A 136,418-nucleotide genomic window follows, 5' to 3' on the forward strand; every position below is an offset into this window, starting at 1 on the left:
CCTCGACTCAACACATTAACTCAGTGTTTCTCTCTGTGCAGATTCTGCCAGACCTGCTGAGTTTCTCCAGCAATTTCTGTTTTTGTGTGTTTCAGAAAATAAACTTCTCAGTTTGTACATAAATCAAGAGCAGCAGCTCCATGGTGACACTGGAAGAGAGCAGAAGTGAATTTCAGCTGGAAGACATAGGATGGGAGTTTTGGGTGGAGTATTCGATGACAGTAATCTGAGTTACAATGGGGTACAAAATAAACTTTAGACAGGGAGAGAAAGGGGTGAACAGAGTAATCCAGCTCTACACCTTGTTATCTCGGATTCTCCAGAATCTGCAGTTCCTGCTATCTTTAGATAAAAACTATCAGGTTACTCAGACAGACAAAGATGCTGTTGCTCTAATGACTTGGTACTGAATAAGTGGTACAAGAGAGCCTGTTCTGAGGTTGGTATCTGGCTGATATAAACAGGAACCATTACGAGGAACACAGACTCTGTACCGACCGTGGCCTCATTGAATGGTGGAGCAGATGTGATGGGCTAAATGGCTTATGTCTGCTTTGATGTGTTATGGTCTCTACTGGGTGGACAATGTGCAAAACACAGAAGCTGGGACGCCATGGAATGGGTGAAGTACTGCTGCAGCGGAAATGCTTGCACTGGCAAGTGAACAAATCACAAATGCTACTGATGCTGGACCTACCTGGGACATGTCAGATTTAACAACTGGCTAATCGAATAGGAACCAGAATACAATGAAAAACCCTGAGGAAGGATAAGGGTTAGAGAAATTATGAGGTGGGAGAGGGTAAAGTAGCTGGTTCGGGGCAGACAAAAAGCATAAAATAGCTTAAACATTTCCTTAAATCGTTTAGCTATGTATTGGCAGAATGTGTATCTGTAAAGCACAAACCCAAACCAGGTCATTGACTATTAGATATCACAGCACAACCAACACTGCCTGAGCCCACACAACTAAGATGAACTTTGCACGGGCAGCCCTTTAATTCGTATATCGAAATACTCAGTTCCTTTGAGGTTGTGCCAATGTATTACATCTGTAGTCAAATATATTGAATCAATTTAGCAGAAGAATTTAGATTTGGAGCACTTTCATTGAGAAGTTGGTCTGTAATTAACATAAGTTCTATCCAAGGAATGAGACATTTACTGGGGCAGCACGGTGGCTCAGTGGTTAGTATTGCTGCCTCACAGCACTGGTGACCCGGGTTCAATTCCACCCTTGGGCACCTCTCTGTGTGGAGTTTGCATGTTCTCCCTGTGTCTGCTTGGGTTTAAACTGGGTGCTCTGGTTTCCTCCCACAGTCCAAAGATGTGCAGGTTAGGGTGGATTGGCCATGGGAATGTAGGGTTACAGGGTCGGCGAGGGAGAATTGGTGTGGCCTTGTTGGGTTGAATGGCCTGTTTCCACACTGTATGGATTCTTTGAATATTCGGCTGCTCTGCAGATGAAGACCACATCACTGGACTTGTTATTGTATCACCAACAGCACAGCAAAAATGAATTACCAGCATCCCCCCCCCATCCCCAGTAAGTAACAGTTGCCTCAACAACAAATCATTTATTAATTATTCTGTTTGGTTTCTTCCCTAGAAGTTTATAACCGTTGACATTTGAGTAACTGGCACAGCCCAAGAGGTTTCACAATGAAAAAGATTCAAGACAAACCATGGAAGCACAATTTACAGAGAGAGATAAGAAGATGGGAAGGAGGTTGTAAATAGTATAGAGAGAGAAAAAAAAATTGGAACAATAACAGGTGGTGAGAACACCACATAGTGTGAGGTAGGGAAAGTGAAAGAAGGAGAAAGAGATTTGAGAAAGTATGGAGGGAGGAAAAGTACAATGGAGGATGAGGGACAGAGGAGTAAAAAGAAGAAAAAAGAGGAGAGAAAACGCTAATGTCTCATTCAATAAAAATGATGTGAATTAACATTTTCTTGTGCAACACCGAATGTTTCCCCTGCATGTCATCTGAAACAGTGTGTCATGCACAGAGGCTCCTCCCTACAATGCATCGGATGCATTGTTGTCTAGCTGAACAGCAGATTCCTCAGTATTTACACAGATGCCACGCATGACAGGAAGCAGTTAGGGTAAGTGACAACTTGTCCTCAGCCTTTATCTGGATGTGTCCATCCGCTCCCCTTTAAAAATCTCGCAGAAACAGATGACCTCGCTGTTGGAAGAAGCAGAAATAATGCTTGATTTAAAAGTGTTTCGCAAACAGTGTCCACCGTGCAATCATTTTTTTTGTGTGTCCTATAGGTATATAAAAGGCTGAATAATGTTTGGCGAGCATGTTGAAATCTGAACTCAAAAGGGAATTTTCGACCCCCTCCATCTACAGTGAGCTGAGAGAGCATTAATCAGTCTGACACAGACAGGCCCCACACACACCCAGGAACCAGTTTCTGCTGATTCAACCATACAAGAGGTCCCCTGACGCATAGGCAACTTTTCCTTTCTTCTTACCAATTATCCAATTATCTATCCCATCTTTTAATATTAGGACCGAACAGGTACACATGATGGAACCAGTGACTGGGGACATGAGGCGGTGCATACCTTTAAACTGAAAATGCTTGAGTCTATCGATCTGCAGATAACTCAAACTGATCAGGCTCACAGATTTGGGTGTTCGGATTTAGGTTTCATCTGATAGTGGGTAAACAGAAATAAGTGCAGCCCATTTCCAAATTCAAATGACCAGTAAACCCAATTGTTTACAATAATGATTGATGAAACATTAAACACAAACTGAACAAGATTGCCTCGTCAGCAAAGGTGGGATTTCTAGGGAAGCTGCTGCAGTTGCAGCTTCAACTGATTCCTAGTGTAAATTAAACTGTTGACTTGGAGACAATTTTATGAACATCGTCTCACAATTGGGTGGATGCGAGTCAAACTCATTTGAATTAGATCCCAGGGATCTTGTGAATCAGGTTTGGATTGAAACCCAAGCCCTAGAAGTTAAGGGGGTGGACTGAACCACATTTGTCGTACATTTGGCTTAATGTTTCCTAAATGGAACATGTGTACAGTTTAGAAGAGTTAGACTGTACGTGATACATAAACAATTTCTCTCTGTGCAGACACTGTCAGACCTGCATCATTTCTCCAGCACATCCCGTTTTCATCACGTACACACAGTCATGTGTGAAAGTTCTTTATGTACCTTGCCATCGCTTTGGTCTCTGGTCTAGCTGCATCACTCTCAATCACTCCCTTCAGCAGTTCAATTCCATTCTCTTTGATCAGCAATGGACAGTATTTCTCAGCTAAGGATTTAAACCGTTAAATAGCAGGTTCACAAATCACTTCAGCTCAGAAGCAACACTTCACGCAGCATTGACCTTTACAATGCAACCATATCCCACCCACCCATCCACAATTTCATTCATTCTGCAAACCAGACACTTGAAATTCAACAATGTGTAGCGAAATATTTTCTTCTCTCCCTCACTGGGACATATATTGTTGAAACACAGAAGCTGTACAGCACAGAAGGAGGTGTTCTAATCCACTGTGTCAATGTTTGTATCTTCCTGAATGGCGGTAAATCGGGAGAGGGGGAGTGTGCAGGGGGGCCTGACCTTGTGCACCTGTCGCTGAAGGTAAGCATGTAGGTGTAGCAGGCTGTAAAGAAGGCAAATGGCATGTTGGCCTTTGTTGTGAGAGGTTTCGAGTACAGGAGCAGGGATGTGTTGTTGCAGTTGTACAGGGCCTTGGTGAGACCACACCTGGAATAGTGTGTACAGTTTTGGTCTCCTTTTCTGAGGAAGGATGCTCTTGCTCTTGAGGAAGCACAGGGAAGGTTTACCAGGCTGATTCTGGGGATTGCGGGGTCTGATGTATGAGGAGAGATTGAGTAGGTTGGGATTGTTTTCGCTAGAGTTCAGATGAATGAGGGGGGATTCTCATAGAGGCTTATAAAATTCTAACAGGACTGGATAGGGTGGATACAAGGAGGATGTTCCTGATGACAGATGCATCGAGAACCAGGGGTCACAGTATGAGGATTCAGGGTAGATAATTTAGGACAGAGATGAGGAGACATTTCTTCACCCAAAGAGTGGTGAACCTGTGGAATTCATTACCACAGGAAGTAGTTAATGCCAAAACATTGAACATATTCAAAAGGCAACTAAATATAGCATTTGGGGTGAATGGGATCAAAGGTTATGGGGAGAAAGCAGGATTAGGCTATTGAGTTGGACAATCAGCCACGATCGTGAAGAATGGCTGACTAGGTTCGAAGACCGAATGACCTCATCCTGCTCCTATCTTCTATGTTTCCATGTCAGGATTGGCCAAAATTTAGACTGATATTCCCCAGCACAGCACAGTCTAGTGCTAGTGGTTGTAGTGTAGAGCACGTGATCCAGAAGGTTAGAAGTTACATAACTGTCATGAAAACCCAATTCATTCTTGAATGCAGGGACAGACACAATGGGCTGAGTTGCCTCTTTCAGTGCCGTCTCATTCTATGAATGCCTTTCAGGGTAGGGATTCTGCTACCCAAACACGGTCTGGGTTGAGTGAAAAACACCAAATGGCTGGGGAAACTCAGTAGGCCAAGTAGCATCAGTGGAGAGGAAAACAGAGTTAACATTTCCATTTCACTATGACTCCTCTTCAGAACTTTTCACACAGACATACAGAAATCAAAATGTTAACTCTATCTTTCCACAGATGCTGCCAGACCTGCTGAGTTTCTCCAACATTCTCTGTGTTTGTTGCAGATTTCCAGCATCGGCAGTATTTTGCTTTTATAGCTTGTGGGACAGAGGTTCAGACTATGCGGTGAACTCATAAACAACAACTTGCATTTATTTTGTGCTTTTAACAAGGCAAAATGTTCCTTATTGGTTCAGAGGAGCATAAATCAGACAAAATTTCACACCGAGCCTGTGAGATGTTGGGAGATGATGCAACGTTTGATCAAAGAGTTAGAGTTAAAAGGTTTTTCAGAGAATTTTAGTGAGAAAGGAAATTTCAGAATGTAGGGTCCAGGCAGCTAAAGGCACCGCTGCCAACGTGGGAGGATGTGGGAGAGACCAGAATTGGTTGCTTTTAGTGTTATTACGGCAGTAGGGCCAGAGAAAGTTAAAAAGATTGTGAGGTGGGGTGGGGAGGTCACAGAGTTTCCAAAAGCAAAAATGAGAATTAATGCTGTTTGAAGTGATGTTCCTGCACCAGTAATCTCCAGGCCTGTAGTTAAGGTGCAGAAAATGCAAGTTTAAATCCAACCAAGACTGAGAGTTTGAAAACATGAATTCAGTGAGAAAAAAACTGTAATCGGTGGAAGTGAATAGCTGTCTAGTTTCCAAGGAGGGTCAGGAGTTGGAATCGTGGCTGATTGTTTCCACTCTTACCCAGTCTAAAGGTACTGATGCTAATTATAGAGTTCTTAACACAGTCTGGACTAGAGAGTGAGCCAATTCAGCCCAGGACAGGCACTGAATCTGGGATCTTCCATGGTCGTAGGACTCATGAACACTCAATTAGCCCCAGGAAAACTGTTAGACACTTGTGAAGTGATAGAGGTTGAAAGGGCTGGGAGGGAATAAGCAAAATTAAAATGGCAAGCTTTGCAGGCCATGATTGGGCTAAAGACTGTTATAATTGGGTGGGGTGAGCAGATTGATGTGCTGCCTTGTCAATCACAGAAACACACAGGCATTGACAGGCTTGGCCTGTATATTGCTTGATCAATCTGTCCTCTACTTGTCATGATCATACACTCAATGTTACAGGTTAAAAAAGGTACATCACTATCCAGTACTTACGATAAACAGACGTAAGGTTAAACAGAGCCCATGTTGCCCAATGCTGGCTGACTGGAGCCACTTGCTGAGGGAGAAGGCGTAGAATTGGCTCAAAAGACCTGCAAGGAGGAAGGAATCTGCAGCTCACAACTGGCCTTAGAGTTCAAAATACTCTATCCTGCCCAAACACCCCTCCATTGGACAAGGCATGTCCCATCCATCTGGAAAGACATGCCCCCGCCACTAGACAAATCATAGCCCCTCCACTGGCCTATTCTCTCACCAGCCCTGGATTATCTCTCCACCACTGGCCAAATCAATTAAAGGCCCAAACTAAACCCCTCACATGATAGAACGTTCTGCCAGTTCCCACCTGTAGTTAATGTTTCTTCTTGAATTCTCATCCCAGCTGGAGATTGCTCGCCACATTCGATCCATTACTTCCACGCGCTGTGGTTCTGTGATGGTCCAGGCCTTATCTCCATCAAATATGATGTGAGACAGAACTCCACACGCATTATATGACACCTCAATCCCATCTGCATTACTTTCTAAGAGACGGCTGCAATGAAAATAAAGGGGTAAAAATGAGCTGTGAGGTCGGGTTGGTGAAGGAACGGAGACTTCTCCATTATAAACTGGGACACATTACTTGATAATAATTGCAAAATATAGTCAAAAGAGATGACTTTTGTAGATTCATGGTCAAATGTAAGAGAGGGTGTTATTACTATATTTTATAATGGAAGGAAATGTTGCAGAGCAAGGCACTTAACCCATCCAGCAGCCAACAGATGGAGTTGGATTGGCAATGGGAAGTCAAATGGGGCAGAGTATAAATTGGGAAAGTAAATTCCTTTCTTGACTGCTTACAAAACACAGAAAAAGTGTTAGGCCGATAATCACTTTCTCTGCTATCTCCGCTAGAATCAGGCTATTTATATAAAGAGAAAACCCAGGGCAAAGGGTCAGAGCAGTTTACATGACTGCCATAATGAGTGGGTAGGGCAAGGCCCACTCCTAACAATATCTACTGAGCTCATGATACCAGATTCAGGAACATGCCCTCTGGTTGTGGGAAGTGCTAATCCCAACACTTCCCATGTCAAAGATGAATTTGAATGTATATCATTTGAAGCAACTGTACTGTTCAGGGTTGTTCTCCTTATAGCAGAGAAGTAAAGATTTAATAGAGGAGTTAAAACTTATGAAAGATGTTGATTGAACTAATGAGGGAAAACTGGTGGGAGTAAGCAGCAGAATTAAAGAGAAGGCAGAACAGGGGGAGAAGAGAATTTGTTTATGTAGTGCGTTGTTATGGTCTGAATGTGCTTCCTTGAAGGGTTAGGGTCGCAAAGTCATTAGGATCTTTTAAAGGGAATTGACTAAATGTTTGAATGGGAAAACCTTCAGGTCTAAGGGGAAACAGGAACTAAATAAAAACAAATACTATGGCAAAAACTCAGCAGGTCTGGCAGCATCTGTGGAAAAAGAAACTGCAGATGTTTCAAATCACTGTGATCTTCTTCCCAGCAGTCATTTTGAACTTGAAATATTAACCTCTTTTCTGTCTCTGCAGATATGAATTAGGAGTTTGGCCCCTCAACCATGCGGCACCATTCAATAAGATCATGGCTGACCTATTTTTATTTCAAATTCCACTTTCCCATCTACTCTTTGATTTGCTTCCCCAACAAGAATAAAATATTTAATGCTACATCTCTAACACTTTCTGAGATAGAGTTCCAAAGTCACACAACCCTCAGAAGAAAAAAAATTCCTTAATCTTTGTCCCAAAAGGATGAAACTTCATTTTTAAACAGTGCTTCTAATTCTGGACCAACAACAGGAAATGTCTAATATATCAAAACCATCTTGTATGCTCTGATCAAATCGTTCCTCACTCTTCTGAATTCCAGTGGAAATAGTCTGTCCAATATTTCTTCATAAGACAACCCATTCATTCCAGGTAGTTATTTAGAAAACCTCCTCTGGACTACCTCCAAGTCATTTACAGCTTCCCTTAAGTAAAGAGACCTAAATAAAAAAACTGTACACACAATTCAAGATTTGGTTTCACCAATGCTCTGTATAACTGAAGCATAATCTTCCTTTTATGTTCAGTTCCCCTTAAAGTAATGGATAGCATTCCACTAGCCTTTTTAATTATTTGCTTACCTATCTATGGCATTTTTGACAACATCAGGGTATTCTAAAGTGTTGTTGAAGCGTAGTCACTGTTGGAGTACTTATAAATGTGGCATAATATGCTCCCACACACAGCAACGTGATGACCAGGTAATCTACCTTCTTATAATAAAGGATTACATTCCATTAGCTTCCTTAATTAATTGAATAACCAGACTCTCACACAAAAACACCTACACCGCAGATGTCTCCAGCTGTTGTCCTGTTTTTATTTCAAATTTCCAGCATCTGCAGTACTTTGATGTTATTATGTATGGCAGAGGAATCAACTGTCTGCATTTTTATTCTTCCTGCCAATATGAACAATTTCATGTTTCCCAACTATATTTTCTACCTGCTAAATTTTTGACAGCTCATTCAACCTATCTATATCCATCTGCAGATAATAAAATGTGAGGCTGGATGAACACAGCAGGCCAAGCAGCATCTCAGGAGCACAAAAGCTGACGTTTCGGGCCTAGACCCTTCATCAGAGACCTCTCTGATGAAGGGTCTAGGCCCGAAACGTCAGCTTTTGTGCTCCTGAGATGCTGCTTGGCCTGCTGTGTTCATCCAGCCTCACATTTTATTATCTTGGAATCTCCAGCATCTGCAGTTCCCATTATCTCTATATCCATCTGCAACCTGTTTATGTCATCTTCACAGTGTACTTTTGCATCTAACTTTGTATCATCAGTAACTTCGGCTAGCTCAACTTTCAAGCCCACATGGCGGCTCTTATTTACACTAAAATACTGGCCTTACCCCACTTTCTCCCTTTGCTGCCTGAACTGCTGAGCTTTTATATTTATATGTAAAAATTCAAATAAGATAAACATATAAATATTCAAACATATGAAATAAGAACAGAGGAAGGGACTTGACCTGTTGACTCTGCTCCATCCTTCAACAAGATCATGGCTGATCTGATTACTCCTCATTCCTGCCTACCCCTAATGACCCATTACTTCCTTGTCTATCAAGAATCTATCATCCATTGTCCTAAAAATATTAAAGGATTCTGCTTGCATTGACTTTTGAGGAGGAGAGAACCAAAAACCCAGGACTCTGTCAGAAAACTAAAGTTCTCCTCCGTGGCTTGAATGGCCAACTCCTTAAATTCCTCAGCGGTCATGGTGGGATTTGAACTTATGTCTCCAGATCATTAGCCCAAACCTTTACATTATTAGTCTGGTAAGCTAACCACTGTGCTACCATACCCTACAGCCCACTTCCAGCATTTTGTTTTTAATTCCTGATTTCCAGCAGTCTGATTTTATTACATACAAAAGTGGATCTAATTGGATAGTCAAGAGTCTCCTCACGTGGGGACTGATGCACAGAATGTGCAGAGGTGAAGAAGTGGAAAATCTTTATAACATAATTGGATGCAATATAATAAAATCCACAGTTTGATGATAATCTGACCACAGCATAAACGGCGATTGGAACAGAGTAAGGGAGCATGTGGAATGGAAGCAAAATCATTATAGAACTTATTGTACCTTGGCAGGTAAACTACAGGTAAGACACTATAGCAATGTTTGAGAGGCATCTTGACAAATACATGAAGGGGTAGGGAATAGAGGGATATGGACCATGTGGAGGCAAAAAGGTTTTAGTTTATGAAGGTGTGATGTGACAGCGCAGGTTTGGTAGGCTGTAGGGCCTGTTCCTGTGCTGTACTAATCTTTGTTTGTGTTCTAGATTGTTCCAAAGGGACTTTAACGATACTAACCTGAAGACACTGATGAACTGTGTAGTCATCAGATGCGGTCGAAGATGTTTGACCTCAGCAACGTTTCCCAGCAGTCCCAACATGTTCCTGTGTAATTCTTGTTTTCCTTGGAACTCCTGGAATTCAAGGAAGATTTAAAAACATGGAAGCAAATTGAAAAACAGTATGCAAAATACACAGCTAATCATATCTGGGCTCCTCCAGCCAATCACATTTGGGCAACCATTGCTGTGCTATCATTTCCTGCACCTATCACTGCAGTGGCCAGGACAAAACAGTGAGACAATGATTAATTCTTTTCATGCTCTGAATGCATTTGTACATGTAAATGCAGGGTCACATTCTCCAGGAAGAAACTTACATTCAAACATTCCAGAAACAGCTTCATTCCATTGCAGTTCAGAAACATCTCACAGTTATCAGGAGTTTCGTCGGTAATATTCCATAGTGCACTCCATGAAAACTCCATAACCTGGTCACACTGCCCAAAGAAAGAAAGGAGGGACAGGGAATATGATATAAATGTTTCTCAATCAAGCTCTAGCACACTGATGCTGATGTAAAGCAGGAATGAAAGCAAAATGCTCAAAGTACTTGATACTATTAAATCTTCAAAAAGAACACAGGACACTGGAAACAACATGCATGTTAGGTAGCATCTGTGGAGACAGAAATAAAGTTAACATTCCAGGCTGATGATCTTTCATTAGAGTCACTATTGAAACATTAACCCTGATTCTCTCTGTATGGATGCTACCAGACATAATGAGAATTTCAAGCATTTTATGTTCTGAGATAAGAACAAACAGATTACTTATGATTTGAGTCCTGGACTTGGGAGGTGAAAGTAGTAAATTCACAGAAAAACCTATTGGAAACAATCATTTTGGCCCCACTGTCTCTTGAATTTGTGAATGAGTACCATCCCGGGCAGTATGTGTTTACTGCTGAGAATGGAGTATAACTGAGCTCCATCTTGTCTTGGCACAATTTTGGCCCATCGATGAGCACTTTCCAGTGGGAGTCAGGAGCAGAGATGTTGCTCCTCACCAGCTTTTGGAGGTCAACTGTGTTACTTGAACTACTGGGCACTGGCTCAGATCAAACAGGGGGCTGGAAGAACACAGCAAGCCAGGCAGCATCTCGGGGAAAGCAGCAGTCAACGTTTCGGATACTATGCTTCTTCAGGACAATTCCAATTAGATCCCACCACCTAGAACATCTTCCACTCCCCACCCCTCTCTGCCTTCCACAAGGACCTTTCCCTTCGACACTCCTTAGTTCACACCACGGTCCCCAGCAACAACTCCAATCCATCCGAACAGGGGTAATACCCGAAACGTTCACTGCTCCTTTCCTCCAGGTGCTGCCTGACCAGCTGTGTTCTTTCAGCCTCCTGTTTGTCTACCCTGGATTCCAGCATCTGCAGTTTATTTGTCTCTAACTGGTTCAGATCAGTTGGAACTGTACAATCTGAGCAATGAACCTGCAGCCTACAGGCTGCCTGGCTTCCAGCTGCACTCAATGGTGTATTAACCATGTCGTCAGCTCTGCCCACACACAATTGCTGGGCTCTTAGGTGAAGTAAAGCTTCTTGGATGCAAGATAACAAAGGAGTGGCGCCACACACAGAATTCCAGGTTAATTGACAGCACCTTCAAGAGAGAAGGTGGGAACATGGTGGGGAAAGTAAACACAGCTTTCAGCCATCAGTCAGGGAATAACACTCTCTGGGCTGCCAGTCAGATGGTTGTGGGTTCAAACCCTACTCCAGATACAAAGCACAAAATCCAGGCTGACATTTCAATAAGGTTTTGAGGAGTGCTGTATTGTAGGAGGTAATTTTTTCAGGTGACACTATAAAACAAGATTGACATTAAAAATTCTATGGGCATAACTGCGAAGAACACAAGAGGGCTTCCCTCCAGTGTTCCATACTGATCCTGGGAGTAATATGTTGGTGTGACCTTGCTGCATGCAAATTGATGTCTGTATTTCCTACTTTACAGCATTGGCTATTTTAATATTTTATGAATGCTTTATTAACTGCGAAGTATTTCAAAAAAGGCACTACATAAAGGCAGGTTCTTCTTTCCTTTAACTTACCACTTTGTCCGTCAATTTTTTCTGAATCAACTTCAACATTGTCTGAAAGAAGATACAGATTAAACAGGTTGGCAGTAAAGGTCAGGTCATCTCTTGAAAGCAGACCCACTTCATTTCAGCGAGGAGAAGGTATTATACAATACAGCACAGGAGCAGGCCCTTCGATCCCACCAAGACCGTGCTGATTATTGCCCATACATGGTTTCTAACCCGCTGTGCGCGTCCCCCATTTGTGTGTCACCAAGATACACCTTAAATGTTGCTAATGTGCACGCTGCCACCACCTTCACTGGCAGTGTGTTCCAAGCATCCACCACCCTCTGTGTGAAACATTTTTCCCGCACGTCCCCCCTAAACCTTCCCCCTCCTACCTTGAACCTGTATCCTCATGACCCTTCCACCCTGGGGAAAACGCCTCTGACCATACACTCTTTCTACGCTTCTCATAATTTTGTAGATTTCTATCTGGTCGCTCCTCAGCCTCCATCTTTCCAGTGAAAACAATCTGAGTTTATCCAACCTCTCCTCATACCTAAAACCTTCCAGACCAGGCAACATCCTGGTAAACCTTCTCTGCACCCTCTCCAAATCGTCCATGTCATTCTGGTAGTGTGGTATCCAGAACTGCATGCAATGTTCCAAATGTGGCCTAACTGAAGTTTTACACAGCTGTAACGTAATTTGCTAACGTTTATATTCAATGCTTCAGCCAATGAAGGCGAACATGCAGTATGCCTTCTTGACCACCTTGTACATCTGTGTTGCACTTTCAGGGATCTGTGATCCTGTACACCCAGATCCCTTTGTATATCAGTTCTCTGAAGGGTTCTGCTAATTATTGTACAATTCATACCAGAATTTGATTTTCCAAAATGAACCACCTCTAATTGTCCAGGTTAAAGTCCATCTGCCGTTTCTCTGCCCAAATTATGTGATCTATCTATATGCCATTGTGTCCTCTAGCAATCCTCCTCATTATCTGCAACTCCCGCCAATTTTGGTGTCATCCAGAAACTTGCTAAATCAGACAACTTACATTTTCCTCTACATCATTTATATATTACAAACCACAAAAGGGCCCAACTCCAATCCCTGTGGAACACCACCAGTTACTGTAGGCATTTATGGCTTATTGCTAATAACCCAGGGGACAGTTAACAGTCAACCACATTGCTGTGTGTCTGGAGTCATGCACAGGCCAGACCAGGTATGGATGGCAGATTTTCTACCCTAAAAGGACATTAGTGAACCAGATGGATTTTTACAATAATTGACAATGGTTACACAGCCACCATCAGTCCATCATTTTATTCAACATGCAACTGAATTTAAGTTTCACTATCTGCCATGGAGGGATTCAAACCCATGTCCATAGAACATTTGCCAGCATTATTGATTGACATGACCTCCACACCACCACCTCCCCTTTGAGCTTTGAACGGTTATGGAGCGATTGCATGTCCTCCCATTATCCCATTTTCCCCAAATTATCTTCAGGGGATATGTTTGGAGCAATGATAAATATCTAGTAGTACAGAGCTCTGCCCAGTCCTCAGCATCACCACACTTACCGTGACAAAGCCCATCTTCCCCACTGCTTCCTTGTGATCATTGTCAACTTGGCAGACCAATGCATTGCAAAGATGCACTGCTATACGTTGAATGGACTCGTCCTGTCGAGTCTGGTTGAGGATACTGAGAAGCAGCTCATTGACCCGCCTGTACTGGAACTCCAACTCCTCTGGAATACTAAAGTTGCAGAGTGTCAAGCAGCAATTCCGTTGTACCTATGTTGCCAGGAAGCGAGTGAGAGTTGTGGAAAGTGCATTACCAAACACATAAGAAAAATCAAATGGCGCAGAGATGATCAGCAAGAGAGTGAAAGATTGGGAGTAAGGGGAACGAGTAAGCATAAGAGAGAAAAAGCACATGGGGAGAAAGGAGGACAACAGGTGAGGCTGAAGAAACAGGCTGGGGAAAGGGGAGGTGAGACCGAGTGAGGTGGTGTAGGGGAGGACAGTAAGGGGGTGTATTGGGTATTGAGGGATGAAGAATCAGTGAGGAGGAGGCTCGTGTTGGAATGTGTGAAGCAAGGGATCGCTGATGTATGGTAATCAGGGGCTTTGGGAAACAGAGACAAGATTATTGAGTTTGTTGGTTTTGTATTAGGAGGACATGATGATCAGATGTAGTGAGGATAATCCTGAATGCAGCTTGAACCAGCAGAAGCTGATGGGCGTGGGAGTGGAGTGGAGGGGGCAGAGAAGAGGTGTTGAGGCAGGGGAGTCACTAGAAAGACAGCCACCACCATTCTGCCCTATACACCTCGCATAAACCTTCAATGATTGACAAACAAAACATGTACATGTACTTATGGTGAATACATTAGAGATATCTGGCTTTTAATAAACTAAGTGTTGAAACAGACGACTGTTTCAAGATAGACACTTGTGGATTGTAAGGATAAGTTCATACCGTCACCTCCTGATAGGACTCCATACCATTCAACACCACCTGAATGACCTGGCGGCGGAGCTTGATGCTCTGTTCGTGCCGGTAATCCGAGCCAGTCAGATAGAAGAGAGCTGCACTCCCTGTCACCTGAACACTTTTATCAAATTTGTGATACTTCAATGCAGAGATCACCAGCTGCAATGAGAAAACGGAAAACAGTTCTTAAAATAACCACTCTCCTTCTGTCTGTTTTATCAATGTAACAATGGTCAGAAGATTTGAAAGCTTTTTTTTAAAAGCTTCTTCCTCCTTAGACCATATTAAATCGACTCATTATCCTTCTTCTCCTCTTTATGCTATCCCTGTACTGAGGGGTGTGTGTCTGGGTGTGTATGCGTGTCTGTGTGTTGTCTGTGTCTGGGTGTGTGTCTCTGTGTGTGTGTCTCTGTGTGTGTGTGTGTCTCTGTGTGTGTGTGTCTGTGTGTGTGTGTGTCTGTGTGTGTGTGTGTGTGTGTGTGTGTGTGTGTGTGTGCGCGTGCGTGTGTCTGTGTCGCCAGGTGTTTGTGAGAGACGGTGTGCCATGCTTGAACAGCGTACACTGACAGATCAGCTTATCGTTGCCTGACTATTTTCTTATGTTCGCAAATCCAACTCTAAACCATTTTCTCCCTAGACATCAAACACCTGGAACAGTTTACTTTCCTCCTTCCAACCTTTCTGTATCCACTAACATCTTCTATAGCATCTTTAACTGAGTAAAAAAATGTTTGTTGCTTCACAGGCTCATTACTAAATAAAAACGGCCACATTTTAGGGCAGGTGGCATAAAGGAGAGGGGAGGAAAAGATTTAGAGAGGTAATTTCAGAATATATTCTAACTGATATAATTTTATTTTTTGTGTTGCTTCATGGCTTCTGAGATGAATTCAAATTCATAGACTGATATTCTTTAACATTTTTAAACCAATTCTCTAATTAAATCAAATTACAGTATGTCACAAGCTTTGGTGTGTGTAACCCAATCACTCCTTCCCCATACATTATCCTCTCTCTTCTTTCTACTTTTCAAGGCGAGGCAGAGGCATTATTATAGTGCCACTGGACTGGTAATTCTGAGTTCCAGGTTAATGTTTTGAGGACGCGGGTTTAAATCCTACCACAGCAGACAGTGAAATTTGAATTCAAATAGAAAGAAAACCTAAATTTAAAATTCAAACGAGAAGCTACTTTGCAGTGATCTGATAATATTACAAAAATCTAACTAGTTCACTACTGCCCTTTAGAGAAGGAAAATGGTTGTCCAATATATGAGTCCAAGCCTAAAGAGCCTACCTCTTCCAGGGCAATTAGGAAAGGTCAACATATGCTAGCCTTGCATGCAATGTGCACTTCCCATGAAAGAATAAAAGAGCTTGATACCATCACTGTGTGGAGCTGGACCAACACAGCAGACCAGGCAGCATCAGAGGAGGACAGCCAACACTTCAGGATGGGACCCTTCTTCAGCTTTCCTGCTCCTCTGATGCTGCCTGGTCTGCTGTGTTCCTCCAGTTCCACCGTGTTATCTCTGACTCCAACATCGGCAGTTCTTGCTATCTCTTGATCCCATCACTGCTTGGATTTATCACTGAAAAACACTTTTTTTTAAAGGCGATCATAAAACTGGAAGGTTTGTTCATTTCCATCCAGAACCCTAATTATACAGAATTCCAATGAAAACATCACACTTTTTTGCATTTTTTTCATGGTGGTTGGAGGGGAGAAGTTTTCAGTTCTTTCCTTTTATTGCTTCCTCTGACTAAAGTTTTCTTTGCAACCAGCTTGTGTTTTATTGGAAATCCTGTAGATGTAATAGCAGCTCATTTAAGAAAGTATCTAAAAGTAAAATGATTAACTTCTTTACATTATAATTCTCAGTTCTTATTATTGGCACAAACAGTTGGTTGTGAGGAAGCACAAACTGGATAGGACAGGATATACTGAAAGCACTGCATGAAGGAAAGTTTGCAATGACCTTGGTGCTAAAAAAGGAAATGTCATAAACTGGATCCAGTAACAAGGTTTAGTGTTGCGTCTGGAGAAGCAGTGACCACTTTACATTGACACTACTAAAGCAGGTTTCAGTACGATTCTAAAACTGTCAGATCCCAGTCAACTGCACTTAATGTTACCTGTAAACTTACCTGTAGAGCTCGCAATGGTTGGTCACACTGTTCAATCCGTGCGATATCAAAGAGATGGTTTATTGCACGTGATGCAATCTCTGGCCGGTATTCAGTGTAAGCTTCTATGGCATTCAGGATTTGATCCTCATTTGCTTCACCAGTTATCTAGAAACAGGAACACAATCCAGAATTCAGTCTGCAGGTCAGCCAATTACAACCCAAACCCTGAATGTAAGCTCTAAGATTCTTCCAATGGTCTTCTTCCAGCTCCAAGCAATTATAGCAAATCACAAGCACAAGGACATAGGTGCATTGGAACCACTAGCAGAGATGCACACGTGTAAGACACACTTACGTACACATATGGAAACACTCACCCACATTCATGCATAAGCACAGACACATATGAATATCCTAAAATAATTTTAAAAAGAGTAATAACGAGAACTAGCTCGCTATGCTTACCTTGTGGGCAGGAATATGAGTTAGGTTACAAAGTGTGGTGTCAAACAGTCCCAAAAACTGAAAGGATCTCCTCAGTGCACGGAATGGTTCAATGCTACTCTTCTGTGGTTTGTTGCTAAAGACAAAAGTGTGAATCAAACTAGTGTAGTAACTGTTCCAGCGTCTTATCACATTTCTCAGAAACATCTCCAAGCACTTGCCACAGAATGACATATTTTGTGCCTATGATCAGTAGCCATGCCTTTAGCCATCTAGGTCTTAAACTTTGAAATTCCTTCCTTAAAACTGCCCTTTAACCTCTCTCTCCCGCTTCAAGGTATTCCTTTAAACCCATCTCGTTGATTAAGGCTTCAGTCATCTATCCTAATATTCCTTTCTTTGGAGTGGTGTCAACTTCTCTTTAAGTAGCATGTCTGTGAAATGCTTTGAGCCATTTTATGAGGTAAAGGTGCTATAAATGCAAATTATTGTCTTAAATTCCCAGAGGGATGGATGATTGGTTAATTGATTTTATTGATTAAAAGATTAATACTGGCTGAAAAATGAGTGAAATTCCTTTCCTTTCTTTCAAGATTACTCAGATATCCACCTAAACCACTAATAGAAAACTACTACAACTTTAGTTGAACCTTGCATCCAAAGGGCAGCTTATCTATCAATAGCACAATGGCTCCGTAGAGACTAGATTGTCACCCTAGATTAAGTACTCATATCCAGGAACGGCCTTGAACCCATAACCTTCTGATTCAGTCGTGGGAGTGTTTGTACATTTTATTTAAAGAGAGGCTGGGAGTTTGTCCTGGGCCAAATGGATCCTTAAACAACCAACACTGAAAGTCAGTAAACTGGTCAAACATTTCAATACTGTCTGAGGGACATGGCAATGCATACAATGGTCACTAGGCTTGGCTACATAATCACAGTCATTACATGCAATTCAAAATGTTTCAATGACTGGGAACATTCTGAACATGCGATCAAAAGACTCAAAATGAATGAAAGCAACATAATTTTGCCAGATTTGAAAATGGCCTTGGAAAATATGATCAGAAAAAGCACTTTGAGTTTAAATATTTGGTTTTACAGCTCAGGCCTTACCTTGCAGGACCCAGAGCCTCATCATGGCATGAGATTGCAGAGTTATCCAGCATCAGGTGCCCTGAGATGTCCAATGAGACAAGGTTTTTAAGGTTCTGTGCAAAGGCAGTAAGGACGTTCCGGGCAAGCTTGAACTTGTAAAAACTCGAAGTTCTGTCACGAGAAATGTCCAAATGTCTGTGGAACAGAAACAACATACAGTGAACGAGACTCTGAGGTGGATGTGCTCAGGTTACAATTAAAGCAACATTAGATTTGTTAATTACCACTACCCCTTGTGAGCCAAAGTTTTTTCCACGTTCCAGACGTTTCCCTGGTGTCTTGGCTAAAATTTGTCCATCAACAAAAGTATCACAAATCAGTTTGTGCTATGCACGAATTGGTTGCCTGGTTTCACTCTATCCATTGTCACTGTAGAAGTACAATAAATTTGGGAAGTCCTGAAGGTCACAACAGAATGCAAGTCTTTATGTCCCTCAAAAACATATACTTAGAACATCTGATATTCATACTGTAGATCCTATTACCACGAGGAATAAATTACACCAATCTCTAACAATCCTACACAGGGAAGTGTAGACGCTTTCAGCAACATCAGGGATGCAGCAAAACTGGTTGCTAGTCACTTTGCTAGGGATTTTTTTTTTAATCTGTTCATGAGATGTAGGCGTTGCTGGTTAGGCCAACATACTCATCCTTGGTCTCAAATCCTTCCGTGGCCTTGTCCCTCCCTATCTCTGCAATCTATAGTTCTCTGAGATCCCTGTCTTTTTCCTCAATTCTTGCTCCTTGAACATTCCCTAATGTTAATTAATCTATCACTGGTATCTGTGCCATCAGCTACCTGGCTCTGAAATTCTCTCCCTAAACCCTTTTCAGCTTTAAGATATTCCTTATAACTGATCTCCTTGATCATGCTTGGAATTCTCCAGCATCTGCAGTTCCCAGGTCTGGCTGTGGAGAAGGAAACAGAATTAATGTTTCGCAGCTAATGTGACTCTTCTTCATTACTTTTGGTAACTTGTCTTATTGTCTCAGTAGCAAATGTTGTCTGATAATGCTCCTGTGAAGCATATAGGGATGCTTAACTATGTTAAAAATGCTATACAAGTTGTTTCCACTGTCTGCACTGGTGGGAATGAGCTCAGGGAAGGAGGAATTAAGATCTGCCACTTGACCCAAAAGCGTTTTCCTCATACCTGAGGTTAGTGAGTTGCAAAAGGACCCAGATATGCTCCTCAGAGAGGTCCATGTTGTACAGAACCAGTGATCCAAGCCGCTTCTGCCACTGAAGCAGAAACTGGATGTCATTGAGCTGAACGCCAGAGAGGTCGAGCGAGGTGAGGGAGGTCAGCGGCCGCAGGAGTCGGTCCACATCCACTCCGTCTGGCAGGTGACCCAGGTTGAGGAAGCAGAGCCTGTGGAAGCCAGCGAAGGTGAAATCTCTGACCAGGACCTGCCGTGTGGGGTTCACCAGGCTTTCATTATCTCCCTCGCAGCCACCAGGGTTCTCCTCCTCGTAAAAAATGTTCTTGCAGCCAAACAGGCTGAGGGAAACCAATGTGCTACGAAAGTTATTTAGAGTCTGCAGACTCTTGGCTGACAGCTTCTCACAGTTAACCAGGCGGAGCTCAACCAGATCCTGAAGAATAAAAGCAGAACTTGTCATCACCTTAGATACAGTGTTGAAGGTTTGTTGATTATGTGACTAAAGATACAGAGGTGATGGGATTGGTTTGATGAAGGACTGGGGTGAAATATTGTTTTTCAGTTAGTGTAAATCACATCAGGACAGTGGGAAAGGGGGCAAAGTCAAAGCCTGAGTGAATTACATACTTTCTCAAAATATCTAGGGTAAGCTGCATGGCTTGCTGCGAGGGCATTAAAGATATCTCTGGCTCCATATATAAGGTCGTTCATGGTGTTTTGAAAGCCTTTTTTGAGAGTGGCAGCTGGGAATTGGTCACCAACACCGAGCACAGGATCAACATAGCCGTGGAGAGCACGGCTGAAGTGCCAGAGATGGATACTGTATAGATTCAGTGGTTTAAGATCATTTCTACAATGTCTGCCTCTGACAGTCAATTTGTGGTTACATTTGTGCATGGCAGTCCCTCAGGTCTTCCACAACCGGGGCTGGAGTGCAAATCAGCCCTAGGAATAACATTTTAATTTAATTCATTAACTTTCCTTTAAAGTTTTGTTTCGCAACAATGCTCCTTTAAGACGGTAATTTATTAGTTAATTTGTTTAATTGGGCATTTGTTTTCAAAAAGAATATACGGGGAAAGTCAGACTGCACCAGGTCTTATTCTACAGGGGCTAAGTGCTAGTCATAAGCCATTGAATGGCCAGCATATTGTAGTTCTTTGATTTCTTCTTTGCAGTTTGTAACTGAGATACAGAAGAAGCTCATTGACCTCTTCTAGGTCAAAAGGCTGCCTTCAGTCACTGCTGAAAAACTGAGTCATTCGATATAAATGCCACATTTTTGCAGGGTGAAAACATTCAAAAGTAAGTATGTTTGAAAGCATCTACTGAGGGAATGATGTAGAAGGGAAGCTGCAGAGGTTAAACAAATGTGTTTATGCTTTAAATGTTGTATTATGGGTATTATATTTCTCAGATGGATCAGTATTTCTGAAGGTAGATTGTATACAAAAGAACACCTCCACCTGCAAGTAACCCTTGAAGCCACATCCATCCTGCAGAGTCAAAGTCCTGGAACTCATTTCCTAACATTACTGTGGACTGCAGCAGTTCAAGAAGACAGCTCATCGCTATGTTTTAAAGGGAAATTAGGGTTCAATATTAAATGCTGGCTCAGCCAAAGATACTCACAATCCATGAAGGAATAAAAAAGACAAAAATGTTTACTTGAAGCAATTATTGGATGTCTTAAAGGAGACATTTCTTGTGCTAAGATTAGTTATAAGAATTAGGAAAACCATATTTTTCCTTAAATTATTTTATATGTTAACTATGTTTAAGTATGTCATAAAGTCTTTCTTCAAATACAATGAGCAAAAGGAATCTGTTAATAGTTTGTTGATTACAACATTTAAAAGATACACAGGTCACAGTATTGTTTTATTAAGGACAAGGTATCACCTAGGGCTCTTGAGGCATGGTTTAACATCCCTACCTGTAGACCAGGAGATCAGGGTCCCAATCCTACCTATTCCAAGGTCTGTAATAACATCCCTAAACAGGTTGATGAGAAATGTCCAGGATGCCACATAGCATTAAAGACTCTTGTGATGCAGCGGTAGTATCCCTGTCTCTGAGCCTGAAGACTAGGTTTAATTCCCAACTACCCAGAGATGATAACATCCCTGAACAGGTTGATAAAAATAATCAGGTTTAAATTTGAAGAAATAAGCTATTGTGTTGCAGTGGTAATGTGTCTACATCTATAACAGGGTTTGAATCCCACCTGCTTCAGAAGCGTATAATAACATCTCTAAACAGATTAGAAAATATCTAAAAGAGATTCAGCTGGAGGAGTTAGGAAGCCATGCCTGGAAGGCTGCATTCTGTGAATAAACCAACCAGGGGAAAGACTTGTGTTTTATTTTGTTCTTCACATTGGGACTGGGTCTATTTAACAAAACACATTATGATCGCTGACCTCACAACATATAAATCATAAAACATAGGAGCAATAGTAGTAGGGCAATTGACCCATCGAGTCTACACCACCATTCAGTGACATCATGGCTGATCTGATAATCTTCTCAAACTCCACTTTCTTGTAGTTTCCCAATAAGCCTGGATTCATTTCCGATTAAAAGTCTGTCTCTCTCAACCTTGAATATTCTTTATGTTTCAGCCTCAACAATTCTCTGAAGTTCAAGGATTCCACAGAATCCAAGAGAAGAGATTCTTCATCTCTGATTTAAATTGGTGACCTTTTTACTTTGGGATGATGCCCTCTAGCCCCAGGCTCTCCCACAAAGGGAAACAACCTTTCCACATCTACCCTATCTAGCCCACTAAGATTTTTGTGTTTTAAGTAAGGTTGACTCTCAGTCTTAAGAACATAGGATGAGGAGTAGGCCATTCAGCCTCTCCAACCTGTTCTGCCATTCATTGAGATCTTGGTTGATCTGTGACCTGAGTCCATATACCTGCCTCTAACCCATAACCCTTAATATCTTGCTTACCAAAAATTAATTTATCTCAGATTTAAAATTAACAACTGATCCAGCATCTACCGTCATTTATGGAAGACAGTTCCAAACCTCTCCCACCCATTCTTTTATAAACGTCTATGAGTACAAGTCCAACCTACAAAAACCCTCCTAATAAGAAAATCCCTCCATATCTGAAGTGCATTACCTAATATTTTCCACATTGTATTCCAACTGCCAAGATTTTTGACCACTCACTTAACCTGTCAATATCTTTCAGCTAACTTTTTGCGTCATCCTCAGGATTTTTCTTTCCATTTGTGTCCTGCTCAAATGTGCTGACAGCACTTTCACTTCCTTCATCCAAATCTTTAATTCAGATATTTGTCTAATGTTCATATATGTTAGTAAACACCTTGGGAGCAGGTGGGACGTGAACTCTGGTCTCCTAGCTCAAAGATAAGAAGAATACCACAGTGCCACCAGAGCCCCTAAGTAGTTATATATTGTAAATAACTACAGCTCCAGCACTCATCTCAGTGACACTCCATCTGTTACAAACTGCCATGCTGAAAATGCCTCCCCCCCACCTTCTTAGCCCAACTCTCTGTCTTCTACTGGTTGGCCAATCCTTTATCCATGCTAATATTAATATACCGCCTCCCCCCCTCCCCCCCACCCACCCCGGGTGGTAGTGGTGAGGAGGAGTATCTTCTTAAGTGACCTTAGATACTGTGCTTTATCAAAGGCCTTAAACAGTAAAGTATCCTAATGAGGGGTTATTTTACTAGACTAGTAATCCCAAAGCCTGGACCAGGAACTCATAGAATCGGAGTTCAAACCTGGGGTTCAAATTTCAAATGCTCAATTACTTCAAAAGAAAATCTGTACATAAAAATCAGGGATCCATGAAGTTCGTAAAAAGCCCAGCTGATTCACTGATGTCCTTTAGGGAAGGAATCCTGTCTTCTTTTCCTAAATTGGGCCAACATATAATTCCAGTTCTGCACCAACTTGGTTTTTGCTTAATTGCCTTCAAAAATGGCCTTCACAAGGATTGGGCAATAAATGCTATGTCCTGAAAATAACTTTAAAAAAAACTCTATGTTGGAATGAGATGGGGCTGGGGGGAAAGTAGGGAGTTAAGGGAGAGGGGGGAGATTGGGGCAAAAGGCATTTGAGGAGAAGGAGGGGATTTGGGGGAGGAGTGTAGTTGTGAGAGAGGGAGGAAGAATTGGAGGAGGAGTAGAGAATTAAGGTAGAATGTTTAGGGTTAGAGAATGGTGAGAATGTTTAGGATCTGAAATGCACTGACTGACACAGAGTAGTGAAGGCAGGTTCAATTGTGGATTTTAAGAAGATACTTATCTAAAGATATAAAATTGCAGTGTTACGGCAAAGGGCAGGGGAGCGGGAGTGCTAAGTAACTTTTGCAGAGACCAGATATGATACGTCAAATGACCTCCTTCAATGCTGTAACCATCTGTGATTCTAGGAGTGGAGAGAATGTAGATGTTGTTGCCACATGGATTGTTTGAAGCAGACAGTATTGATGCAGACATGAGGGGTTAACAAATATAGAAGGATATTGCAGGTAGAGTGGGTTGCCAGTCCAGTACCATAATCACGACATGATCATTCACATCCCAAACCTGTTCTATACTCAGCTCCGTATTTACAATTCCTTACAACATCCTGCCTGATGCACAGCTGTAGAAACACGAAGGTGACAGGTTTGATCCTTGCTCTGTGATGGTCTCAAAGGAAGATACATTGGGAATATAATAATTGACCCCAGGGACTCCAGATTAGGGAGAGGAGAGTTAGATACAGTCCTGACTGCACTGGAAAACATGGGGACTGAGATTGGTAGGGTTGCGAATTCTCACTCTCATTGCTGAATAGCCTGTCAATACTCACTGTCCAGCTGTTCAGGCTTAATAACAGCTCAGTGAGCAGGATGACTGGGGCCTTGTTAAACTAGACCTTTAGTGAGAGATTAGCATCTTCATGAGGGGGAAGACTGACTGCTGAAACAAAACATGCCCAGCTTAACCTGCTTTGATGCCAGCAGCACTCCAACTAATGGTCTCTCAGCTCACACTTACCAGTTCAAGCAATGAATTTCAACAGGACTAACTGGAAAATGAGCTTCTAGGGAGTAAGCTTCACAAAGAAATAATGAGAGGGTTTTTAAAATGTAAAAGGCACACACACCTGCTTAGAAAAGGCCACCAAGTCCTGATCCTGTACGATATCCTCCTGAATGCCCCTCAGGTGTACGTGAGTTAGTCGGGTGCTCCGATGATCCGAGAACAAGCTGAAGAAGCTTTCGTGTGGCTGGAAGCTATAGTCTGTATTTACCAAGTCCATATACCTAGAACATGCACACAGGGAGAGGTCAGTCTATTTGAACAGACATAGATTGAGAGTGTGACCAAGGTGGATGGGGCAATAGAAGAACATAAAAACAAAGGCTTTCAGATTTCCATTACTGTTTGGTTAAGTAAATGCTTTCTGATTATACTTCCTGAATTTGAAAGTTCTACTTTTCTGGACTCCCTCCACTAGCAGAAATAGTTTATTTCTACTTCCCTATTAAACTATTACATAACTGCAAAAAACCTGATCAGATCACCCTTTGATTTTTCAAAACGGGAGGATATACAAACCAAGCTACAGCTTTCCCTATTCACATTTACCTTGTGAACCCTCTGCCACTTACACTGTTGCCAATAACTAAAACTATTTTAAACTTATAGAAACAAATAAAACAAGAACTGGAGCAGGCCACTCAGCCTGTTGAGCCTCCTCCAGCATTCGACAGGATCACGGTTGATTGTTCAACTAAGTCTCCACTCCCACTTCTGCACCATCCTCTTTGATCCCTTTAGACCTAAAAACTGCATCAATCCCCTTGTTAGGAAAATTCAATGTTTGATTTCAACTACTTTCTGCGGCAGAGAATTCCCACAAGCTCACCACTCTCTAGCGAAGATATTTCTCCATAACTCAGTCCTAAATGACCTACTCTGTATTCTTAAATTGTGACCCCTTGTTCCTGTAGGAAGACACTATTCAGCCCCTCAATCCTGTTCTGTCAACATTCGGGCAGATTGTGGCTCCCTCAAACTGTTTTGGTTCCTTACTCCTTAATGCCCTTTCCTACCAAAATTCTCCCAATCATCAGTTCAGCAATTAACAATTAACTGCTTGCATCAACAGCTTTTTGGAAAGAAAGGCTTGTAACTATACCATGCTTTTCACAAATTCAAGACATCCCAAGATGTTTTGCAGCCTATGAAGTAATTTTGAAGATCCATCACTGTTGCAAAGTTGAAGTGGCTGCCATTTTCCACACTGCAAGCTCCCTGTCTATGAGAAGTGCTTTCTGATGACACCAATTGAAGGAGTTTTCTGTCACTGTGCTTTTCCCTTCTTCTCCTCAACAACCCCTCTCTGACACACACATGTGCACACTCTCCTCTCTCTCTCTCTCACACACACGCACACGCACACACAGAGCTTGGGACTCACATGTTGACGAGGCGGTCACAGATCTCACTGGGCAGGAAGACGTCAGGATGGAGTCTCAGGGTCTCATTGTCTTGCATGTAGCACAGGGTTCCTTCCAGGTTGTGCAGACAGTACTTTGTGCACAGAGTCACCAGTGATTCGGGGCTGTACAACGCCATGTCTGGCAGACCCCACCTTGCTTCCTTCACAGCTGGCTCAGCAGTTACACACAGCCTGGAGCTACATGGATATTGGGAGAGATCTGGGAAATGAGGGGATGCCAGGAGTCAGCCAAAAGTTTCAGTACAACAGATACAGGTGCAACTTGCCTAACTTTTCCTCGTAAGACAACCCCTTCAATCCAGGTATCAGCCAACAGGTTGTTGTTCTCTGCACAACATCCAAGATGACGATAACTTTTTTTAAAATTAGCAAGCTAAAATTGTACATATTACTCCAGGTGCTGTCACATCAGTGCCCTGTAATTCTCTTTTTTTTAATATTGTATCCTCTTGCTAAAAGTAATAAAGAGCCACTTGCAATTCACTGTGTATAAAAGAAAAACTGTCCTCCTCTCTCCACTGTGTAAACCTGTGCAGCTTACACCTCATCCCCAGACAGTGGAAAATTTCTCCTTAACTAATTCAGCATAATTTTGAACCGCTACTACATCAGCCCTTGAGCATCTCTGCTGTAAATTGAACAACCCCAGTATATCTGGAAGTATTTATTAGAATATGGCTTCAGTGTGTGGCATGGGTTGTTGAGAGGCACTCAGTATTGTAAAGTACTTGGGGAGCACAGTGAAGTTGTTCTTAGTGTAAATAACAGAAAGCAATTAATCCAAAACCATTTAAATGAATACAGAATCATTGAATCCCTACAGTTTGGAAACAGGCCCTTCAGACCAACAAGTCCAAACAATCCTTGGAGCATCCCACCCAGACCCATACCCCTATAATCCAACTAAGCTACACATCCCTGAACACTACGGGCAATTCAGCATGGTCAATCCACTTAGCTTGCACATCTTTGGACTGTGGGAGGAAACCGGAGCACCAGGAGGAAACCCACGCAGACGCAGGGAGAATGAGCAAACTCCACACAGACAGTCGCCCGAGGGTGGAATCGGGTCCCTGGCGCTGTGAGACTGCAGTGTTAACCATTGAGCCACTATGCGGCCCATAGTTGTTAAATGAATACCAGGTTAAACATATAAAATGTTGCGAAACATTACTCAATATTCTACATGTTGTTTCAATGAATGAATTCAATTGATCAAGCAGGGATTCAGATTGGAAGAGGCAGGGCAACAGCAGTTCAGAGAAATCAAAAGAGCAATGGTTGCTGGAAATCAGAAACAAAAATAGTAATTGCTGGAAAAACTCAGCAAGTCTGGCATCTGTGGAGACGAAGCAGAGTTAAAGTTTCAGGTCCAGCGATTCCACCTTCAGAACTGATGGTAGCTAGGTAAAAGTTGGTATTTACGCAGAAGATGGGATGGGGAGGAAGAGGGGAGGAGTAAACAATAGGTGGAGATAGAGCCCAAAGAGAGATAGAGAGAAAGATAGTTGGACAGAAAAAGGACTGGGTAAGTCAGCCCAGGTTCAGAAAAAGTTCAGAGAAGTTTTGTTTTATTATTTCACGGGATGCAATACATTATTAATAAGGCTAACATTTGTCGTCCATCCTTAATTGCCTTTGATTGCTAGGACTTTTTAAAGAGTGATTTAAGAGTCACAGTTCAGTGGGTCTGGGTTCACAGTAGGAAGGTAAGAACATCAGATCTCCTTCCCTTTAGGACATTAGTGAACCAGGTGGATTTTTATGACAACTGACAAAGGCTTCAAGGTCACTGTGCCTGAAACCAGTTTTCAATTCTAGTGTTGTTTACTAAACTTAAATTCCATTGGATATTATGGTTGGATTTGAAACTATAGGCTCTGGGTTACTTGTCCAGTGACATTACCATTTCTTTTATTCATTCACAAGATGTGGGAGTTACTGGCTAGCCTAGACAAGTATTTACTTTCCATCTGTAATTACTCTCAAGAGGATGTTCTGCATTCTTGAACCTCTGCAGTCTACATGGTGCATCTACAGTCATGGTGCTTCTCAGGAGAGATTTCCAGGATATAACCCTGCAACAAACAAGAAATGGCGATATATTTCCACATCAGGATGGCTTGGCGCTGGGAAAGAAACTTGCAGGTGGTGGTGTTCATACGTATCTGCTGCCTTTCTGGTACAGACTGCAGATTTGAAAGGTGTTGTTGAAGAACTAATCACAACCGCCAGTCGTGTATCTTGTAGATAGTATACTTTGCTGCCACCATGTGTCAGTGATGGAGGGAATTGATGTCAAAGGTGGTGGATGTGGTGCCAATCAAACAGCCTACTTTGTCCTGGACGGTGTCAAACTTCAAGAGTTATTGAAGATGCACCCGTTCCATCATGTTCCCGACTTATATCTTATAGATGGTGGACAGACACTGGGGAGTAAGGAGGTGAGTTACTCACTGGGGAATTCCTAAACTCTGACCTGCTTTCATAGCCAATGTATTTATGTGGCTGGCCATTTCAGCTTCTTGTCAATGGTAACCCCTGGATGTTGATCGTGGTCAATTTAGTGATGGTAGAATGCAATTCTAAGTCATGGGGTGATAGTTAAATTGCCTCTTATTGGAGATAATTATTTCTTGGCTCTGGTATAGCATGAATGTAATTCACCATTTATCAGCTCAAACCGCATATTATCCAAGTCGTGCTGTATTTGTACATGGGCTGTTTCAGGATCTGAGCAATTGCAAATGGGACTGAACATTATGCAGTCATCAACATCCCAACTTCTGATCTCATGATACAGGGAAGGTCAAACTTCCTAACAGAGATGCCCTTGGACAGAGGTGAGTGACCTCCAACAGTCACAACTATCTTCCTTTGTGAGATATATCTCTGGCCAGAGGACAGTTTTCACCCCATTGGCTCCAGTATTGCCAGGGCTCCTTGATGCTACACATGGTCATTTCTGCTGGAGTTCCTCAGGGTGGCATCCTAGGTTCAACCCTCTTCAGCTGTTTCATCAGTGACCTTCCCACTACAGAAAGGTCAGAAGTGGGGATATTCGCCAATGATTGCACAAAGTTCAGCAACATTTGTGACTCCTCAGTTATTTAAGCAGCATACATTCAAATGCAACAAGATCTGGACAATATCCAGGCTTGGGCTGACAAGTGGCAAGTGACATTCATGCCACCAAACAATGACCAATGGTGTTACCATCACTAAATCCCCCACTATCAACAGCCTGGAGGTTACTGTTGACCTGAAACTCAATTGGCCTCACTACGTAAACACAGTGGCTACAAAAGCAGGTCAGACACTACGAATGTTGCAGTGATTAACTCACTTCCTGACCAACATCCATAAAGCACATGACAGAGATCTGATGGAATACTCTTCACTTGCACGGTTGCTGTGTGAACAACACTCAAGAACTTGAAACCATCCAGGTCAAAGCAGCCCACTTGATTGGCACTGAATCCACAAACATCCACTCCCTCCATCTCAGTAGCAATGTGTACTTTCTACAAGATGCACTGCCGAAATTTGACAAGGATCCTCAGGCAGGACCTTCCAAACCCATGACAACTTCCATTTTGACAGACAACGGCATGAGTGGTGGGGGGGGGGGGAAGAGAGTGGTGGGGGGGGGGGGAAGAGAGTGGTGGGGGGGGGGGAGAGTGGTGGGGGGGGGGGGGAGAGTGGTGGGGTGGGGGGAGAGAGAGTGGTGGGGTGGGGGGAGAGAGAGTGGTGGGGTGGGGGGAGAGAGAGTGGTGGGGTGGGGGGAGAGAGAGTGGTGGGGTGGGGGAGGAGAGAGTGGTGGGGTGGGGGGAGAGAGAGTGGTGGGGTGGGGGAGGAGAGAGTGGTGGGGTGGGGGGAGAGAGAGTGGTGGGGTGGGGGGAGAGAGAGTGGTGGGGTGGGGGGGGAGAGTGGTGGGGTGGGGGGAGAGAGAGTGGTGGGGTGGGGGGGGAGAGTGGTGGGGTGGGGGGGGAGAGTGGTGGGGTGGGGGGGGAGAGTGGTGGGGTGGGGGGAGAGAGAGTGGTGGGGTGGGGGGAGAGAGTGGTGGGGTGGGGGGGGAGAGTGGTGGGGTGGGGGGGGGGTGGTGGGGGGGGTAGAGTAGTGGGGGGGTGGGGGGGGGTGGTGGGGGGGGTAGAGTAGTGGGGGGGTGGGGGGGGGTGGGGGGGGAGAGGGTGGGGGAGTGGGGGAGGGGGGGAGGGGGGGAGTGGGGGAGGGGGGGTGAAAGGGGTGGGGGGGTTTGGGGATGTGTGGGGGGGGGCATTGCGACAGGGGGCGGGTGGTGGGGCGGGGGGGGATTTGCCGACAGCCCCCACCTGATGCTCCGGGTCCCGCCGCTGATCCGATTCTTTCAAAATTAATTTTTTCCCCGAAAATGAAACTCGCTCGCGGCTGTCAACAAACCCCGGCTCCACTTCCGGGTCAGCGCCGCGGGACTGTCAATCAACAACCACTTCCGGGGGTGACCCCGATCCGACCACCAAAAACAATCCGGTAGAAACAAATCAGTGCAGAAAATATAAATAAATAGTGTCAACAAGGTCCTTTAAGTTAATGATTTATAAGTGTAATTCGTAAACATTGTGATTTGTTCAAACACATTGCGCTTTTTTTTGTGACTGATATTTATAGCGGAGACCATAATATAGCTTGACAAAAGTCACTCTCATTTGGTCAGATAATGTGCTCCAACGAAAAGACATTAAATATGTCACTAAATTCATAACATAATAACATGCAAAACCTCAGTGCTAGTTTGTTTTTAAAAGGCTACCTCGTGGCAGAGTGGCTGGACAATAATTTGAACCTGAGTGTTCGGTCGGACCCATCTCCTGTTGCACTTGCTTCCGGTAGCGCGCTGCAAGCCGGGAAGTAGGAAGTCAACATGTCGGCACTGTACAAGAACAGGTGAGGGAGGGCAGCGGACCCTACACCGCGATCCCCAAACCTGGCTCCTACCGACAGGTCATCTCCTCCCTGCAGAATGGGCAGCCCCGGACAGAGGGAAATACAGAAGTGGCTCCAGAGTAGGAGTCTCATCACTGAGACTAGGAGGAAAAAACATGACAGAGGAAGGGACAGGGAAAGGGCGCGGGAAAGAGAGGGGTGGGCAGAGAGAGAGGAGAATGAGACAGGGGTGGGCAGAGAGAGAGAGAGAGAATGAGACAGGGGTGGGCAGAGAGAGAGGAGAATGAGACAGGGGTGGGCAGAGAGAGAGGAGAATGAGACAGGGGTGGGCAGAGAGAGAGGACAATGAGACAGGGGTGGGCAGAGAGAGAGAGAGGAGAATGAGACAGGGGTGGGCAGAGAGAGAGGAGAATGAGACAGGGGTGGGCAGAGAGAGAGGAGAATGAGACAGGGGCGGGCAGAGAGAGAGGAGAATGAGACAGGGGCGGGCAGAGAGAGAGGAGAATGAGACAGGGGCGGGCAGAGAGAGAGGAGAATGAGACAGGGGCGGGCAGAGAGAGAGGAGAATGAGACAGGGGCGGGCAGAGAGAGAGGAGAATGAGACAGGGGCGGGCAGAGAGAGAGGAGAATGAGACAGGGGCGGGCAGAGAGAGAGAGAATGAGACAGGGGCGGGCAGAGAGAGAGGAGAATGAGAGAGGGGCGGGCAGAGAGAGAGAGAATGAGAGGGGGGCGGGTAGAGAGAGAGAGAGAGAGAATGAGAGAGGGGCGGGCAGAGAGAGAGAGAATGAGAGGGGGGGCGGGTAGAGAGAGAGAGAGAGAGAGAATGAGAGGGGGGCGGGTAGAGAGAGAGAGAGAATGAGAGGGGGGCGGGTAGAGAGAGAGAGAGAATGAGAGGGGGGCGGGTAGAGAGAGAGAGAGAATGAGAGGGGGGCGGGTAGAGAGAGAGAGAGAATGAGAGGGGGGCGGGGTAGAGAGAGAGAGAGAATGAGAGGGGGGCGGGTAGAGAGAGAGAGAGAATGAGAGGGGGGCGGGTAGAGAGAGAGAGAGAATGAGAGGGGGGCGGGTAGAGAGAGAGAGAGAATGAGAGGGGGGCGGGTAGAGAGAGAGAGAGAGAATGAGAGGGGGGGCGGGTAGAGAGAGAGAGAGAGAGAGAGAATGAGAGGGGGGCGGGTAGAGAGAGAGAATGAGAGGGGGGCGGGTAGAGAGAGAGAGAGAGAATGAGAGGGGGGCGGGTAGAGAGAGAGAGAATGAGAGGGGGGCGGGTAGAGAGAGAGAGAGAGAATGAGAGGGGGGCGGGTAGAGAGAGAGAGAGAATGAGAGGGGGGCGGGTAGAGAGAGAGAGAGAATGAGAGGGGGGGCGGGTAGAGAGAGAGAGAGAGAATGAGAGGGGGGGCGGGTAGAGAGAGAGAGAGAGAGAGAGAATGAGAGGGGGCGGGTAGAGAGAGAGAATGAGAGGGGGGGCGGGTAGAGAGAGAGAATGAGAGGGGGCGGGTAGAGAGAGAGAATGAGAGGGGGGCGGGTAGAGAGAGAGAATGAGAGGGGGGCGGGTAGAGAGAGAGAATGAGAGGGGGCGGGTAGAGAGAGAGAATGAGAGGGGGGCGGGTAGAGAGAGAGAGAGAATGAGAGGGGGGTGGGGCAGAGAGAGAGAGAGAATGAGAGGGGGGTGGGGCAGAGAGAGAGAGAATGAGAGGGGGGGCGGGTAGAGAGAGAGAGAGAGAGAGAGAGAGAGAATGAGAGGGGGGCGGGTAGAGAGAGAGAGAGAATGAGAGGGGGGCGGGTAGAGAGAATGAGAGAGAGAGGAGAATGAGAGAGGGGTGGGCAGAGAGAGAGGAGAATGAGAGGGGGGCGGGTAGAGAGAGAGAGAGAGAATGAGAGGGGGGCGGGTAGAGAGAGAGAGAGAATGAGAGGGGGGCGGGTAGAGAGAGAGAGAGAATGAGAGGGGGGCGGGGTAGAGAGAGAGAGAGAATGAGAGGGGGGCGGGTAGAGAGAGAGAGAGAATGAGAGGGGGGCGGGTAGAGAGAGAGAGAGAATGAGAGGGGGGCGGGTAGAGAGAGAGAGAGAATGAGAGGGGGGCGGGTAGAGAGAGAGAGAGAATGAGAGGGGGGCGGGTTAGAGAGAGAGAGAGAATGAGAGGGGGGCGGGTAGAGAGAGAGAGAGAATGAGAGGGGGGCGGGTAGAGAGAGAGAGAGAGAATGAGAGGGGGGGCGGGTAGAGAGAGAGAGAGAGAGAGAGAGAATGAGAGGGGGCGGGTAGAGAGAGAGAATGAGAGGGGGGCGGGTAGAGAGAGAGAGAGAGAATGAGAGGGGGGGCGGGTAGAGAGAGAGAATGAGAGGGGGGCGGGTAGAGAGAGAGAGAGAGAATGAGAGGGGGGCGGGTAGAGAGAGAGAGAGAATGAGAGGGGGGCGGGTAGAGAGAGAGAGAGAATGAGAGGGGGGCGGGTAGAGAGAGAGAGAGAGAATGAGAGGGGGGGCGGGTAGAGAGAGAGAGAGAGAGAGAGAATGAGAGGGGGGCGGTAGAGAGAGAGAATGAGAGGGGGGCGGGTAGAGAGAGAGAATGAGAGGGGGGGCGGGTAGAGAGAGAGAATGAGAGGGGGGCGGGTAGAGAGAGAGAATGAGAGGGGGGCGGGTAGAGAGAGAGAATGAGAGGGGGGCGGGTAGAGAGAGAGAGAGAATGAGAGGGGGTGGGCAGAGAGAGAGAGAGAATGAGAGGGGGTGTGGCAGAGAGAGAGAGAATGAGAGGGGGGCGGGTAGAGAGAGAGAGAGAGAGAGAGAGAGAGAATGAGAGGGGGGCGGGTAGAGAGAGAGAGAGAATGAGAGGGGGGCGGGTAGAGAGAATGAGAGAGAGAGGAGAATGAGAGAGGGGGTGGCAGAGAGAGAGGAGAATGAGAGGGGGGCGGGATAGAGAGAGAGAGAGAGAATGAGAGGGGGGCGGTTAGAGAGAGAGAGAGAGAATGAGAGGGGGGCGGGTAGAGAGAGAGAGAGAGAGAATGAGAGGGGGGCGGGTAGAGAGAGAGAGAGAGAATGAGAGGGGGGCGGGTAGAGAGAGAGAGAGAGAATGAGAGGGGGGCGGGTAGAGAGAGAGAGAGAATGAGAGAGGGCGGGCAGAGAGAGAGGAGAATGAGAGAGGGGGTGGGCAGAGAGAGAGGAGAATGAGAGGGGGGGCGGGTAGAGAGAGAGAGAGAGGAGAATGAGAGAGGGGTGGGCAGAGAGAGAGGAGAATGAGAGGGGGGCGGGTAGAGAGAGAGAGAGAGAGAATGAGAGGGGGGCGGTAGAGAGAGAGAGAGAGAGAGAATGAGAGTGGGGGCGGGTAGAGAGAGAGAGAGAGAGAGAATGAGAGGGGGGCGGGTAGAGAGAGAGAGAGAATGAGAGGGGGGGCGGGTAGAGAGAGAGAGAGAATGAGAGGGGGCGGGCAGAGAGAGAGAGAATGAGAGGGGGGCGGGTAGAGAGAGAGAGAGAGAGAGAGAGAGAATGAGAGGGGGGCGGGTAGAGAGAGAGAGAGATGAGAGGGGGCGGGCAGAGAGAGAGAGAATGAGAGGGGGCGGGTGTAGAGAGAGAGAGAGAGAGAGAATGAGAGGGGGCGGGTAGAGAGAGAGAGAGAGATGAGAGGGGGCGGGTAGAGAGAGAGAGAGAGAGAATGAGAGGGGGGGGGTAGAGAGAGAGAGAGAGAATGAGAGGGGGGCGGGTAGAGAGAGAGAGAGAGAATGAGAGGGGGGCGGGTAGAGAGAGAGAGAGAGAATGAGAGGGGGGCGGGTAGAGAGAGAGAGAGAGAGAATGAGAGGGGGGCGGGTAGAGAGAGAGAGAGAGAATGAGAGGGGGGGCGGGTAGAGAGAGAGAGAGAGAATGAGAGGGGGGCGGGTAGAGAGAGAGAGAGAGAATGAGAGGGGGGCGGGTAGAGAGAGAGAGAGAGAATGAGAGGGGGGCGGGGTTAGAGAGAGAGAGAGAGAATGAGAGAGGGGCGGGCAGAGAGAGAGGAGAATGAGAGAGGGGTGGGCAGAGAGAGAGGAGAATGAGAGGGGGGGCGGGTAGAGAGAGAGAGAGAGGAGAATGAGAGAGGGGTGGCAGAGAGAGAGGAGAATGAGAGGGGGCTGGGGTAGAGAGAGAGAGAGAGAATGAGAGGGGGGGCGGGTAGAGAGGAGAGAGAGAATGAGAGAGGGGCGGGCAGAGAGAGAGGAGAATGAGAGAGGGTGGAAGAGAGAGGAGAATGAGAGGGGGGCGGGTAGAGGAGAGAGAGAGAGGAGAATGAGAGGGGGTGGGCAGAGAGAGAGGAGAATGAGGGGGGCGGGTAGAGAGAGAGAGAGAGAATGAGAGGGGGGCGGGTAGAGAGAGAGAGAGAGAGAGAATGAGAGGGGGGCGGGTAGAGAGAGAGAGAGAGAGAGAATGAGAGGGGGGCGGGTAGAGAGAGAGAGAGAATGAGAGGGGGGCGGGTAGAGAGAGAGAGAGAATGAGAGGGGGGCGGGGCAGAGAGAGAGAGAATGAGAGGGGGGCGGGTTAGAGAGAGAGAGAGAGAGAGAGAGAATGAGAGGGGGGCGGGTAGAGAGAGAGAGAGAATGAGAGGGGGGCGGGCAGAGAGAGAGAGAATGAGAGGGGGCGGGTAGAGAGAGAGAGAGAGAGAGAGAGAATGAGAGGGGGGCGGGTAGAGAGAGAGAATGAGAGGGGGGCGGGTAGAGAGAGAGAGAGAATGAGAGGGGGGCGGGTAGAGAGAGAGAGAGAATGAGAGGGGGGCGGGTAGAGAGAGAGAGAGAATGAGAGGGGGGCGGGTAGAGAGAGAGAGAGAGAGAATGAGAGGGGGGGCGGGTAGAGAGAGAGAGAGAATGAGAGGGGGGCGGGTAGAGAGAGAGAATGAGAGGGGGGCGGGTAGAGAGAGAGAATGAGAGGGGGGCGGGTAGAGAGAGAGAATGAGAGGGGGCGGTAGAGAGAGAGAATGAGAGGGGGGCGGGTAGAGAGAGAGAATGAGAGGGGGGCGGGTAGAGAGAGAGAATGAGAGGGGGCGGGTAGAGAGAGAGAGAGAATGAGAGGGGGGCGGGTAGAGAGAGAGAGAGAATGAGAGGGGGGTGGGCAGAGAGAGAGAGAGAATGAGAGGGGGGGCGGGTAGAGAGAGAGAGAGAGAGAGAATGAGAGGGGGGCGGGTAGAGAGAGAATGAGAGGGGGGCGGGGTAGAGAGAGAGAGAGAATGAGAGGGGGGCGGGTAGAGAGAGAGAGAGAATGAGAGGGGGGCGGGTAGAGAGAGAGAGAATGAGAGGGGGGCGGGTAGGAGAGAGGAGGAATGAGAGGGTAGAGAGAGAGAGAGAGAGAATGAGAGGGGGGCGGGTAGAGAGAGAGAATGAGAGGGGGGCGGGTTAGAGAGAGAGAATGAGGGGGGCGGTAGAGAGAGAGAATGAGAGGGGGGCGGGTAGAGAGAGAGAATGAGAGGGGGGCGGGTAGAGAGAGAGAGAGAATGAGAGGGGGGTGGGCAGAGAGAGAGAGAATGAGAGGGGGGCGGTAGAGAGAGAGAGAGAGAGAGAGAATGAGAGGGGGCGGGTAGAGAGAGAGAGAGAATGAGAGGGGGGCGGGTAGAGAGAGAGAGAGAATGAGAGAGGGGCGGGCAGAGAGAGAGGAGAATGAGAGAGGGGTGGGCAGAGAGAGAGGAGAATGAGAGGGGGGCGGGTAGAGAGAGAGAGAGAGAATGAGAGGGGGGCGGGTAGAGAGAGAGAGAGAGAGAGAATGAGAGGGGGGCGGGTAGAGAGAGAGAGAGAGAATGAGAGGGGGGCGGGTAGAGAAGGAGAGAGAGAATGAGAGGGGGGCGGGTAGAGAGAGAGAGAGAATGAGAGAGGGGCGGGCAGAGAGAGAGGAGAATGAGAGAGGGGCGGGCAGAGAGAGAGGAGAATGAGAGGGGGGCGGGTAGAGAGAGAGAGAGAGGAATGAGAGGGGGGCGGGGTAGAGAGAGAGAGAGAGAATGAGAGGGGGGCGGGTAGAGAGAGAGAGAGAGAGAATGATGAGGGGGGCGGGTAGAGAGAGAGAGAGAGAGAGAATGAGTGGGGGGCGGGTAGAGAGAGAGAGAGAATGAGAGGGGGGCGGGTAGAGAGAGAGAGAGAATGAGAGGGGGGCGGGCAGAGAGAGAGAGAATGAGAGGGGGGCGGTAGAGAGAGAGAGAGAGAGAGAGAGAGAGAATGAGAGGGGGGCGGGTAGAGAGAGAGAGAGAATGAGAGGGGGGCGGGTAGAGAGAGAGAGAGAATGAGAGGGGGGCGGGTAGAGAGAGAGAGAGAATGAGAGGGGGGCGGGGTAGAGAGAGAGAGAGAATGAGAGGGGGGCGGGTAGAGAGAGAGAGAGAGAATGAGAGGGGGGCGGGTAGAGAGAGAGAGAGAGAGAGAATGAGAGGGGGGGCGGGTAGAGAGAGAGAGAATGAGAGGGGGCGGTAGAGAGAGAGAATGAGAGGGGGGCGGGTAGAGAGAGAGAATGAGAGGGGGGCGGGTAGAGAGAGAGAATGAGAGGGGGGCGGGTAGAGAGAGAGAATGAGAGGGGGGGTAGAGAGAGAATGAGAGGGGGGCGGGTAGAGAGAGAGAGAGAATGAGAGGGGGGTGGGCAGAGAGAGAGAGAATGAGAGGGGGTGCGGGTAGAGAGAGAGAGAGAGAGAGAATGAGAGGGGGGCGGGTAGAGAGAGAGAGAGAATGAGAGGGGGGCGGGTAGAGAGAGAGAGAGAATGAGAGAGGGGCGGGCAGAGAGAGAGGAGAATGAGAGAGGGGCGGGCGAGAGAGAGGAGAATGAGAGGGGGGCGGGTAGAGAGAGAGAGAGAGAGAATGAGAGGGGGGCGGGTAGAGAGAGAGAATGAGAGGGGGGCGGGTAGAGAGAGAGAATGAGAGGGGGGCGGGTAGAGAGAGAGAGAGAGAATGAGAGGGGGGCGGGTAGAGAGAGAGAGAGAGAATGAGAGAGGGGCGGGCAGAGAGAGAGGAGAATGAGAGAGGGGTGGGCAGAGAGAGAGGAGAATGAGAGGGGGCGGGTAGAGAGAGAGAGAGAGAGAATGAGAGGGGGGCGGGTAGAGAGAGAGAGAGAGAGAATGAGAGGGGGGCGGGTAGAGAGAGAGAGAGAATGAGAGGGGGGCGGGTAGAGAGAGAGAGAGAATGAGAGGGGGGCGGGCAGAGAGAGAGAGAGAATGAGAGGGGGGCGGGTAGAGAGAGAGAGAGAATGAGAGGGGGCGGGTAGAGAGAGAGAGAGAATGAGAGGGGGCGGGTAGAGAGAGAGAGAGAATGAGAGGGGGGCGGGTAGAGAGAGAGAGAGAGAGAATGAGAGGGGGGCGGGTAGAGAGAGAGAGAGAGAGAGAATGAGAGGGGGCGGTAGAGAGAGAGAATGAGAGGGGGCGGGGGTTAGAGAGAGAGAATGAGAGGGGGGCGGGTAGAGAGAGAGAATGAGAAGGGGGGCGGGTAGAGAGAGAATGAGAGGGGGGTGGGCAGAGAGAGAGAGAATGAGAGGGGGGCGGGTAGAAGAGAGGGAGAGAATGAGAGGGGGGTGGCAGAGAGAGAGAGAATGAGAGGGGGGCGGGTAGAGAGAGAGAGAGAATGAGAGGGGGGCGGGTAGAGAGAGAGAATGAGAGGGGGCGGGTAGAGAGAGAGAATGAGAGGGGGGCGGGTAGAGAGAGAGAGAGAATGAGACAGGGGTGGGCAGAGAGAGAGGAGAATGAGACAGGGGTGGGCAGAGAGAGAGGAGAATGAGACAGGGGTGGGCAGAGAGAGAGGAGAATGAGACAGGGGTGGGCAGAGAGAGAGGAGAATGAGACAGGGGTGGGCAGAGAGAGAGGAGAATGAGACAGGGGTGGGCAGAGAGAGAGGAGAATGAGACAGGGGTGGGCAGAGAGAGAGGAGAATGAGACAGGGTGGGCAGAGAGAGAGGAGAATGAGACAGGGTGGGCAGAGAGAGAGGAGAATGAGACAGGGGTGGGCAGAGAGAGAGGAGAATGAGACAGGGGTGGGCAGAGAGAGAGGAGAATGAGACAGGGGTGGGCAGAGAGAGAGGAGAATGAGACAGGGGTGGGCAGAGAGAGAGGAGAATGAGACAGGGGTGGGCAGAGAGAGAGGAGAATGAGACAGGGTGGCAGAGAGAGAGGAGAATGAGACAGGGGTGGGCAGAGAGAGAGGAGAATGAGACAGGGGTGGGCAGAGAGAGAGGAGAATGAGAGGGGGGCGGGTAGCGAGTGAGAGAGAATGAGAGGGGGGCGGGTAGCGAGAGAGAGAGAATGAGAGGGGGGCGGGGTAGCGAGTGAGAGAGAATGAGAGGGGGGCGGGTAGCGAGAGAGAGAGAATGAGAGGGGGGCGGGTAGCGAGAGAGAGAGAATGAGAGGGGGGCGGGGAGCGAGAGAGAGAGAATGTGAGGGGGGCGGGGAGCGAGAGAGGGGCGGGTAGAGAGAGAGAGAATGAGAGGGGGGCGGGGAGCGAGAGAGGGGCGGGTAGAGAGAGAGAGAATGAGAGGGGGGCGGGGAGCGAGAGAGGGGCGGGTAGAGAGAGAGAGAATGAGAGGGGGGCGGGGAGGAGAGAGAGAGAGAGAGAGAGAGAATGAGAGGGGGGCGGGGAGAGAGAGAGAGAGAGGGGGGCGGGTAGCGAGAGAGAGAGAATGAGAGGGGGGCGGGGTAGCGAGAGAGAGAGGATGAGAGGGGGGCGGGTAGCGAGAGAGAGAGAGAGAGAGAGAATGAGATGGGGGCGGGTAGAGAGAGAGAATGAGAGGGGGGCGGGTAGCGAGAGAGAGAGAATGAGAGGGGGGCGGGTAGCGAGAGAGAGAGAATGAGAGGGGGGCGGGTAGCGAGAGAGAGAGAATGAGGGGGGGTCGGGGTAGCGAGAGAGAGAGAATGACAGGGGGGCGGGTAGCGAGAGAGAGTGAATGAGAGGGGGGCGGGTAGCGAGAGAGAGAGAATGAGAGGGGGGCGGCAAGCGAGAGAGAGAGAATGAGAGGGGGGCGCAAGCGAGAGAGAGAGAATGAGAGGGGGGCGGGTAGCGAGATTGAGAGAATGAGAGGGGGGCGGGAGCGAGAGAGAGAATGAGAGGGGGGGCGGTTAGCGAGATCGAGAGAATGAGAGGGGGGCGGGGTAGCGCGAGAGGGGCGCGTAGAGAGAGAGAGAATGAGAGGGGGCCGTGTAGAGAGAGAGAGAATGAGAGGGGGGCGGGTAGAGAGAGAGAGAGAGAGAATGAGAGGGGGGCGGGTAGAGAGAGAGAGAATGAGAGGGGGCGGGTAGAGAGAGAGAGAGAATGAGAGGGGGGTGGGGAGAGAGAGAGGGGCGGGTAGAGAGAGAGAGAATGAGAGGGGGGCGGGTAGCGAGAGAGAGAGAATGAGAGGGGGGCGGGTAGCGAGAGAGAGAGAATGAGAGGGGGGCGGGTAGCGAGAGAGAGAAAATGAGAGGGGGGCGGGTAGCGAGAGAGAGAAAATGAGAGGGGGGCGGGTAGCGAGAGAGAGAGAATGAGAGGGGGGCGGGTAGCGAGAGAGAGAGAATGAGAGGGGGGCGGGTAGCGAGAGAGAGAGAATGAGAGGGGGGCGGGTAGCGAGAGAGAGAGAATGAGAGGGGGGCGGGTAGCGAGAGAGAGAGAATGAGAGGGGGGCGGGTAGCGAGAGAGAGAGAATGAGAGGGGGGCGGGTCGCGAGAGAGAGAGAATGAGAGGGGGGCGGGTCGCGAGAGAGAGAGAGAGAATGAGAGGGGGGCGGGTCGCGAGAGAGAGAGAATGAGAGGGGGGCGGGGAGCGAGAGAGAGAGAATGAGAGGGGGGCGGGGAGCGAGAGAGAGAGAATGAGAGGGGGGCGGGGAGCGAGAGAGAGAGAATGAGGGGGGGGGCGGGCAGCGAGAGAGAGAGAATGAGGGGGGGGCGGGTAGAGAGAGAGGGGCGGGGAGAGAGAGAGAGAGAGAGAGAATGAGAGGGGGGCGGGGAGAGAGAGAGAGAATGAGAGGGGGGCGGGGAGAGAGAGAGAGAATGAGAGGGGGGCGGGGAGAGAGAGAGAATGAGAGGGGGGCGGGGAGAGAGAGAGAGAATGAGAGGGGGGCGGGGAGAGAGAGAGAGAATGAGAGGGGGGCGGGGAGAGAGAGAGAGAATGAGAGGGGGGCGGGTAGAGAGAGAGAGAATGAGAGGGGGGCGGGTAGAGAGAGAGAGAATGAGAGGGGGGCGGGTAGAGAGAGAGAGAATGAGAGGGGGCGGGTAGAGAGAGAGAGAGAATGAGAGGGGGGCGGGTAGAGAGAGAGAGAATGAGAGGGGGCGGGTAGAGAGAGAGAGAGAATGAGAGGGGGGCGGGGAGAGAGAGAGGGGCGGGTAGAGAGAGAGAGAATGAGAGGGGGCGGGTAGAGAGTGAGAGAGAATGAGAGGGGGGCGGGGAGAGAGAGAGGGGCGGGGTAGCGAGAGAGAGAGAATGAGGGGGGGGCGGGTAGCGAGAGAGAGAGAATGAGGGGGGGCGGGTAGCGAGAGAGAGAGAATGAGGGGGGGGCGGGTAGCGAGAGAGAGAGAATGAGGGGGGGGCGGGTAGCGAGAGAGAGAGAATGAGGGGGGGCGGGGTAGCGAGAGAGAGAGAATGAGGGGGGGGCGGGTAGCGAGAGAGAGAGAATGAGGGGGGGGCGGGGTAGCGAGAGAGAGAGAATGAGGGGGGGGCGGGTAGCGAGAGAGAGAGAATGAGAGGGGGGCGGGTAGCGAGAGAGAGAGAATGAGAGGGGGGCGGGTAGCGAGAGAGAGAGAATGAGAGGGGGGCGGGTAGCGAGAGAGAGAGAATGAGAGGGGGGCGGGTAGCGAGAGAGAGAGAATGAGAGGGGGGCGGGTAGCGAGAGAGAGAGAATGAGAGGGGGGCGGGTAGCGAGAGAGAGAGAATGAGAGGGGGGGCGGGTAGCGAGAGAGAGAGAATGAGAGGGGGGCGGGTAGCGAGAGAGAGAGAATGAGAGGGGGGCGGCTAGCGAGAGAGAGAGAATGAGAGGGGGGCGGGTAGCGAGAGAGAGAGAATGAGAGGGGGGCGGGTAGCGAGAGAGAGAGAATGAGAGGGGGGCGGGTAGCGAGAGAGAGAGAATGAGAGGGGGGCGGGTAGCGAGAGAGAGAGAATGAGAGGGGGGCGGGTAGCGAGAGAGAGAGAATGAGAGGGGGGCGGGTAGCGAGAGAGAGAGAATGAGAGGGGGGCGGGTAGCGAGGGAGAGAGAATGAGAGGGGGGCGGGTAGCGAGAGAGAGAGAATGAGAGGGGGGCGGGTAGCGAGGGAGAGAGAATGAGAGGGGGGCGGGTAGCGAGAGAGAGAGAATGAGAGGGGGGCGGGTAGCGAGAGAGAGAGAATGAGAGGGGGGCGGGTAGCGAGAGAGAGAGAATGAGAGGGGGGCGGGTAGCGAGAGAGAGAGAATGAGAGGGGGGCGGGTAGCGAGAGAGAGAGAATGAGAGGGGGCGGGTAGCGAGAGAGAGAGAATGAGAGGGGGGCGGGTAGCGAGAGAGAGAGAATGAGAGGGGGGCGGGTAGCGAGAGAGAGAGAATGAGAGGGGGGCGGGTAGCGAGAGAGAGAGAATGAGAGTGGGGCGGGTAGCGAGAGAGAGAGAATGAGAGGGGGGCGGGTAGCGAGAGAGAGAGAATGAGAGGGGGGCGGGTAGCGAGAGAGAGAATGAGAGGGGGGCGGGTAGCGAGAGAGAGAGAATGAGAGGGGGGCGGGTAGCGAGAGAGAGAGAATGAGAGGGGGGCGGGTAGCGAGAGAGAGAGAATGAGAGGGGGGCGGGTAGCGAGAGAGAGAGAATGAGAGGGGGGCGGGTAGCGAGAGAGAGAGAATGAGAGGGGGGCGGGTAGCGAGAGAGAGAGAGAATGAGAGAGAGAGAGAGAGAATGAGATGGGGGCGGGTAGAGAGAGAGAGTGAGAATGAGAGGGGGGCGGGGTAGCGAGAGAGAGAGAGAATGAGAGGGGGGGCGGGGTAGCGAGAGAGAGAGAGAGAGAGGGGGGCGGGTAGCGAGAGAGAGAGAATGAGAGGGGGGCGGGTAGCGAGAGAGAGAGAATGAGAGAGAGAGAATGAGATGGGGGCGGGTAGAGAGAGAGAGAGAATGAGAGGGGGGCGGGTAGCGAGAGAGAGAGAATGAGAGAGAGAGAGAGAATGAGATGGGGGCGGGTAGAGAGTGAGAATGAGAGGGGGGCGGGTAGCGAGAGAGAGAGAGAGAGAGGGGGGCGGGGTAGCGAGAGAGAGAGAGAATGAGGGGGGGTCGGGCAGCGAGAGAGAGAGAAAGAGGGGGGGTCGGGCAGCGAGAGAGAGAGAATGAGGGGGGCGGGCAGCGAGAGAGAGAGAATGAGAGGGGGGCGGGTAGCGAGAGAGAGAGAATGAGGGGGGGGCGGGCAGCGAGAGAGAGACAATGAGAGGGGGGCGGGTAGAGAGAGAGAGAGAATGAGAGGGGGGCGGGTAGAGAGAGAGAGAGAATGAGAGGGGGGCGGGTAGAGAGAGAGGGGCGGGTAGAGAGAGAGAGAATGAGAGGCGGCGGGTAGAGAGAGAGAGAGAATGAGAGGGGGGCGGGGAGAGAGAGAGGGGCTGGGTAGAGAGAGAGAGAGAATGAGAGGGGGGCGGGGAGAGAGAGAGGGGCTGGGTAGAGAGAGAGAGAGAGAATGAGAGGGGGGCGGGCAGCGAGAGAGAGAGAATGAGAGGGGGGCGGGCAGCGAGAGAGAGAGAATGAGAGGGGGGCGGGTAGCGAGAGAGGGAGAATGAGAGGGGGGCGGGTAGCGAGAGAGGGAGAATGAGGGGGGGGCGGGTAGAGAGAGAGGGGCGGGTAGAGAGAGAGAGAGAGAGAATGAGAGGGGTGCGGGTAGAGAGAGAGAGAATGAGAGGGGGGCGGGTAGAGAGAGAGAGAATGAGAGGGGGGCGGGTAGAGAGAGTGAGAATGAGTGGGGGGCGGGTAGCGAGAGAGAGAGAATGAGAGGGGGCGGAGAGAGAGAGAGAATGAGAGGGGGGCGGGGAGAGAGAGAGGGGCGGGTAGAGAGAGAGAGAATGAGAGGGGGGCGGGTAGCGAGAGAGAGAGAATGAGAGGGGGGCGGGTAGCGAGAGAGAGAGAATGAGAGGGGGCGGGGAGAGAGAGAGGGGCGGGTAGAGAGAGAGAGAATGAGAGGGGGGCGGGTAGCGAGAGAGAGAGAATGAGAGGGGGGCGGGTAGCGAGAGAGAGAGAATGAGAGGGGGCGGGTAGAGAGAGAGAGAGAATGAGAGGGGGGCGGGGAGAGAGAGGGGGCGGGTAGAGAGAGAGAGAATGAGAGGGGGCGGGTAGCGAGAGAGAGAGAATGAGAGGGGGGCGGGTAGCGAGAGAGAGAGAATGAGAGGGGGCGGGGAGAGAGAGAGGGGCGGGTAGAGAGAGAGAGAATGAGAGGGGGGCGGGTAGCGAGAGAGAGAGAGAATGAGAGGGGGGCGGGTAGCGAGAGAGAGAGAATGAGAGGGGGCGGGGAGAGAGAGAGGGGCGGGTAGAGAGAGAGAGAATGAGAGGGGGGCGGGTAGCGAGAGAGAGAGAATGAGAGGGGGGCGGGTAGCGAGAGAGAGAGAATGAGAGGGGGGCGGGTAGCGAGAGAGAGAGAATGAGAGGGGGCGGGTAGCGAGAGAGAGAGAATGAGAGGGGGGCGGGGTAGCGAGAGAGAGAGAATGAGAGGGGGGCGGGTAGCGAGAGAGAGAGAATGAGAGGGGGCGGGTAGCGAGAGAGAGAGAATGAGAGGGGGGCGGGTCGCGAGAGAGAGAGAATGAGAGGGGGGCGGGTCGCGAGAGAGAGAGAATGAGAGGGGGGCGGGTCGCGAGAGAGAGAGAATGAGAGGGGGGCGGGTAGCGAGAGAGAGAGAATGAGAGGGGGGCGGGTAGCGAGAGAGAGAGAATGAGAGGGGTGCGGTAGCGAGAGAGAGAGAATGAGAGGGGGGCGGGTAGCGAGAGAGAGAGAATGAGAGGGGGGCGGGTAGCGAGAGAGAGAGAATGAGAGGGGGGGCGGGTAGCGAGAGAGAGTGAATGAGAGGGGGGCGGGTAGCGAGAGAGAGAGAATGAGAGGGGGGCGGGTAGCGAGAGAGAGAGAATGAGAGGGGGCGGGTAGCGAGAGAGAGAGAATGAGAGGGGGGCGGGTAGCGAGAGAGAGAGAATGAGAGGGGGGCGGGGTAGCGAGAGAGAGAGAATGAGAGGGGGGCGGGTAGCGAGAGAGAGAGAATGAGAGGGGGGCGGGTAGCGAGAGAGAGAGAATGAGAGGGGGGCGGGTAGCGAGAGAGAGAGAATGAAGGGGGGCGGGTAGCGAGAGAGAGAGAATGAGAGGGGGCGGGTAGCGAGAGAGAGAGAATGAGAGGGGGGCGGGTAGCGAGAGAGAGAGAATGAGAGGGGCGGTAGCGAGAGAGAGAGATGAGAGGGGGGCGGGTAGCGAGAGAGAGAGAATGAGAGGGGGGCGGGTAGCGAGAGAGAGAGAATGAGAGGGGGGGCGGGTAGCGAGAGAGAGAGAATGAGAGGGGGGCGGGTAGCGAGAGTGAGAGAATGAGAGGGGGGCGGGTAGCGAGAGTGAGAGAATGAGAGGGGGCGGGTAGCGAGAGTGAGAGAATGAGAGGGGGGCGGGTAGCGAGAGTGAGAGAATGAGAGGGGGGCGGGTAGCGAGAGTGAGAGAATGAGAGGGGGGCGGGTAGCGAGAGAGAGAGAATGAGAGGGGGGCGGGGTAGCGAGAGAGAGAGAATGAGAGGGGGGCGGGTAGCGAGAGAGAGAGAATGAGAGGGGGGCGGGTAGCGAGAGAGAGAGAATGAGAGGGGGGCGGGTAGCGAGTGAGAGAGAATGAGAGGGGGGCGGGTAGCGAGTGAGAGAGAATGAGAGGGGGGGGGCGGGTAGCGAGAGAGAGAGAATGAGAGGGGGGCGGGTAGCGAGTGAGAGAGAATGAGAGGGGGGCGGGTAGCGAGTGAGAGAGAATGAGAGGGAGGGGGGCGGGTAGCGAGTGAGAGAGAATGAGAGGGGGGCGGGTAGCGAGTGAGAGAGAATGAGAGGGGGGCGGGTAGCGAGTGAGAGAGAATGAGAGGGGGCGGGTAGCGAGAGAGAGAGAATGAGAGGGGGGCGGGTAGCGAGAGAGAGAGAATGAGAGGGGGCGGGGAGCGAGAGAGGGGCGGGTAGAGAGAGAGAGAATGAGAGGGGGGCGGGGAGCGGGGGCGGGGAGCGAGAGAGGGGCGGGTAGAGAGAGAGAGAATGAGAGGGGGGCGGGGAGCGAGAGAGGGGCGGGTAGAGAGAGAGAGAATGAGAGGGGGGCGGGGAGAGAGAGAGAGAGAGAGAGAGAGAATGAGAGGGGGGCGGGGTAGCGAGAGAGAGAGAATGAGAGGGGGGCGGGTAGCGAGAGAGAGAGAATGAGAGGGGGGCGGGTAGCGAGAGAGAGAGAATGAGAGGGGGGCGGGTAGCGAGAGAGAGAGAATGAGAGGGGGGCGGGTAGCGAGAGAGAGAGAATGAGAGGGGGGCGGGTAGCGAGAGAGAGAGAATGAGAGGGGGGCGGGGAGCGAGAGAGGGGCGGGTAGAGAGAGAGAGAATGAGAGGGGGGCGGGGAGAGAGAGAGGGGCGGGTAGAGAGAGAGAGAATGAGAGGGGGGCGGGGAGAGAGAGAGGGGCGGAGAGAGAGAGAGAATGAGAGGGGGGCGGGGAGCGAGAGAGGGGCGGGTAGAGAGAGAGAGAATGAGAGGGGGGCGGGGAGAGAGAGAGAGAGAGAGAGAGAGAATGAGAGGGGGGCGGGTAGCGAGAGAGAGAGAATGAGAGGGGGGCGGGTAGCGAGAGAGAGAGAATGAGAGGGGGGCGGGTAGCGAGAGAGAGAGAATGAGAGGGGGGCGGGTAGCGAGAGAGAGAGAATGAGAGGGGGGCGGGTAGCGAGAGAGAGAGAATGAGAGGGGGGCGGGGAGCGAGAGAGGGGCGGGTAGAGAGAGAGAGAATGAGAGGGGGGCGGGGAGCGAGAGAGGGGCGGGTAGAGAGAGAGAGAATGAGAGGGGGGCGGGGGGAGAGAGAGAGAGAGAGAGAGAGAGAATGAGAGGGGGGCGGGTAGCGAGAGAGAGAGAATGAGAGGGGGGCGGGTAGCGAGAGAGAGAGAATGAGAGGGGGGCGGGTAGCGAGAGAGAGAGAATGAGAGGGGGGCGGGTAGCGAGAGAGAGAGAATGAGAGGGGGGCGGGTAGCGAGAGAGAGAGAATGAGAGGGGGGCGGGTAGCGAGAGAGAGAGAATGAGAGGGGGGCGGGTAGCGAGAGAGAGAGAATGAGAGGGGGGCGGGTAGCGAGAGAGAGAGAATGAGAGGGGGGCGGGTAGCGAGAGAGAGAGAATGAGAGGGGGGCGGGTAGCGAGAGAGAGAGAATGAGAGGGGGGCGGGTCGCGAGAGAGAGAGAATGAGAGGGGGGCGGGTCGCGAGAGAGAGAGAATGAGAGGGGGGCGGGTCGCGAGAGAGAGAGAATGAGAGGGGGGCGGGTAGCGAGAGAGAGAGAATGAGAGGGGGGCGGGTAGCGAGAGAGAGAATGAGAGGGGGGCGGGGTAGCGAGAGAGAGAGAATGAGAGGGGGGCGGGTAGCGAGAGAGAGAGAATGAGAGGGGGGCGGGTAGCGAGAGAGAGTGAATGAGAGGGGGGCGGGTAGCGAGAGAGAGAGAATGAGAGGGGGGCGGGTAGCGAGAGAGAGAGAATGAGAGGGGGGCGGGTAGCGAGAGAGAGAGAATGAGAGGGGGGCGGGTAGCGAGAGAGAGAGAATGAGAGGGGGGCGGGTAGCGAGAGAGAGAGAATGAGAGGGGGGCGGGTAGCGAGAGAGAGAGAATGAGAGGGGGGCGGGTAGCGAGAGAGAGAGAATGAGAGGGGGGCGGGTAGCGAGAGAGAGAGAATGAGAGGGGGGCGGGTAGCGAGAGAGAGAGAATGAGAGGGGGGCGGGTAGCGAGAGAGAGAGAATGAGAGGGGGGCGGGTAGCGAGAGAGAGAGAATGAGAGGGGGGCGGGTAGCGAGAGAGAGAGAATGAGAGGGGGGCGGGTAGCGAGAGTGAGAGAATGAGAGGGGGGCGGGTAGCGAGATTGAGAGAATGAGAGGGAGGCGGGTAGCGAGAGTGAGAGAATGAGAGGGGGGCGGGGTAGCGAGAGAGAGAGAATGAGAGGGGGGCGGGTAGCGAGAGAGAGAGAATGAGAGGGGGGCGGGTAGCGAGTGAGAGAGAATGAGAGGGGGGCGGGTAGCGAGTGAGAGAGAATGAGAGGGGGGCGGGTAGCGAGAGAGAGAGAATGAGAGGGGGGCGGGTAGCGAGTGAGAGAGAATGAGAGGGGGGCGGGTAGCGAGAGAGAGAGAATGAGAGGGGGGCGGGGAGCGAGAGAGAGAGAATGAGAGGGGGGCGGGGAGCGAGAGAGAGAGAATGAGAGGGGGGCGGGGAGCGAGAGAGAGAGAATGTGAGGGGGGCGGGGAGCGAGAGAGGGGCGGGTAGAGAGAGAGAGAATGAGAGGGGGGCGGGGAGCGAGAGAGGGGCGGGTAGAGAGAGAGAGAATGAGAGGGGGGCGGGGAGAGAGAGAGAGAGAGAGAATGAGAGGGGGGCGGGGAGAGAGAGAGAGAGAGGGGGGCGGGGAGAGAGAGAGGGGTTGGTAGAGAGAGAGAGAATGAGAGGGGGACGGGTAGCGAGAGAGAGAGAATGAGAGGGGGGCGGGTAGCGAGAGAGAGAGGATGAGAGGGGGGCGGGTAGCGAGAGAGAGAGAGAGAGAGAGAGAGAGAATGAGATGGGGGCGGGTAGAGAGAGAGAATGAGAGGGGGGCGGGTAGCGAGAGAGAGAGAATGAGAGGGGGGCGGGTAGCGAGAGAGAGAGAATGAGGGGGGGTCGGGTAGCGAGAGAGAGAGAATGAGAGGGGGGCGGGTAGCGAGAGAGAGAGAATGAGAGGGGGGCGGCAAGCGAGAGAGAGAGAATGAGAGGGGGGCGGGTAGCGAGATTGAGAGAATGAGAGGGGGGCGGGGAGCGAGAGAGAGAATGAGAGGGGGGCGGGTAGAGAGAGAGAGAATGAGAGGGGGGCGGGTAGAGAGAGAGAGAGAGAGAATGAGAGGGGGGCGGGTAGAGAGAGAGAGAATGAGAGGGGGCGGGTAGAGAGAGAGAGAGAATGAGAGGGGGGTGGGGAGAGAGAGAGGGGCGGGTAGAGAGAGAGAGAATGAGAGTGGGGCGGGTAGCGAGAGAGAGAGAATGAGAGGGGGGCGGGTAGCGAGAGAGAGAGGATGAGAGGGGGGCGGGTAGCGAGAGAGAGAGAGAGAGAGAGAGAATGAGATGGGGGCGGGTAGAGAGAGAGAATGAGAGGGGGGCGGGTAGCGAGAGAGAGAGAATGAGAGGGGGGCGGGCAGCGAGAGAGAGAGAGAATGAGAGGGGGGTGGGCAGAGAGAGAGAGAGAATGAGAGAGGGGTGGGCAGAGAGAGAGAGAGAGAGAGAGAGAGAGAATGAGAGAGGGGTGGGCAGAGAGAGAGAGAGAGAGAGAGAGAATGAGAGAGGGGTGGGCAGAGAGAGAGAGAGAGAGAATGAGAGAGGGGTGGGCAGAGAGAGAGAGAGAGAGAATGAGAGAGGGGTGGGCAGAGAGAGAGAGAGAGAATGAGAGAGGGGTGGGCAGAGAGAGAGAGAGAGAGAATGAGAGAGGGGTGGGCAGAGAGAGAGAGAGAATGAGAATGAGAGAGGGGTGGGCAGAGAGAGAGAGAGCGAGAGAGAGAATGAGAGAGGGGTGGGCAGAGAGAGAGAGAGCGAGAGAGAGAATGAGAGTGGGGTGGGCAGAGAGAGAGAGAGCGAGAGAGAGAATGAGAGAGGGGTGGGCAGAGAGAGAGAGAGCGAGAGAGAGAATGAGAGAGGGGTGGGCAGAGAGAGAGAGAGCGAGAGAGAGAATGAGAGAGGGGTGGGCAGAGAGAGAGAGAGCGAGAGAGAGAATGAGAGAGGGGTGGGCAGAGAGAGAGAGAGCGAGAGAGAGAATGAGAGAGGGGTGGGCAGAGAGAGAGAGAGCGAGAGAGAGAATGAGAGAGGGGTGGGCAGAGAGAGAGAGAGCGAGAGAGAGAAAGAGAGGGGTGGGCAGAGAGAGAGAGAGCGAGAGAGAGAATGAGAGAGGGGTGGGCAGAGAGAGAGAGAGCGAGAGAGAGAATGAGAGAGGGGTGGGCAGAGAGAGAGAGCGAGAGAGAGAATGAGAGAGGGGTGGGCAGAGAGAGAGAGAGCGAGAGAGAGAATGAGAGAGGGGTGGGCAGAGAGAGAGAGAGAGAATGAGAGAGGGGTGGGCAGAGAGAGAGAGAGAGAATGAGAGAGGGGTGGGCAGAGGGAGAGAGAGAGAGAGAATGAGAGAGGGGTGGGCAGAGAGAGAGAGAGAGAATGAGAGAGGGGTGGGCAGAGAGAGAGAGAATGAGAGAGGGGTGGGCAGAGAGAGAGAGAGAATGAGAGAGGGGTGGGCAGAGAGAGAGAGAGAGAGATAGAGAGAGAATGAGAGAGGGGTGGGCAGAGAGAGAGAGAGAGAATGAGAGAGGGGTGGGCAGAGAGAGAGAGAGATGGAGAATGAGAGAGGGGTCGGCAGAGAGAGAGAGAGAGAGAGAGAGAGACAGACAGAGAATGAGAGAGGGGTGGGCAGAGAGGGAGAGAGATGGAGAATGAGAGAGGGGTGGGCAGAGAGAGAGAGAGATGGAGAATGAGAGAGGGGTGGGCAGAGAGAGAGAGAGCGAGAGAGAGAATGAGAGAGGGGTGGGCAGAGAGAGAGAGAGCGAGAGAGAGAATGAGAGAGGGGTGGGCAGAGAGAGAGAGAGCGAGAGAGAGAATGAGAGAGGGGTGGGCAGAGAGAGAGAGAGCGAGAGAGAGAATGAGAGAGGGGTGGGCAGAGAGAGAGAGAGCGAGAGAGAGAATGAGAGAGGGGTGGGCAGAGAGAGAGAGAGCGAGAGAGAGAATGAGAGAGGGGTGGGCAGAGAGAGAGAGAGCGAGAGAGAGAATGAGAGAGGGGTGGGCAGAGAGAGAGAGAGAGAGAGAGAATGAGAGAGGGGTGGGCAGAGAGAGAGAGAGAGAGAATGAGAGAGGGGTGGGCAGAGAGAGAGAGAGAGAATGAGAGAGGGGTGGGCAGAGAGAGAGAGAGCGAGAGAGAGAATGAGAGAGGGGTGGGCAGAGAGAGAGAGAGCAAGAGAGAGAATGAGAGAGGGGTGGGCAGAGAGAGAGAGAGAGAGAATGAGAGAGGGGTGGGCAGAGAGCGAGAGAGAGAATGAGAGAGGGGTGGGCAGAGAGAGAGAGAGCGAGAGAGAGAATGAGAGAGGGGTGGGCAGAGAGAGAGAGAGCGAGAGAGAGAATGAGAGAGGGGTGGGCAGAGAGAGAGAGAGCGAGAGAGAGAATGAGAGAGGGGTGGGCAGAGAGAGAGAGAGCGAGAGAGAGAATGAGAGAGGGGTGGGCAGAGAGAGAGAGAGCGAGAGAGAGAATGAGAGAGGGGTGGGCAGAGAGAGAGAGAGCGAGAGAGAGAATGAGAGAGGGGTGGGCAGAGAGAGAGAGAGCGAGAGAGAGAATGAGAGAGGGGTGGGCAGAGAGAGAGAGAGAGCGAGAGAGAGAATGAGAGAGGGGTGGGCAGAGAGGGAGAGAGATGGAGAATGAGAGAGGGGTGGGCAGAGAGAGAGAGAGCGAGAGAGAGAATGAGAGAGGGGTGGGCAGAGAGAGAGAGAGAGAATGAGAGAGGGGTGGGCAGAGAGAGAGAGAGAGAATGAGAGAGGGGTGGGCAGAGAGAGAGAGAGAGAATGAGAGAGGGGTGGGCAGAGAGAGAGAGAGAGAATGAGAGAGGGGTGGGCAGAGAGAGAGAGAGAGAGAGAATGAGAGAGGGGTGGGCAGAGAGAGAGAGAGAGAGAGAGAGAGAATGAGAGAGGGGTGGGCAGAGAGAGAGAGAGAGAATGAGAGAGGGGTGGGCAGAGAGAGAGAGAGAGAGAGAGAGAGAATGAGAGAGGGGTGGGCAGAGAGAGAGAGAGAGAATGAGAGAGGGGTGGGCAGAGAGAGAGAGAGAGAATGAGAGAGGGGTGGGCAGAGAGAGAGAGAGAGAATGAGAGAGGGGTGAGCAGAGAGAGAGAGAGAGAATGAGAGAGGGGTGAGCAGAGAGAGAGAGAGAATGAGAGAGGGGTGGGCAGAGAGAGAGAGAGAGAATGAGAGAGGGGTGGGCAGAGAGAGAGAGAGATAGAGAATGAGAGGGGTGGGCAGAGAGAGAGAGAGAGAGACAGACAGAGAATGAGAGAGGGGTGGGCAGAGAGAGAGAGAGAGAGACAGACATACAGAGAATGAGAGAGGGGTGGGCAGAGAGAGAGAGACAGACAGAGAATGAGAGAGGGGTGAGCAGAGAGAGAGAGAGAATGAGAGAGGGGTGGGCAGAGAGAGAGAGAGAGAGAATGAGAGGGGGGTGGGCAGAGAGAGAGAGAGACAGACAGAGAATGAGAGAGGGGTGGGCAGAGAGAGAGAGATAGAGAATGAGAGAGGGGTGGGCAGAGAGAGAGAGATAGAGAATGAGAGAGGGGTGGGCAGAGAGAGAGAGATAGAGAATGAGAGAGGGGTGGGCAGAGAGAGAGAGATAGAGAATGAGAGAGGGGTGGGCAGTGAGAGAGAGATAGAGAATGAGAGAGGGGTGGGCAGAGAGAGAGAGATAGAGAATGAGAGAGGGGTGGGCAGAGAGAGAGAGATAGAGAATGAGAGAGGGGTGGGCAGTGAGAGAGAGATAGAGAATGAGAGAGGGGTGGGCAGAGAGAGAGAGAGAGAGAATGAGAGAGGGGTGGGCAGAGAGAGAGAGAGAGAGAATGAGAGAGGGGTGGGCAGAGAGAGAGAGAGAGAGAGAGAATGAGAGAGGGGTGGGCAGAGAGAGAGAGAGAGAGAATGAGAGAGGGGTGGGCAGAGAGAGAGAGAGAGAGAATGAGAGAGGGGTGGGCAGAGAGAGAGAGAGAGAGAGAATGAGAGAGGGGTGGGCAGAGAGAGAGAGAGAGAGAGAGAATGAGAGAGGGGTGGGCAGAGAGAGAGAGACAGAGAATGAGAGAGGGGTGGGCAGAGAGAGAGAGAGAGAATGAGAGAGGGGTGGGCAGAGAGAGAGAGAGCGAGAGAGAGAATGAGAGAGGGGTGGGCAGAGAGAGAGAGAGCGAGAGAGAGAATGAGAGAGGGGTGGGCAGAGAGAGAGAGAGCGAGAGAGAGAATGAGAGAGGGGTGGGCAGAGAGAGAGAGAGCGAGAGAGAGAATGAGAGAGGGGTGGGCAGAGAGAGAGAGAGCGAGAGAGAGAATGAGAGAGGGGTGGGCAGAGAGAGAGAGAGCGAGAGAGAGAATGAGAGAGGGGTGGGCAGAGAGAGAGAGAGCGAGAGAGAGAATGAGAGAGGGGTGGGCAGAGAGAGAGAGCGAGAGAGAGAATGAGAGAGGGGTGGGCAGAGAGAGAGAGAGCGAGAGAGAGAATGAGAGAGGGGTGGGCAGAGAGAGAGAGAGCGAGAGAGAGAATGAGAGAGGGGTGGGCAGAGAGAGAGAGAGCGAGAGAGAGAATGAGAGAGGGGTGGGCAGAGAGAGAGAGCGAGAGAGAGAATGAGAGAGGGGTGGGCAGAGAGAGAGAGAGAGAGAATGAGAGAGGGGTGGGCAGAGAGAGAGAGAGAGAATGAGAGAGGGGTGGGCAGAGAGAGAGAGAGAGAGAATGAGAGAGGGGTGGGCAGAGAGAGAGAGAGAGAGAATGAGAGAGGGGTGGGCAGAGAGAGAGAGAATGAGAGAGGGGTGGGCAGAGAGAGAGAGAATGAGAGAGGGGTGGGCAGAGAGAGAGAGAGAGCGAGAGAGAGAATGAGAGAGGGGTGGGCAGAGAGAGAGAGAGCGAGAGAGAGAATGAGAGAGGGGTGGGCAGAGAGAGAGAGCGAGAGAGAGAATGAGAGAGGGGTGGGCAGAGAGAGAGAGAGAGAGAATGAGAGAGGGGTGGGCAGAGAGAGAGAGAGAGAATGAGAGAGGGGTGGGCAGAGAGAGAGAGAGAGAGAATGAGAGAGGGGTGGGCAGAGAGAGAGAGAGAGAGAGAGAGAATGAGAGAGGGGTGGGCAGAGAGAGAGAGAATGAGAGAGGGGTGGGCAGAGAGAGAGAGAGAGAGAGAGAGAGAATGAGAGAGGGGTGAGCAGAGAGAGAGAGAGAATGAGAGAGGGGTGGGCAGAGAGAGAGAGAGAGAATGAGAGAGGGGTGGGCAGAGAGAGAGAGAGATGGAGAATGAGAGAGGGGTCGGCAGAGAGAGAGAGAGAGAGAGAGAGAGACAGACAGAGAATGAGAGAGGGGTGGGCAGAGAGGGAGAGAGATGGAGAATGAGAGAGGGGTGGGCAGAGAGAGAGAGAGATGGAGAATGAGAGAGGGGTGGGCAGAGAGAGAGAGAGCGAGAGAGAGAATGAGAGAGGGGTGGGCAGAGAGAGAGAGAGAGAGAGAGAGAATGAGAGAGGGGTGGGCAGAGAGAGAGAGAGAGAGAATGAGAGAGGGGTGGGCAGAGAGAGAGAGAGAGAATGAGAGAGGGGTGGGCAGAGAGAGAGAGAGCGAGAGAGAGAATGAGAGAGGGGTGGGCAGAGAGAGAGAGAGAGAGAGAGAGAATGAGAGAGGGGTGGGCAGAGAGAGAGAGAGCGAGAGAGAGAATGAGAGAGGGGTGGGCAGAGAGAGAGAGAGAGAGAATGAGTGAGGGGTGGGCAGAGAGAGAGAGAGAGAGAGAATGAGAGAGGGGTGGGCAGAGAGCGAGAGAGAGAATGAGAGAGGGGTGGGCAGAGAGAGAGAGAGCGAGAGAGAGAATGAGAGAGGGGTGGGCAGAGAGAGAGAGAGCGAGAGAGAGAATGAGAGAGGGGTGGGCAGAGAGAGAGAGAATGAGAGAGGGGTGGGCAGAGAGAGAGAGAGAGCGAGAGAGAGAATGAGAGAGGGGTGGGCAGAGAGGGAGAGAGATGGAGAATGAGAGAGGGGTGGGCAGAGAGAGAGAGAGCGAGAGAGAGAATGAGAGAGGGGTGGGCAGAGAGAGAGAGAGAGAATGAGAGAGGGGTGGGCAGAGAGAGAGAGAGAGAATGAGAGAGGGGTGGGCAGAGAGAGAGAGAGAGAGAATGAGAGAGGGGTGGGCAGAGAGAGAGAGAGAGAATGAGAGAGGGGTGGGCAGAGAGAGAGAGAGAGAGAGAGAGAATGAGAGAGGGGTGGGCAGAGAGAGAGAGAGAGAGAGAGAGAATGAGAGAGGGGTGGGCAGAGAGAGAGAGAGAGAGAATGAGAGAGGGGTGGGCAGAGAGAGAGAGAGAGAATGAGAGAGGGGTGAGCAGAGAGAGAGAGAGAATGAGAGAGGGGTGGGCAGAGAGAGAGAGAGAGAATGAGAGAGGGGTGGGCAGAGAGAGAGAGAGATAGAGAATGAGAGGGGTGGGCAGAGAGAGAGAGAGACAGACAGACAGAGAATGAGAGAGGGGTGGGCAGAGAGAGAGAGAGAGAGACAGAGAAAGAGAGAGGGGTGAGCAGAGAGAGAGAGAGAATGAGAGAGGGGTGGGCAGAGAGAGAGAGAGAGAGAGAGAGAATGAGAGGGGGGTGGGCAGAGAGAGAGAGAGACAGACAGAGAATGAGAGAGGGGTGGGCAGAGAGAGAGAGATAGAGAATGAGAGAGGGGTGGGCAGAGAGAGAGAGATAGAGAATGAGAGAGGGGTGGGCAGTGAGAGAGAGATAGAGAATGAGAGAGGGGTGGGCAGAGAGAGAGAGATAGAGAATGAGAGAGGGGTGGGCAGAGAGAGAGAGATAGAGAATGAGAGAGGGGTGGGCAGAGAGAGAGAGATAGAGAATGAGAGAGGGGTGGGCAGAGAGAGAGAGATAGAGAATGAGAGAGGGGTGGGCAGAGAGAGTGAGATAGAGCATGAGAGAGGGGTGGGCAGAGAGAGAGAGACAGAGAATCAGAGGGGGCTGGGCAGAGAGAGAGAGAGACAGACAGAGATTGAGAGTGGGGTGGGCAGAGAGAGAGAGAGAGAGACAGAGAATGAGAGAGGGGTGGGCAGAGAGAGAGAGAGATAGAGAATGAGAGAGGGGTGGGCAGAGAGAGAGAGAGAATGAGAGAGGGGTGGGCAGAGAGAGAGAGAGAGAGAGAATGAGAGAGGGGTGGGCAGAGAGAGAGAGAGAGAATGAGAGAGTGGTGGGCAGAGAGAGAGAGAGATAGAGAATGAGAGAGGGGTGGGCAGAGAGAGAGAGAGAGACCGACAGAGAATGAGAGAGGGGTGGGCAGAGAGAGAGAGACAGACAGAGAATGAGAGAGGGGTGGGCAGAGAGAGTGAGAGAGAGAGAATGAGAGAGGGGTGGGCAGAGAGAGAGAGAGAGAGAGAATGAGAGAGGGGTGGGCAGAGAGAGAGAGAGAGAGAGAGAGAGAGAGAGAGAATGAGAGAGGGGTGGGCAGAGAGAGAGAGAGAGACCGACAGAGAATGAGAGAGGGGTGGGCAGAGAGAGAGAGACAGACAGAGAATGAGAGAGGGGTGGGCAGAGAGAGTGAGAGAGAGAGAATGAGAGAGGGGTGGGCAGAGAGAGAGAGAGAGAGAGAGAGAATGAGAGAGGGGTGGGCAGAGAGAGAGAGAGAGAGAGAGAGAATGAGAGAGGGGTGGGCAGAGAGAGAGAGAGAGAGAGAGAGAATGAGAGAGGGGTGGGCAGAGAGAGAGAGAGAGAGAATGAGAGAGGGGTGGGCAGAGAGGGAGAGAGATGGAGAATGAGAGAGGGGTGGGCAGAGAGAGAGAGAGATGGAGAATGAGAGAGGGGTGGGCAGAGAGAGAGAGAGCGAGAGAGAGAATGAGAGAGGGGTGGGCAGAGAGAGAGAGAGCGAGAGAGAGAATGAGAGAGGGGTGGGCAGAGAGAGAGAGAGCGAGAGAGAGAATGAGAGAGGGGTGGGCAGAGAGAGAGAGAGAGCGAGAGAGAGAATGAGAGAGGGGTGGGCAGAGAGAGAGAGAGAGAGAATGAGAGAGGGGTGGGCAGAGAGAGAGAGAGAGAGAGAATGAGAGAGGGGTGGGCAGAGAGAGAGAGAGAGAGAGAATCAGAGGGGTGGGCAGAGAGAGAGAGAGAGAATGAGAGAGGGGTGGGCAGAGTGAGAGAGAGAGAATGAGAGAGGGGTGGGCAGAGAGAGAGAGAGAATGAGAGAGGGGTGGGCAGAGAGAGAGAGAGAATGAGAGAGGGGTGGGCAGAGAGAGAGAGAGAGAGAGAATGAGAGAGGGGTGGGCAGAGAGAGAGAGAGAGAGAGAGAATGAGAGAGGGGTGGGCAGAGAGAGAGAATGAGAGAGGGGTGGGCAGAGAGAGAGAGAGAATGAGAGAGAGAGAGATAGAGAATGAGAGGGCTGGGCAGAGAGAGAGAGAGACAGACAGAGAATGAGAGAGGGGTGGGCAGAGAGAGAGAGAGAATGAGAGAGGGGTGGGCAAAGAGAGAGAGAGAGAGAGAATGAGAGAGGGGTGGGCAGAGAGAGAGAGAGAGAGCGAGGTGGGCAGAGAGAGAGAGATAGAGAATGAGAGAGGGGTGGGCAGAGTGAGAGAGATAGAGAATGAGAGAGGGGTGGGCAGAGAGAGATAGAGATAGAGAATGAGAGAGGGGTGGGCAGAGAGAGAGAGATAGAGAATGAGAGAGGGGTGGGCAGAGAGAGAGAGAGAAAGAGAATGAGAGAGGGGTGGGCAGAGAGAGAGAGATAGAGAATGAGAGAGGGGTGGGCAGAGAGAGAGAGAGATAGAGAATGAGAGAGGGGTGGGCAGAGAGAGAGAGAGATAGAGAATGAGAGAGGGGTGGGCAGAGAGAGAGAGAGATAGAGAATGAGAGAGGGGTGGGCAGAGAGAGAGAGAGATAGAGAATGAGAGAGGGGTGGGCAGAGAGAGAGAGAGAGAGACAGAGAATGAGAGAGGGGTGAGCAGAGAGAGAGAGAGAATGAGAGAGGGGTGGGCAGAGAGAGAGAGAGAGAATGAGAGAGGGGTGAGCAGAGAGAGAGAGAGAATGAGAGAGGGTTGGGCAGAGAGAGAGAGAGAGAATGAGAGAGGGGTGGGCAGAGAGAGAGAGAGAGAGAATGAGAGAGGGGTGGGCAGAGAGAGAGAGAGATAGAGAATGAGAGAGGGGTGGGCAGAGAGAGAGAGAGAGAGAGACAGAGAATGAGAGAGGGGTGGGCAGAGAGAGAGAGAGAGAGACAGACAGACAGAGAATGAGAGCGGGGTGGGCAGAGAGAGAGAGAGAGACAGAGAATGAGAGAGGGGTGAGCAGAGAGAGAGAGAGAATGAGAGAGGGGTGGGCAGAGAGAGAGACAGACAGAGAATGAGAGAGGGGTGGGCAGAGAGAGAGAGATAGAGAATGAGAGAGGGGTGGGCAGAGAGAGATAGAGAATGAGAGGGGGTGCGCAGAGAGAGAGAGAGAGATAGAGAATGAGAGAGGGGTGGGCAGAGAGAGAGAGAGATAGAGAATGAGAGAGGGGTGGGCAGAGAGAGAGAGATAGAGAATGAGAGAGGGGTGGGCAGAGAGAGAGAGATAGAGAATGAGAGAGGGGTGGGCAGAGAGAGAGAGAGAGAGAGAATGAGAGAGGGGTGGGCAGAGAGAGAGAGATAGAGAATGAGAGAGGGGTGGGCAGAGAGATTGAGAGATAGAGAATGAGAGAGGGGTGGGCAGAGAGAGAGAGAGATAGAGAATGAGAGAGGGGTGGGCAGAGAGACAGACAGACAGAGAATGAGAGAGGGGTGGGCAGAGAGAGAGAGACAGACAGAGAATGAGAGAGGGGTGAGCAGAGAGAGAGAGAGAATGAGAGAGGGGTGGGCAGAGAGAGAGACAGACAGAGAATGAGAGAGGGGTGGGCAGAGAGAGAGAGATAGAGAATGAGAGAGGGGTGGGCAGAGAGAGAGAGATAGAGAATGAGAGAGGGGTGGGCAGAGAGAGAGAGATAGAGAATGAGAGGGGGCTGGGCAGAGAGAGAGAGAGACAGACAGAGAATGAGAGAGGGGTGGGCAGAGACAGAGAGAGAGAGACAGACAGAGAATGAGAGAGGGGTGGGCAGAGAGAGAGAGAGAGACAGAGAATGAGAGAGGGGTGGGCAGAGAGAGAGAGAGAGAGAGAGACAGAGAATGAGAGAGGGGTGGGCAGAGAGAGAGAGAGACAGACAGAGAATGAGAGGGGTGTGGGCAGAGAGAGAGAGAGAGAGACAGACAGAGAATGAGAGAGGCGTGGGCAGAGAGAGAGAGAGAGAGAGAATGAGAGAGGGGTGGGCAGAGAGAGAGAGATAGAGAATGAGAGAGGGGTGAGCAGAGAGAGAGAGATAGAGAATGAGAGAGGGGTGGGCAGAGTGAGAGAGATAGAGAATGAGAGAGGGGTGGGCAGAGAGAGTGAGATAGAGCATGAGAGAGGGCTGGGCAGAGAGAGAGAGAGAGATAGAGAATGATAGGGGGCTGGGCAGAGAGAGAGAGAGAGACAGACAGAGATTGAGAGAGGGGTGGGCAGAGAGAGAGAGAGAGACAGAGAATGAGAGAGGGGTGGGCAGAGAGAGAGAGAGAATGAGAGAGGGGTGGGCAGAGAGAGAGAGAAAGAGAATGAGAGAGGGGTGGGCAGAGAGAGAGAGAGAATGAGAGAGGGGTGGGCAGAGAGGGAGAGAGACAGACAGAGAATGAGAGAGGGGTGGGCAGAGACAGAGAGAGACAGACAGAGAATGAGAGAGGGGTGGGCAGAGAGAGAGAGAGAGAGAGAGACAGACAGAGAATGAGAGAGGGGTGGGCAGAGAGAGAGAGACAGACAGAGAATGAGAGAGGGGTGGGCAGAGAGAGAGAGAGAGAGACAGAGAATGAGAGAGGGGTGGGCAGAGTTAGAGAGATAGAGCATGAGAGAGGGGTGGGCAGAGAGAGAGAGATAGAGAATGAGAGAGGGGTGGGCAGAGAGAGAGACAGAGACAGACAGAGAATGAGAGAGGGGTGGGCAGAGAGAGTGAGATAGAGCATGAGAGAGGGGTGGGCAGAGAGAGAGAGAGAGATAGAGAATGAGAGGGGGCTGGGCAGAGAGAGAGAGAGACAGACAGAGAATGAGCGAGGGGTGGGCAGAGAGAGAGAGAGACAGACAGAGAATGAGAGAGGTGTGGGCAGAGAGAGAGAGAGAGACAGACGGAGAATGAGAGAGGGGTGGGCAGAGAGAGAGAGAGAGACAGAGAATGAGAGAGGGGTGGGCAGAGAGAGAGAGATAGAGAATGAGAGAGGGGTGGGCAGAGAGAGAGAGAGACAGAGACAGACAGAGAATGAGAGAGGGGTGGGCAGAGAGAGTGAGATAGAGCATGAGAGAGGGGTGGGCAGAGAGAGAGAGAGACAGACAGAGAATGAGAGAGGTGTGGGCAGAGAGAGAGAGAGAGAGACAGACGGAGAATGAGAGAGGGGTGGGCAGAGAGAGAGAGAGAGACAGAGAATGAGAGAGGGGTGGGCAGAGAGAGAGAGAGACAGACAGAGAATGAGAGAGGTGTGGGCAGAGAGAGAGAGAGAGACAGACGGAGAATGAGAGAGGGGTGGGCAGAGAGAGAGAGAGAGACAGAGAATGAGAGAGGGGTGGGCTGTGAGAGAGAGAGACAGACAGAGAATGAGAGAGGGGTGGGCAGAGAGAGACAGAGAATGAGAGAGGGGTGGGCAGAGAGACAGAGAGACAGACAGATTGAGAGAGGGGTGGGCAGTGAGAGAGAGAGAGAGAATGAGAGAGGGGTGGGCAGAGAGAGAGAGATAGAGAATGAGAGAGGGGTGGGCAGAGAGAGAGAGATAGAGAATGAGAGAGGGGTGGGCAGAGAGAGAGAGATAGAGAATGAGAGAGGGGTGGGCAGAGAGAGAGAGATAGAGAATGAGAGAGGGGTGGGCAGAGAGAGAGAGATAGAGCATGAGAGAGGGGTGGGCAGAGAGAGAGAGACAGACAGAGAATGAGAGAGGGGTGGGCAGAGAGAGAGAGATCGAGCATGAGAGAGGGGTGGGCAGAGAGAGAGAGATAGAGCATGAGAGAGGGGTGGGCAGAGAGAGAGAGACAGACAGAGAATGAGAGAGGGGTGGGCAGAGAGTGAGAGAGAGAGATAGAGAATGAGAGAGGGGTGGGCAGAGAGTGAGAGAGAGAGATAGAGAATGAGAGAGGGGTGGGGAGAGAGAGAGACAGACAGAGAATGAGAGAGGGGTGGGGAGAGAGAGAGACAGACAGAGAATGAGAGAGGGGTGGGGAGAGAGAGAGACAGACAGAGAATGAGAGAGGGGTGGGCAGAGAGAGAGAGACAGACAGAGAATGAGAGAGGGGTGGGCAGAGAGAGAGAGACAGACAGAATGAGAGAGGGGTGGGCAGAGAGAGAGAGAGAGACAGAGAATGAGAGAGGGGTGGGCAGAGAGAGAGAGATAGAGAATGAGAGAGGGGTGGGCAGAGAGAGAGAGATAGAGCATGAGAGAGGGGTGGGCAGAGAGAGAGAGATAGAGAATGAGAGAGGGGTGGGCAGAGAGAGAGAGTGAGAAAGAGAATGAGAGAGGGGTGGGCAGAGAGAGAGAGAGAGAAAGAGAATGAGAGAGGGGTGGGCAGAGAGAGAGAGAGACAGACAGAGATTGAGAGAGGGGTGGGCAGTGAGAGAGAGAGAGAGAGAGATAGAGAATGAGAGAGGGGTGGGCAGAGAGAGAGAGATAGAGAATGAGAAAGGGGTGGGCAGAGAGAGAGAGATAGAGCATGAGAGAGGGGTGGGCAGAGAGAGAGAGATAGAGCATGAGAGAGGGGTGGGCAGAGAGAGAGAGATAGAGCATGAGAGAGGGGTGGGCAGAGAGAGAGAGATAGAGCATGAGAGAGGGGTGGGCAGAGAGAGAGAGATAGAGAATGAGAGAGGGGTGGGCAGAGAGAGAGAGATAGAGAATGAGAGAGGGGTGGGCAGAGAGAGAGAGATAGAGAATGAGAGAGGGGTGGGCAGAGAGAGAGAGATAGAGCATGAGAGAGGGGTGGGCAGAGAGAGAGAGATAGAGAATGAGAGAGGGGTGGGCAGAGAGAGAGAGAGGGGTGGGCAGAGAGAGAGAGAGAGAGAGAGAATGAGAGGGGTGGGCAGAGAGAGACAGAGAGAGAATGAGAGAGGGGTGGGCAGAGAGAGAATGAGAGAGGGGTGGGCAGAGAGAGACAGAGAGACAGAGAGAGAAAGAGAATGAGAGATTGGTGGGCAGAGAGAGAGAGAGACAGAGAATGAGAGAGGGGTGGGCAGAGAGAAAGAGAGAGAGAGAGAATGAGAGAGGGGTGGGCAGAGAGAGACAGAGAGAGAATGAGAGAGGGGTGGGCAGAGAGAGAATGAGAGAGGGGTGGGCAGAGAGAGAGAGAGAGAAAGAGAATGAGAGAGGGGTGGGCAGAGAGAGAGAGAGACAGACAGAGATTGAGAGAGGGGTGGGCAGTGAGAGAGAGAGAGAGAGAGATAGAGAATGAGAGAGGGGTGGGCAGAGAGAGAGAGATAGAGAATGAGAGAGGGGTGGGCAGAGAGAGAGAGATAGAGCGTGAGAGAGGGGTGGGCAGAGAGAGAGAGATAGAGAATGAGAGAGGGGTGGGCAGAGAGAGAGAGAGATAGAGCATGAGAGAGGGGTGGGCAGAGAGAGAGAGAGAGAGAGAGAGAGAGATAGAGAATGAGAGAGGGGTGGGCAGAGAGAGAGAGAGAGAATGAGAGAGGGGTGGGCAGAGAGAGAGAGATAGAGAATGAGAGAGGGGTGGGCAGAGAGAGAGAGATAGAGCGTGAGAGAGGGGTGGGCAGAGAGAGAGAGATAGAGAATGAGAGAGGGGTGGGCAGAGAGAGAGAGAGATAGAGCATGAGAGAGGGGTGGGCAGAGAGAGAGAGAGAGAGAGAGAGAGAGATAGAGAATGAGAGAGGGGTGGGCAGAGAGAGAGAGAGAGAATGAGAGAGGGGTGGGCAGAGAGAGACAGAGAGAGAATGAGAGAGGGGTGGGCAGAGAGAGAATGAGAGAGGGGTGGGCAGAGAGAGAAAGAGAATGAGAGATTGGTGGGCAGAGAGAGAGAGAGATAGAGAATGAGAGAGGGGTGGGCAGAGAGAGAGAGAGACAGACAGAGATTGAGAGAGGGGTGGGCAGTGAGAGAGAGAGAGAGAGATAGAGAATGAGAGAGGGGTGGGCAGAGAGAGAGAGATAGAGAATGAGAAAGGGGTGGGCAGAGAGAGAGAGATAGAGCATGAGAGAGGGGTGGGCAGAGAGAGAGAGATAGAGAATGAGAGAGGGGTGGGCAGAGAGATAGAGCATGAGAGAGGGGTGGGCAGAGAGAGAGAGATAGAGAATGAGAGAGGGGTGGGCAGAGAGAGAGAGAGATAGAGCATGAGAGAGGGGTGGGCAGAGAGAGAGAGATAGAGAATGAGAGAGGGGTGGGCAGAGAGAGAGAGATAGAGAATGAGAGAGGGGTGGGCAGAGAGAGAGAGATAGAGAATGAGAGAGGGGTGGGCAGAGAGAGAGAGATAGAGAATGAGAGAGGGGTGGGCAGAGAGAGAGAGATAGAGAATGAGAGAGGGGTGGGCAGAGAGAGAGAGATAGAGAATGAGAGAGGGGTGGGCAGAGAGAGAGAGATAGAGCGTGAGAGAGGGGTGGGCAGAGAGAGAGAGAGATAGAGCGTGAGAGAGGGGTGGGCAGAGAGAGAGAGAGATAGAGCATGAGAGAGGGGTGGGCAGAGAGAGAGAGAGATAGAGCATGAGAGAGGGGTGGGCAGAGAGAGAGAGAGATAGAGCATGAGAGAGGGGTGGGCAGAGAGAGAGAGAGATAGAGCATGAGAGAGGGGTGGGCAGAGAGAGAGAGAGATAGAGCATGAGAGAGGGGTGGGCAGAGAGAGAGAGAGATAGAGCATGAGAGAGGGGTGGGCAGAGAGAGAGAGAGAGAGAGAGAGATAGAGAATGAGAGAGGGGTGGGCAGAGAGAGAGAGAGAGAGAATGAGAGAGGGGTGGGCAGAGAGAGACAGAGAGAATGAGAGAGGGGTGGGCAGAGAGAGAATGAGGGAGGGGTGGGCAGAGAGAGACAGAGAGAGAAAGAGAATGAGAGATTGGTGGGCAGAGAGAGACAGAGAGAGAAAGAGAATGAGAGATTGGTGGGCAGAGAGAGAGAGAGATAGAGAATGAGAGAGGGGTGGGCAGAGAGAGAGAGAGACAGACAGAGATTGACAGAGGGGTGGGCAGTGAGAGAGAGAGAGAGAGAGATAGAGAATGAGAGAGGGGTGGGCAGAGAGAGAGAGATAGAGAATGAGAAAGGGGTGGGCAGAGAGAGAGAGATAGAGCATGAGAGAGGGGTGGGCAGAGAGAGAGAGATAGAGCATGAGAGAGGGGTGGGCAGAGAGAGAGAGATAGAGCATGAGAGAGGGGTGGGCAGAGAGAGAGAGATAGAGAATGAGAGAGGGGTGGGCAGAGAGAGAGAGATAGAGAATGAGAGAGGGGTGGGCAGAGAGAGAGAGAGATAGAGCATGAGAGAGGGGTGGGCAGAGAGAGAGAGAGATAGAGCATGAGAGAGGGGTGGGCAGAGAGAGAGAGATAGAGAATGAGAGAGGGGTGGGCAGAGAGAGAGAGATAGAGAATGAGAGAGGGGTGGGCAGAGAGAGAGAGAGAGAGAGGGGTGGGCAGAGAGAGAGAGAGAGAATGAGAGGGGTGGGCAGAGAGAGACAGAGAGAGAATGAGAGAGGGGTGGGCAGAGAGAGAATGAGAGAGGGGTGGGCAGAGAGAGACAGAGAGACAGAGAGAGAAAGAGAATGAGAGATTGGTGGGCAGAGAGAGAGAGACAGAGAATGAGAGAGGGGTGGGCAGAGAGAGAGAGAGAGAGAGAGAGAGAATGAGAGAGGGGTGGGCAGAGAGAGACAGAGAGAGAATGAGAGAGGGGTGGGCAGAGAGAGAATGAGAGAGGGGTCGGCAGAGAGAGAGAGAGAAAGAGAATGAGAGAGGGGTGGGCAGAGAGAGAGAGAGACAGACAGAGATTGAGAGAGGGGTGGGCAGTGAGAGAGAGAGAGAGAGATAGAGAATGAGAGAGGGGTGGGCAGAGAGAGAGAGAGAATGAGAGAGGGGTGGGCAGAGAGAGACAGAGAGAGAATGAGAGAGGGGTGGGCAGAGAGAGAATGAGAGAGGGGTGGGCAGACAGAGAGAGAGAGAAAGAGAATGAGAGAGGGGTGGGCAGAGAGAGAGAGAGAGAGATAGAGAATGAGAGAGGGGTGGGCAGAGAGAGAGAGATAGAGAATGAGAAAGGGGTGGGCAGAGAGAGAGAGATAGAGCATGAGAGAGGGGTGGGCAGAGAGAGAGAGATAGAGAATGAGAGAGGGGTGGGCAGAGAGAGAGAGATAGAGAATGAGAGAGGGGTGGGCAGAGAGAGAGAGATAGAGAATGAGAGAGGGGTGGGCAGAGAGAGAGAGATAGAGAATGAGAGAGGGGTGGGCAGAGAGAGAGAGAGATAGAGCATGAGAGAGGGGTGGGCAGAGAGAGAGAGAGAGAGAGAGATAGAGAATGAGAGAGGGGTGGGCAGAGAGAGAGAGAGAGAGAGAATGAGAGAGGGGTGGGCAGAGAGAGACAGAGAGAATGAGAGAGGGGTGGGCAGAGAGAGAGAGAGATAGAGCATGAGAGAGGGGTGGGCAGAGAGAGAGAGAGATAGAGCATGAGAGAGGGGTGGGCAGAGAGAGAGAGAGAGAGAGAGATAGAGCATGAGAGAGGGGTGGGCAGAGAGAGAGAGAGAGAGAGAGATAGAGCATGAGAGAGGGGTGGGCAGAGAGAGAGAGAGAGAGAGAGATAGAGCATGAGAGAGGGGTGGGCAGAGAGAGAGAGAGAGAGATAGAGCATGAGAGAGGGGTGGGCAGAGAGAGAGAGAGAGAGAGAGATAGAGCATGAGAGAGGGGTGGGCAGAGAGAGAGAGAGAGAGAGAGATAGAGAATGAGAGAGGGGTGGGCAGAGAGAGAGAGAGATAGAGCATGAGAGAGGGGTGGGCAGAGAGAGAGAGAGAGAGAGAGATAGAGAATGAGAGAGGGGTGGGCAGAGAGAGAGAGAGAGAGAGAATGAGAGAGGGGTGGGCAGAGAGAGACAGAGAGAATGAGAGAGGGGTGGGCAGAGAGAGAGAGAGATAGAGCATGAGAGAGGGGTGGGCAGAGAGAGAGAGAGATAGAGCATGAGAGAGGGGTGGGCAGAGAGAGAGAGAGATAGAGCATGAGAGAGGGGTGGGCAGAGAGAGAGAGAGATAGAGCATGAGAGAGGGGTGGGCAGAGAGAGAGAGAGATAGAGCATGAGAGAGGGGTGGGCAGAGAGAGAGAGAGAGAGAGAGATAGAGCATGAGAGAGGGGTGGGCAGAGAGAGAGAGAGAGAGAGAGATAGAGCATGAGAGAGGGGTGGGCAGAGAGAGAGAGAGAGAGAGAGATAGAGCATGAGAGAGGGGTGGGCAGAGAGAGAGAGAGAGAGAGAGATAGAGCATGAGAGAGGGGTGGGCAGAGAGAGAGAGAGAGAGAGAGATAGAGCATGAGAGAGGGGTGGGCAGAGAGAGAGAGAGAGAGAGAGATAGAGCATGAGAGAGGGGTGGGCAGAGAGAGAGAGAGAGAGAGAGATAGAGCATGAGAGAGGGGTGGGCAGAGAGAGAGAGAGAGAGAGAGATAGAGCATGAGAGAGGGGTGGGCAGAGAGAGAGAGAGAGAGAGAGATAGAGCATGAGAGAGGGGTGGGCAGAGAGAGAGAGAGAGAGAGAGATAGAGCATGAGAGAGGGGTGGGCAGAGAGAGAGAGAGAGAGAGAGATAGAGCATGAGAGAGGGGTGGGCAGAGAGAGAGAGAGAGAGAGAGATAGAGCATGAGAGAGGGGTGGGCAGAGAGAGAGAGAGAGAGAGAGATAGAGCATGAGAGAGGGGTGGGCAGAGAGAGAGAGAGAGAGAGAGATAGAGCATGAGAGAGGGGTGGGCAGAGAGAGAGAGAGAGAGAGAGATAGAGCATGAGAGAGGGGTGGGCAGAGAGAGAGAGAGAGAGAGAGATAGAGCATGAGAGAGGGGTGGGCAGAGAGAGAGAGAGAGAGAGAGATAGAGCATGAGAGAGGGGTGGGCAGAGAGAGAGAGAGAGAGAGAGATAGAGCATGAGAGAGGGGTGGGCAGAGAGAGAGAGAGAGAGAGAGATAGAGCATGAGAGAGGGGTGGGCAGAGAGAGAGAGAGAGAGAGAGATAGAGCATGAGAGAGGGGTGGGCAGAGAGAGAGAGAGAGAGAGAGATAGAGCATGAGAGAGGGGTGGGCAGAGAGAGAGAGAGAGAGAGAGATAGAGCATGAGAGAGGGGTGGGCAGAGAGAGAGAGAGAGAGAGAGATAGAGCATGAGAGAGGGGTGGGCAGAGAGAGAGAGAGAGAGAGAGATAGAGCATGAGAGAGGGGTGGGCAGAGAGAGAGAGAGAGAGAGAGATAGAGCATGAGAGAGGGGTGGGCAGAGAGAGAGAGAGAGAGAGAGATAGAGCATGAGAGAGGGGTGGGCAGAGAGAGAGAGAGAGAGAGAGATAGAGCATGAGAGAGGGGTGGGCAGAGAGAGAGAGAGAGAGAGAGATAGAGCATGAGAGAGGGGTGGGCAGAGAGAGAGAGAGAGAGAGAGATAGAGCATGAGAGAGGGGTGGGCAGAGAGAGAGAGAGAGAGAGAGAGAGAGAATGAGAGAGGGGTGGGCAGAGAGAGAGAGAGAGAGAATGAGAGAGGGGTGGGCAGAGAGAGACAGAGAGAGAATGAGAGAGGGGTGGGCAGAGAGAGAATGAGAGAGGGGTGGGCAGAGAGAGACAGAGAGAGAAAGAGAATGAGAGATTGGTGGGCAGAGAGAGAGAGAGATAGAGAATGAGAGAGGGGTGGGCAGAGAGAGAGAGAGACAGACAGAGAATGAGCGAGGGGTGGGCAGAGAGAGAGAGAGACAGACAGAGAATGAGAGGGGTGTGGGCAGAGAGAGAGAGAGAGACAGACGGAGAATGAGAGAGGGGTGGGCAGAGAGAGAGAGAGAGACAGAGAATGAGAGAGGGGTGGGCAGAGAGAGAGAGATAGAGAATGAGAGAGGGGTGGGCAGAGAGAGAGAGAGACAGAGACAGACAGAGAATGAGAGAGGGGTGGGCAGAGAGAGTGAGATAGAGCATGAGAGAGGGGTGGGCAGAGAGAGAGAGAGACAGACAGAGAATGAGAGAGGTGTGGGCAGAGAGAGAGAGAGAGACAGACGGAGAATGAGAGAGGGGTGGGCAGAGAGAGAGAGAGAGACAGAGAATGAGAGAGGGGTGGGCAGAGAGAGAGAGAGACAGACAGAGAATGAGAGAGGTGTGGGCAGAGAGAGAGAGAGAGACAGACGGAGAATGAGAGAGGGGTGGGCAGAGAGAGAGAGAGAGACAGAGAATGAGAGAGGGGTGGGCTGTGAGAGAGAGAGACAGACAGAGAATGAGAGAGGGGTGGGCAGAGAGAGACAGAGAATGAGAGAGGGGTGGGCAGAGAGACAGAGAGACAGACAGAGATTGAGAGAGGGGTGGGCAGTGAGAGAGAGAGAGAGAATGAGAGAGGGGTGGGCAGAGAGAGAGAGATAGAGAATGAGAGAGGGGTGGGCAGAGAGAGAGAGATAGAGAATGAGAGAGGGGTGGGCAGAGAGAGAGAGATAGAGAATGAGAGAGGTGTGGGCAGAGAGAGAGAGATAGAGAATGAGAGAGGTGTGGGCAGAGAGAGAGAGATAGAGAATGAGAGAGGGGTGGGCAGAGAGAGAGAGATAGAGAATGAGAGAGGGGTGGGCAGAGAGAGAGAGATAGAGCATGAGAGAGGGGTGGGCAGAGAGAGAGAGATAGAGCATGAGAGAGGGGTGGGCAGAGAGAGAGAGACAGACAGAGAATGAGAGAGGGGTGGGCAGAGAGAGAGAGATAGAGCATGAGAGAGGGGTGGGCAGAGAGAGAGAGATAGAGCATGAGAGAGGGGTGGGCAGAGAGAGAGAGACAGACAGAGAATGAGAGAGGGGTGGGCAGAGAGTGAGAGAGAGAGATAGAGAATGAGAGAGGGGTGGGCAGAGAGTGAGAGAGAGAGATAGAGAATGAGAGAGGGGTGGGGAGAGAGAGAGACAGACAGAGAATGAGAGAGGGGTGGGGAGAGAGAGAGACAGACAGAGAATGAGAGAGGGGTGGGGAGAGAGAGAGACAGACAGAGAATGAGAGAGGGGTGGGCAGAGAGAGAGAGACAGACAGAGAATGAGAGAGGGGTGGGCAGAGAGAGAGAGACAGACAGAATGAGAGAGGGGTGGGCAGAGAGAGAGAGAGAGACAGAGAATGAGAGAGGGGTGGGCAGAGAGAGAGAGATAGAGAATGAGAGAGGGGTGGGCAGAGAGAGAGAGATAGAGCATGAGAGAGGGGTGGGCAGAGAGAGAGAGATAGAGAATGAGAGAGGGGTGGGCAGAGAGAGAGAGTGAGAAAGAGAATGAGAGAGGGGTGGGCAGAGAGAGAGAGAGAGAAAGAGAATGAGAGAGGGGTGGGCAGAGAGAGAGAGAGACAGACAGAGATTGAGAGAGGGGTGGGCAGTGAGAGAGAGAGAGAGAGAGATAGAGAATGAGAGAGGGGTGGGCAGAGAGAGAGAGATAGAGAATGAGAAAGGGGTGGGCAGAGAGAGAGAGATAGAGCATGAGAGAGGGGTGGGCAGAGAGAGAGAGATAGAGCATGAGAGAGGGGTGGGCAGAGAGAGAGAGATAGAGCATGAGAGAGGGGTGGGCAGAGAGAGAGAGATAGAGCATGAGAGAGGGGTGGGCAGAGAGAGAGAGATAGAGCATGAGAGAGGGGTGGGCAGAGAGAGAGAGATAGAGCATGAGAGAGGGGTGGGCAGAGAGAGAGAGATAGAGAATGAGAGAGGGGTGGGCAGAGAGAGAGAGATAGAGAATGAGAGAGGGGTGGGCAGAGAGAGAGAGATAGAGCATGAGAGAGGGGTGGGCAGAGAGAGAGAGATAGAGAATGAGAGAGGGGTGGGCAGAGAGAGAGAGAGGGGTGGGCAGAGAGAGAGAGAGAGAGAGAATGAGAGGGGTGGGCAGAGAGAGACAGAGAGAGAATGAGAGAGGGGTGGGCAGAGAGAGAATGAGAGAGGGGTGGGCAGAGAGAGACAGAGAGACAGAGAGAGAAAGAGAATGAGAGATTGGTGGGCAGAGAGAGAGAGAGACAGAGAATGAGAGAGGGGTGGGCAGAGAGAAAGAGAGAGAGAGAGAATGAGAGAGGGGTGGGCAGAGAGAGACAGAGAGAATGAGAGAGGGGTGGGCAGAGAGAGAATGAGAGAGGGGTCGGCAGAGAGAGAGAGAGAAAGAGAATGAGAGAGGGGTGGGCAGAGAGAGAGAGAGACAGACAGAGATTGAGAGAGGGGTGGGCAGTGAGAGAGAGAGAGAGAGAGATAGAGAATGAGAGAGGGGTGGGCAGAGAGAGAGAGAGAGAGAATGAGAGAGGGGTGGGCAGAGAGAGACAGAGAGAGAATGAGAGAGGGGTGGGCAGAGAGAGAATGAGAGAGGGGTGGGCAGAGAGAGAGAGAGAGAGAAAGAGAATGAGAGAGGGGTGGGCAGAGAGAGAGAGAGACAGACAGAGATTGAGAGAGGGGTGGGCAGAGAGAGAGAGAGAGAGAATGAGAGAGGGGTGGGCAGAGAGAGACAGAGAGAGAATGAGAGAGGGGTGGGCAGAGAGAATGAGAGAGGGGTGGGCAGAGAGAGAGAGAGAGAAAGAGAATGAGAGAGGGGTGGGCAGAGAGAGAGAGAGACAGACAGAGATTGAGAGAGGGGTGGGCAGTGAGAGAGAGAGAGAGAGAGATAGAGAATGAGAGAGGGGTGGGCAGAGAGAGAGAGATAGAGAATGAGAAAGGGGTGGGCAGAGAGAGAGAGATAGAGCATGAGAGAGGGGTGGGCAGAGAGAGAGAGATAGAGCATGAGAGAGGGGTGGGCAGAGAGAGAGAGATAGAGCATGAGAGAGGGGTGGGCAGAGAGAGAGAGATAGAGAATGAGAGAGGGGTGGGCAGAGAGAGAGAGATAGAGAATGAGAGAGGGGTGGGCAGAGAGAGAGAGATAGAGAATGAGAGAGGGGTGGGCAGAGAGAGAGAGATAGAGCATGAGAGAGGGGTGGGCAGAGAGAGAGAGATAGAGCATGAGAGAGGGGTGGGCAGAGAGAGAGAGATAGAGAATGAGAGAGGGGTGGGCAGAGAGAGAGAGATAGAGAATGAGAGAGGGGTGGGCAGAGAGAGAGAGATAGAGAATGAGAGAGGGGTGGGCAGAGAGAGAGAGATAGAGAATGAGAGAGGGGTGGGCAGAGAGAGAGAGATAGAGAATGAGAGAGGGGTGGGCAGAGAGAGAGAGATAGAGCGTGAGAGAGGGGTGGGCAGAGAGAGAGAGAGATAGAGCGTGAGAGAGGGGTGGGCAGAGAGAGATAGAGCGTGAGAGAGGGGTGGGCAGAGAGAGAGAGAGATAGAGCGTGAGAGAGGGGTGGGCAGAGAGAGAGAGAGATAGAGCGTGAGAGAGGGGTGGGCAGAGAGAGAGAGAGATAGAGCGTGAGAGAGGGGTGGGCAGAGAGAGAGAGAGATAGAGCGTGAGAGAGGGGTGGGCAGAGAGAGAGAGAGATAGAGCGTGAGAGAGGGGTGGGCAGAGAGAGAGAGAGATAGAGCGTGAGAGAGGGGTGGGCAGAGAGAGAGAGAGATAGAGCATGAGAGAGGGGTGGGCAGAGAGAGAGAGAGATAGAGCATGAGAGAGGGGTGGGCAGAGAGAGAGAGAGATAGAGCATGAGAGAGGGGTGGGCAGAGAGAGAGAGAGATAGAGCATGAGAGAGGGGTGGGCAGAGAGAGAGAGAGATAGAGCATGAGAGAGGGGTGGGCAGAGAGAGAGAGAGATAGAGCATGAGAGAGGGGTGGGCAGAGAGAGAGAGAGATAGAGCATGAGAGAGGGGTGGGCAGAGAGAGAGAGAGATAGAGCATGAGAGAGGGGTGGGCAGAGAGAGAGAGAGATAGAGCATGAGAGAGGGGTGGGCAGAGAGAGAGAGAGATAGAGCATGAGAGAGGGGTGGGCAGAGAGAGAGAGAGATAGAGCATGAGAGAGGGGTGGGCAGAGAGAGAGAGAGATAGAGAATGAGAGAGGGGTGGGCAGAGAGAGAGAGAGAGAGAGAGATAGAGAATGAGAGAGGGGTGGGCAGAGAGAGAGAGAGAGAGAATGAGAGAGGGGTGGGCAGAGAGAGACAGAGAGAGAATGAGAGAGGGGTGGGCAGAGAGAGACAGAGAGAATGAGAGAGGGGTGGGCAGAGAGAGAATGAGGGAGGGGTGGGCAGAGAGAGAATGAGGGAGGGGTGGGCAGAGAGAGACAGAGAGAGAAAGAGAATGAGAGATTGGTGGGCAGAGAGAGACAGAGAATGAGAGAGGGGTGGGCAGAGAGAGAGAGAGAGAGAGAGATAGAGAATGAGAGAGGGGTGGGCAGAGAGAGAGAGAGAATGAGAGAGGGGTGGGCAGAGAGAGAGAGAGAGAGAATGAGAGAGGGGTGGGCAGAGAGAGACAGAGAGAGAATGAGAGAGGGGTGGGCAGAGAGAGACAGAGAGAATGAGAGAGGGGTGGGCAGAGAGAGAATGAGGGAGGGGTGGGCAGAGAGAGACAGAGAGAGAAAGAGAATGAGAGATTGGTGGGCAGAGAGAGACAGAGAGAGAAAGAGAATGAGAGATTGGTGGGCAGAGAGAGAGAGAGATAGAGAATGAGAGAGGGGTGGGCAGAGAGAGAGAGAGACAGACAGAGATTGACAGAGGGGTGGGCAGTGAGAGAGAGAGAGAGAGAGATAGAGAATGAGAGAGGGGTGGGCAGAGAGAGAGAGATAGAGAATGAGAAAGGGGTGGGCAGAGAGAGAGAGATAGAGCATGAGAGAGGGGTGGGCAGATAGAGAGAGATAGAGCATGAGAGAGGGGTGGGCAGAGAGAGAGAGATAGAGCATGAGAGAGGGGTGGGCAGAGAGAGAGAGATAGAGAATGAGAGAGGGGTGGGCAGAGAGAGAGAGATAGAGAATGAGAGAGGGGTGGGCAGAGAGAGAGAGATAGAGAATGAGAGAGGGGTGGGCAGAGAGAGAGAGATAGAGCATGAGAGAGGGGTGGGCAGAGAGAGAGAGATAGAGAATGAGAGAGGGGTGGGCAGAGAGAGAGAGATAGAGAATGAGAGAGGGGTGGGCAGAGAGAGAGAGAGATAGAGCATGAGAGAGGGGTGGGCAGAGAGAGAGAGAGAGAGAGGGGTGGGCAGAGAGAGAGAGAGAGAATGAGAGGGGTGGGCAGAGAGAGACAGAGAGAGAATGAGAGAGGGGTGGGCAGAGAGAGAATGAGAGAGGGGTGGGCAGAGAGAGACAGAGAGACAGAGAGAGAAAGAGAATGAGAGATTGGTGGGCAGAGAGAGAGAGAGACAGAGAATGAGAGAGGGGTGGGCAGAGAGAGAGAGAGAGAGAGAGAGAATGAGAGAGGGGTGGGCAGAGAGAGACAGAGAGAGAATGAGAGAGGGGTGGGCAGAGAGAGAATGAGAGAGGGGTCGGCAGAGAGAGAGAGAGAAAGAGAATGAGAGAGGGGTGGGCAGAGAGAGAGAGAGACAGACAGAGATTGAGAGAGGGGTGGGCAGTGAGAGACAGAGAGAGAGAGATAGAGAATGAGAGAGGGGTGGGCAGAGAGAGAGAGAGAATGAGAGAGGGGTGGGCAGAGAGAGACAGAGAGAGAATGAGAGAGGGGTGGGCAGAGAGAGAATGAGAGAGGGGTGGGCAGACAGAGAGAGAGAGAAAGAGAATGAGAGAGGGGTGGGCAGAGAGAGAGAGAGAGAGATAGAGAATGAGAGAGGGGTGGGCAGAGAGAGAGAGATAGAGAATGAGAAAGGGGTGGGCAGAGAGAGAGAGATAGAGCATGAGAGAGGGGTGGGCAGAGAGAGAGAGATAGAGCATGAGAGAGGGGTGGGCAGAGAGAGAGAGATAGAGCATGAGAGAGGGGTGGGCAGAGAGAGAGAGATAGAGAATGAGAGAGGGGTGGGCAGAGAGAGAGAGATAGAGAATGAGAGAGGGGTGGGCAGAGAGAGAGAGATAGAGAATGAGAGAGGGGTGGGCAGAGAGAGAGAGAGATAGAGCATGAGAGAGGGGTGGGCAGAGAGAGAGAGAGAGAGAGAGATAGAGAATGAGAGAGGGGTGGGCAGAGAGAGAGAGAGAGAGAGAATGAGAGAGGGGTGGGCAGAGAGAGACAGAGAATGAGAGAGGGGTGGGCAGAGAGAGACAGAGAATGAGAGAGGGGTGGGCAGAGAGAGAGAGAGATAGAGCATGAGAGAGGGGTGGGCAGAGAGAGAGATAGAGCATGAGAGAGGGGTGGGCAGAGAGAGAGAGAGAGAGAGAGATAGAGCATGAGAGAGGGGTGGGCAGAGAGAGAGAGAGAGAGAGAGATAGAGCATGAGAGAGGGGTGGGCAGAGAGAGAGAGAGAGAGAGAGATAGAGCATGAGAGAGGGGTGGGCAGAGAGAGAGAGAGAGAGAGAGAGATAGAGCATGAGAGAGGGGTGGGCAGAGAGAGAGAGAGAGAGAGAGATAGAGCATGAGAGAGGGGTGGGCAGAGAGAGAGAGAGAGAGAGAGATAGAGCATGAGAGAGGGGTGGGCAGAGAGAGAGAGAGAGAGAGAGATAGAGAATGAGAGAGGGGTGGGCAGAGAGAGAGAGAGAGAGAGAGATAGAGAATGAGAGAGGGGTGGGCAGAGAGAGAGAGAGAGAGAATGAGAGAGGGGTGGGCAGAGAGAGAGAGAGAGAGAATGAGAGAGGGGTGGGCAGAGAGAGAATGAGAGAGGGGTGGGCAGAGAGAGACAGAGAGAGAAAGAGAATGAGAGATTGGTGGGCAGAGAGAGAGAGAGATAGAGAATGAGAGAGGGGTGGGCAGAGAGAGAGAGAGACAGACAGAGATTGAGAGAGGGGTGGGCAGTGAGAGAGACAGACAGAGAATGAGAGAGGGGTGGGCAGAGAGAGAGAGAGAGAGACAGAATGAGAGGGGGTGGGCAGAGAGAGAGAGATAGAGAATGAGAGGGGGGTGGGCAGAGAGAGAGAGACAGACAGCGAATGGGAGAGGGGTGGGCAGAGAGACAGAGAATGAGAGAGAGGTGGGCAGAGTGTGACAGAGAGACAGAGAATGAGAGAGGGGTGGGCAGAGAGAGATAAACAGAGAATGAGAGAGGGTTGGGCAGAGAGAGACAGAGAGAGAGAATGAGAGAGGGGTGGGCAGAGAGAGACAGAGAGAGAGAATGAGAGAGGGGTGGGCAGAGAGAGAGAGAGACAGACAGAGAATGATAGAGGGGTGGGCAGAGAGAGAGAGACAGACAGACTGACAGAGAATGAGAGAGGGGTGGGCAGAGAGAGAGAGACAGACAGAGAATGAGAGAGGGGTGGGCAGAGAGAGAGAGACAGACAGACTGACAGCGAATGAGAGAGGGGTGGGCAGAGAGAGAGAGACAGACAGACAGAATGAGAGAGGGGTGGACAGAGAGAGAGAGACAGACAGCGAATGAGAGAGGGGTGGGCAGAGAGAGAGAGAATGAGAGAGGGGTGGGCAGAGAGAGAGAGAATGAGAGAGGGGTGGGGAGAGAGAGAGACAGACTGACAGACAAACGGAATGAGAGAGGGGTGGCCAGAGAGAGAGAGAGAGACAGACAGACAGACAGACAGACGGAATGAGAGTGGGGTGGGCAGAGAGAGAGACAGACAGACAGACGGATTGAGAGAGGGCTGGGCAGAGAGAGAGAGAGAGAGAGAGACAGACAGACAGACAAACGGAATGAGAGAGGGGTGGGCAGAGAGAGAGAGACAGACAGACAGACAAACGGAATGAGAGAGGTGTGGGCAGAGAGAGAGACAGACAGACAAACGGAATGAGAGTGGGGTGGGCAGAGAGAGAGAGAGAGAGAGACAGGCAGACAGACGGAATGAGAGATAGAGACCGACCGACAGACACAGACAATGAAGGTGAAATGGACAGACAGCAGGGGAGTTTTTGGGGCTCACCGGGAGAGTGATAGAGACACAAAGATGAGCGAATGGGGGCCAGTGTTGGTGGGTGTAGCAGAGAGTGCTTGGACTGTGGGGGTGAAGGAGAATTCGGGAGCTAGTTGGACTCGGAAATTCTTGCCAGGAACGTTTGCAAGTTGGAGGGATACCGCCAAGGGTTGAGCAACACGGCAAGGTGACGGCCTGATGGTGTTAATCCAGAGACCCAGATCATGTTCTGGGGACTTGGGTTCAAATCCCACCACAGGAGATCATGGAACTTGAATTCAATAAATATCTGGAAGTAAGAATCTAATAATGACCATGAATCCGTTGTTGATTGTTGGTAAACCCCATCTGTTTCGCTACTGTCATCCAGCGAAAGAAACTGCCATCCTTAACCTGGTCTGGTCTACATGTGACTCCACACCCACAGCAGTGTGGTTGACTCTTAACTGCCCTCTTTGCAATTAGGGATGGGCAACAAATGCTGCCTGTCCAGAGACGTCCTCATCCTGTGAATGAATAAAGAAAACAAAAAGCTGTTTCAAATGTTGAGCTCCCTCCTCCAATGCGCGGTTTTGATAAGCATTGTCTCTGTCCATTGAGCAAGTTTTTTTAATCAGCCAAATGGTTTTGATCTTAAACTCCATGTGAATCACAGTGCAGACAGCTAATATTGTGTGTGTTGAAAAATAACTTTCTTATAGAATGTTGTCTTTTGTTACAGGATTGCAGAGTTCAGAGTTGCTCTGACTGAACCAAAGATCAGCCTCACCAAGCTGCAGGAACTTTGCTTCAATGGTAAGGAGAACGTTCCCTTAGTTCAGTATCAGTTTCTGTAGAGTGGGTAGCAAGTTCCACAAAAAAATGTGTAGCATGTTCTTGCTGAAGATTTGAAACCAACTCTTGAATTGGTATGCATTTTCAAAGGGAATTATTTTCATCTCCTGACATTTCTGGTGCAGTGAGGTATTGAGTAACATTGAGTCCTGAAAGATTTCAATGACTATGATAGTGTAGCAGGAGGCCATTCAGTGCATAATGTCTGCACCGTAATAAGTTCATAAGAAATAGGGACAGAATTAGGCAATCGGGTCTGCTCCGCCATTCAGTCATGGCTGATATGCTCCCCTCCCATTTTCCTGCCTTCTTCCCACTACCCTTCAATCTGTTACCAATTAAAAATCCTTAAATTTACTCACTGTCCCGGCAAATTCCACAAATTCACAACCCTTTGGGAGAAATAGTTTCTCTTCACTTTTATTAAATTTGCTACCCCTAATGACTGTGACCCTCTCATGCTGTTCCTAGAAGAGGGAGTGTCTGCTCTACATGTATTTTATCCATACATTTTACATCCTGAACATCTCAATTTGATCTCCACTCATTCTTCTAAATTCAAGAGTACATGCCTAACTTGTTCAACCACTCCTCATACAACAAACCTCCCATCTCTGGGATCCATCCAGTGAACTGCCTCCATTGCCATTACATCTTTCCTCAAATAAGGGTACTGAAACTGTGCACAATACTCCAGGTGCACACTCTCCAATGCCTTGTATAGTTCCAATAATACTTCCTTACCTTTTATATTCTGTTCTATTGGCTATAAAAGCCAACGTTCCATTCGCTTTCTTTATCATCTGTACCTGCATGCTAGTTTTCTGTGGCTCATGAACAAGGAGGCACAGATCCCTATGCACTGGAGCACCCTGAAGTCCCCCACTGTTTAGATAATAGGTCATGTTCCCAATTTTCTGACCAAAATGCGTGATCTCTCATTTGTCCATGTTAAACTCCATCTGCCACATTTTGGCCCACTCTCCTAACCTATCTATATCCATTTGTAAGGTTCTTATTTTCTCGTTGCTATTTATTGTCCCACCTATTTTTGTCATCCCCAAATTTGGCTACAGAGCCTTTTTTCCCCTGTATCCAAGTCATTAATGTAGATTGTAAATAACTGGGGTCCAACGACTGAACCATGTGCCATCCCATATGTTACTTCGTGCCACCCTGAAAAAAAACTCATTTATCTCAACTTTGTCTTCTGTCCATCAGCCAGTCAGCTATTCAAACTAATACATTGCCCCTAATTCCCATGCGACCCAACTTTGTGAATTAACCTGTGGTGCAGCATATTATTAAATGCCTTCTGGAAGTCCCGATATATTACATCTACAGGATCCCCATTATCTACTTTACTTGTTACATCTTTGAAGGAGATTAGTCAAACATGATTTGCCTTTCATAAAACCATGCTGACTCTGATAGATGGTGTTTTGACTTTCCAAATGTCCTAATATTGCCTCCTTGTTAATCGATTCTCTCACTTTGCCAACAATAGATATTAAGCTAACTGGCCTGTAATTTCTGACATATTGCCACCCTGCCTTTTTGAGTTAGGGCAATACAGTAGCATTTTTCCAATCCATTGGAACCTTTCCTGCATTCAGGGAATTATATTGTAACCAATGGATCCACTCTCTCTGACACCACTTCCTTTAATCCCCCAGGATGTAGGTCGTCAGGCCTCGGGGACTTGTCTGTTCTCAATCCTAATAGTTTGAGTACTTTTCCCCTGTTGATGATGTTTGTTCCAGGTTATACCCTTCCTATCGCCTCTGACTTGCCCATTCCAACAGGAATGGTACTATTGTCCTCCACTGTAAAAACTGCCTCAAAGTATTGATTTAGCATCTCTGCCATTTCAGTATTGCCCACTATTAACTCACCAGCTTCCTGTGTGAGCATTTCACCTGGTTCCATTCTCCCATTTTCTCCCGGTTATGTTTTAAATAACAATCTAACTCGCTGAGGTGTTCTAGTAGATCTGTAGCCCGGGTTGTGGGTGTTGAGGTTGGTGGGCTCGCCGAGCCGGTTTGTTGTCCCGCAGACATTTCGGTACTGCGCTGGATGGCATCCTCTGTGTAGCCTCTGATGAAGCGTCGGTGTGTTTTCCCGCCTGATTTTTAAACTCTGGGGTCCGTTGCGATGGATTGCCTCACTTCCAGGTTTCCTCCGCAGTGGAATGTATACGGTGTCGAGGTCAATGTGTTTATTAACAGCCTGCTTCGTGGAGTACCATGCTTCCAGGAATTCTCGTGCTTTTCTCTGCGTAGCCTGTCTCAGGATCTTGGTGTTGTTCCAGTCTAAGTTGTGGTTCTCGTTGTCCGTGTGGATTGAGATGAGTGACACGACCAATACTCACTCATCTCAATCCACATGGACAAGGAGAACCAGGACTTTGACTGGGATAACACCAAGATCTTGGGACAGGCTAGGCAGAGACAAGCATGAGAATTCCTGGAAGCATGGTACTCCACGAAGCAGGCTATTAATAAACACATTGAACTCGACCCCGTATACATTCCTCTAAGGAGGAAACCTGGAAGTGAGGCCATCCATCGCAATGGAGCCCAGAGTTTAAAAACCAGGCGGGAAAACACACAGACGCTTCGTCAGAGGCTGCACTGAGGTTGCCACCCAGTGCAGTACCGAAACGTCTGCGGGACAACAAACCGGCTCGGCGAGCCCACCAACCTCAACAATCTAACTCCCTTTTGAATGTTTCAATTGGACACCTCTACCATATTTTGCAGTGCATTCTAGATTCATTAGCTGTGCGAATGCATTGCCTCACCACGCCTCCTCTTAAGGCAGGGTAGAGAGATTCTAGTCAAATGAGGGATGGAAAGGTTTGTTAGGGGTAGGCAGGAATGTGGATTTGAAGTTGCAGTGAGATCAGCCGTGACCTTAGCTTGAGAGGCTAAATGACCTATCCCTCCTTAGTGATACGTTCATATATGACCTCCCTATAATTTATTAGCAACAAAAAAACACAACTTTTATTGAAAAATCCTGTCTGTAAAACAGTCGATCAAGTCCACAATGGATCTGACACTTCCCAGAAGAAATTGGAATATTATCAGGAATATTTTATCTCCTACTTGTATAATTTTTCGTGTTGTGTTTTGTTTTGCATTCCGTGTTGCAATTTGATCCCTACTCAAGATTGACGGCATTATCTTTCTGTCTGAGAACTGTCACACGGGAGGTGTGTAATTTCTGGAATGTGGAAGTCATGGATCAGTGTCTAAGGAAGACACGATCGCTGACAGACTGGTATATACAGGTGATTCATAAGGTTGGCCTATTAAGGAAAATGTCACAGTGTGATCATGGAATAAATGTAGCAGTTATTTTTGTGGTTGACAAATTTACTGCTTGGGATCTTGATCTTTGAAGAAGTGTGCTGCAAAATGTCATGTCAGACCCACAACATTAACTCTGTTATAAGATAATAAAATGTGAGGCTGGATGAACACAGCAGGCCCAGCAGCATCTCAGGAGCACAAAAGCTGACATTTCGGGCCTAGACCCTTCATCAGAGAGGGGGATGGGGGGAGGGAACTGGAATAAACAGGGAGAGAGGGGGAGGCGGACCGAAGATGGAGAGTAAAGAAGATAGGTGGAGAGTGTGTAGGTGGGGAGGTAGGGAGGGGATAGGTCAGTCCAGGGAAGACGGACAGGTCAAGGAGGTGGGATGAGGTTAGTAGGTAGGAGATGGAGGTGCGACTTGGGGTGGGAGGAAGGGATGGGTGAGAGGAAGAACAGGTTAGGGAGGCAGAGACAGGCTGGACTGGTTTTGTGATGCAGTGGGGGGGGGGGGGGGGAAGAGCTGGGCTGGTTGTGTGGTGCAGTGGGGGGAGGGGACGAACTGGGCTGGTTTTGGGATGCGTTGGGGGAAGGGGAGATTTTGAAGCTGGTGAAGTCCACATTGATGCCATTGGGCTGCAGGATTCCCAAGCGGAATATGAGTTGCTGTTCCTGCAACCTTCGGGTGGCATCATTGTGGCACTGCAGGAGGCACTGCATCCCAAAACCAGTCCAACCTGTCTCTGCCTCCCTAACCTGTTCTTCCTCTCACCCATCCCTTCCTCCCACCCCAAGCCGCACCCCCATCTACCTACTAACCTCATCCCACCTCCTTGACCTGTCCGTCTTCCCTGGACTGACCTATCCCCTCCCTACCTCCCCACCTATACTCTCTCCACCTATCTTCTTTTCTCTCCATCTTCGGTCCGCCTCCCCCTCTCTCCCTATTTATTCCAGTTCCCTCTCCCCATCCCCCTCTCTGATGAAGGGTCCAGGCCTGAAACGTCAGCTTTTGTGCTCCTGAGATGCTGCTTGGCCTGCTGTGTTCATCCAGCCTCACATTTTATTATCTTGGAATTCTCCAGCATTTGCAGTTCCCATTATCTCTGATACTACATTAACTCTGTTTTTGTCTTTTGCATGTGCTTGCTCAGTCTCTTGCTCTTTTTCTCTCGCTCTCACTTCAGTGTTTTGCATTTATCTGATCCTATCCTCGTTTCTACCCACAGGGATCCCATCTGAAGGGGGGCTGCGTTCGCTTTGTTGGAAGGTGCGTTTTCCTTTGAGACAGTTTCGGTTACCAGCTCTGTCTGGGCATAGCCCTGGAGGTTCATCACGTGATCTGACATCCAATAAATCAAATTCTTTTGAATTCTTGATGTTTTTGTAACTGTGTAGACTGGAGGATTCAAATTAAATAAATAAAACACATTTTCCTTTCAGTGCCGTCATGACTTCTGTCCCGGATATTGCTTACAGCAGTTTCCGAGAGATTAATCCTTTAAACCCTGGAGGCTTCAGGGCATTTGCGGAGGGTTGGCAGCCTGACACTAAACTGAGTTTCCTGCTGTAATACTGTTATTGAGCTCTTGAGTATGCAGAAGAGATGTGTCAGTGGGAGTGCAACTGTGTGTAATCTGTTTCATGGAAATTGGACTTGTTTGGCAGTGTTCTGAGCTGTAGCGGCTGTATAGCATCTCGCCAGTTTACCTGGGTCAGACGTTTGATGTGAAACCAGGTGACTGTCTCAGTAACATTTTATACAACCCCTTTCTAAAATGCATAGTATCTTTTAATTTGTTTTATTATTCATTCATGGGATGAGGCCATTGTTGGCTAGACCAACATTTATTGTCCATCCATAATTGCCCAGAGGCCTTTGTGTGGGAATAGGCATCTAGGCCTTGAGAAAAAGTCACATGGTGTCTGTAGAAGTTGTTAAGATTAAGAAGGCAGCTATGATCCTTCTCATTCGCGTAGAGACAGTGTACCAAAATGAAGAAGTGATGTTAGATCTTTTATAGGTTAAGACTGGGTCTTGGTTGAGGGTCCGGAAGTCGAACCATGAGCGGAAATCTGGAGGCCATGAGCTGTGAGGGAGAAGTGTCCGCTGTGGAGCTCTGACTTGCTCTGTGTTCCCAGACTAACAAACAACTTCCCTCTCTCAGTTCCTCCTCTCCTGCCTATCCCCACCCCTCCCCGCAGAGGAATTTAAATGCATCATCTGCAAATTTGGAGATATTACAAAACTGGGCTGGAGGGTGAGCTGTGAGGAAGATGCAGAGACACTTCAGTGTGATTTGGACAAGCTGAGAAAGTGGGCAGATGCAATTTGACATGGATAAATTAGTAGTAAAACAGGAGGTAGATTATTATCTGGCTCTAAATAGAGAGAGATACGCAATGAGACCTGAGCATCCTTGTACACCGGATAGGCATGCAGATGTTAAAGACGGCAAGTGCTGTGTTGGCCTTCATAGTGAGAGCACTTGAGTGCAGGAGCAGAGACATTTGGCTGCAATTATACAGGGTATTGGTGAGACCATACCTGGAGTATTGTGGATATCTTATCCAAAAAAAATGTTCTTCAATAGATCAAGCGCAGCAAAGGTTTACCAGACGGATTCCTGGGATGGCAGGGCTGACATGAGAAGTTGAATTGGTTAGGACTATATTCACTGGAGTTCAGAAGAAATGAGGGGTTATGTCATAGAAAGTAGCTCGTACTGTACAAGTGTATGAGGGTAACAGAACAGAATGCAGGATACAATGTTACAGGTGCTGAGAGGGCGCAGAGCAAAATTAGCATTAAAGAGGTCTGCTAGAAAGTCTGATAACCACAGGGAAGAAGGGTGGGGGAGTTCAAAACCAGAGGGCATATCTTTAAGATGAGAGGAGAAAGATTAGAAAGGACATAGGGACAGGTTTTTGACAGAGTGGTTCTGTGTGTGGAATGAACGGCCAGTGGAAGTGGTTGTTGGGGGTAACGTTACAACATTTAAAAGACATTTAGGTAAGTACATGAATAGGAAATGTTTGGAGGGATATGGGCCAAGCACAGGCAGGTGGGACTAGTTCAGTTTGAGATTATGATTGGTGTGAATTGGCTGGATCAAAGAGTCTGTTTCCATGCTATATGACTCTATGAACCTAGAAAATTCTAACAGGACTGGACAGGGTAGGTGCAGGAAGAATCTTCCCAATGGGGCAGGGGTCCGGGGGAGAGTCCAGACCAGGGGCCGCAGTGTAAGGATATGAGGTAAGTCATTTAGGACAGATTGAGAAATTTCCTCACCCACAGAGTGGTGAGCCTCTGGACACGGAAGGCAATTCAGGTCAAAACGTTGTATGATTTCAAGAAGAAGTTGGATGTAGCGCTTGAGACTAAAGGGTTCAAAGAATATTGGAGGGGTGGGTCCAAATAAACAGGCCATTGGGTTGGATGATCAACAATATAAATTACGAGAATACCAGAATTTAGGATTTACAGCTATTAAGTAAAACTGAACACCATCCATTTACACTTCTAGAAAAGAGAAAGCTGAGGGCCAGTGTGATAGTGTCTTTAAAGTTATGAAGGGAATTGATAGGGTTAAAATAGATATTTCCATTTTTTGAGAAAAATCAACACTGGATCATCGGTGTTAGCTGGTTGGCAATCAATCCAACTGGAAAAATCTTTACCCAGGCAATGGTGAGAATGTGGAACTTGCTACTGTAAATGTATTGAAGGGTGTGCAACATAAATGTGGACAAAAGGATGAGATGAAGAGGATTGGGAAATGGTTGGCGTGGTATGTAAATGCCTCAGTGGGTTGGTTAAGCCTAATGGCTCGTTATCGGTGCATTAGACAGTAACGAGTCATTGTTTTGCTCTGTTTAACTTCTTATAAAACCCACAGTTTCTTGTCTTTCCTCAGATCCTCCTCAATTACCTTCCCACCGAGCAGGCCCAGTGGAGCTCCTTCCTGAAGAAGCAGAGGTAAGAAACCATTTTCTGTTGGCGTCTGTGGGTGACTCCACCAGGACCAACTATTTGGTTTGGTGATGGGGACGCAGGGAGAGATTAAGTCTCAAGGCTGAACTTTTCATTCTGTCGTTCGAGGGGGATGAAGAGTTGAAGGAGCCTTGAACCCCCGTCCGAAACCACACGGAACTCTGCACTCACTTCATTGTCCCCGACCCAAACACTGTTAGACTTTCCACAATACACAACCCAAAGGTGCTGTCTCCACACAAGGATTTGTTTTTTTTAAAACCTTGCGTTTGGGTGAGCTATGACACTAAATAAAAACCGAAAGAACTGCTGATGCTGTGAATCAGGAACAGAAACAAAGCAGCTGGAGAAGTTCAGCAGGTCTGGCAGTAAATGTGAAGTTTAAAAAAAAGTTAATGTTTCGAGTCTGGTTACCCTTGTTGTTGAGCTACGACACACTTCTGGAATCGGTGGGACTTGAACCCAGACCTTCTGGCTCAGTGATAGGGACGCTACCACTGCACTACATCAGCCCCCAAACATTATTAGAGATTTTCACTTTATTTCCAATGTATATCAGTAATAGTATGCTAGTATACACAGTCCCCTGTAAGACTAACACTGTCTCACAATGAAAAGGATTAGTTTTTGAGGAGTCTGCTTGTAGTACTGATGCGCTATAAGAATTTAAAATAATGTTTCCTAATTATTTGTTATCTAGTAAAACTTTAATCTCAGCATTTGTCCGCCAATTCTGAGATATTTGCAATGAGCCTTTTGACTAATTGAGCAAGATTTATTAAACAGACTGGTTTGTGAGACGTAATTCCGTGCTGAAGGTGTGGTGGGTAGAACATAATAGTAGAGTGCAAGCTCTAACATATGTTGCAATTTTCTTTATTACCTTCTCTGCAGAATGAGACAGGATGGGAGGCAGAGTGGCCATTGGGTGTGTATTTTGGCGTCAGGAGTCTGTAGGCAGTGTGTTCTGTCGGAGCTGCTAGGATCTGAACCTGCCTGGACTTAACCTGACCTCGAGTGGTTTATTCAATTGCAGGGAGATATATGCACAGTTCTTAAAGGAGATGATCATTCAGCCTGGGATCGCCAAAGCAAATCTGGGCTTTATCAGAGAGGATGTCACGCTGGAAGATCACGTGAGTTTCCGTCCTCCTTTCTGTCAAGCAATTTCAACAGCGATAAGCTTTAAATGTATTGGCTCCAAGTACTGAGCCTGTTGTTAGTTTCAGATGGATTGCTAGGATTGTTTCAAAATTTCTGTTGTGCGTCCACCCCACATTTCATAAATTTTTCCTCCCCATTCCTTCCTTTCCACACTCTGCTACTCACCCTGTGACTGGCACTATGTGTGTTGCTCAAAGTGTGATCCCATCAGCAGTGGTGACTTAATACATTGGATGACATTTGTGTGATAAATCAGCCTTTTTAAACTGGGTTTCACTGCGGTTAAATCAAAAGCAGCATTCTGGAAATTGACAATAAAACAGCTGGCTTAGGGATGGACTCAGCAGCATCTGTGATAGGAGCCAGAATGTTAAGGTTCCACGTTGTAAGTGTTTTTACAACAAGAGAAAGAGGCCCTTCAGCCCATCATGTCCATGCCTGTCATCAAGCATTTATCTATTCTAATCCCATTCTCCAGCACTTGGCTCATAGCCTTGTATGTTTATTTAAATATTGTCATGATTTCTGCTGTAACACACTTTCAGATAGTGTGTTTCAGATACCCACCTCCATCCGGTTAAAAGCATTCTTTTTTTAAACCCCTCTACATCTCCTGTCCTTGACCTAATCCTGTGCGCCCTGGTTATTGCTCTCTCTCTCTCCTAAAGAGAAAAGTTTCTCCCGATTGCCTTATCTGTGCTCCTCAAACTTGAAACACTTCAATCAGCATCACCACCCCCACCCCCCCCCCGACCCCAGCACCTTCTCTGCTCTAAGGAAAACGAACCCAGCCGATCTAGCCATGCTGAATTGTTCCAGTCCAAGCCTCTCAAGCACAAAATCAGCTCTGCACCCTAGCTTGCGAGACCTTTGCTTGGAGCTCAATAAAATCTGGAATTAACAGTTTAATGGTATCATGAAACTATTGTGGATTGTTGTAAAAATCTATCTGGTTCACAAATATCCTTTAGGGAAAGAAGCTGCTGTCCGTACCTGGTCTGGCCTACACGTGACTCCAGACCCACAGCAATGTGGTTGACTCTCAACTTCACTCTGGAGAATTAGACATCAGTAAATGCTGCTCCAAGCCATTGCCCACATTCCACAAACGTCTTTCTTAAAAAAGAAGACGACTGAAAAATATAGGATATTTAACATACACAACCAGGGAAAAAGGATTTTTCAGGACACAAGGTGGAGGAAAATAATGAAAATCCGTGATAGATGAAGGGCAAGTGATCCAATGTAAGAAAGGAAGCAGAAAGTAGTAAATGAGAATAATATGTCACTAAAAGATGTCTTTTATTGTGCAATAATCCTAATTTTTAAAAACCTGTCCACATCCAAGCTCCATCCCACGTCCTGTTCACCTGTCCGCACCATGCTCTCTGACCAAGCTCCATCCCGCGTCCTGTTCACCCGTCCGCACCATGCGCTCTGACCACCACTGGAGTTCAGTCCAACAATAACTCAGTAACTGAGGTCATATCCTTATTTTGAAAGGCTTGCACAGCCTTGTTGCACCATAACGTTTAGCAGCGTCTGAGTTCTGTGCGTTGAAAATATTAGTGGCTTGTGGCTGTTTGTGTTTTTATATATTTTTTTTTTAAAATTCTTTTCGACACACGTTGCTGGTAAATCCGTTATTTGTTGCCCGTCTGTAATTGGCCTTTAATTGAGTGAGTGGCTTGCTTGGCCATTTCAGAGGGCATGTGTATCAGCCCCATTGCTGTGTCTGGAGGGTGTGTGAGGTTGCCAGATTTGATTCCCTAACAGACATTAGTGAAATGGGTGAGATTTTATGACCATCAATGGTAGCAGTGGCGACAATAAAACTGAGATTGGCTTTCGCTTCCAGATTTATTAATTAATCGTATTTAAATTTCACCTGTTCCTGTGGTGGATTGAATCCAAGTCCCCATGGCATCAGCCTTTCCTACTTCTTAAAAGTCAGAAGTCACATGACACCAGATTATAGTCCCAACAGGTTTATTTGAAATCACAAATTTTCAGAGCAGTTCCTTCTGACCAAACCCTTTTAGGCACCTGTTCTAATACAGCATTTCCTTAGGTGCCTGTCACATTGTTTGAAGTTGCTCAGGTGAAGCACTTTAAACATTATAAAATGTCCAAGGTGCCTGGCAAATGTATGCTGTTGTTGTTTCTTTGGGTGGACAGGAGGAGTCCATTTAACTTTTCAAGTCTTAACTTTAGTCAGGGACATCATAGCTGATCTGTAATTTCATGCAGCCATCAGTTTCAGTTTTAAAATTAATTGATCCGGCTAGATTGAGTGGTGGGAATTGCTTATATGAGAATGGGTGATTTAATTCTGGCAAATTTACCCTTCTTAGAATCCCTACAGTGTGGAAACAGGCCCTTCAGCCCAACAAATCTGACCGTTGGAGCATCCCACCCAGACCCATCCCCCTCTAACCCACACACCCCTGAACACTATGGGCAATTTAGCATGGCCGATCCACCTAGCCTGCACATCTTTGGACTGTGGGAGGAAACCGGAGCACCCAGAGGAAACCCACACAGACACGGGGAGAATGTGCAAACTCCACACAGATAGTCACCCGAGGCTGGAATCGAACCTGGGTCCCTGGCGCTGAGAGGCTGCAGTGCTAACCACTGAGCCACCGTGCTGCCTTGTATCTTTCTCACTTTGAAATTACTTTGCCATCTAACCTCTTCTTTGCCCTTAATAGCCCTTGAATCCAAACCCGGACAGTCGATGGAACACGTACTTCAAGGACAACGAGATTCTCCTGCAAGTGGACAAAGATGTTCGGTAAGCAGAAAGAAATGACAAAAGCAAATTGTTAAATTATTACGTAGCACCTTTTGTGTACAGGGGACTTCCTCCAAAGCACCTTCGCAGCCATTAAGTCACTTCAATGTTTTTGTTATTGTCAGTGTAACCTGGCAGTCCATTTGGGTATAGCAAGCTCCCTCATTTAGCAATTGGACTGGAATTTAGGATGAGGATGGAGTCTGTTCGGTCTCTCGAGGCTGTTCCGTCAGTTGTTTATATCCTGGCTGATCTGTGCCTCAACTTTGTGTGATTCTCTGCTGCTTAATCCTTCTGACCCTTACTAGTAAAAAATGTATTATGGTTGCATCTGATGTTGTGGTGGCTCCGTGGTTAGCACTGCTGCGTCACAACACCGTGGATCCGGGCCCGATTCCAGCCTTGGGTGTCTGCGTTGAGTTTGCACATTCTCCCTGTGTCTGTGTGGGTTTCCTCCGGGTGCTCTGTCTTTTCCCAACAGTCCAAAGATATGCAGGTTAGATGGATTGTGACCTGGCATGTGTGGATTATCCTTGAGGAAATGCTGGATTAGGGTGGATCTGGATCTTCAGAGGGGTGGTGTTGACTTGATGAGCCAAATGACCTGCTTCCACACTATAAAGATTCTATGATTCTAAGAAGGTTGCTACTGGAAAGTTCAGAACCTGGATAAAGTTTGGCTTTATGCATCATATTTGGAATTTTTTTTGAATTGACATGTTGGCCTTTCACTGAAACATAGGCAAAAATGGCTGCAGATATAGTTTAACAATAAAACAAGTGGATTATACAAACAAAGAAACAAAATAAACCCATATATCTAAATATAACGTCATTTGAAAAATGTTAAAACACACGGCAAGATAATATCTCGGCTGCTCCCAGCACCTTTCACTTGATCAAAATAAGAAATTTTTGTTCCCTGTCCCTGCCTGATGTAATGTTTTCTTTTTGTTCTTATCCTATGAACTGCAAAACCTTTTCTTTGAATTTTATTGGAAATTTGAACACACACCTTGGATCATAGACTTTCTCATCTTGAATAGCCATTGTAAGTTTCAAACAAAACACGCCTGGCCTGGAAGTTTTCACAAACTACACTCTTTCATGGAGGCGACCTACCTCCGTAATTGCTCTGAGCAATACCTTTTATTCCAGCAGAGACTACACTTGCATCGGACCCCTGTCAGGTCTCCTTTGATCTGACCCAAAAGCTTTTGAACTGAATTTATTTTTTTTAAAAAAAGCCTTCCTAATCCTAAATGCTGTCAAAGTTAATGGCTTTTGGTTTACTTATATGTTGAAAACCCTGTGATGTCAGCAAACATCTATTAACACACTAGGAGGCTTAGCACTCAGTTGTTATCCAAAACATACGGTTTAAAAGTCATGGCTTGGAATGACTAACCTAATTCATATTTAAATCCCTTCACAGAAATAAACCAGCGCTCATGTGCCACTAGATTGAAATCCAGAATTTTAAAGATTTTAGTTTTGTGTGCATGTGTATATTTAGATCTCTCCCTATTCATCGCAATATCGGCCTCAGTCTTATCTTCCAATATCCTTGGATCCTCCGAACATTATAAGTTTTTTTTAATAGCTGTTGAGATGTAGGCATTGACTTCTCCAACACAGGTTTACGCAGCATTTCAAGTAAGGGCCTGGAAAAGAGACATTAGTTTGCAAGATTTGTCCTTGTTTTAGTTATTCATTGTCTGGATGTGGACGACATTATCAATGCTGGAATTTCCTGGTTTACCCAGCAAAGTGATGGATATGAATCTTGAGCCATCGCAGGCGTTGGTAACGTGCCAAAGGACGGGTTGTAGTATCTTGAGTTACAGAATTGTACAAAGCAGAAAGACATAATTGGACTCAGTACTTCAGCTGTGCAGTCCCATTCCTCTGTACTTTCCAAGTAGTCTAGAATTTTTTCCTGTCATGTCCGGTATGTGCATTTCTTATGTGTTCGTAGTTCATCACCTGTAACTACTTGCCCTGTTTTTCATTCATGGGATCTGGGCATCACCTGACTAGACCAGCATTTATTGCCTATTCCCAGTTGCCTAGATGGAAGTTGTATTGGGCCTGGAGTTGGATGTAGGTCAGACAGAGTAGGGGTGGCAGATTTCCATCTCTGAATTTGTTAACCAAAAGTTATTGACAGTGGTAACATGGTCACTGTTAGCCTGGGTTTTTATTGAATTCAGATCTCACCATTCACCGTGGTGGGATTCGAACCCATATCCCCAGAACATTAGCCTGTGTTCTCAATTGTTAGTCCATTGACAGTACCATTACATCACTAATTCCCATTCATACCACCAAGATGAGACCCAGAGCCAGCAGTACTTCACCCGATTGCCGCCTCTCTAGTTTTGGATAACTAAAAGCATATTCTTCTCAATGCAAGGGGACAGTGTTTGGAAAATTTAATTTGCTTGCCATTTGATATTTAAAACAAGAAGTTCAATCCAAGAGCTGAAATTCCTGAAATAGCTGGTGGTTGTTGAAATGATAGTGACAATTCCATATAACCCACATATTCTGATGTATCTTGTGTTTTGCTTGTAGGGAGGGGAGGGTGGTGAAAGTAAATAGTGGAGTAAAATTGAAAATTTCTATCACGCCGAGCTGCCCTCTTGTCTATATGTGCCAATGTGTGTACAGTTAGCTCTGCACTTGCCTGCAACCCTAACTTGTTTTCTTTCTCCTAGACGCCTATACCCAGACATGGCATTTTTTCAGCGTCCCACTGACTACCCATGCCTTTTGATCATGGACCCCCAGAATGAGTTTGAAACGCTTCGCAGGCGGGTAGAGCAGACCACGCTGAAGTCCCAGACTGTTGCACACAATCGGAGCGGCGTCACAAACGTAAGGTCCTCCCTGTAGGGCAATCCTACTTTTAATAACTAAATAGCAGCAATTTGCCTGTCTGGTGATTAACTCCATTTGCCTTGCCCAATTCTTGCTGAGTTTAACTTTGGGCATTTTCTGACCCTTGGGTCGCAGAGCAGGTTGTTGAACACAACCCATCAGCTCTTGGAGATAACAAGGTGTGGAGCTGGATGAACACAGCAGGCCAAGCAGCATCTCGGGAGCAGGAAGGCTGACGTTTCGGGCCTAGACCCTTCTTCAGAAACACCTCTTCAATCTTACTAACCCACTGCTTGTTATACAAGGTGTCATTTTTCTCCAGTGTTGTGTCAGTGATCTCTCAAAGAGTGAGATTTGTTGGTATACTGTTTAAAGCCAACTGGCTGCACTTCTTACATATGCATGACAACTGTGGCCATTCAGCCCAGCTGGCCTAGATATTTTCTTAGCAACTTGCTCTGAAATGTTACTCTACACCTTTACAGTCGGCGGGAGGGGAGGGGGGCGGCAGCGGTTGTGGGGTGGTTTGAACCTGGCCCTCCGGGCTCCAAAGTAGGGACGTTACCACTGTGTCTCTAGCACCCATAGCCTGGCTGATCAATGCTGATAATTTCTTCACCAATTTTCTTCCACCTTGCTGCTTCCTCCCGTATCAGATGTCTTTTTGTTCATCTGTGCTACTGACCTCACATACTCCATACGAAAGTGAGATCACTTTCTCACTGCTTTTTGAGAAAATAGACATTTCCCATCATTCCCTTTGGATTAATTGGTGTCCATTTTATAAATATGCCTCTTTAATGGAAATGCCTTATCAACATCTAATTTGTCTTAACTTTTAAAGCGTTTGGGTTATCCCTCCACCTTTTCTTTACTGTAGAGGAAATAGGCTTAGCCTGTTTGGTCCTTTTGTTAATTATGCCCTTTCAGCACATTTATATCATTGTTGTAAATCTTTTTGCATCTTCAGTGTTTTTCTAATCATTGTAGTCACATGGAGATCAAAACTTTCCAAAGTGCTTTCTAGTATGATCTGTCTAAAGTTTTCTGAAATTTAACAAAACTTCTGAGCTTTTGTAATCCCTCTGGAAAGCAATCAAAGTGCTATATTTCTTTTTATTGCCTAATTTGTTGGTGTTCCTACCTAATTTATTGTGTATCTGTATCCCCAGATCTCTCTGTTCATTTTATTGGCCTCCTGGATTATTAATCCAGTGACATTCCCATAACACCACTGCCTTGATATAACTTCATTCATATTAAAACAATGTGATCAGAACTATATTCTTACACTAAGCATTAAGTGGTTTAAAATTGCAATTCCAAATATTTGATCTACACTGCTGTTAACAAATTTTGTTGCAATTATTTGCAGGGGAGCACCCATCCTGCACACTCTTGCAATGGTTTATATTCTGTTTTTCCTCCTTGTTGCTGATTTCCTCCCCATCCTTTCTTTGAACAGGTTTCCTCCCCTCGCAAGACAACATCAGCCAATGAATACGAAGTGCTTCCCAACGGCTGTGAGGCTCACTGGGAGGTGGTCGAAAGAATTCTTTTCATCTACGCCAAACTGAATCCAGGAATTGCTTATGTTCAGGGCATGAATGAGATCGTGGGGCCAGTTTACTATACCTTTGCAACAGACCCTAACACTGACTGGAAGGGTGAGGTTTGGAGATTCCCTATCAAACAATAAAAACCTCTAGACTGCAAGGGGCCTCAAGCTCAGGCAGCGATAAACATTTCCCCTTCTAGCCTGCCATCTCTGCATTCAACCTGTTCCCACACCAGGCTTTCCTTCAATTCCTTCCTGCCGGCTGTCTCTTTGTAGCTTTCCCCTGGATGCATCTAAACTACTTGCATCTCTCCCTCTCTCTGGTGTCATTTTGCAGTCGCCAGTCTCTTGGTAAAGAACTTTTTTTTAACTTCAAGAATTCCTAATAACCTATATTTATAGCTCCTATTACTTAACTTCCCCACACCTCCCACAAGACCTGGGTTCGATTCCAGCCTCGGGCACCTGTCTGTGTGGAGATTGCACGCTTCCCCTGCGTCTGTGTGGGTTTTCTCCAGGTGCTCTGGTTTCCTACCACAGTCCAAAGGTGTGTAGATTAGGGTGAATTGGCCGTGATAAATTACCTGTAGTGTCCAGGGATATGCAGGCTAGGTGGGTTAGCCATGGGAAGTGCAGTGTTACAGGGATAAGGTGGGATGGGGGGTTCTGGGTGGGATGCTGTTCAGAGGGTTGATGTGGACTCAATGGGCTAGATGGCCTACTTCCACACTGTAGCAATTCTATGATTCTACAAAGTTTATTGATGTACTTTAAGACACTAGTATTGCACACTGTTTGAGTCTAGACCCTGTGCTCATTGGCATTCTCACTCAGATACTGTTCATTTGAGGGTGCCCCTGCATCGCCGTCAGCGGTACCCGTTCCTACACACAGTGGGGCTACTATAGCCAATAGCACTCACCTTAGCCCCAAATGAAAGCTGCTGTCGGTGCAGTCTGTGTCTTTATTCCCACTCCAGGAAGGGATTACATAAATTGTTTTCCATTCCTTTAATAATTTGAACTGCTCTTGATATTATCCAGAAGTTTGTGTTTCATTTAGAAATTTAAGGGGAAAAATTGCTTTGTTTCTAATATTTCTTTCTTTTTATGAATTATCCAGAACATGCAGAGGCAGACACATTTTTCTGCTTCACAAACCTGATGTCAGAAATCAGGGACAATTTCATAAAGAGCCTCGATGACTCACAGTGCGGGATCAGTTATAAAATGGAGAAGGTTTATTCAACGTTGAAGGAGAAAGATGTGGATCTTTACCTCAAACTGGTAAGAAATTGTGCTTTAGAGACAAGTGAAATCTGGGGAGTGCTGAAAGTCCCATTCACCGATCACCCCTTAAGCTCGCTGACACACGCAGGCCTTTGACTGTCCCGTCTTTATAATTCTATAAATTTTTAAAAAACTCTCCATAATCTCCTCCAACCCCACAGCCCGCTGGTGTTTCCTTCCAATTCTGGCCCCAACCTTAGTAGTGCTCTCATTGGTGACAATGCCTTAAGCTGTTATGGTCAGAACTCTGTAATTCTTTCCGTTTGATCCATGTTTCAGTCCCATGGCAGCACCCTGACTGTTCAGAGTCTACTCGTCTGGTCTGGGAATTAAGACTGACAGGTAACTGTTCCTGCTGTATCCCCATGCCAGTGACCAGTCAGTACCCTCATGTGTACATTTTTGTCCTATTTCCCAAGTCTGCTTCTTGCATCCTCGACCTGATAGGCATAAGATGTGAAGTTTCAACTTCTTTCTCTTCTTACCAATATTAAGTTGCAAAATAAATTTGGGGCAAAGGCAACAGCAGGATATACCAATAGTGTTGGGTTAAGTAAGATTGGAAGGAGCTTGTGTGGAACATAATAATCAGCCTGGAGCAAATGGTCTGCCGCTGTAAAACCATGAAATGGGTATTGTTTACCATGAATAATTCAGCTGGATGTTTTGTGCTGATGTGCGTCTCTACATTTTATACTTCAGCAAGAACAGAACATCAAGCCACAGTTTTTTGCCTTCCGCTGGCTAACGTTGTTATTGTCACAAGAGTTCCTCCTCCCAGACGTCATTCGAATATGGGACTCCCTCTTTTCAGACATCGGCAGGTTCGATTTCCTTATCCTGGTCTGCTGTGCCATGCTGATGTAAGTAGGAAAATCTGTAGTTCTCAGTTGTTGGTGAAATATCAAGGGAAGGTTTGTTTTGTCTCTTCTGAGGGTGCAGTCCATCATTTTCTCACCAGAAAATCACCTTTTGGGTGGAGTTGGTGGAGTCAGGTTTGTTGATCAAATTCATTAGTGATGTTTGTTTATTCTTGGGATTTGTGTAACAGGCAAGATCAGGAATTGTTGCCACTAATTGCTCCTGAACTGAGTGGCTTGTTAGGCCAATTCAGAGGGCAATTAAGAGTTAACTGCATTGTTCTGGCTCAGGAGTCATTTGTAGGCCAGACGGGGTAAGGGAGCCGTGGAGCAGTTGTTGTGAAAGACTCCTCTGGTTCACCAGTATCCTTCAGAGAGAGAAATCTGCCATCCTTACCTGGTCTGGCCTGCGTGTGACTCCAGACCCACAGCAATGTGGTTGACTCTCAGCTGCCTGCTGAAATAGCCTCCGCAGGTCCCTCAGTTGTACCAAGAGATGAAACTGGACAGAGCAACTGGCATTAACCTAGGCACTGGAAAAGATAATGGCAAAACGGTCCTGTTGACCCTGCGAATACCTGAAAACATCTGGAGGGTAATGCTAGAATTGGATGAGCTGATTTGAAGACTAGTCAAGCAATAGCTGGACATAGTCACACTCATGGAATCATACCTGACAAACAATGTCCTAGACACCACCGCCATCATCCCTGGCTATGTCCTGTCCCCACTCAGGATTGACCTAGCAGAGGTAGCAGCACAGTGGTATACAGTTGGGAGCCCATCAATTGATGTGACGGGATTTGAATCCATGGCCCTGGGGCAGTAATCGCAAGGTCGATATTGCAGTGACATTACCACTGTGTGCCACCTAGTCTTCACCTGTTCCAGCAGAAGCTCCGCATGTCAGCCGTGTGGCTAGGAAATTGCTTTGGCCTGAATCGACTGAGGGAATTGAATCTCAAAACTGGCAGATGCGCTATGTGGTTAATGGCACCTCTTATTCTCGCAAAACCCCTTTAGCAACTGCTTTGCTCTGAGGAAAACCAAAGATCAAAACACGAAGAACGGAATGTAGCTTATCTGTCTGTGCTGACCCGGAGAGGCAGAATTTTCTACTAAACCCCATTTCCCTTCTATTTCCGTGCACCTCTGAATAATAACCTTTTGAGTTTAGATTAGATTAGATTACCTACAGTGTGGAAACAGGCCCTTCGGCCCAACAAGTCCACACTACCGCTTAAGCATCCCACCCAGACCCATCCCCCTATAACCCACACACCCCGAATACTGTGGGCAATTTAGCATGGCCGATCCATCTAGCCTCAATCCAATCTGTCTGTCGTGGGTAACACATTTGCAGCTGAAATGGAGCTTGTCTGTTCATGTCCTGTTCTCGTCCACATCCCATGAGTGAATTAAGAAATAAATTCAGGCTGATGCTCAGTGGTGTACTGAGAGTACTGCACCGTCAGAGATGCTATCTTTCAGAGATGTTAAGCCAGAGTTTTGTCTCTCTCACTTGGTAGCAAATAATCTGGTGACCCTATTTCAAAGAGGAGCTGGGGGGTTCTGACCAGTGTTCAGGCCAGAGTGTTATCTCCTTGCTTACTGTGAGATCTTGCAATGTGCACATTGATTGGCTGTGTTTCCTGCATTACAATGGAATTTGTCATTGTCTGTAAAACACTTTGGTACATTCTGGATGGTGAAAATTGTTAACAAAACACACACTGTAATTTCAGTGTCATTTAATTGAGATCATTAGGGGTCTTCCCTCCTTTAATTAGAGAATGAAGTATTTGACATTTGTCTCACATTTTTGTGAGAAGAATTCTCCTCTGGTGATGGCAGTTTGAGGCCACAATGTGTGCTTTTAAGAATATTTTGTGAATTATGGAGTTGAATTAAACATGATTTTTAGGCACCAAAGTTTTGTTGTTTCACCTTTTTATCAGATTTGGCATGAAATGACATTACACAGGCTCAATGCAGTCGAGTGTTTCCTGCTCTCTTTGGATTCAGGTACCTTCGAACTGTTGCACTACAGACCAGGGATTTCCAATAGAAGTTCCCCCACTCTCCAGTCTCTTGTTATTATAGCAAGCCCCTATTAGAACATAAGACCATAAGAACTAGGCGCAGGAGTAGGCCATCCGGCCCCTCAAGCCTGCCCTGTCATTTCATAAAATCATGGCTGATCTTTTTGAGACTCAGCTTCACTTACCCACCCACTCACCATAACCCTTAATTCCTTTACTGTTCAAAAAATTGTCTAGCCTTGCCTTAAAAACATTCAGTGGAGTAGCTTCAACCGCTTCACTGGGCAGGGAATTTCACAGATTCACAACCCTTTGGGTGAAGAAGTTCCTCCTGACCTCAGTCCTACACCTGCTTCCCTTTATTTTGAGGTGATGCCGTCTAGTCCTAGTTTCACCTGCTGGCGGAAACAACCTCCCTGCCTCCACCTTATCTATTCCCTTCATAATCTTACGTGTTTCTATAAGATCTCCCCTCATTCTTCTGAATTCCAATGAATATAATCCCAGCCTACTCAGTCTCTCCTCATAATCCAACCCTCTCAACTCTGGAATCAACTGAGTGAATCTCCTCTGCACCCCCTCCAGTGCTAGTACATCTCTTCTCAAGTAAGGAGACCAAAACTGCACACAGTACTCCAGGTGTGGCCTCACCAGGACCCTATACAGCTGCAGCATGGCCTCCCTGTTTTTAAACTCCATCCCTCAAGCAATGGCAGACAAATTTCCATTTGCCTTTTTAATTACCTGCTGCACCTGCAATCCTACCTTTAGCAATTCATGCACAAGGACACCCAAGTGTCTCTGCAAAGCAGTGTGTTGCAATTTTTCAAGATTTAAAACATAGTCCATTTTGCTGTTATTCCTACCAAAACGGATGACCTCTCACTTATCAACATTGTTCTCCATCTGCCAGACCTTTGCCCACTCACTTAGACTATCTATATCCCTCTACAGACTTTGTGTCTTCTGCACACTTTGCTCTACCACTCATCTTAGTGTCATCTGCAAATTTTGACACACCACAGTCCCCAACTCCAAATCATCTGTGTAAATTGTAAACAAATGCAGCCCCAACACTGATCCCTGAGGCACACCACTAGCCACTGACCACCAACCAGAAAAACACCCATTTACTCCTACTCTTTGCTTTCTACTGGTCAACCAATCCTCTCTCCATGCCAATACATTACCTGTAATACTGTGCAACTTTATCCTATGTAGCAGCCTTTGGTGTGGCACCTTGTCAAATGCCTTCTGAAATCCAGATACACCACATCCACAGGTTCCCCATTGTCCACCATGCAAGTAATGTCCTCAAAGAATTCCACCAAATTAGTTAAACATGACCTACCCTTCATGAACCAATGCTGGGTGTTCCCAATGGGACATTTTATATCAGATGTCTTGCTATTTCTTCCTTAGTGATAGATTCAAGCATTTACCCCATTACTGAAGTTAAGCTAACTGGCCTGTAGTTACCTGCTTTTTGTCTACTGCCTTTTTTAAACAGTGGCGTCACATTGGCTGTTTTCCAATCTGCAGGAACCACCCCAAGGTCCAGTGAATTGGAAACTTCTTGCCTGTAAACAGCAATTGATCTAATCAACTGTCGGAATTTGTGGTATTGTACGACAGCTCATTTAATCAGATATTGCCGCATCTCATTGGGTACAAATGTTGCAACATAAACAATGATATCAAAAGCAGTTTGCTTTCAGACTGTGTGCATTCACATGGAAAACCTTGTAGAACTGCTACGTTCTTAGAGAGACCGAGTTGTAGCAGAGTTAGGCTTTTTCTAATATTTAAAAAAATGAGGTCAGGAAGTGTGAACAAAACTAGCCTTCATAATCCATGTAAGGTTCAAACCTTGTTTGCTTGGAGCTACTCAATTTATTTCATTGAATTCTAGCCTCCACTTTCTCAAAATAAAGTAAATCAGTGGAACCAGCGGTGAATAGATTTGTTTCTTTAAATAATTTTGGACATATTTATGATAAATTTGACTGTAAATAAGAATGATGGGAACAGCATGTTGGAGCGAGATTTTCCTTATTTGATTTATCATGCCTTGACAATAGCTCCCTGTTTTTCTTGTAGTTTGATTCGAGATCAGCTGCTTGCTGGGGACTTCACAACAAACATGAGGCTGCTACAGGTGAGTCTATTTGCTGCTATTATAACTATAACCACATTGTACAATTGTATTTGAGGTTCTGTAGACTTGCAGTATCCTGTTACCTTAGTTGTTGTATCTTCACACTGCTTCCTAAGACAGCAACGTGAGCAATCTGCAGGCCGGTTAAAAGTCGTCTGAGCCTGAATGCCCCATCCATGGCTGTAACCATTTCTTTACATTAACTGATTTGAGGGGGCATGTCTTCAGACTTAATGGGTAGAAGATTTTATGGATTCCTTTGGCCTCTATGATGCAGCAGGTGTTCACCTACACACCCGAACAAGCATCCTACTCGATGGCAACTCAAAGCAGCTGTTTTTGCAGATCTGTGATCTTTTTTTAAAAAAAGTTCACGGGACTTGGCAATCTCTTAAACCAGCGTATTGCCTATCTCACCTGTTGAGAAGATGTTGGTGAGTTACTTTCTCGAACCTCATGGTCTGCTGCACTGTGGGTATCTGCAATGCTGCCGTTGAGTTCCAGGATTTCGACCTAGCGACAGTGAAGAAATGGAGGTTGTAGTTCCTAGTGGGGATGGTGTATGATTTTGGGGGAGGGACTTGCTGGTGGCGTGTCCCGTGTGTCTGCTGCCCTTGGTCTGTCTTGATGATGCTGGCATGGTCGCAGTTTTGGGAAGTGCTGCCAAAGGAAGCTGGGGGTAGCTGCTCTGGATCTTGTAAATGATGTATGCTGCTTCAGTGGTGAAAGGGGTGAATGTTAAAGGTGGGGAATGTGGTGCCAATCACGAGGGCTGTTTTTTTTCCCTGGATGGCATTGAGTTTCTCGAGTGATGTTAAAGCTGCACTCATCCAGGCAAGTGGGTAGTATTCCATCACACTCCTGACTTGTAGCTGGAGATGGACAGACTCTGGGAAGACCGGGTGAGTTGCATGCTGCTGGAATCCTGGCCTCTGATCTGCTCTTGTCGCCATTTATACGTGATGTATTTGTATAGACTGGTTCAGGTCATTTTCCACTCAGTGGCACAGTCTGGGACCAGATTCTCAGGTGATAATGCTATCTCCGAGCTAAAAGATAACTTCACTACTCTAGCACAAACACCTGCCACTTTCCGAAAGAATTTAATGCGCTGCTACGGCAGGCATTATTAAATTTGAAAGCAGAGTTTCTGGTCCTCTGCACAGGTTCAGATTAGCCTGGGGGAGGGAGTTTCTACACATGAAGAAATCTGCTCCTTCTGTGCTGGAGACTGTTAGGGATATCCTCACCAGGCTTAATATGCTGTTCCCCAGGCTCTGGGAACAGTGTGACCTGTGGCAGACCTCTGATGCAGGGTGTTTTCACTGCATTGGAGGCAGATTCAGTGATAACTTTCAGATGGCAATTACCTAGAGAAAAAGCAGAGGACTGTTCCAATTAGCTCTACCAGGAGATGGTACTTCACCTCAGCCCTGTTGATGAAGTACTTGCTTCTAGTTACCTCGTTGACCATTACCAGGCTGCCCCTTGTCCATAGCTAGTACAGCAGGATTTCCCTCGAGATTAAAACACAACATGGGGCAAGCCCCAGGGCAGTATCATTTTTGTTTGCAGATTACACCAGTTTCTTTGTAGAGTGATTCTGCTAGTACATCCTCGCTGCGAAATATTGGCAGCAATAAATCAAATTAAGCACATGTCCTGATATACAGTGAAAAATATTGACAAATCATGCCTTAAATAAGTACACCAGGGTAACCGAACAGAATGTAGATTCCAGTGTTACAGCTACAGAGAAGCTGCAGAGAAAGATCAACTCTACTTTGAGAGGTTTGTTTGTAAGTCTGATTAGTGGGGAAGAAGCTGTTCTTGAATCTGTTTGAATGTATTTTCAAGCTGTTGTATCGTTTGTCAGGTGGAAGAGAGTATAACCGGGGTGGGAGGTGTCTTTGATTATGTCAGTTACTTTCCTGAGGCAGTATAGATGGAAGGCTGGTTTTCATTTTGGATCGGGCTGTGTTCACAACTCTGTAATTTCTTGTGGCCTTGGGCAGAGCATTTGCCATACCAAGCTGTTAGATCAGGATAGAATGCTTTCCATGGTGCATCTCTTAAAATTGATGAGTCATTGTGGACATGCCAAATTTCCTTAGCCTTCTGAGAAAATAGAGGCCTTCGTGTGTTTTCTTGACCGTAGCGTTGCCATGGATGGACCAGGACAGATTGGTGAACCAGTGACAAATTAATTACTCCTCGGAACTTATCTGCCCAACCCCACTGAAACAAACAAGGTCGCGGGTGAGTAGCAGTGAGAATTGGGCCCACAGATTTTTATTTTTAAAAATGATGTGGTATCCTTGTCTCCAACTCAAATAACTACCTAGAGATTTGAAATATGTCAAATCAAGGAGTCTGTTCTTGACTGGAGCATTTTCTGGTCGTACAGCTGTTGGACAGAAACATTTTCTTCCTTCCTATAATTTAACACCATCTACTCCAGCAGAGGCTATATGTCCTATAGATTGGCAGGTTGCAACAAACAGCACGTTTCTTTTAGCTAATAAAATGTGAGGCTGGATGAACACAGCAGGCCCAGCAGCATCTCAGGAGCACAAAAGCTGATGTTTCGGGCCTAGACCCTTCATCAGAGAGAGCTGTCTCTGATGAAGGGTCTAGGCCCGAAACATCAGCTTTTGTGCTCCTGAGATGCTGCTGGGCCTGCTGTGTTCATCCAGCCTCACATTTTATTATCTTGGATTCTCCAGCATCTGCAGTTCCCATTATCACTGTTTCTTTTAGCTGCTGGATACAGGCGCAATAAGGCCTGTACCCAATCAGCTGGCAAGTGCAAATTCAAGATAGTGTCCAACATTTAGATGTACTTCTGAGATTGAATAACATTAAGTAATCTCAAGTAAGAATTACACTGACAATCAATTTAAGATTGTTAGGTTCACAGTGTGATGAATTAGTGTGTTTTGGAAGCAGTGTATGAATGTATATGTGAAAATATGAGGCCCTGCACTTTGTGGACAGAACATGTGCACACAGTGCACCTCTCCCTTTACAGTGAAATTTCTTGCAGATGTCCTGATGAGTGTAAGACCATAAAGCTTTAACAAAATGCCATTTTTTTTCTGCAATATTGTAACTTCCATTAGCCACCAACGGTCTCCAGGGAGAACAATCCGAAACAAAAACGGATTTCTGGAGAATGTCAGCAGGTCTGGCAGCATCTTTGGAGAGAGAAACAGTTAACATTTCAAGCCCAATGACCCTTCTTCACTTCTGCCTTCTCTTCACAAATGCTGCTCGACCTGCTGACTTTTTCCAGACATTTCTGCTTTTTGTCTCAGATTTCCAGCATTCACAGTTCTTTGTTTTATTTTTGTGAACAATTCCATGTTTAATGGTCTTGCCACATTACCAGATTCCCTTGTCCTCAGTAAGATTTTAGCCTGAACTCTCTCGAAGGCCTCAACCTTGTTCCTAAAATGTTAGGAACTGGAGACAACGTCAGCTGATGCCTGAAGTAGTGATTTGTAACGGTTGAGCAGTATTTGCTTGGTTTTGCACTTAGGATGCTTGGCTTTATAAACAGACATTGTTTCATTTTAGAATAACTTTATTAACTTGGTTTGTCGCTTTAGAAAATTTGTGATCCTAGTGTTTGAAAGGAAACCTGGTGATTTTTTTTTGTTTTGCAAGGTGGGGGAGATGGTACAGTCTGCAGTGAAAGAACCATTGGAGTTGCTAAATAAGAAAGATCAAAGTTTATCTTTATTGCATTCTGTCCTCCTGTTAGTAGCTCGATGAAGTACTAATGGAGTTACCGACTAATCACATCAATCTTATTCAAACATTTCCTTTGAAAACTTAATTCAGATTCTCAATGTCATTGTGTGACTTCAATGTATCTTCTGGATTTTTAATTACTGAATTACTGATTCAAAAGTGCACTAATACATCCCAAAGGTTTAACGCCCTTGATGCACAATGTCTTTTTTTTTATTGCTCTGGCGTGTAAAATGGCAATTAATTTCATTGTGAGTGGCTGTGCTGATGAATTGTGCAAACCAGGGAGTTCCAGGATGCATTTTCTGGTCTACAATGTTTAGCTGTTAATCAGGATGTGGCAGGGGATTCTGTGCTCCTGGGGGGAAAATTATTAGACAGCATTCTCCACGCTGGCTGCCTGAGCTCCATGGTCCTTCTCCCACCCTGTGACACAGTTGAACCAATTACGGATGAACTGTGACAATGGCTGATGCCTCATCTCTGTGTCACGTACATAGAACAGTGCAGCACAGTACAGGCCGTTTGGCCCACGATGTTGTGCCGACCTATTATCCTACTAAGATCAATCTACCCTGCATATCCTACATTTTACTATCCTCCATGTGCCTATCCAAGAGTCGCTTAAAACTCTCTAAAGTATCTGACTCCATTGCCACTGCCAGCAGCACATTCCACTCATCCACCACTCTCTGTGTGAAGAACCTACCTCTGACATCTCCCCTATACCTTCCTCCATTCACTTTAAAATTATGTCCCCTTGTAATAGTCATTTCCACCCTGGGAAAAATTTTCTGACTATCCACTCTATCTATGCCTCTCATCATCTTGTAAATCTCTATCAAGCCGCCTCTCATCCTCCTTCGCTCCAAGGAAAAAAGCCCTAGCTCCCTCAACCTTTCCTCATAAGACCTGTCCTCCCATCCAGGCAACATCCTGGTAAATCTCTTATGCACCCTCTCTAAAGCCTCCCCATCTTTCCTGTAATGAGGTGACCAGAACTGAACACACTATTCCAAGTGTGGTCTAACCAGGGTTTTATAGAGCTGCAGCATAACCTCACAGCTCTTAATGTCAATTCCCTCACCAATGAAAGCCAACGCTCCATTCGCCTTCTTTACAACCCTATCAACTTGGGTCACAACTTTGAGGGATCTATGGACATGGACCCCAAGATCCCTCTGTTCCTCCACGCTACTAAGAATCCTGTCACTAACCCTGTATTCAGCATTCAAATTTGACCTTCCAAAATGGATCATTTCTCACTTTTCCAGGTTGAATTTCATCTGCCACTTCTTTGCCCAGCTCTGCATCCTGTCGATGTCCCGTTGTAACCTACAACAGCCCTCCACGCTATCCACAACTCCACCAACTTTTGTATCATCGGCAAACTTACTAACACCCCCCTTTCCTCCTCTTAATGCAAGTCATTTGTAAAGATTGCAAGGAGCGGAGGTAGCAGAACAGATCTCTGCAGTACACCACTGGTCACCGACTCCAGGCTGAATATTTTCCATCTACTACTACCCTCTGTCTTCTATTGGACAGCCAGTTTTGTATCCAGGCAGCCAAATTTCCCTGAATCCCAAGCCTCCTTACTTTCTGAATGAGCCTACCATGGGGAACCTTATCAAATGCCTTGCTAAAATCCATATACATCACATCTACTCCTCTACCTTCATCGATGTGTTTTATCACATCCTCAAAGAATTCATAAGACTTGTGAGGCATGACCTGCCCTTCTCAAATCCATGCTATTTCTTTGCTTCCAATTTACTTGTGTTCATTTTAGCCGTTTCCAACGTGTGTGAACAAAGTAATATTCTACAATAACATGACTGCAGCTGTTTTTTTTAAATCCACAAACCTCTAGATATGTAGAATGTAGAGCTGCCAGTCATATGTTTGGGTGCCGTACCAAAGCAGTCGATTTTGGTTTTGTTCACTAGTGGAAAATTGCAAATGATTTTGTTTTGAGTGACCTTGATGTTGATGTATCAGAGATAATGGGAACTGCAGATACTGGAGAATTCCAAGATAATAAAATGTGAGGCTGGATGAACACAGCAGGCCAAGCAGCATCTCAGGAGCACAAAAGCTGACGTTTTGGGCCTAGACCCCCTCTGATGAAGGGTCTAGGCCCGAAACGTCAGCTTTTGTGCTCCTGAGATGCTGCTTGGCCTGCTGTGTTCATCCAGCCTCACATTTTATTATCTTGATGTTGATGTAGATGCTCCAAGGTTTGGGATTGCTGCCATTGGGTGTGAGTGGTCTCTCACTCTCGCTCTCGCTCTCGCTCTGAGGGCTTTAGGGCTAGTGGTGTGGCACTGTTGGCAAAGGAGTTGCCAATGTTCAGTAATAACCAGTGTCAAAGTTGGGGCTCTGATGAGCAGCAAAGTTATGGATTGTGCTTGAATTATAAGTATGATGGCCAGCCCATTATGTTCGCTGGACGCTAATGGAGAAACCCAGCATGTCTGGCAGCATCTGTGGAGGGAAAGAGTTAACATTTTCAGGTCTGATGTGACTCTTCTTCAGAATTGACACAGATGCTGCCAGACCTCAGTTTCTCCAGCACTCTGCTTGTTTCAGATTTCCATCATCTGCTGTATTTTGCTACTGTTCAACCTTTTGGCTGGGTGATTGACAAGGGCGCAGTTGCTCATAAGTGAGAGGTAACCGACAGCCAGAAGGCAAGTTTTCCCAAGCCCTACCTTGGTCACTGACTTGTTGCAGGGCAAACTTAAGAATGTGGAAACAGGTGTAGGCCATTCAGCCCGTTGAACCTGTCTAACCATTCTTGGTTTTTGTGATGATCTCCACAATGCCACTTTCCCACATCAGCACCATTTCCCTTGATGTCAATGGTCTCTAGAAACCGACCAATTTCTGTCTTGACCCCGCTGAATGATTGAGGTTCCACAGCCCTCTGGGGTAGAGAATTCCAAGCATTCACTACTTAGGAAAGAGCTTTCTCTGCATCTCAATCTTAAATGGCCTACTTGGTGGAGGAAGAGGCTTCAAGTTAGGTTAGTGAGAAGTCCCCCCCCCCCCCCCCCCCCCCCACCCCGTTTCAATGTTGACATTAAGCTAAGTCCAAAATTTCTCTGGCCCATCCCTAATTGTCCTGAAAAATGTGGCGGTGCGCAACATTTGGTCTTAGCTGTGCATATATACAGTTGCTCCAGGGTTCCCCATGTGGTGGATTTCTGAAAGTCATTGCTGTGCATAGATCTGAGGCCTGTGCAGCTGGGAAGAAAATTCAGTAGAGAGCAGACATCCGCTTGAGCTGCTGCAGTCTATAGCATAGGTACCTACATGCTGTTATATGGAGGGAGTTCCAGGGTTTTCACTCAGCAACAGTGATGCATTTCCTAGTCAGGATCAGGAGGAACGTACAGGGAGTGGTGTTCCCTTGTATCTGCTGCCCTTGTCCTTCCAGGTGGAAGTGGTAATGGGGTTGGTAAGTTTTGTGGAAGGAGTTTTGGTAAGTTGTCACTGTCCACGAAGTAGCTGGCACACTGTGCTGTTGCTGTGGGTCAGCAATGGAAGGACTGAATGTTTAAGGTGTTGAATTGGGCCATGATCAAGTAAACTGCTTCCTCCTGAAGGTTATGGAGATTTTTGAGTGTCTAGCATGTAACGCTGAGAAGCATAACAGACAGCAGGGTGTATCGATGTAGTATTCCAATGCCATGATGTGCTGTAGTGTAAACTACCTTTGGGTTCACACTTTGTGCTGTTACCTGGTTTCTGGGTGAGTATGGACCCTTGTACACCGCCTGCTGGTCGGCTTTTGAATGTCCGGTGTCAACAGAGTTACCCTCAAAAAAATGGGAATAGCTAAAGGAATTATGATGCTTTTTTTCAAAAGAGGTTGTAAGTTGGAGCCAGAGCGAAAGAGAACCAAGTGGCCTATTAGCCCTTTTTCTTTTTATTTTTAAAGAAAATTTATTTAAAAGGGTGGTAGAGGCAGACTGTCTGATAATTTACGTTGGATGATGTCCTAAAGCATATGTCAATAACTGACTGGTGGACCTCCATTGCCAATATTTCAACCGAGTGGTCCCTGGGATGACAAGGTTTTCTTGAGAGATTGAGAAAATTAGGCCTGCAACCAGCAAAGTTTTGAAGAATATAATGTGATCTCATTTGAGCTTTATAAATGTTTCATATGATGTAATAGAGTTGATGAAGACACAATGGTTTCCCCAAGCTGCTAAATCTAGATCCAGGGACAATGGCCTCAGAATGAGGGGGTGGCCATTTAATGCTGAGGGTGCGGATTTTTGGAAAAATTCTTTTTATGGATTGTGGATGTCACCCGTAAAGCTGCAATTTGTAACCCTTGTACTGAGTGGCTTTCATAGCAATTGCAGTGGGCAGTTAAGTATCAATTGTACATCAGTGGGTCTGGAGTCAAGTGTAAACCAGGTCAGGGTGGCAGATTTCCGTCCCAAAAGGTCAACTCCAGAATTTTGTCACTCCCTGTCTTTCCACAAATGCTACCTGACCTCCTAGCATTTTCTTTTTTTATTGTTAATAAGGGGAGATGAAACCCATGATATGATTGGCACAGCAAATGATCTGATCAATACTTTGCACAGTAGTGTGATGAATCAAAAGCAAAAGATAGGAAGGAAGTGAATATAACTATCACTAGAAGAGGAAATGTACTAGGAAAACTAATGAGGCTAATAAACTACTAAGTCTCTTGATGGATCTCAGGATATAAGAGACTACAGAAGCAGCAGGTGCATAGATAGTAATATTCCAAGGGTCCATTGATTATGAAAATAAAACCCAGAGGATTACAAAGCTGCCTAAGTAACACCTTTATTCAAAGTTATGAGGACAAAAATATTAACTTTAGGCCAGTTACATTGACATCTGTCATTGGGAGAATGTTAAATTGTTATTAAGGCTGTAATAGCGTATTTAGAAATGCGTACTATGATCAGTCAGTGTGGCTTTATGAAGGGGATAAAATGGCTGAGAAATGTATTTGAACTTTGTGCGGCCGTCATAAACAGGATAGATAAAGGAGAACCGATTGATGTAATAGAATTGGGTTTCTAAAAGGCATTCAATAAGGAAATTATGGAAGTTTATAAAACCATGAGTGGTATGGATGGTGTAGGTTTAAGGCAAGAGGGGAAGGATTTAAAAGGGACCTGAGGGTCGACTTCTTCATGCAGAGGATGTTACATATCTGGAATGAGCTGCCAGAGGAGGCTGGTACAATTACAACACACAAAAGGCATCGGGATGGGTACGTAACTGGAAAGGGTTGAGAGAGATATGGGCCAAATGCTTGCAAATGGGACTAGATTAATGTTGAATATCTCTTTGGCATGGACCAATTGGACCGAAGGTCTTGTTTTCTGACTGTATGATTCTATAGCGTCCATGTCTAGAAGTCATACAGCACAGACCCTTCAGGCCATTAAGTCTGCCTTGTTCTGTCTACACTAATCTCCCTTTCCAGCACTTGGTCCAGAGTATTGAATGTTAGGACATTTCATGTTCAAGTTCACATACTTCTTAAAGGCTGTGAGGTTACCTGCCTCTACTAACCTCCCAAGCATAGCATTTCACACTCCTGCCACTGTCCATGAAGTAGCTGGAATCTCCTCTGAACTCCTCCAGTGCAATCGCATCTTCCTGTGGTGTGTCAACCACATGGTACCTCCAGTTGTGGCCTAACCAAAATTTTATACAGGTCCAATACAAACCTCCTGCTCTTATAATTCGTGCCATATTTGATAAAGGCGTGTGTCCCTCTATACTACCTTAATCACACAATCCACCTGTCCTGCCACCTTCCATAATCTCCAAGGTTTCTCTGAGTTTCCTGGTGTCCTACCATTCATTGAGTATTTTCATGTCTTGCCATGTCTTCCAAAGTGCATCACTTGAGGCCTTTCTGGGTTAAGTTCCATCTGTTTGTGATCTGCATTTTTTTTTTGAAGTTAATGATAATGCCTGTATTTTGATAAATGCACACATCCAGATGTCACTTGTGTGTTATCGCTGATTGTGTTTTCTTTTCTCCATTGACAGGATTATCCGATTTCTGATGTTGATCTGATCCTAAAGAAAGCAAAAGAACTCCAGGATTCTGCATAGTGGCAGTTGAAAACTGCTCAATATTCCAGGAAATGCCCCACACACTCTGACATAATCACAATCTTTGACAGACAAGCACATGTGGACCTACAGGAGCACATGGGCGCACACATGACAATATGATGGGAAAGTGACCAAACCCGCCTTTGCAGTGCCTTCTGGGAAAATGTCTCCATTCCCACAGGGAAGTGTGTGGCTAAAATTGTCTTTAACTTTGTACTGTGCAATCCTGTGACTCCTACCCCACCTCTTTCCCCCACCAAATCTTTTCATCTCCTTTCCTGTCTCCACTATCAAGGGATCTGCACTGATGGTGCTGAGCAAGACATGAGTGATTGCACTCCGAATGAAGACAATGAAATTTACTCCAATGATAGAGTACAGTAGTGCGATAACTTAATAAACCCATATCACAGAACTAAAGAAGGAAAAGCCCGTTTCTGCCACACTCTCGGTTGTTTTCTGTTGTGCTGCCTGTGTTGGAGTTGGTGTAGTCTAATTTAACCTTAAATCAGTAGCCAAGAGCTCAGTCATTACAAACTGAATGATCTAGTACCAACTAAAATGCAGTCCATCTTCTTTGAGATGCAAACTGTAAACTCCTCACGACATCCTGAGATTCAGTGTAGTTTCCTGAATTTTCAGTTTCACAGCATAATGACCTAAGACCTGAAAGTTATGGTGATATTGGAGACTGGGAGGTGACTGACTCTAATTATCTCAGGGTCTGAAGGAAACATGCTGGTTGATTTGCTGCTTGATGTCCTGGCTTCTCCTCTGAGCGCCATTGAAATCAATGCAGAAGCTCTTTGCACTTGTGGCTATATTAAAATAACTGACTGGGCTTTCAGACTATTTGTTGCTGATTCGAGCAAAGTGCAGAACAACTTGTTTCTTTAAAGTCTGAGCTGTTGCGTCAGAGCCTATGATTGATACTCAGCAGAGAAACAGATTTAGTAGACCTTGTTGAGTCAGAATTGATGTCACGATCCTTAAACTTGTATTTAAGCTTTCTACTGCATGCCAGTCTCCCAGATGAAGTCCTTTATCTCTTTTTTAGTGTTGCAAAGGAAGGGGTTAAGCTTAAGGGTCTTTGGGTGAGTTCAAATGGTCGTATGAAATTGTCATCTGATGAATGTAATAAAAACCGTGCAGAAGCAGTTTGCATTTGTAGAGAAATATTGTTTGAAATGATCACATCTGATCTTTAAAGCTGCCTCCTAGTCGTTTGACTAGTCGTATTGGTATGAGCGACCGAACCAATCACATTGGCGAAGCATAATTCAGCTTTCTTCAACCACCTGGCCCCCTGTGCGTTTAGTGCTGTTCTTTAATCTGTCCTCATATTTAATACTGAACCATCCCAGCATCTCTTCTAAGAGTTTCCCTTGTAACAATGATGGTGAGACTGATGACGTGACCACAGCTAACGTCCCTTGAGTAGTCCCTGTCTTGCCTACTACCACCCCTTGTGTTAACACCTTTGTTTTAAAAGCGTTATTGACCTCAGCATCAATGAGGTACACTCAGTGTTTGCATCACCAGGGTCAGCAGTGGTTTCAAGAAATGGTGATTTCTGACCTGGGTCACTTCAGATTTTGGAATTTATCCCAACACTTATTACTACTTTTTTTTTGAGAAAGCTCATTAAAGTTGAATATTACAACTGGGCAGGACCAATACTTTCAGTTCCCATTCCTGTTGTTCCCACTGATTGAAGCTACAGCCCTGATAATCACATTCCACAATTGAGTTTGCTGTGCACTCACATACAATAGGCAATCGATAATTAGCTGTTTGTGATAAAGTGAGTGCAGAAATGCCGCCATTTCTATTTTCACTGTTTGCACGATACCAGAATCGTCTGGGGATTAAATCAGTATCCAGTAGGTATATTTAAATTTTTTGATAATTAAGTAAGTGATTTGTTGTTGTGCAAAGTGCTGCAAATTTGTTTGTTTGCTGGTCTGACAGCTTGGCTTTCCTTAGTTACACACCTTCCCCTCTACCCACTCTGGCATTGCCGGCCATGTGTTTTAAGGGGTGAATGTTTTTGCTACTCTTCACCCACCAAACATTGGAAGGGTCTTCCTTTCCGGTTACTGAAGCTCTCGATCTGCTTGCATTTGGCCTTTGCAGTGCTGGTCCCTCCTGGGACTCTTCAAGCTTCCGAGAATCAGAGAGCTGCAGGTTCAGTCGAGAGTTTTCTTCAGTGCCAGGTGGAGACAAAGAGGAACATTGATAATTAAACATGTAGCATTAATTGGAATTAAAATCCTGCTGATTGGGTGAAACTGTCCACATTCCTGCTGTGAAAATGCCAAATGCGCTTGCTACTGTAACTGCTCAGTATTTTGGTACCTTACTTACCTTGTTAGTTATAGCTTCCTAATCTGGCTTTGTGATGTGACGTCCATGGTTTAAAGCATTGTGTTGTGGCCACTCTCTTCCTGTCTGCATTTGATGCCCTGATGCACATTTTTCTGACTACTTTGTCAGTCCCTATTAAAGGGAATTGTTGTTTGTCTTCTCGTGGTGGAGAAGAATAGTAATCCTATCTTGTTCTGCCAGAAGTTAAGTAAAAGGCATTTTTGTTTATTGCTAGTCCTCCGTGTGGACTGTACCAACGCAGATAACTTTGGGGAATGGAATGTTTGTTTGACTCCAAGGCCTGTCCAGCAGTGGGGGTATGGAGTTTAAATCTCCATCCCAACCAACCCCCATATACTCAAGAGTTTCTGATCCCAACATCTGCCAGGATTCAGATTCATCCACTAATGAGGCAACAGCACTTAGATACGAAACAACCCTTTCCCAACCTCCATTGCCCATAGGTCAAACGAACACGACAAGGCCACCCAGCCACTTAGGACTGGTTTGCTGACTCCAGGCCTTGATTTTTTTTTGGAGGAGATTACTGCTTCCATTTATGTAAATACTTTCTTTTCCAAACATGACCCCTGAATTTCCAATTGTTCCAACTTTAAAATTAGCCCCGTCTCCTGTGTGATTTCAGAGTTGGATCGCTTGGAACTCGGACAGTGTCCTCTGCTAATAGCAAAGTGGAATTTTGAACTCCAGGACTAAGCTATCATTCTCTCCCCATACCCATCCCTCACACAAAGGGAACATTTCAATTTATTCTCTAAGTATCATTTCAAGTCACAAGATTTCTGTACTTAGTGTGCTAATTTTATTTTTTTTTGTTAACCCAGCCTTTGCTGGCCCCAGCCTTAACCTTGTTTCCCCATTTCCTGTTTTTACCCTATGTGTGTCTCAGTGTCGGACACCCCACATATTGTGAATGGAGGTGGGGGGGTCTTGGAATAAAATTGGACATCATTAAGAAGCCCCAGTTAGTTTGGACGTGGTTAAGGAGCAGTGTCACATTTTAATGTCTGGATGGTTTTAGGGACAGCACTTATCATTGTCCCACCTCACTCATGATACATGAGACCGCGAGGGTTACTCACTACCATGGCACAAATTCTGTTCCCTCATGTTCCTAATTGTTGCTCGGGTGTGAATTCACATCTGTTGTGTGACAAGGTTGTATCAAAGGTGAAAACCCTTCAGATTATTGGCTGAGAAATTGAAAAACTTAATCTAACAAAATAATCAAACTCTTGATGTTTTGAGGTGTTATGTTTCAGATGAATGTTGATTCAGCTTATTCTCATTGTATAAGGAAATGTTCTGGAATGACAGTATCAATGGATAGATAATATACACCACCAAATCAATGTAACTGTTTAGGATCTAATGAATGCAATATTAGTTTTCCTTGTTAACTAAAACAAATCATACTTCTAATGTGGCTCTTCAATATTGTTTTTTTTTTACAGTTGCCCCATTAATCCCCGAAATTAGCGAGTCCTCCTGATTCCGGTAAATAGTCAACAGCAAAGCACTAGGGTTTGCGTTTATGTTCTCACAACAGAAACAAACTCTGCAGTAAAATTACAGTATTGATCCCAGATTTAGACCATTTCCTTTGAGCTTCAATGCTGCATATGAACTTGCCTCCCGTGTATCTATCCCTTACACCTTTCCCTTTCGCACCCCATTTACCCTTCTCCTGCCTGTCTCTCTCGTACAATATCTGTTGGCATCTTCCAGCTCCTCATTCACTGACAACCAGTCTGTCTCCCTTTTTACTTTCTCTGTCTCTATTATACACATTTTGTAAATTTGTTCTATGTCTCTTTCTTCCACCCCAGCAATGTTTCATAACTGTCTTGTGTACACATGCTGTCTGTCCATTTGTACATGCTGTCTGTCCATTTGTACACACTGTCTGTCATTCTCTCTGTCACTGCCCAATAATACCTGTCAGGAGAAGGGTGATTGAAGAACCAAACATGAAAATAAGCATGCAGCTGAAGGTGCTTTTTTTGACAATATTCAGTATTACTTTAGAATTGATTTAATGTAAATTACAAATGCTTAGAACTGTGGTGTTTATAATTAGATGTGGTGATCAGTGTTTTGATTCATATGACAGAATCCTACAGGTCATAATGACACTATAGAGAGACTGAATAAATGCCTCCTATTGCATGATGTTTTTCCCAATGGCAATTATTGTTATGTTGTCTATTTGCCTTATGATGAACTTTGCTTTTCTTAAATAGTGCTGGTTGTAATAGATTTTCTTCTTGATATTGGGATTGGAGTGCAGAAGTCTTAAAATGTGGTGCATCTGAATATAGCCCAGTTGTTGCACTTGCCCCAGTTTGCTGAATTGGAAGACTTCATCTGAAAGCCTCCCTTTCCCGTGACGCTTGCAACCGGTGGTAGCAACAACATCAGTAAACTTGCTATCGTGTGCAAGGACATGGCTAGTCTCAGATTGGCAGGCCAGTGATCCAACTGGGCAGTATTACGCATCTACCTGGCTCAGATCGGATTGTCCAGGCTCGCGGAGAGCTAAAGTACTTCTGTGCACAGAGCGAATAGTGGCCCTTAGCATGTTCTGCACAGCTTGTTTCTTTGCAGACAGGTGTGTGTGTGTGTGTGTGTGTGTGTGTGTGTGTGTGTGTGTGTGTGTGTGTGTGGGGGGGGGGGGGGGGGGGGGGGTGTGTGACCGAGAGGCAGTTGTTAAGAAGAGAGGGGAAGGAATGAGGCAACAGTTGGTTGATTTTCCTTGTAAGCGTTTGTGGCTGGACGTGAGGATGGCATTTAGTGATCAGTACAAGAATGGGAAACATAAGTGACCAAAGCTAGTGATGTTACTTTGACTGCCATAGGATCCTAATACAATGAAACTATATTGTTTGTGACTGTTACTGTATGTAAACTGTAGCAAACCACGTGCCATCTGACAGCAGAACTGAGGGATATATTACCTGTCGTGTCTCTGTAGAGTTGATTATGTCTTTTTTAAAATTATTTGGGAAAGGATATGAAGGCAGCAACAAAACAGATCTCAACACTAAATTATAGTGTAGGAGGGGGTTGAATGATTACTAATGCATGATGTAGATGAACTGGACTGTATTGCATGTGAGAGCCAGTACAACTTATTTTTGCATTGCTTATGGTTTGGCTCTTGTTCCATGACTGAGGCTGGCCATTTAATCAGTGACAGGTTTATTGTATTTTCATTTAAAAACTAAACCTCAATCAACACAGTGCATCAGAAATGCAACAAAACAAGGAAAAGAAATATTTATCTGCTACAGCACAAACTTTATTTTTGCTGGCCAGAAACAAGAGTAAATTATTTAAAATGATTTTTGTTTGCTGTTGATTGTGATGCCTGTTTGATTTATATCTTTCTACCAACACCTCCCTAGGTCATTGCCCGACCCTGGTATTCAGTTACAATGAACAAAAGTGAGGTGTATTAGCCAAATTCCACCAAACTTTAACTGAAACCTCTGCATTGTCTACAAACAGCTCTTTATGAAGATTTTTGGGGCCAGTTCATTTAGGCTCCTTCTGTGATAAGCTCCTGATTGTGTGAATGTTTCAATGAAGGTTTACTTATTCTGTGAGACCTTTTGACTGTTAATACTGTTTTCGGAAAGAAAATGTGCACTTGTATTTAAAATAATTTTACAAATTGCGCTCAATGTTGACACCTGAATTTTAGAATTAAAAAAAATTTGATAGCATCTTCTGTTCAAAACACACATTGTTGTTATGTTTCAAAATAAAATTAATTTTAAAAATGTACATACCGGCTGCTGTCACTTTGTCATCTTCAGCTGAGGTTGTTCTTTACAAAGCTATCAACTGCCACCACTATCCTTCCTCAGCTCATCTCCTGAACAGCTCCTCTTCATTTCCTTTTGGATTTGTCTGCTCGAATTCTCTCCTCGTTGCCCTCCATTTTACAGTCCTTTGCAAGCTTGACCTTGTTCAAAATCTACTGCCCGTATCCTTGTTCTTACTAAGTCTTATCACAGTCGTTCTTGTTGATCTGCATTTGACTCCATCGGCAATCCCTGTTTGAAAATTTTCATCCCATTGTGAAATCCCTGCCTGGGATTTTCCCAGCAATTCCCCACGCACCTCTTCTCTCTCTCTCTCTCTCTCTCTCTCTCTCTCTCTCTCTCTCTCTCTTCCCCCCCCCCCCCCACCCCCCACCACCACCCACCTTCCCCTTCCCATATACTTCCCATTACAGCTATATCAAGCACCAATCATTCTTCTATTCTAATCCCATTTTCCAGCACTTGGCTTATAGCTACGTAATTTATGGCATATTGTGTTCATCTAAATTCTTCTAAAAGTGTCTTGAAAGTTCCTGCCTCTACCGCCCTTTCAGTCAGTGATTTCCAGATATCCACCATCTTCTGGTTGGGGGAGAAAATCACTCTTCTCTAGTCCTCCTAACCTTTACAACTGTGCCCCCTGGCTATTGATCCTCTAAAGAGAGAAATTATTTTTATCCCTATCTAAGGTGCCTGTGCCATTCTGAACTTTGCACACCTCAGTTAAATCCCAAACCCACCCTTTGGCCTTCTCTGCTCTAAGGAAAACAACCCCAGACTATCTAGCCTCACCTCATAACTGAATCACTCCAGCCCAGGCAACATCCTGCTGAATCTACATTGCACCCTCTCAAGTGCAGTCACATCCTTCCTATAGGGTAGTAGCTAGAAGTGCACACTGTAATTCAACTGTGGCTAAGATCCACATGTATGTATATATTATACGCACAGCATCAAAACCATGACTAATAAAGGCAAGTGACCCATGTGCCTCCTTAACCGCCTGTCCTGCTGCCTTCAAGGATCTATAGATGTGTACACCATCGTACCTCTGATCATCTGTACTTCCTTAAGATTCAAGCATTTTCTGTGGACTCCCTTGCCTTGCTAGTCCTCCTGGAATGCATCACCTTGCCCTTTTTCAGCATTAAATTCCATTTGCTACTGACCAGTCTATCTGAGGGTTTCCTCCTCCACTATTTACCACACTACCAATTTTCATGTCATCTGAGAACTTACTGACCATACCTCCTACCTTCATATCTATATTGTTAGTATGTACGATAAACAGCACAGACAGTGTCAAATCCTGTTGAACACCACTGGACACAGGCTTCCAGTCACAGAAACACCCTTCAGCTATCCCCCTCTGCTTCCTGCCACGAAGCCAATTTTGTATCTAATTTGCCAAATTGCATTGGATCTCATGGACTGTTTGCTGCTTAATCAGTCTGTCATGTGAGACCTTGACAGTGATCTTAGTGAAGTCCACATAGACTATATTGACTGTGTTACCATCACCTATTCACCTCATCACCACGGAAAAAAAAACTGTCAAACTTGGCAGACATGATCCTCCCTTACAAAGCTATACTCTCCATCCTTAATTAATACTTGCTGCTTCAAGTCGAGATTAACTTTGTCCATTCTAATAGTTTCCTCACCACAGATGTTAGGCTCCCTGGCCTGTAGTTTCTTGGTTTATTCCTATGGGTTGTCCTGAATAATGGAACCACTTTAGCTGTTCTCCCATCCTCTGGTGGTACTCCAGTGGCCGGAGAGGATTTGAAACGTAACGACAGAGCCTCTGCAATCTCCTTCCTTGAGTCCCGTAGCAGCCTTGGATACATTTCATCTGGGCCTTAATATTTAACCACTTTCAAACTTGTAGGAACTGCTAATACCACCTCTCTCAATGTTAGTTTGCGAGGTATGTCCCAGCTCCCTCGCTGATTTCTGCACCTAAACCACCATCCTCCTCCACAGTGAGTACAGATGCAAAGTATTCATTTCAAATCGGTCTTCTGACTCCAAGTACAGCTTGTCACTTTGGTCTTTAATGGGCTCTATTCTTTCCCTGCTTATCCAGTTACCCATAACAGCCTTAAAACACCGTAATGTTTCATGCTAATGTTTTTATCTGCTTCCCTCGTCTTGTATTTTTTTTTAAGAAACCCTTGCATTTTCCATATTCTAGGGCATCTACTATTTTTGTACTGTTGTAACCTGAGCTGGGTGTTCCGTGAATGTTGTGCATAATTGCACTTGACCAATAAAACATTGGGTTGCCTTTACCATTAAATAAAGTAATTCTGCAAAGATCTTCTTTTTGCTTAGAGGCACAACTTACGGAATCATATCAGTTCAGTTTGAGCTAAACAAATGGAAACTTGTACAGGCACTAGTAAGGTAGCAAAGAGGCTCAGTTCTTGAGACTTTGCAATTTGTATGCAAGTCTGAACCACGTAAAGCACAGGAAATGTTCATAGGTCATTTGTTAATTATGCCACTGTATGGGATTGTGTTTGTAAGCCAGATATTCATAAATTGGGGATCGCTGTAATCCTAAACCTAATATTATTACTAACATTGAACATGAGAACACGTGAATTCGGAGCAGGCTCTCTGGCTCCTCGAGCCACTCCTGCCAGCCAATAATTTCACGGCTTACCCGGTTGTTGCCTACTGTTGAACAGGTCACAGTCTAAGGCTACAGTGTATGCCATTTAGGACTGAGATGAGGAGAAACGTCTTCACCCAGAGAACAGTGACCCTGTGGAATTCTCTGACACAAATGCAATTAAGGCTAAAGCACTGAGTGCCTTTAAGAAGAAATTAGATATGGTTCTTAGGGCTAAAGTGATCAAAGGATATGAGGAGAAAGCAGAAACAGGAACTGAGTGAATAATCAGCCATGATCATATTGAACGCTGGAGCTGGCTCCAAGAACCGAATGGTTTATCCCTGCTCCTAGTTGTTAACAATTACCAAATCCTCCTCCGTCTGCAGAGCGCAGTGAGTCACCGCATTGCACCTTGAGCTAGTCAATGTTTGTTCAAATTTAATTTAGCTCAGTCTCAATAGAGTGATCAGCACTTGGGGTTTCGTCTATCTCTCCCAACAGCTCTGCTGCTTAACCAAAATGTTCAAAAAGATTTTTAGTTAGTTCTGCTGCTTGGAATTTTTAATATTTTTTGTTACTTATTTAAATTGTCCCTTTATTTCTTTGGATTTTAATTCATGTTCACTGTTATACCAAACCTTGCATAACTTAAATTTGCTTACCAACTTTAATGGGAGAAAAATTGGTGAAAGTTTGAATAACCATGTCATAAGGGGTACTTTTTAAATAGTGAACGTTTTGAGTCCATCTGACTTTTTCAGAGTTCCACAATCTGTACCTTGCTCCTTTTCTGCCCCTCTCTATAAAAAAAAAGTACCAGCACCATTCAGTTCTAAAGAAGAGTCATACCAGACTTGACAATAACTTTGTTTCCCTCTCTACAGATGCTGCCAGGTGTGCTGAGTTTCTCCAGTCTTCTCTGCTTTTGTTTCGGATTTCCATAATCCACAGGACTGTGCTTTCTTTTCAGATGGTGGAGAGGCTCCACGCAAATGACATGGTGGGGGAAGAAAAAGATGTAAAATGTGTGTGAATTAAGGCAGTGTTTATCAACACCCTTCTGCAATTGTGACCTCAAGTGTTGAAATGAAGAACAGATTATAATGCGGTCAGTTTCTGAAGTTATGGAACTCAATGTTGAGATCTCAAGGCTGCAAGTTGCCTAAGCAGAAAGATGTGTTGCTGAGTTCCTCTGGCACTAAAATAGACATAGAACATAGGTGTGTAGGCCATTCAGCCCTTGAGCCTGCTCTGCCATTCATTATATTATAACTGATCATTGACTCAATAGTATATTTTCTGCTTTTTACCCATATCGTAGAAACAGGATTCGACCCTTTCAGCCTGCTCCTCCAGTCAGTGAAATCATGGCTCATCTGTGGTCTAACTCCATGTACCTGCTCTTGGCCCATCTGCCTTAACACCGTAGATAAATATTTGCTAAGCAATCTCAGATTTAAAGCTAACAACAGATCCAGCATCAACTGCCGTTTGTGGAAGAGAATTCCAAACCTCTACTATCCTGTGTATGTTGAAGTGCTTCCTAACATCTTTCCCAAACAATCTGGCCCTAATTCTAGAATCCCCAACCTGTAGAAATAATTTATCTAACCTGTCTTCCCGTTAATAGCTTGAAGACTTTGAATAGATCACCCCTTAACCTTCTAAATTGGAGAGAAAACAGGCCTAATTTGTAAAATTGATACTGCAGGAGGATTGATAGGAATGGTGCTTCAGAAGTGGCCCAATAGGCCTGGTGTGGAGACTCTTGGAATGGACTCTGCAGGGAAAGCATGACAAAGTGAAGGGGATCAATTTCCTGTAGGCAGTGCGGTCCCAGCGTGGTTAAGCACTTTCGAAAGATTGTAATGTTTGACTTGTAGCTTTATTTCTTTATTTTTCAACCTAATATTAAAAATTACTGTAATGTTTAACTTTTAACTTTGTTGCTTCTTCCTACCTCGTTCTTATGATTCTATACCTAGGCACATGTACCTAAGATGGTGCTTATGTGACAACATCATACAGTTTTCTCTGTACTCCTGTACTTTTGTACTTGACAATTAAAAAGCCTGAATCTACATCTAATCTCCCCTCATACTTAACCCCTGAAGTCCAGGTAAACCTACGTTATACTCCTTTCAAAGCCAATCTATCTTTCCTAGGGTGTGGTCCCCAGATCTGCTCTCAGTACCTCAAGTGGGGCTTAACCAGGGTTTGTATAACTGCAGCATAACCTCTGCATCCTTGTACTCCAGTCCTCTAGCTATTAAGACCAATGGCCATTAGTTTTCTTGATTATTTTTTCTGTGTATTCAAGATATTTTAAAGATATACGCACCTGAACCATCAAGTCTCTTTGGACATCCACCATATTTAACTTCATAACCATCTAGAAAGTGCCCTGATCAATCCACTCTTGGTCCAAAATGGATACATTGAACTTCATCTGCACAGTTGTGCCCATTCGCTTAGTCTAGCAATACCCATTTGTAATTCTATGCTATCATCTACACCATCTACAACGCTGCTTACCTTTGTGTCATCAGTGAATTTGGCAATTCTGTTAGTGACTTTCTATGCCATTATCGGAATCGTTTAATAAATATTGAGAATAAGTGAGGCTTTAACACAGATCCTTGTGGAACACCATGGGCCTAATCCTGACAATTTGAGTACATACCCAATACTCCTCCTTCGGGGAGGCGGACCGAAGAGGGAGAGAAAAGAAGATAGGTGGAGAGAGTATAGGTGCGGAGGTAGGGAGGGGATAGGTCAGTCCAGGGAAGACGGACAGGTCAAGGAGCTCAGATGAGGTTAGTAGGTAGGAGATGGAGGTGCGGCTTGGGGTGGGAGGAAGGGATGGGTGAGAGGAAGAACAGGTTAGGGAGGCAGAGACAGGTTGGACTGGTTTTGGGATGCAGTGGGTGGAGGGGAAGAGCTGGGCTGGTTGTGTGGTGCAGTGAGGGGAGGGGGTGAACTGGGTTGGTTTTGGGATGCAGTGGGGGAAGGGGAGATTTTGAAGCTGGTGAAGTCCACATTGATACCATTGGGCTGCAGGGTTCCCAAGCGGAATATGAGTTGCTGTTCCTGCAACCTTCAGGTGGCATCATTGTGACACTGCAGGAGGCCCATGATGGACATGTCATCTAAAGAATGGGAGGGGGAGTGGAAATGGTTTGCGATTGGGAGGTGCAGTTGTTTATCGCGAACCGAGCGGAGGTGTTCTGCAAAGCGGTCCCCAAGCCTCCGCTTGGTTTCCCCAATGTAGAGGAAGCCACACCGGGTACAGTGGATGCAGTATACCACATTGGCAGATGTGCAGGTGAACCTCTGCTTAATGTGGAATGTCATCTTAGGGCCTGGGATAGGGGTGAGGGAGGAGGTGTGTGGGCAAGTGTAGCATTTCCTGCGGTTGCAGGGGAAGGTGCTGGGTGTGGTGGGGTTGGAGGGCAGTGTGGAGCGAACAAGGGAGTCACGGAGAGAGTGGTCTCTCCAGAAAGCAGACAGGGGTGGTTGCCTATTTCACGACCAATCATCCAACTCAACTCTACATAAGGGTGACCGAACTCTACACATTAACTCTGCTTTCTTTCCCCAGATGCTGCCAGAGTTTCTCCAGCAATTTCTGTTTTATGATCCTGACACCAGGTTATAGTCCAACAGGCCTATATCGATTTTACAAATTAAGCCTGTTTGAAATCACAAGCTTTTGGAGCACTGCTCCTTCATCAGGTGAAGTGGTTTGTCATTTGACCTGATGGAGGATCAACATTCCGAAAGCTTGTGATTTCAAGTAAATCTATTGGAAGTGATGAACCACTTCACCTGACGAAGGGGCAGTGGTCTGAAAGTTTTGAAATCACTGTAACCTGATGTTGTGTGACTTCTGACTTTGCCCAACCCAGTCCAACACTGGCACCTCCACCCTCCTGTCTGTGATCCAGCTTAACAGCCCATTCCATATCAGTGTGGAGCTGGAGGAATGCAGAAGTCAGGCAGCATTAGAAGAGCAGAAACTTGACGATTCGGGCCTAGGAAGGGTCCCGACCTGAAACATTGATTTTCCTGCTCCTCTGATGCTGCCTAACCCCAAGGGCTAATAATAATAAAACTCCTTGAGGTTATAGATTTGCTTGCCAAGCCAGTGGGCTTTAGTTGCAGATGTTTTGTCACCCTGTGAGGTATCATCGTCAGTGCACCTCCAGAGATGCCTCAGTGTTTCTGTCTCGCTTGTTATTCATATGCCTATAAAATATATGCCTCTTTATAATTATTTTATACTTGGCCATAAATTTATATAAATAAATAAACATTATTTATTTGCAGCTAGTGAGGCTAGGAATAGAGAGCGAGTGCAGCTGAACAAGTGGCTACAGAGCTGGTGTAGGAAGGAGGGCTTCAGATATGTGGATCATTGCAATACCTTCTGGTGAAGGTGGGACCTGTACGGGTTGCACCTGAACTGGAGGGGCACCAATATCCTGGGCGGGATGTTTGCTAGAGCTGTTCAGGACGGTTTAAACTAGTTTGGCAGGGGGTAAGGGGTAGCCGGTGTATAGGCAGGTACAGTATGCAGACAGTCTGTGAGGAAGGATAGACAGTTGATAGGGCAAAGTTGCAGTCAGTGCAAAGGGTTGAAGTGTGTCTCGTTTAATGCAAGAAGTGTCAGGGGTAAGGATGATGAATTTAGAGCATGGATCAGTACTTGGAACTACGATGTTCTGGCAATTGCAGAGACTTGGATAACACAGGGGCAGGAATGGTTTTTGGATGTTCCAGGGATTAAATATTTCAAAAGAAATAGAGAAGGAAGTAAAAAAGGTGGGGGAATGGCATTGCTAATCGAGGATGGTATCCCACCTGCAGAAAGGGAGGTCGTGAAGGAGGGTTTGTCCACCGAGTCAGTATGGGTGGAAGTCAGAAACAGGAAAGGAGCAGCCACTTCATTGGGAGTTTTCTATAGCAACAGAGACACAGAGGGGGAGATTGGGAGACAGGTTTTGGAAAGGTGCAGAAGTAATAGGGTTTTTGTCATGGGTGACTCCAACTTCCCTAATATCATATCAACTGGAACCTCCTAAGTGCAAATGGTTTGGATGGAGCAGTTTTTGTCAGGTTTGTCCAGGAAGGATTGCTGACTCAATATGTGGATAGGCCGGCTATAGGGGAGGCCATATTGGATTTGGTGCTTGGCGACGAACCAGGCCAGGTGTCAGATCCCTCAGTGGGAGAGCATTTCGGTGATAGTGATCACAACTCCATGACCTTCACTCTAGCCATGGAGAGGGATAGGAGCAGATGATATGGGAAAGTATTTAATTGGGGGAGGGGGAATTAGAATGCTATTAGGCAGGATCTGTGGAGCATAAATTGGGAACAGATGTTCTCAGGGAAATGCATGACAGAAATGTGGACGTTGTTTAAGGAACAGTTGCTACAAGTTCTGGATAGGTTTGTCCCACTGAAGCAAGGAATGGGATGGCAGGTGAAGGAACCTTGGAAGACAAGACAGGTGGGACACCTAGTCAAGAGGAAGAAGGAAGCTTACTTAAGGTTGAGGAAGCAAGCATCGGACAGGGCTCTAGAGAACTACAAGGTAGCCAAGAAGGAACTGAAGAATGGGCTTAGGAGAGCGAGAAGGGACTATGAGAAAACTTTGGTGGGTAGGATTAAGGAAAACCCTGAGGCTTCTATACTTATGTGAGGAGCAAGAGGATGGTCAGAGTGAGGGTAGAGCTAATCAGGGATAGCGGAGGGAACTTCTGTGCAGAGTCAGAGGAGGTAGGCAAGGTCCTTTGATGAATACTTTGCTTCAGTATTCACCAGTGAGAGGGACCTTGACGTTTGTGAGGACAGCATAAAACAGGCAGATATGCTCCCACAGATTGATGTTAGGAAAGAGGATGTGCTATAAGTTTAAAAAAAACATGAGGATAGATAAGTCCCCTGGGCCAGACGGGGTATGCCCAAGTTTTCTATGGGAAATGAGGTAAGAGATTGCTGCCCCTTTTGTGATGATCTTTGCATCCTCACTGTCCACTGGAGTAGTACCAGATGATTGGAGGGTGGCAAATGTTACTCCCTTGTTCAAGAAACAGAATAGGGATAATCCTGGGAATTACAGACTGGTCAATCTTACTTCTGTGGTGGGCAAATTATTGGAGACGATCTGAGAGATATTATTTGGAAAAGCGAAGTTTGATTAGAAATAGTCAGCATGGCTTTGTGAGGGGCAGGTCATGTCTCACAAGCCTTACTGAATTCTTTGAGAATGTGACAAAACACATTGATGAAGATAGAGCAGTGGATGTGGTGTATATGGATTTTAGCAAGGCATTTGACAAGGTTCCCCATGGTAGGCTCATTCAGAAAGTAAGGAGGCATGGGATTCAGGGAAATTTGGCTGTCTAGATATAGAATTGGCTGTCCAATAGAGGAAAAAGGGTGGTAGTAGATGGAAAGTATTCAGCCTTTAGCTTGGAGACCAGTGGTGTTCTGCAGGGATCTGTCCTGGAACCCCTGTTCTTTGTGATCTTTATAAATGACTTGGATGAGGAGGTGGAAGGATGGGTTAGTAAGTTTGCCAATGACATGAAGGTTGGTGGAGTTGTGGACTGGCTGTTGTAGGTTACATTGGGACATTTATAGGATGCAGAGCTGGGCAAAGAAGTAACAGATGGAATTCAATCTGGAAAAGTGTGAAGTGATTCATTTTGGAAGGTCAAATTTGAATGGAGAATACAGGGTTAATGGCAGGATTCTCGGAGCAGGAACAGAGGGATCTTGGGGTCCATGTCCATAGATCCCTCAAAGTTGCTACCAAGTTGATAGGGTTGTAAAGAAGGCGAATGGCGTGTTGGCTTTCATTGGCGGGGGAATTGAGTTTAAGAGCCGTGAGGTTATGCTGCAGGTCTATAAAACCCTGGTTAGTCCACACATAGATTGTTGTGTTCAGTTCTGGTTGCCTAATTATAGGAAGGATGTGGAAGCTTTAGAGGGGGTGCAGAGGAGATTTACCAGGATGTTGCCTGGATGGGAGGGCAGGTCTTATGAGGAAAGATTGAGTGAGTTAGGGCTTTTTTCATTGGAGCGACGAAGGATGAGAGGTGGCTTGATCGAAGTGTACAAGATGATGACAGGCATAGATAGAGTGGATAGTCAGAGACTTTTCCCCGGGCAAAAATGAGTATTACAAGGGGGCATAATTTTAAGGAGATTGGAGGAAGGTATAGATAGGGATGTCAGAGATAGGTTCTTCATACAGAGAGTGGTGCGTGTGTGGAGTGCACTGCCGGCAGTGGTAGTGGAGTCAGGTACACGAGGGACATGTAAGCGACTCTTGGGCAGGCACCTGGATGGTAGTAAAATGTAAGGTATGCAGGTTTGTAGAGTAGGATAGCAGGTCGGCACAACATTGTGGGCTGAAGTGCCTGTACTGCTAGTCGGTTCTGAGGAAGGGTGACCGCACTCGAAGTGTTATCTCTGTTTTCTGCTGCTGAGCTTTTCCAGCAACATTTTTTGTTTGTGGGCCTGCCCTGCTGCATGTTTCTAAATGTTTTGGCATCTGCTTTCCAGCATTCACGGGTTATTTCTGCCTTTGAGCTGAGGGTGGCTGGTGCACGTTAGCCCCAGCCCTGGTTACATTTTGGGCGCAACTTGTGGCGACAAAGTAACAAAGTTCCAGTTGATACACGGGGCGGTTTCAATTTCCCCCTCGGCTCTGACATGCGGAGGCTGCTGAGCTCCCGCTGGCTGCTGGCCGGAGTCTCCTTGGCCGCTGGCACTGGCCTGGGCCTGACCCTCGGGATCCACCGGAACCGAGTGGATCCGCTCAGCGGCTTCCCGGTGATCCCGGGCTTGGCGGCCGAGAGCGGACCCCCGGCGCTGTCAGGTTCGGCAGCGGCGCCGGAGGTCGTTAAGTTCGGCTTCCCGGCGGTGTCCCAGCTCCGGAGCCGGGAGTCCTACGTGTTGGCCTACGACCCCCGGACCCGGAACGCCTCCTGGGTCCTGGAGCAGCTGGAGGCCGGGCGCCTGGCGCGGAAGGGCTCGGAGCGCGGGCGCTGCGAGTTCCGAGAGGACGACTCGGTTCACGAGTATCACCGGGCCCGCAACAGCGACTTCAAGGGCAGCGGCTTCGACCGGGGTCACCTCGCCGCCGCCGCTAACCACCGCCACAGCCAGAAGTGCATGGACGACACCTTCTACCTCAGCAACGTGGTGCCGCAGGTTTCCGTCTCTATATTTCAGGCCATTGTGCTGCCCCTGGAAAGTGCCCGGGTTCTGAACTAGTGACATGTGCCACTGGTAAATGGGGCAGGGAATAAAATCCGAAAGAACTGCGGATGCTGTAAATCAGGAACAACAACAAAGTTGCTGGAAAAGCTCAGCGGGTCTGGCAGCATCTGTGAAGGAAAAATAAGAGTTAACCTTTCGGGTCTGGTAACCCTTCCTTAGAACGTGTGTGGGAGAAGTCATAGAATCTCCACAGCGCAGAAACAGGCCTTTCGGCCCCACGAGTCCACACTGACCTTCAGAGCATCCCACCCAGACCCTGTTCCCACTACACCACTCATCCCTGAATAGTGCAGGCAGCCCACCCTAACCTGCACACTGTGGGGACATTTAACATGGCGAACCCAGCACATCTTTGGACTGTGGGAGGAAACCGGAGCACCCGGAGGAAACCCACGCAGACACGGGGAGAATGTGCAAACTCCACGCAGACAGTCGCTCGAGGCGGGAATCGAACCCAGGTCCCTGGTGCTGTGAAGCAGTGGTGCTAACCACTGGGCCACTGTGCCACCAAGCAGCGGAAAGATTTTGCAGGGCTGTGGGAAATTACCAGGGTGGATTCCAAAAAAAAACTGCTGATGCTGTGAATGAGAAATGAAAACAAATCCCCGGAAATTGCTGCAAAAGCTCAGCATATCTGGCAGCATCAGTGGAGGGAATGATTAATTGTCTTTTTTAAAATTTATTCATGGGATGAGGGCATCGCTGACAGGGTCAGCAGTTATTTCCCATTCCTAATTGCTGTAGAGAAGGTGGGAGCAAACTGCTGTTTTGAATCGCTGCAGTCCTTGGGGTGTAGGGATCCTTGCAATACTGTTAAGGAGGGAGTTCCAGGACTTTGACTCAGCAACACTTAAGGAACAGGCATCATATTTCCAGGTTAGGACGGTGACTGGCGTGCAGGAGAAGTGCACCTGTCTATCTGCAGCTCTTGTCCTTCTAGATAGAAGTGGTTGTGAGTTTGGACAATGCTGTTGGATGAGCCTTAGTAAGCTACTACTGTACATCTTGTGCTGACACTGTGCTTTGGTTGTGAGAGTTGAAGGTGGTGGATGGGGTACCAGTGTACTGGGCTGACTTGTCCTGGATGGTGTTGGGTTTCTTGAGTATTGCTGGAGCTTGACTCATCCAGGCAGTTGGGGAGTATTCCATCACACTCCCGACTTGTGCCTTGTGGACTGGATTTGGGGAGACAGGAGGGGAGTTACTCGCATCAGAATTTCCAGGTTCTGTTCTGTTTTTGTAGACAAAGTGTTTGTGTAGACGGCCCAGTTAAATTATTGATCAGTGGTAATGCTCCACCCCAGGATGTTAATAGTGCCATTAAATGTCAAGGGATGATGGTTAAATTCTCTCTTGCTGAAGATGGTCATTGTCTGGCATTTGTGTGGCACAAATGTTACTTGCCAGCCCCAACCTGGATATTATCCCAATGTCATTGGCATCATGTTATGATGTAATGAGAACCTGTCATTATACTACAAAGCAATGTATGTCTATAAATCATGTTTACTTCAGCATTAATTTGTACTTCTGAGGAAGTACAAAAAATGTTAACTCTGTTTTTATCTTCACTGATGCTGCCGGACATTCTGAGCTTTTCCAGCAGCTTTGTTTTTGTTCCTAATTTGTACTTATTGTGCTTTATTTTCACTTCTAGGATCCTAATTTAAATCAAAATGCCTGGAACAACTTGGAGAAATACTGTAGGAGCCTGACCAAGTACAACAAGAATGTGTATGTCTGCACTGGACCCCTATACTTGCCAAGGTATGACCCATCTATCTGTCAGGTTAAGTCAGAACCATCACTGAAACTCGGCATTAATTCAGAAAATTTCAACAAAAATCTTCATATGGCTTAGAGGTGAAGCTGTTTCTCTGGTCTCCACAGTCCCTGTGTCATTTCCTGGTCCACCCTGAGTTAGCCGATCACAGGCAGAGCAGCACATTGCCCAGGGATAATTTTCTTTAAGAGATGACCCAGACCCTTTGGAGCAAAGTACACCGGCAGCTGTGATTTAGCCATTTATAGTGAGACACAGTTGCTTTCTTTTGCGACCATACCTCAAAAAAGTGACTCAACACTAACTGGAGGGCAAGGTAGTTAGAAAATGGGGCGGATTTCCAAGAGTGGGGTGATGAGGCTAAGGAAGTCCTGCTGTAATTGTACAGGGCTATTGTAAAACCATCTGGTGTACAGCTCAACCTCCATGTTTCAGAAAGAATATACTGGTGTTGGAGGCAATGAGGACGCAGCTCATTAGATTTGTCCCCGGGATGCATACGTTTGGGGTGGAGATTAGTCTCAGAATAAAGAGTTGATCATTTTAACACTGAGATGAGGAGCAACTTCATCACTCAAAGCGAGGTGAATCTTTAGAATGCAGTACGTAGCAGCAAGATGGATGCTCCGTCAATGAATACATTTAAGGCTGGCATGGATTTTTGGTGTTTCAGGGAATCAAGGGATAAGGGGCACAGTTGGGAAATGAGTTGAGGCAGTAGGTCAGCCATAATTGTACTGAATTTGGAGCAGGCTTGAAGGGCTGAATGGCCTGTACCTGATCCTATACCTCATAATCCTATACACATGATTTTTTAAAAAAATTAACTCATGGGTATGGACATCACTGGCTAGGCCAGTATTTATTGCCAGGCCCTAATTGTCCATTTGAGAGTCAACCATATTACTATGGGTCTGGAATCACATGTGGGCCACACTGGGCGAGGACAGCAGTTTCCTTTCCTAGAGGACATTAGTGAACCGGATGTGTTTTTCCGACTGTCAACAATGGTTTCATGGTCATCATTAGACTCTTTATTCTGGATTTTTATTGAATTTAAATTCCATCAGCTGCCATGATGGGATTTGAACCCAGGTTCTCAGAACTTTACCTGAGTCTCTAGATTATTGTCAAGTGATACTACCAGTACTGTTACCTCCCCCAGGTGTCCCCAAGGTATGAAGGATGCTTTAAAAATGAAGATTATTTTAAAATTGGCATTTTGTTTTTTAAACAGGTTGGAACCGGATGGGAAGATTTACGTGAAGTATCAAGTCATTGGGAAGAATCACGTTGCAGTGCCAACACACATTTTCAAAGTGGTGATATTGGAGAAACACAGCGGAGAAATCGAATTACAGTCATACGTGATGCCCAATCAGCCAGTGCAGGAGAACATCCCCCTCGAACGCTTCTTGGTGCCAATTGAAAGCATTGAGCGGGCTTCGGGGCTGCTCTTTGTCAGTAATATTTTAAAAAGAACCAATAATCTAAAGACCATAACTGCTGGCAGTAAATAGCAGCATATCGAGCTGTGACTTAGTTCCAATTTTTTCAGGGGGAGGGTGTAAACTATTGTTGCTCACTGAGCAGCTTGAAATTGTTATAAATGTTTATTCTTAATTTCTTTGAATGTTTTTCAGTGTCAAATCTCCCCATAGATGTATGATTTGATATATTACATTAATTATCCTAATTCCCATTTATTATTGAATCATTGAATGCCTTTAAGTGCAGAGAGTGTTATGGGAAGTGGATTATTATCCGAGTGTGTTAAGATTTTTCTTTTCATTGGTAGAAAAAGTGTCTTCTTGCCACAGAACAGCAAGCTTTGGTCTGTTTATTTTAAGTTCACACGTGAGTTGTGGGTGCCATTGGGGTAATACTGGCTTTGTTTTCCATCTCTCGTTAACAAGTTGGTGGGGGTTTATCTGTCTTGACTCCTGCAGTCCATGTGACGTAGCTGCTGCTTCCGCAGTGCTACCCTACAGAGGAGAGATCCAGAATTTTGGTCATGGCTGTGGAAGGCGGAGCGTTTTATTTTCTCAGCTGGGGGGTGTTATGTGATTGAAAATGTCTCTGTCTTTGAGTATGTGGAGGTTGAAGGTTTGGCAGGTGCTGCTGAATAAAGCCATGGCAGGTTGATGTGCACTGCCCACAGCGGGCTAATAGCAAAAGATCTCATGTGAAGGGCACACATCCTGCCGGTGCTGCCTTCCCAAGGTAATCGCCTGACCCTCCGATTCCAATGTGAGATTTTTATTAGCTGCAGCTGAAATGAAGTATGTTCCACAGGTTCTTGATTTGACATTGCCTGGCTTTGCACTGTGAGACAATGATCACCATCTGCACCCAGTCAGCATGAATGCAACGCCTGTGGAACATGGGCAGGACAAGTGTTTACATCAGGTGTCCTGCTGCAGTGCTACGGTTGGTGGATCCTACGTGTGACAAATCCTCAAACTAACTTTCCAGTGGGACGGGTGCAAGACAACGTTTGCAACAAACGTCTAACATTATATTGGTACAGTGTAAGCCAAATTGAATTTGACAACATTTCGAGACCATATATTTAAAAAATGCACTTTCTATATGTTAATGGTTTAGCCATTGCACTTAATCAGAATTGAAGCTTAGCATAATGTATTAAAGACAAATAGTGGATAACACTCATCAGATTGGGTAGTTTTTTCAGAGAGAGAAACAGTTAACATTTCAGGTCAGTTAATCTTTCATCAGAACAGTGATCAGGTGTCAAACAATAGAAGGATTGAGAGGTCACAAAATATGGTTGAACAAGATTGATTTTGGAGGAGTTTAATGTAAACATGCAGAGATAGCAACAGGAGGGAACTTTATAATCCATTAGTCACTGAGACTGTTTGCTGCTGGTCACACTTACTGAAGGTAAATACACTGAAATCTTGTTGAGAAAAATATTTTACCTTTCAAAAGCATTCTTAACATTGTTAATTGATGTGTAATACTCAGGATCATTACTGTTTATTTTAGTTTCTATAAAATAAAAGCAAAGTTCAATCATTGTGTATATTTGTGAAGCTGGAAAAGCACAGCAGGTCAGACAGCATCTGAGGAGCAGGAAAGTCATCATTTTGGGGCAAGACCCTTTATCAGGACTGGAGAGAGGGTGGGAAGCCCAGAAGTAGATAGAGGGAGCGGGGTGGGTAGGGGGAAGGCTGAGTGGGATGGTGATAGCTGGAAGCAGGTAGGGGGTTATTGTGATTGGTCCGTGGGACAGGTGGAATGGATTGGAACATGGACACGTTAGGTTGAGGGACGCGCTGTGCTGGACATGGGATAAGACTGGGTGTGGAAACATTTTAAAGACTGCAAGACATAGGAGTGGAAGTAAGGCCATTCGGCCCATCAAGTCCACTCCGCCATTTAAATCATGGCTGATAAAGCTGATGAAGTCAATATTCAATCCTTGGGCTGTAAGCTCCCAAGGTAAAATATCAGGCATTGTTCTTCCAGTTTACATTTGGCCTCAGTCTGACAGTGGAGGAGGCCAAGGGTGGTCATGTCATCAAGGGAGTAGGAGGGGGATTTCAAACTCGGCGACCAGAAGGTTGGGTAGGTTGATGCATGCAGAGCACCAATGCTTCGCAAACTAGTCCCCAGTTCTGTGCTTGGTCTCCCCGATATAGAGGCAGTCATGTGGTTCTGCCAGGGGATGTGGGTATCTACAGCGATATGGGTATTTACTGGGGTATGGGTATTAACTGGGATGTGGGAATATGGGTATTTACTGGGGCATGGGGATGCGGGTATTTATAGGGAGATGGGTATTTACTGGGGCATGGGGGATGTGGGTATTTACAGGGAGATGGGTATTTACTAGGGCATGGGGGATGTGGGTATTTACTGGGGCATGGGGATGTGGGTATTTATAGGGAGATGGGTATTTACTGGGACATAGGGATGTGGGTATTTACAGGGAGATGGGTATTTACTGGGGCATGGGAGATGTGGGTGTTTACAGGGAGATGGGTATTTACTGGGACATGGGGATGTGGGTATTTATAGGGAGATGGGTATTTACTGGGGCATGGGGATGTGGGTATTTACAGGGAGATGGGTATTTACTGGGACATGGGGGATGTGGGTATTTATAGGGAGATGGGTATTTACTGGGGGATGTGGGTGTTTATAGGGAGATGGGTATTTACTGGGGAATGTGGGATGTGAGTGTTTATAGGGAGATGGGTATTTACTGGGACATGGGGGATGTGGGTATTTACAGGGAGATGGGTATTTACTGGGACACGGGGGATGTGGGTATTTATAGGGAGATGGGTATTTACTGGGATGTGGGTATTTACAGGGAGATGGGTATTTACTGGGACATGGGGATGTGGGTATTTATAGGGAGATGGGTATTTACTGGGGCATGGGGGATGTGGGTACTTACAGGGAGATGGGTATTTACTGGGACATGGGGGATGTGGGTATTTATAGGGAGATGGGTATTTACTGGGATGTGGGTATTTACAGGGAGATGGGTATTTACTGGGACATGGGGATGTGGGTATTTATAAGGAGATGGGTATTTACTGGGACATGGGGGATGTGGGTATTTTTAGCGAGATGGGTATTTACTGGGGCATGGGGGATGTGGGTATTTATAGAGAGATGGGTATTTACCGAGATGTGGGCATTTACAGGGAGATGGGTATTTACCTGGACATGGGGGATGTGGGTATTTATAGGGAGGTGAGTATTTACTGGGACATGGGGGATGTGGGTATTTATAGGGAGATGGGTATTTACTGGGGCATGGGGGACTTGGGTATTTACAGGGAGATGGGTATTTACTGGGGCATGGATATGTGGGTATTTATAGGGAGATGGGTATTTACTGGGGCATGGGTGATGTGGGTATTTATAGAGAGATGGGTATTTACTGGGATGTGGGTATTTACAGGGAGATGGGTATTTAATGGGACATGGGGGATGTGGATATTTATAGGGAGATGGGCATTTACTGGCCCATGGGGGATGTGGGTATTTATAGGGAGATGGGTATTTACTGGGACATGGGGGACGTCGGTATTTATAGGGAGATGGGTATTTACTGGGACATGGGGGATGTGGGTATTCATAGAGAGATGGGTATTTACTGGGATGTGGGCATTTACAGGGAGATGGGTATTTACTGGGACATGGAGGATGTGGGTATTTATAGGGAGATGGGTATTTACTGGGGCATGGGGGATGTGGGTATTTACAGGGAGATGGGTATTTACTGGGATGTGGGTATTTACAGGGAGATGGGTATTTACTGGGACATGTGGGATGTGGGTATTTATAGGGAGATGGGTATTTACTGGGACATGGGGGATGTGGCTATTTATAGGGAGATGTGTATTTACTGGGACATGGGGATGTGGCTATTTATAGGGAGATGGGTATTTACTCGGGCATGGGAGATGTGGATGTTTACAGGGATGTGGGTATTTACTGGGACATGGGGGATGTGGGTATTTATAGGGAGATGGGTATTTACTGGGGCATGGGGGATGTGGGTATATATAGGGAGATGGGTATTTACTGGGACATAGGGGACGTCGGTATTTATAGCGAGATGGGTATTTACTGGGGCATGGGGGATGTGGGTATTTATAGGGAGATGGGTATTTACTGGGACATGGCGGATGTGCGTATTTATAGGGAGATGGGTATTTACTGGGGCATGGGGGATGTGGGTATTTATAGGGAGATGGGTATTTACTGGAACATGGGGGATGTGGGTATTTATAGGGAGACGGGTATTTACTGGTGCATGGGGGATGTGGGTATTTATAGGGAGATGGGTATTTACTGGGACACGGGGGACGTCGGTATTTATAGGGAGATGGGTATTTACTGGGACATGGGGGATGTGGGTATTTACAGGGAGATGGGTATTTACTGGGACATGGGGATGTGGGTATTTATAGGGAGATGGGTATTTACTGGGGCATGTGGGTATTTATAGAGAGATGGGTATTTACTGGGATGTGGGCATTTACAGGGAGATGGGTATTTACTGGGACATGGGGAATGTGGGTATTTACAGGGAGATGGGTATTTACTGGGACATGGGGGACGTGGGTATTTATAGGGAGATGGGTATTTACTGGGACATGGGGATGTGGGTATTTACAGGGAGATGGGTATTTACTGGGACATGGGGGATGTGGGTATTTACAGGGAGATGGGTATTTACTGGGGCATGGGGGATGTGGGTGTTTATAGGGAGATGGGTATTTACTGGGACATGGGGATGTGGGTATTTATAGGGAGATGGGTATTTACTGGGGCATGGGGGATGTGGGTACTTACAGGGAGATGGGTATTTACTGGGACATGGGGGATGTGGGTATTTATAGGGAGATGGGTATTTACTGGGATGTGGGTATTTACAGGGAGATGGGTATTTACTGGGACATGGGGATGTGGGTATTTATAAGGAGATGGGTATTTACTGGGACATGGGGGATGTGGGTATTTTTAGCGAGATGGGTATTTACTGGGGCATGGGGGATGTGGGTATTTATAGAGAGATGGGTATTTACCGAGATGTGGGCATTTACAGGGAGATGGGTATTTACCTGGACATGGGGGATGTGGGTATTTATAGGGAGGTGAGTATTTACTGGGACATGGGGGATGTGGGTATTTATAGGGAGATGGGTATTTACTGGGGCATGGGGGACTTGGGTATTTACAGGGAGATGGGTATTTACTGGGGCATGGATATGTGGGTATTTATAGGGAGATGGGTATTTACTGGGGCATGGGTGATGTGGGTATTTATAGAGAGATGGGTATTTACTGGGATGTGGGTATTTACAGGGAGATGGGTATTTAATGGGACATGGGGGATGTGGATATTTATAGGGAGATGGGCATTTACTGGCCCATGGGGGATGTGGGTATTTATAGGGAGATGGGTATTTACTGGGACATGGGGGACGTCGGTATTTATAGGGAGATGGGTATTTACTGGGACATGGGGGATGTGGGTATTCATAGAGAGATGGGTATTTACTGGGATGTGGGCATTTACAGGGAGATGGGTATTTACTGGGACATGGAGGATGTGGGTATTTATAGGGAGATGGGTATTTACTGGGGCATGGGGGATGTGGGTATTTACAGGGAGATGGGTATTTACTGGGATGTGGGTATTTACAGGGAGATGGGTATTTACTGGGACATGTGGGATGTGGGTATTTATAGGGAGATGGGTATTTACTGGGACATGGGGGATGTGGCTATTTATAGGGAGATGTGTATTTACTGGGACATGGGGATGTGGCTATTTATAGGGAGATGGGTATTTACTCGGGCATGGGAGATGTGGATGTTTACAGGGATGTGGGTATTTACTGGGACATGGGGGATGTGGGTATTTATAGGGAGATGGGTATTTACTGGGGCATGGGGGATGTGGGTATATATAGGGAGATGGGTATTTACTGGGACATAGGGGACGTCGGTATTTATAGCGAGATGGGTATTTACTGGGGCATGGGGGATGTGGGTATTTATAGGGAGATGGGTATTTACTGGGACATGGGGGATGTGCGTATTTATAGGGAGATGGGTATTTACTGGGGCATGGGGGATGTGGGTATTTATAGGGAGACGGGTATTTACTGGGGCATGGGGGATGTGGGTATTTATAGGGAGATGGGTATTTACTGGGACACGGGGGACGTCGGTATTTATAGGGAGATGGGTATTTACTGGGACATGGGGGATGTGGGTATTTACAGGGAGATGGGTATTTACTGGGACATGGGGATGTGGGTATTTATAGGGAGATGGGTATTTACTGGGGCATGTGGGTATTTATAGAGAGATGGGTATTTACTGGGATGTGGGCATTTACAGGGAGATGGGTATTTACTGGGACATGGGGAATGTGGGTATTTACAGGGAGATGGGTATTTACTGGGACATGGGGATGTGGGTATTTACAGGGAGATGGGTATTTACTGGGACATGGGGGATGTGGGTATTTACAGGGAGATGGGTATTTACTGGGGCATGGGAGATGTGGGTGTTTATAGGGAGATGGGTATTTACTGGGGCATCGGGGATGTGGGTGTATATAGGGATGTGGGTATTTACTGGGATGTGGGTATTTACTGGGATGTGGGGGATGTGGGTATTTACAGGGATGTGGGGATGTGGGTATTTACTGGGATGTGGGGGAAGTGGGTATTTACAGGGAGATGGGTATTTACTGGGATGTGGGGGATGTGGGTATTTACTGGGATGTGGGTATTTACTGGGATGTGGGGGATGTGGGTATTTACAGGGAGATGGGTATTTACTGGGATGTGGGTATTTACAGGGAGATGGGTATTTACTGGGACATGGGGATGTGGGTATTTATAGGGATGTGGGTATTTACTGGGATGTGGGGGATGTGGGTATTTATAGGGAGATGGGTATTTACTGGGATGTGGGGGATGTGGGTATTTACAGGGATGTGGGTATTTACTGGGATGTGGGAGATGTGGGTATTTACTGGGATGTGGGTATTTATAGGGAGATGGGTATTTACTGGGATGTGGGTATTTACAGGGATGTGGGTATTTACTGGGATGTGGGGGATGTGGGTATTTATAGGGAGATGGGTATTTACTGGGATGTGGGTATTTATAGGGAGATGGGTATTTACTGGGATGTGGGGGATGTGGGTATTTACAGGGATGTGGGTATTTACTGGGATGTGGGGGATGTGGGTATTTATAGGGAGATGGGTATTTACTGGGATGTGGGGGATGTGGGTATTTATAGGGAGATGGGTATTTACTGGGATGTGGGTATTTACTGGGATGTGGGGGATGTGGGTATTTATAGGGAGATGGGTATTTACTGGGATGTGGGTATTTACAGGGAGATGGGTATTTACTGGGATGTGGGGGATGTGGGTATTTACAGGGAGGTGGGTATTTACTGGGACATGGGGATGTGGGTATTTATAGGGATGTGGGTATTTACTGGGATGTGGGTATTTATAGGGAGATGGGTATTTACTGGGATGTGGGGGATGTGGGTATTTACAGGGATGTGGGTATTTACTGGGATGTGGGTATTTATAGGGAGATGGGTATTTACTGGGATGTGGGTATTTACAGGGAGATGGGTATTTACTGGGATGTGGGGGATGTGGGTATTTACAGGGAGGTGGGTATTTACTGGGACATGGGGATGTGGGTATTTATAGGGATGTGGGGGATGTGGGTATTTATAGGGAGATGGGTATTTACTGGGATGTGGGTATTTATAGGGATGTGGGTATTTACTGGGAT

General features: G+C 48.2%; 3 protein-coding genes across 5 annotated transcripts; 2 read left to right on the forward strand and 1 right to left on the reverse strand.

Moving 5' to 3' along the window:
- Positions 1-1,562: 1,562 nt before the first annotated feature.
- Positions 1,563-30,213, reverse strand: zer1 (zyg-11 related, cell cycle regulator). 2 transcript variants are annotated; one of them, XM_048558656.2, is made up of 16 exons: positions 30,044-30,207; positions 25,671-25,911; positions 24,351-24,510; positions 19,200-19,642; positions 18,001-18,177; positions 16,903-17,017; positions 16,456-16,602; positions 14,294-14,467; positions 13,390-13,605; positions 11,819-11,860; positions 10,074-10,193; positions 9,713-9,828; positions 6,161-6,349; positions 5,809-5,906; positions 3,195-3,297; positions 1,563-2,195 (listed from the first exon to the last, which is right to left on the reverse strand). In XM_048558656.2, the coding sequence occupies exons 2-16, from the start codon at positions 25,826-25,828 to the stop codon at positions 2,138-2,140; spliced, it is 2,316 nt and encodes a 771-aa protein (XP_048414613.1). In that variant the 5' UTR covers positions 25,829-25,911; positions 30,044-30,207; the 3' UTR covers positions 1,563-2,137. The 2 variants fall into 2 exon arrangements, with proteins under 2 accessions (XP_048414613.1, XP_048414614.1); XM_048558657.2 differs by lacking the exon at positions 3,195-3,297 and having other exon boundaries at positions 30,044-30,213.
- Positions 30,214-30,576: 363 nt separating this feature from the next.
- Positions 30,577-113,212, forward strand: tbc1d13 (TBC1 domain family, member 13). Of its 2 annotated transcripts, none has more exons than XM_048558658.2 (12): positions 30,577-30,635; positions 76,098-76,171; positions 80,758-80,798; positions 83,449-83,510; positions 84,562-84,661; positions 87,404-87,486; positions 90,207-90,366; positions 91,835-92,036; positions 93,050-93,213; positions 93,919-94,079; positions 98,219-98,276; positions 108,096-113,212. In XM_048558658.2, exons 1-12 carry the CDS (start codon positions 30,613-30,615, stop codon positions 108,159-108,161), a joined length of 1,194 nt encoding a protein of 397 aa, XP_048414615.1. In that variant the 5' UTR covers positions 30,577-30,612; the 3' UTR covers positions 108,162-113,212. The 2 variants fall into 2 exon arrangements, with proteins under 2 accessions (XP_048414615.1, XP_059494282.1); XM_059638299.1 differs by lacking the exon at positions 30,577-30,635 and adding an exon at positions 74,965-75,671.
- An 11,264-nt stretch (positions 113,213-124,476) lies between these two features.
- On the forward strand, positions 124,477-130,125 carry endog (endonuclease G). The gene is made up of 3 exons (XM_048559285.2): positions 124,477-125,234; positions 126,961-127,070; positions 128,324-130,125. The coding sequence occupies exons 1-3, from the start codon at positions 124,734-124,736 to the stop codon at positions 128,604-128,606; spliced, it is 894 nt and encodes a 297-aa protein (XP_048415242.2). The 5' UTR covers positions 124,477-124,733; the 3' UTR covers positions 128,607-130,125.
- The last annotated feature ends 6,293 nt before the right edge of the window (positions 130,126-136,418 follow it).

This window comes from Stegostoma tigrinum, chromosome 29 (genome assembly GCF_030684315.1).
Source record: "Stegostoma tigrinum isolate sSteTig4 chromosome 29, sSteTig4.hap1, whole genome shotgun sequence".
NCBI lineage: Eukaryota > Metazoa > Chordata > Chondrichthyes > Orectolobiformes > Stegostomatidae > Stegostoma > Stegostoma tigrinum.

Bases quoted from the DNA above. Each gene is read 5' to 3' on its own strand.
- zer1 (XM_048558656.2), bottom strand. From the start codon at position 25,828: ATGGCGTTGTACAGCCCCGAATCACTGGTGACTCTGTGCACAAAGTAC. The intron at 17,018-18,000 runs GTAAGGCCTGAG...TTTTGTCTTTAG, and splicing joins GAGGCTCTGGGTCCTGCAAG to CAACAAACCACAGAAGAGTA. The intron at 13,606-14,293 runs GTATGAACTTAT...CTGGCAACATAG, and splicing joins AGTCCTATCAGGAGGTGACG to GTACAACGGAATTGCTGCTT.
- tbc1d13 (XM_059638299.1), top strand. From the start codon at position 75,601: ATGTTCTGGGGACTTGGGTTCAAATCCCACCACAGGAGATCATGGAAC. The intron at 80,799-83,448 runs GTGCGTTTTCCT...GTCTTTCCTCAG, and splicing joins TGCGTTCGCTTTGTTGGAAG to ATCCTCCTCAATTACCTTCC. The intron at 84,662-87,403 runs GTGAGTTTCCGT...TGCCCTTAATAG, and splicing joins ATGTCACGCTGGAAGATCAC to CCCTTGAATCCAAACCCGGA.
- endog (XM_048559285.2), top strand. From the start codon at position 124,734: ATGCGGAGGCTGCTGAGCTCCCGCTGGCTGCTGGCCGGAGTCTCCTTG. The intron at 125,235-126,960 runs GTTTCCGTCTCT...TTTCACTTCTAG, and splicing joins TCAGCAACGTGGTGCCGCAG to GATCCTAATTTAAATCAAAA. The intron at 127,071-128,323 runs GTATGACCCATC...TTTTTTAAACAG, and splicing joins GGACCCCTATACTTGCCAAG to GTTGGAACCGGATGGGAAGA.